Here is a 144,179-nt window from a genome sequence, read left to right as displayed (position 1 = left end):
TATATTTATGAATTTCCTAAATTTTCTTCTGTTATTTCTGATCAGAAGACATACTTTATATTATCTAAATCCTTTTCAATTCATTGAAACTTTCCTTGTGGCCTACCCTATGGTCTGTCCTACAGAATGTTCCGTGTGTGCTTGAGAAGAATGGGTATTCTGCTGTTGTTGGGTAAAGTATTGAATAGATATCTGTTAGGTGTCTTTGATTTATAGTTTTCTGAGGTTTTCATGTCTTCCTATCCTTCTTGATTTTATGCCTAGCTCTTCTATCCATTATTGCAAGTAGGGTATTAAGGTGTCCAATTACATTGTTGAATTATTTATCTCTCCTTTCATTTCTGTCAGTGACTCATACTACCATTCCAGAAACCTCATCTTCTATTCTTGAAGATTTTATGTTTATAATTTCAATGAAGTCCAATTAACCTATTTTTTTCTTTTATTATTTCTGTGTTCTTGTGTCTTATCTAAGACAGCCTTCCCTAACTTAAAGTCACAAAACTTTTCCCTTGTGCTTTGTAAGTTTTACGATTTTAGCTTCTATATTTAATTATACGATCCAGTTAACTTCTGTAGATGGTGTGACTGAAGGTCAAGGTCCTTTAATTTCTTTTTTAGACATCCAGTTGCTCCTATATCATTTGTTAGGGATACAATCTTTTCCCCCTCTGAATTACCTTATGTAAAAAATTAATTGAAAATATATTTATGGGTCTACTTCTAGACTATTGTATTCCATTGGTCTTTGTGTCTATCCTTATGCCAATTCTGCATGTTTTGATTAATGTAGCTTTTTTGTCCATCTTAAAATTAGGTATATAAATTCTCCCACTTGGTTCTCCTTCTTCAAAAACTGTTTTGACTATTCTATATCCTTTGACATGTCATATAATTTTTTTAGAATACACTCTTTAAATTCTATAGAGGAGGTTTACAGTATATGAATATCATATGTAAATTCAAACTAAAATTACAGATGGGGTAGTTGAAATAATTAACTTGGAATCAAGCCTCCATAATTTATGTAAGGTTCTGTATGGTATGTGGACTGAGTAACAATGCAGAATCATAGTATTATGGTATAGTGGAGGGAAAAAATCTGAAGGCCTTGCTTGGCACTTGGTTCTGACATACCATCATTTAATGTCCCTGAGTCTTGATTTCTGCCACTGTAAAATACAATTCATTATTTTATTCATTGTTTTCTGGTTATAAATGATCCCAAAATTTAGTGCTTTTAAACAATACCAATTGAAACTATGTAAAGGAAAAGCACTGTACAACTGGGTGAGCCCTGTGAAAACATGAGGGATTATTGTAATACTGAGACACCAAACTAATTTAAGCTCTCTCCAATTTCAGCCTACATACTTGAAAAAGAGTAAAATGTATAAAAATGCACTCATGGCACAGTTTTGAGCAATCATTGTCCCAGCCAATATTTAACTAGCACTGTCTCAGGCACACTCCAAGGTGAAATTCTCCCACAGAGACAGAATGGGACATAAATCTCCCTCATCCCTCTCCAGGTGAGGCAAACTGTGGGAGCCCAGTCCTCCTAGAGAAGAAAAGGGGGAGGAAGATGTCAGAAGCAAGATGACACAGGAGGAACAGAGGCAAGGAGAAAGGTGACTCATTCATTTCTTTTCCCAAAAGAACTGTGGCTCCCAAGGCCTCCCAGATTTTGTCAAACATTCCTGCCTGGCTCAAGGATTATCCAAGTTCTAGCCTGGCCCTATCACTACCTTCTGTGTCATCTTGTACAAATAAGCTTCACCTTCCTAGGTATCAATTTCTTTATTTGTAAAATGAAGGAGTTTAACTAGGTCTCTAGATTCCTTCCAGTTTTGAAATTACATGATGCAAAGACAATGGCTGCTAAACCCCTATTAATAAAACAGTTTTGAGCACACAACTCTAAAACATGTATATTTATTTAGTTTCAAAAGGTATACATCTACCACAGTACCAGTATCTTATAGTAATGATCAGGCATGCAGACATACACACCCATTCACACACATGTGAAAATTATAAAAGATGACAGTCTTAAATGAAATAAACAATATTATACCTTTCTTAATTGAGATGTTCCATACAGCAATATCAATATCTCAAGCCACAACATAGACTTTGTCAATAAGGATAGTGAAGCAAATCCATTTTTCAGACACTATCCTTAATAATAAAGTTTTAATTTGTTGGTGTTTGTTGTTGGGTTATTGCTGTTTTCTTTTATTCTCATGCTTGGAGAAAGAGGCCTACTTGCCCAACCACTCTCTTGTTCATTTGTCTCTGCCATAATATTTAGCTGAGGGTCAATAAGTAACATTTGGTTGGGTGCAGTGGCTCATACCTGTAATCCCAGCACTTTGGGAGGCCAAGGCAAGCAGATCACTGGAGGTCAGGAGTTCAAGACCAGCCTGGCCAACATGGCAAGAACCCATTTCTACTAAAAGTACAAAAATTAGCCAGGCATCGTGGTGCATGCCTGGAATCCCAGCTTCTTGGCAAGCTGAGGCAGGAAAATCTTTTGAACCCAGGGGGAACGGAGATTACAGTGAGCTGAGATCACACCATTGCACTCCAGCCTGGGCAACAAAATAAATAAATAAATAACACTTTTCCCTTATTCACTTGAGTTCAAAGACAAAGGAGTCAGAGAGATGGAGATCAAATTGATAGGCTAAGGCATTACACTAAATGTGCTTATGTACAGAAAAGACTTACACAGCAGGCCCAAGCTGCTATCCTTGAAAAGACCAGCTTCTAAGGCTGGCTCTTGTCTGGCATCTGGGAACTTAGATTTTGGGAGGATTCCCTCCATTAGTAGATAAGAGTGGCTAATTGTGCCTGAACCATTTGTACAAATAATATGGTTTATGCTGACCACCTGCTTTCCTTCTGGGAGCCAGGAATTTGGGTATGTGCTAGATAGAAAGTGCCATGTCATCACCCCCAATGAAAACCCTGGGCATGAGTCTCTAATGAGCTTCACTGGTTGGCAGCATTTCATACATGTTGTCGCAGCTTGTTGCTTGGGGAGTTAAGGGTGTCCTGTGTGACTCAACTGGGAAAAGACCCTTAGAAGCTTGTACCTTGTTTCCTCCAGACTTCAGTCCATGTGCCTTTTCCCTTTGCTGATTTGGCTGTGTATCCTTTCTCACTAATAAATCATAATCATGAGTATGACTTATGCGGAGTCCTATGAGTCCTCCTAGAGAATCACTGAACCTGGCAGTGGCCTTGGAGACCTTCTGTCACAGCCTAGTAACATGCTTCCTAAAATAAACCAACCCCAAACAGCAGACCTCCTTCTGTTGAGGTATTTAAAAAGAAATTGCCTTTGTCAAACTTTCCATTTATTTTTGAAAACAAATATAAACCCACATACAATATCTTAAGAACAGTAGCAAGAAACACATTAGCTAGTCAAAGAAAGGCAATACAAATTTATACCTTTGGCCCATGAAGATTTTGTTTTTCCATGACTTCTGGGCTTACCATGCACACACAAGGTGAACACAATAAATGCTCATAAATTAATACACATTTGGCACGTGCAAAATAAATATGATGTATTTTCCAATATTTTTCACATTTTTTTCTCAAACGTTTACTGAAACACTCAAATTGGCATTAGGGAAATTTGGTGGTTCTTTTAATCATGCTGCCAACTACGTCATAGTTGAACTAGGTGCATTTTTGTCCAAATTTGCTCTAACGCTGTCTAAAAATAAATATTCCTTACTCATTACCATGGACTCATAATTATAAATAATCTTGTCCTGTTAAAAAATTACTTAGAATTTAGACTCTCTTATTTTGATTTATATTGAAGTAGTTCTTGAATTAGTCAAATTATGCCACCCTAGTTGTAACTACCCTGGTGAAACAAGCATGAGACAGACAATCCACATAAAAGTAAACAGACTTCAAGGGAATTATGCTGAGTGAAAAAAAAAAGAGTCAATCTCAAAAGGTTACAGACTATGTGATTCCATTTACATAGCATTCTTGAAATAACAAAATTATAGAGATGGAAAACAGATTAGTGGTTTCTGGAGTTGGAGATTGGGAGAAGAAGGTGGGTGTAAAAAATAAACAGAATATGATTATTAATCAGGAGTGTACAAAAATGAAATCCTATATATCATTTATTTTTAAAATTTTTATCTTTATACATTTGATCTTTTTCATTTTCAACTACATACAGTTTTCACCTTGAAGGTGACCTTGCTGAGTGGAAAACATAATATCTTTAATACATGAGTTAAATCTAAGATGATGTTCAAATGGACTGCAGGTAACTGTTTATGTCAATAATAAATACAGTAGATTACTTTTAAAACCCATACTTTGGACTTTTTATTACAGATGCAATTGCTGACTTACCATAAATCAATGTGCTTAAAGTGCTATATGATGTCAAATATTTAGCTTAACAGCATAAAATTGAACAGAAACTGTAAAACATGTTTTATAGGTGCTATAAAACCCTGAGGCTTGAGGTCCTGCTTTTTTGCTTTACTCTGATCCATCAAGTTCCTTGGAAATTCTACATAGCCAATACACTTGGGAATCGAAAATTGGCTTTCAGAATTTTACTCACTTAGGTTATTATGACCTCCCGGACAACATCCTCTGTTTCTTAATATGAGGAGAGCACAAGGAGAGAGGCACAGGCTAGTATAGGACAGACAGTTAAAATACTTATCCTTTATAATTCTCTTCTGTCAATAACCCATCCTGCTGCATCTGGCCTTCCACCCACCCAACAAAAAATGGGTGAAAAGAGGCTAATTGGTAAGGCAAGATGGTAGTCATTGTTTATCTTAAAATGTTTGTTTCCCATTTGGAAACACTCATCCCACAAATTGACTTACTGTTCTGAGTTAAGCACTATTTTGTGGTTCAGAAATGGACAACACAGGATAGAGACCATGAGGACATAAAGATGGAGAGAAGTGGGCGGATGTGAGGGGCATTTAGGTGATGGAGGCAATCATATAAAGTGATGAAAAAGGATAAGAAAGAGAGGAGGCAAAGATGACACCGAGGTTCTTGGCTTGACAACTGCATAGAAGGTGGTGCTGTTCCCTGAAATGGAGTATGGGAAAGAGCCAGGGGCAGGGAGAAAGGGCAGATACATTGAATTTAAGGTATCAGTGGGTCTTCCAAGTGGAAATTTCCAGTAGCAACTGGTTATATGAGTCTGGAGCTCAATACCAGAAGGTAAATTTAAAGAGTTAATTGTGGTAAACACCACTGGTTTCTTACCACAAACTATAACATTCCAAAATATCACTTTCTTGCTACCAAAACCATCTCTTATTATAGAGGATTAAAATACCATCTACTCATTTTCCCAGTCCTTGCAGCCAGGACATGTGACCTGATTCTGAGAAATGGCCCCATAGAAGTTTGATAAGGAGGTTTTGAAATGCTTTCCTTCCTGATGAAAAGAACTATGTGAGAAGAAAACTACTTTTTTTTTTCCATCTTGGACATAGTTGTGTGAAGTGTGATGCCTGGAGTTATGACAGCCATCTTGCAACTATGAGAAGATAAGGCTGTGGATGAAAACCAATATACCAAGAATGGTTGTGTTAAAAGATGAAAAGAGCTTGGGTCTTGAATATCATCACTGAACACTTCACCAGTTCTCAAACAGCCCTGTCTCTGAACTCTTGTCATGTGAGATTACTAATGTCCTCATTATTGAAGCTACATTAGTAGTTGGATTTCTTGTCACATGTAGCTGAAAATATCCTAGCTAATACATCAACAAATAAATGAGTAAATAATAAAATAAAATTTTTAATTAAAAAGAAAAATTGAGCTCTATATATATTGTATGCATGTATCAAAATATCACTTGTACTCTATAAATATGTTCAACTATTATGGATCCATTTTTTAAACATACAAATTTGAACACTTTTTTTTTCTTTTTATGTTTCTGCCAGCAGGAAGTCAAAATCTGAACTTTTTGTGTTTATATGCATCCGTTTTTTAAATGACCTGATGAAATTAAACCTGTTGAGAAAAATTAAAAAAAAAAAAAGAAATGAGTAGGCCGGGCGTGGTGGCTCACACCTGTAATCCCAGCACTTTGGGAGGCCGAGGCGGATGGATCATGAGATCAGGAGATCGAGACCAATCTGACTAATATGGTGAAGCCCCATCTCTACTAAAAATACAAAAAATTAGCCAGGCATGGTGGTGGGCACCTGTAGTACCAGCTACTTGGGAGGCTGAGGCAGGAGAATGGCGTGAACCTGGGAGGCAGAGCTTGCAGTGAGCCGAGATCACGCCACTGCACTCCAGCCTGGACGACACAGCGAGACCCCATCTCAAAAAAAAAAAAAAAAAGAAAGAAGTGAGTAAATAGAAAACGGAAGTAGAGGGTACAAACCTCTTGGAAAAGAGACCCAAGAGACTGCATGTAACTAGAAATGACAGGAGAGACAAAGGATATATTCTGAGGAGAAACAGAAAGAGTGATAGCAAACATGCCAAAACATGTGAAGGTGATATTCCACAGGAGGTGGGTAAGGGTAGCTAGGAGCTGGGAGTATTAGCTTTAGAAACACAGAAGTAAAAACTCCTTTAAAATCAAAAAGAGGCCCGGCGTGGTGGCTCACGCTTGTAATCCCAGCACTTTGGGAGTCCAAGGCAGGTGGATCATTTGAGGTCAGGAGTTTGAGACCAGCCTGGCCAACATGGTGAAACCCCATATGTACTAAAAATACAAAAATTAGCTGGGCATGGTGGTGCTTGCCTGTAACCCCAGCTACTCGGGAAGCTGAGGCACAAGAATCACTTGAACCTGCGACATGGAGGTTGCAATAAGCCAAGATGGCGCCACTACACTCCAGTCTGGGTGACAGAGTGAGACCCTATCTCAATAAATAAATACATAAAATCAAAAAGAAAGCCAGGAAGAGGAAAGATGATAGAAAAGGTATCAGATAATACCAGTTTCTTTTACTAAACTCATCCAAGGATTACAGAAAAGTAAGCAATTAAATAATGAGTGATGCTTAATTTTGACTTCAGAATGTCCATAGTATGACCTCTTCTCAAAGGACAGACGTATCTGTAAGTGTAATAAAACTGGGAAACATGGCTACATTTGGAGCCAAGGAAGTTTTACTATACAATATTTAGAATAACTGACATTGTTTCTCTTTTCTGTTGTTGAAAATGCAGCCCCTTCCATTATAAAACCATGTATCTCATGGATCCCTTCAAAGAATGTGATTTTCCATTTCTATTTATCTGTATTTATCCTTCCAGCCCATTCATTTCTAAGCTTAAACTATCTATTGCTCACCCTGAGCACTTGGAGAATTACTTTTCCTCTTCAATTGATGGAATCCAGAACTGAAGGTAGCCAGAGATCAGCAATGAAGAAATGGAAGCAGACAGTAATGAAGTCTATGGCAAGTTAGTGAAGGTGTAAAGCAGAATAATAAAAAATACTTTATTAATCAAAAAAGGTAAGAAAAAAGGAAACATAAAACAGACAGGTCTACATATAGAAAGCAATGGTAGACAGTAGAAATAAACTCAACTGTATCAGTTTTAGTATAAATTAACTAAATAACCCAAGTAAAAAGCCAAGACTGTAATACTGGATAAAAATATATGTTGCTTACAACAACCACATTTTAAGTCTAAGAAATAGATTGAATGTGAGAGGATAGAAAAAGAGTCACCAGGTAAATATCCACCACAAGGGAGCTGAGGTAGCTATCCTAATATCAGACAAAGGGGATTGTAATGCAAGAAGTGTTACCAAACATAAAGAGGGGCACTTTATGTGATCAGGACTCAATCCAACAGAAAGATATCACAGTCCTAAATCCAAACACACTCAATAACATAGCTTCAAAACACAAAAAGTAAGAAATTGACAGATCTAAATTCCACTGAGATTGGGAGGCCAAAGCAGGCGTATCACTTGAGGTCAGGAGTTTGAGACCAGCCTGGCCAACATGGTGAAACCCCATCTCTACCAAAATTACAAAAAATGAACTGGGCTTGGTGGTGCATGCCTGTAATCCCAGCTTCTCAGGAGGCTGAAGCAGCAGTATCACTTGAATCTGGGAGGCGGAGGTTGCAGTGAGCCGAGATCATGCCACTGCACTCCAGCCTGGGCAACAGAGAGACATTCCATCTCAAAAATAAATAAACAAATTCCACTGAGGGAAGTCATTGATAGAATTCAAGACAAGTCTGAAGAGTGAAACACTACTAATTCCGAACTCATTATCACAAAGCTCCTGACTTGTATGAGTCCTGATTGGCATGAAGTTGTCTCAGGGACTCAAACGGGGGCAGCAGTTTGATGGTTAGCTTCATCTAGCCATCTAGATCTCTTGCTCAGTGAGACCTCCAGAAAACATCTCCAGCACTTCATTTAAAGTATTATGGGTATATTATACCCTTAAGTAAGAAATGGTGCAGCCCATCTGCAGTTTTCTAAATGAATTCCAGTCAGAGTCAGCAGGACACCAGGGCCCTGTCCCAGACTTGGGATCCACCAGCTCCTGTTTTTGTCAAAAAATAAACATAATCTGGCAGCTGCATCTTGGAACCCGGCAGCTCAGGAGTCCTCATCAGACACTTAGAACAGCAAAGTGCTCCAGGATTATGGTCCAAAGAGTCATATATATGTAGCAAATTTTAAAATGCTGGTTTCTTCCCCAGCAAGGAGTACATCACTCAGTTCTGCTGTGTCACCAGTAATATCTACGCCAAGAGCCACTATTTCAGGAGGACCATTTATCTCTCTCCATCCTGTGCGTAGCAGGCCAGTGTCTGCCCCCACAACACTCACTGCCCCCTCTCAAAATCTCAGGCCATAATCTCTGCATTAGAATCACTTTCTCCAGAAACAGATCACTCTGCTACATTTGCCCAGCTTTAACTTTCAATTTCAAGTTTGCTTCAGAACCCACAACCCAGCAATACGCAGTGATTGTCTTTCTTCTTCTACTGCAAGCTTTGTAGTCTAATATGTACCACAGGAAGAAAATACACAGGACAAGTTTGGTTAGTCTGAAATTTCCTAATTATCTCTAAGAGTGCTGTGGGTGGTTGAGGGACTCTGGAATGTCACAGGACTTTAGCTTACTGTAATTTACCAGTTGTGAAATATATCAGTTCCTTTTTCTTTTCTTAAAATTTTCTTTTGTTAAAGAGTCAACAAATTTAGCACTTGATGGGTCCCCTTAAATGTAAATAGCCAGGTACCTTTAGAAATCTAAAAGTAAAATGAAACTAACCAAATAGTTAGTGGCTTCTCTACCGGTGTTGACCAAATTGGGAGAGACAGAGGACCTAGAAATTCATATCTTTCAATTATTGAATAGGAAAAATTAAAGAAATATAGCTATCATTTAATCCAGCTTCTGTCTCTCACAAAAAATGGATTGAGTGGCTTATGCAAACCAAATGTCCCAGAACTCAGAAGCTCTAGACACCCAAATCAGGCCCCACTTCCAGTCTGTAACACAGCCCCAGCCTGTAATGCTCCAACTTAGTTGGTCAAAAGAACTTAGTATTTTATCAGATTCTTCCCCCTCACATCCACCCCGCCAAATATCTCAAGGGAATCCAGGTTGTTACACTATCCACACTCCCTCCTGACAGCCACAACTGCCCCTCCAGCCCCCAAGCCTGCCCTGCAGCCTTCCCACCTTTCCCCAGGCCACTCTCCCCAGCCCTGGCCTCCTTCCACTTCCTGCATTCCTCTTGTGCAGCTTCTCTCAGGCACAGACACAAACCCCACCGGAGTTGTGTGGGAAGATCCCAAGGCCCTTCCCAATGCCACCCTGCAGGGTGCTGGGATGCATGGGGGTGGTTGTGGCCCCAGTCATGCCCCTGCCTCTTGTCCCTCATGTCACTTCTTTCCCAGGTAAACATGGTCCTTTTTTGCCTTCAGTCCCCAAATCCACCTGTACAAATCTGCCAGATATGGCAGGCTCTCCATGAAGGTTTTGGGATAACACAGAGGCAGCACAGCCTACCCACCAAACAGAACAACCTTGAGGTAGAATAGGGACTGAAGGCAGGGAACCTAAGGCTGTTTCACACTGGCTTCATAGAACTAAATTGAAAGGAAAACCCTAACTTTCCATGCTTAAGTAACAAAAGGACCAGAGGCTACTCCCTTTGCAAACCCCCACCTTTTCTGCAGGGCAGATGGGAAACTGAAAGTATCTCTGATTGGTGCCAAGCAACCAATCAGATGTTTGCATAGGAGTGTAACTTCATAACTTCACTTCAGCCTCTGACTGGTTGCTGTCCACAGCCAATCAGACTGATTGCAGACCAAGTCTTCCTTTGCATAAAAGTGCAACTTTGTAACTTCACTTTAGCCTCTGATGCTAAAGTGAATCTTAGGAGTTTGCATAGGAGTGTGACCCTTGTAACCACTTCAGCCTCTGAGTGGAAAGCAACCAGACTGATTGCCGGCCACCACTTCATTTACATGGGGTGAACACCAGGTGGCCAGTGGGAAACCTCTAGGAGGTATTTGGACCCAAGAAGATTCTGTATCAGGAACCTTATGTCCCTATGCTCGGGCCTGCCCCCACACTGTGGAGCGTAGTTTCATTTTCAATAAATCTCTGCTTTTGTTGCCTCACTCTTCCCTTACTTTGATTGTGTGTTTTGCCCAATTCTTTGTTCAAGATGCCAAGAACCTGGACATCCTTCACCAATAGCAACCTGAAACTGAAAACTGCTAATCATTGTTCTTAAAAGGTCCTTGGCCATCCAAGCCCTGGGGGTTTTCTACTGTCAGCCCTGACCTCATACTCATCCCACCACCAGTCCCTGGGTCCTCCCCATCCTTCTGCTCTTATCTCCACTGCTTCTCCTTTCCCAGGCTCTTCATCCCTCTCCAGAGCTACCCTGACATTTCAGTTTTATCTTCTTTTATTGTACTGTGTGTTTCAGCAATCTGAGTGTTACTGTCTCCCACTCATCCTCACCTTTTGGAGAAAGAACCAAAAACAAAAACAAAAAAAAGTCAATATAGGCCTTTCAAGATACTCCAAAAACTTAAGAAAAAAAATGTTAAGGCTATATTACAAGACCCCAGAAAAATGATGCTCAGAAGACAAAAGCAGTAATTTTTAGTTTAAATAGTACTTTTTCTCTTGCAGTAAGTACATTCGGGAGAGTAAAGACTTCCTCTTAGAAAAGTGTACCATCTGGTTCTTGTCACACTGTTGTGCTCCTTAACTCATTCCATGCAAAATTTCCAGCACCATGTTTGAGGGACCCTGATTACTCCTCACCCATGCAGTTTCAGAGCCACAGGAGAGATGCATGTGGGTGGGCAGAAGTGGAAGTTGTTTATGAGCACGAAGTATTTCTGAGAAATGAATGCATTGATGCTGGGATTTGAAATCTGATTTATCTCTTTGATGATTACGGGAGGAAATTTTATTATAAACAATAATATTTGCTGGCATATGCATGGATGTCTGAACTCAGATGATAAAAACTAGAGAATTTTGAGCATCTTGGAAAAAAAATTGTACAATTAATTTAAAGATTTCTTACATGACCTAGAAAACAAAAAGGGGAAGCAAATATACTGGAAAAAACAGAACGTAGAGGAGGATCACATTACTCCTTCACAGTTAATTAGAAGAACTTTCAACCAAAACACATAACTGGGTAACAAATACCAGGTAATTTTCTTTGACTGAATTTTTTTTCACTTCATTTTCTTTGAAGTGAAAAAAGTAATTTTTAAATACAGGAAATAACATTTTATGACTGAGTATTCTCTTCAAAGAATCTGGGTCAGCAGCTCATTTCAAATTTTCAGTGCCTAGAGGATGATAATACTTAGTGCTGTTTGCTGGTGATTTACAACACTTTCGTGGCTTAAGACCAAGAATATACATATTAAAAATCATGCTCTGCCTGAATCCAACAAGCAGATGCCCCACCTTCTTTTAAGGAAGAACATGACAATAATGAATGGATAATAGAGTACAAACAAAGACACTCAAATTGCATTTCCTAATGTTGCAAATGTTAATATTGAGTAACAAAGCATCATTTCTATTAAAGCTGGCCTTCAGCCACTCCCTTATGAGGTGGAAAGAAATATTTTTACTTTCCCATAATTCTACTACTTACGGGAAAGCAAGTTGACTTTGCCCAGCATTGATGCAAAGAGCATGACACAGAGTTCAAGCCGCGGTACTGCTGCTCAGGAGAGTGGAAAAGAGAAAAGTTATTGGCACAATAGCAACCAAGTGTTCAATCTAAATGTTCTGTTTCTTGAGCTCCCAAGTAACTCAGCTTCACATTTTTTCCTTGTACAGGTCAACTCCACTTAGGTAGAATGTGAGTATATAGTATGAGAGGCCAAAAACCCACATCTATATAAGCAAAATTATCTCCCCCCACTGCCAATTCATAAAAATAACACCTGCCAGAATGGAACAGAATGCTGAAAAGTCCACCTTGAAAAGATGAGTGATTTTCAAGCCAAGAAAATTTGAATGTATGAAACCCCCTAGAAAGAATGTGTCATCCAGGGAGTAATTGGCCCATCACAGAAACATGGAAAAGAGGAAAAGGAAGACAGCAGGGCACAGTGTTCATAAGAAAGAGACACAGGATGCTTTTTAAGAAACTTGGGTGTGAAAGCAAAACAGGCAATATTTAGAAAGGAACTTTTGGTCAATGGGTGGAAATGAGTTAAAATAGGAGCCATTTACACGTAATTATATTGTAAGGGGAAGGAAGCAATAGAGAGAGCAATTGAAAATGTAAGGAAGAGAGGGAAGAACTGATGTGGGTGAGGGTGCATGTTTAGAACATGGGCTGGGAAGAGTCGGCTGCAGGAGTCACACTGCTAATAAAAGGCAGGGACCTGGGGTTTTTGGACCTGGGTGCAAATTGTGGTCTTGCCACTTTCTATCTGAGGGACCTTGTCACCCTGATGGTGAAAAACAAGCCTATAACAGAAGAAGGGGAAGACAAGAACCGGGAGGCTGTGATAAGGGAGCTGCATATATCAGCAGTGCGGCAAGTCTGGCTGTTGACATGGTTCTTGGTGAGCCCAAGAGAGCTGACTGCCGGAAAAGAGTAGAGGAGAATATTTTCAGCCTCAGAAATACCACTGGCCTCTGATGGGAGAGATAAGTGGTCTCAGGGCCTAATGAGTGCTGGACAATTCATTCATTCATTCAGTGAACATGACTGAGGCCTCTCACTTTGCTAGACATTTTGGAAGACAGGGGTCAAAATCATAGTTCCTACTCTCAATGAGCTCACCGCCCTGTACTAGTGATGGACGAAGAATCAGTATGTGACAGTTCAGACTAATAAGCCCAACAAGAGAGGGATATACAGGATACTGTGGGACCCCTAAAGGGAGCACCTTGTGCAGAGGTAGAAGGACGGGAATGAACGAGGGGTGACGGGTAACAGGAAGAGAGAGAAGCACCACAGGAGTCTCTGCAGAGTGTTCACAGGGGGTTCGAGGCTTGCTGTGCAGAAACCAGTAGGGGCAGGTGAGAAATGCTGACCCCAAGGGATGAGCAGGCTCATGTCAGGGTGCTACAACCATCCCCTCCTCTTCACTCTTTCCTGCACCCCAGACTTCAAGTCTTAAACTAGGTTATCTCCCCAGTGGCCTGGCCTGCCCACCGAATGCTCCCAAACCAGTATCTTCTAACCCTAGTCAAAAATTACCCTTTCCCTTCAGCTAGCCATTAGAATTGAAACAAATTCCCACTGCCATGTGAAAGTCTGATTATCCTACTCTTCTCAAGGCACCAGCCTTTTAGTGGGATGCTTGCTGTAGTAGATTGTATCTTCCAAAAATGGCCACAAAATGTTTCTGAGTCCACAGGCTCATCCAGAAACTTTCTACTCCCTCATTAAGAGACAGAATCTATTTCCCTTCCCCTTGAAATTGGGCTGCCTTTGTGACTTCTTCAATAAAAAGAGCTGCTTGGAACCCCCACCCACAGCCCTCACCTCCCCTGCATCCATGAGCACACCCCTCTGGGACTATACTGTCTCCCATTGCCTCCCTGACTTGGGACTTTGGCTCTGGAGTTCACTCCCTCCCCCAAGGCCATAAAAAACCTCCACTGCACTCTTTAGTCCCTGGACTCTAGCCACTGCCCTCTCCCCAGATTTCTGTTTTCTGCCATCTCTGTGGGATCTGCATAATCTGCCTCCAGCAGTTTCTGGGAGTGAACCCAGCTATCTTGCTGAAGGTAGGGTAGGGGTGGATGCAACAATGGGCTGATTGTTATCAATAAGTATGGCAAGATATTATCTTGAGATATTAATCTGTGGGCTTTTCTTTGCTCACTTCCTTGTACAGTGACCAAACAGCCTCACGCAAGAGTACAGTTGGTAAAGAGGGATTGAAAAGAGCCAAAAATGTCAACATTCATATTTGTGACTCTAAAACAGCATCTGAGAATCAAAAAAGCGAGGCTTGGGGCACAAAGCACAGAGACACGTGGACCAGGGATAGGGATAGACAGACAGCCCCATCCCAATGCCTCCAGGGAGACCAGAGTAAGGTGTGCTGGGCCGAGGGAGGGGAGGAGCACCTGGTGAGGAGCAGGTCCACATTGGAAGTCTTTGGAGCCCCAGGAGCCCCTCAGCTGGTTGCATATTCCCAGAGATGTTTGCCGAGCCCTGATTACATATCCACACTCCCCTGAATGAACACACCCTCCCCACTCCAATGTCTAAGGACTCTCATGAGCCCTGCAGATCTGTTAGGAACACTTTCAGCTCTAAGCAACAAAAGATATGATCAACAGTGCCTTAAACACTACAGGTGTATTTTTTCACACAACAAGAAGGCTGTAAGTGGGTAGTTTGTTGGTAAAAATGCAGTTTATCCAGGACCTAGTTCATGAGCTTAGGATTCAACTAGTTCTGGAATCATCCTGAGGAATCTATAATTCTGAAAACTTCCTAGGTGATTCTAATTTGCAATCAGATATGGAAGCCACTTCTTCCAAGTTTACTAAGGCTGCTGCACTCTCCCGTCTTCTGAGTTTTCGGAGTCCATTAGCTTTCAGAAGAGTCAACAGTGCTACCAGTGAACATCTGACTAATTTATTCACTCAGATGGTCAGCACACCGTAATTGCTCGCCTTTTACCTGGCAGCATCAGCTCAGTAAGAGTTGTGAACTGGGCCTAGAGACATGAGAATTCAGCAACATTTCCAAACTGGGTAGAATTTCCACAGACTATTTCAAGTGCTTTTTTCTTTTTCCATTCAAGAAAGATGGGGCAACCAGCCAAGTAAACACGGTTGTTTTTGTCTGTTTTGTGTTGCTAAAACAGAATACCTGAGACTGGGTAATTTATAAACAATGATTTATTTGGCTCACGTTCTGGAGGCTGGTGCTGGAATCTGGTGAGGGCCTTCTGGCTATGCCATTTTCTGGTAGAAGGGAAAGAGAGAGAAAACAGGGCCAAACTCATCCTTTTATCAGAAACCCACTCCCACAGTAACTAACCCACTCCCAAGATAATGGCATTAAGACTGTCCTGATGACCTCATCACCTCTTAAAGGTCCCACCTCTCAACACTGCTGCATTAAGGATTAAGTTTCCAACACATGAAACTTGAGGGACACATTTAAACCATAACAATGGTGGACTGAACATTGTCTTTTGCCTATATTCCCACCCCCAAAATTCACTACAGTATCGAGATTTTGTTAAAGGCAAAAAACAAATAAACAAACCATCTCAAGGACAAAGCTAAAAGAGAAAGGAGCAAGTGTGGAGAAAGAGAGGTAAACACGATGTCAGAAACTGGAAAGCAGGTGGTAAATGATGAGTAACTTAGAGACCAGGCACAGCTTGCAGAGAGGAGGCAGGAGGACAACAGACTGGCCCTGGAGCCCCTGGTAGGCATAGAATTGGAGGCCCCAGGAACCTCTCCGGTTGTGGGGTGTTGGTTAAAAGGCTATACTAAATACAGCTTGATCCTTTGATCACTTCTCCACTCCATCTCTCATCTGACAAAAGACATACCAGAGAAAGGGATGAGGGGCAAGTCAGCGTGCTGAATGGTAAGAACAGCCAGCAGCCTTTCGCCACTGCATCTGAGAATCCTGGTGACTCAGCTTAGACACGTGGGGCGACAGGCTACAAATTTCTTCTCTAGAGAAACTGAGCTCCTCAAAGAAAAGACTTATAAACAATGACTACTGGGGATTATAATCAAATATACATACTCAGAGAAAGCCAACACAGCACAAAAAGTAGAATAAACTTTCAGGAAAACTGTAATTAATATCTTCAGAGAAATAATATAACTGCATCTACAAAAAAGAACAAACTTCATAAAACAAAAATGAGCTCTCAGTTCTAAAAAAATTAAAAACAGGAAAAAAAATCCAATAGAATCCAAACATGCTTTACTGGGAAGGTGCTGGAGGATATATTCCACAAAATGACGGAGAAAACCAGGAAAACGGCATACAAAGGATTCGAGAGAGAGAGATCTAACTAAGGAGAACTGAACGACACATCAGAGCAGGAGGCCAATGGGCTCCAGAGGGGATGCGTTAAAAATAAAAAATCAGTTGATTACCTGATGTGTTTGAACTATTAAGAGGAGATTAACACTGCTGGCAATGAGTTGGAGGAGAATTAGGGACAGAAAAACATCAAAACAAGATAATTTTGAACTCCAGGGAGAAAAAGAAGTTGTATAACAACGGAAGTATTATCAGTGTACACTGTGTGCCTTACTGGGGAAAACATTTATAATAATCACAAGAGTTAACTTTCAGTAGTTACTTAATTAAAAAAATACAATATAATTACACTGGAAGAATAGGGGAACAAAAGTGCTCAATCTTCATCTTTCATAGGAGGAAGTCAAAGTTTCTGCCTAATCTGAAAAATCAACACAGAAGCGTATAATTTAGATACCTGGGGAAACATGCAGAACTTTCAACTAGCTGCGCCAGTTGAAAATGAGACTGGTTTCTCTGATGAGAATGGCTGGGTGGGAAATGGTAATCTGTCAGACCACAGGGAATTTTTCTAGTCAACAAACTCCAGACGTTTGTGATTCTTTTCCTCCTGGTTCACTGGGTTCAGCCAAAGTCCTCCCTAGAGGATTGCCAAGCATAAGCTGTGAGGAAACACACAATGAACTTCATTTGAACTCTGTTTCATCTTTTCTTTTTTAAGCCAAAAATGACATAACAAATAGAAAGGAGACAGAGTAGATGCAGATATGCAGGGGTATTAGTGCAGAGGGTCTATCCCTTGAGGCTTTCTTACCAACATGAAGAACAGCGAGTGGCTTCTCTACAGACCCAATGGACTGGGCATTTCCCACATGTTCGAGTGAATGAAAGAGTGAACGAACAAACAATAGACAAGCCCATTATTCTTCATGCATTGTGAGTGCCTAACACACATTAGGGACTACACTGTTTGGCTCCAGCACTTCTATCTGATTCACTCAGAGTTTTAATGACCTCTGTGTGTATTGTTATATATGAAGTGGGCACCACTGATGTGTCAGGGATACTCCCCATCTTCAAAGGTATTACAATCCATTTGGGGAGGCAAAATGTGAATAAAGGAAAATTTAAACCAGTGACCATAGACAGCCGAGTTGTGGGTACAGAGGAAGGAGCTATTGTGGGCCTGGAACCCACCCCCAGAATGTGGGCCTGGCATGGAGTGAACAGGCTTTCCCAACACTGGCTGCAAATCCTAGAGTGTTTCCCACATATGTGTTCATGCTGAGGATAGGAATATGGGAAGAGAGTGTCACACCAAGTGACACTTGTTAACAAAAGTCGACAGAGTAAATGTGGTTGGCTTCCCGCAAGCATTCTCATGTTTCCCTTGGTGCTTTAACTCTAAGGCAGAGAAACAGCCATTCTCTTTCCTTCTCTGCCAGCAGGGAAGTGGGAGGGGCACTGGCCAGCTGCCTGTCCTGCTCACTCACAGTGACTGCAGAAGTCAACTGATTCCCTACTTCCCCAACTCCTGCCCCCACCACCAACCTTGGGTACTTCTTCCCATTGGAACAATGATTAAACCATTGTCCATCAGTAACTGAGAAACCGTTCCCTGATCTGGACCCCTTTTTTTGGTGTTTTCTAGTGCTAGAATTCTGTGTCTCCTCTCCTGTGTCCTCAGGAAACCACCAGGTCCAATGTCAGCCCCATTAGTCAATATCAGAGCAGCCCCTTCCTAGTTGTAGGAGGAGTATTCTAATGGAGGAGAACTCTTGGTCTCACTCTGCAATTGCTCAGACTTCCAAGTGGAGAGTCTTCACTAAAGGCATTTCTTTAGTTCTGGCTACTTTGCTTTTATTTACTCATAAAAATATCAGGAGGTGCAATACACTTTCAGTTTTATAAATATTCCCTTTTAGCAAAATGCATACTCTTTGCATTTCAACCTCTCTGACTTTGGGAAATAAGATGACTATAAGAGGAGCACAGTCTTTAAAAGGCTCTTGCACTCTGTGGGATGGTTAATTCCGGAGACTTGGCTGCTTGTGTGCATTCTGGAGTGCTCAGCTGTAACTACATGCATCTAGAACAGACGCACACAGGAGACCCTCAAAAAATATTTTTAAAACAATAAAAAATTAGGCTGGGTGCGGTGGCTTCTGCCTGTAATCCCAACACTTCAGGAGGCCAAGGCGGACAGATCACGAGGTCAGGAGTTCAAGACCAGCCTGGCCAACATGGTGAAACACTGTTTGGCTCCAGAACTTCTATCTGATACTACTAAAAATACAAAAATGAACTGGGCATGGTGGCGCGCACCTGTAGACCCAGCTACTCGGGAGGCTGAGGCAGAAGAATCGCTTGAACCCAGGAGGTGGAGGTTGCAGAGAGCAGAGATCATGCCACTGCACTCCAGCCTGGGCGACAGGGCAAGGATCTGTCTCAAAATAAATAAATAAATAAAAGAATAAAAAATTAAAACCTTGCACCTGATGGCTGTAAGCTTATCATACCACAATATGAGAGACTGTTGGCAATTTCTATTTTGCGTTCTGTTCACATACATTTGTCCATCCTGTGAACTTACATAGACTCCACCAATTTGTTTGAGGCTCCCTGAGAACTTATGCTGATTAGTCTAGTGGCTCCATGTTCAGGTGTAGGGAGAAAGGCCTCTCTTCTTGCTCTTTCCAAATGAGCTACTTCTTGAGATCAGCACCAGGAGGACAGGACTCCAGCTGCCATTTTCCTTGAACCATGCAGGCCCTCTAGCATGGATCTGGCATGTAGGAAAATCTCCATGAGTGCAGAAAGCAGCTGAAGAAGTCACAGGAAGAAGAACCCCATAAGCCCTGCCCCAAACATGCTCCATTTAAGGATTCTGTTATGGAGGCTTAACACCAACTATGTGTCAGTGGTAAATAAGACAGACAAAGCTCTGCTTTCAAGGAACCTATAGTCACATGGAGGAGCTGGAAATTGCAGGGTCCTATGGGGGCACAGAGAGGAACATGTGGCCCAGATGGCCACAGAGAAAGTAACCTCTAAATGCTGACACCTAAAAGATAAGCAGCAATCATTAAGCCAAAGCAAGTGGGCAAGGAGAGGGTTCTCAGCAGGGAAGCAGCAGCTGTCAAGGCCCGTAGGTGAGAGATGCTGTGATTTATTTGGGGTAAACCTAGAACAGAGAATGCAAGGGGAAGAAGTAGCCAAAGATAAGGGGAGGTAAGAGATGCCAGGGGAAGATCACATAGGGATCGTGTTAGAAGGTTTGTCTTTATCCTGGGAGAAATCGGGAGTCACTGAAGTAATTTAAGCAGGGAAGGGACATGATCAGATTTGCATTTTAGAAATATCAAATAGTGATTTGAACCAGGGGAGTGGCAGTGGAGATGATGAGAAGCAGCAGAATTTAAGAATCATTTAGGAGGCAGAATTTACAGATCATGGAAACTGAATGAATGAGATGGATGGGGGAGGGGGGAAGTCAAGATCAAGCTGCAGGTTTGTAGTACAAGCAAGTGGGACAATGGAGGGGCCATTCCTGAGCTAGAGCACGTAGAAGAAAAACAGGTTTGGAGAAAGTGGGAAGACAATGATTTTGTTTGAACTGGTTGAATCTGAGTCACCTGTAGGACATCCAAGTGTAGATAGATGCCCATCACATGGTTGTGCATTTGGATCTGGAGCTCAGCAGAGAATCTGGGATTTGGAAGGCATCAGCACAGAGATGGCTGTGAAAGCCATGAAAGTCAGTGGGTGGGCAGGGGGTATAAACTGGTTAGTTGATGGATTAATTGGTTGGTTTAAAGGTAATATAGATAGTCAATACTAGCTCTCCAGCTGAAAAATCAAGAGCACATTTCAAGAAGATCAGTTTGACGTTCCAAGGCTAGAGCTTAACCAAGACCACGCTAACTCTGTTCAAGGGCGTAGAGCCGCACTGACCAATACGGCAGCCACTAGCTGCATGTGCTTTCTTAAATTTAAATGAAGTTAAATTTAATTTAAAACTCACTTCCTCAGTCATACTTGCCACCTTTCTCATGCTCGATAGCCACATGTGACTAGTGACTACCATATTTGGCAGCAAAGATATTATAGAACATTTCCAACATCACAGATAGGTCCATTGGACAGTGTTGCCCTAGTTACTTGTATTGTCAAAATTAAGAGCTGACGCAAACACCACAAGCATGGTGCAGCTTAAATTAGCAGAGGAGGGCAGCAAGATGATGCATGTCCTTTCCAAGTCACTCATCACCCAAGAAAAACATACTTAAACCAGGCACCCCTGGATGCAGCCTGTCTTGTGCTCCAGGAGAAGGAGCCCCTGCAGCTCTACCTTTTGCTGTAGACTTTGAGACTGAGAGCAGGCGGCAAAACCTAACCAAGGATGTGACTAGACGCTTTTGTGGGAAGGAAGCCTCTCAGTGGAGATGAATCTCCTGCCAGCTAATCAAGGGTCCCCCTTCCAGGGTTCTAGACGAAGCGAGCCATGGAAATTCCTTAGGCAGGGTAGAAGCCCTGTGCCCAGTGGCTTGTTGCCAGGAACCCAGAGAGATTCAGGTCATTCGGGGGACAGTACTACCAGGGCCTCCTTAATGATAAAGCACATTCTATGCTTCTTTTCTAAACTAAGCCTTAAACCTTTATTGACAATGTTATATTAATGATATAAAAAGTTAGACTCACAGGACATTGGAAGTCATCTGGTTTTCTCCTGACACAGCTGGGAGAGATGACCCTTCCTCTGCTGATGGTCCTCCAGTGACCTCCCCAGTGGAGGATTTATAATTTAGATAGATAGATGTGTGTGTGTGCGTGCGTGAGTGCATGTGTGTGTGTGTGTGTGACAGAGAGAGAGAGAGAGAATCTCTACTGGTTCTGTTTCTCTGAAGAACATTGAATAATACACAAATAATATCCAGCTCAACCACATTCTATTTAATAGCTACATGGTAATCCAAATCCAAGTTGATGGATATTTGCACTGTTTGTTACAATGTCAAAGTGAACATTCTCAGTCATGTCTCAGTGTGTGCAAACGCACTTCTAAAATGCATTGGTAGAAGTGGAGTTTCTGGATCAAAGGGCATGGACATTTAAATTTCATTAGGTGTTGCCAATTTGCTTTCCAAAAAGTTGCACCAATTTACATGCTACTAACCAGGAATAAGAATGCCTGTTTTTCCATGTAAGAAGTGGTTGGTTGGTTGCTTAGTTTGCTGGTTGAAGATGGGCAACCATCTTCATGCTTAAAAAGATGAAATGAAAGAAAGGGGAAGGAGAAATAGAGAAAGAGAAGATTATAGAAAGGGAGAAGCCAGAGGATAAAGAGCACAGAATGCAGGTGCAGGGATTCACCCTGGAGAGGAGGAGGGACTCTCCTTCCATCACAACAAAAAGAGGAGAATGGGGTGGAGCTAGTCAGTTTGTAAGTTTGGTGGCAGGCAGAGGCTTTTATTTTTTCTGAAAGGTAAAAGGAATGAGTGGTTGCTTAAAGTGACAGTGGAAGAATTAGGTTGGGAGGTTGGTACAGAATAAATATTAAAGTAACCACCATGAAGAATAGGAGGGAAAGTTGACTAGTAAAACAAAGAATGATTTCCAAGCAGTATTTAAGTCCAATCATTTATTTTTAGCCAAACACAAGTTTTCAACAACACTTCCACTCAGTCTCCATCAATACATCCCTCCCTCCTAACAGAACACAATGGAGGAGGCACTTGTAGGCAGGCCACCATCTGAGAATCCCTCAAGACCGGGAAGGCAAGCGGGGACCTTCCCAAGGATGGAAGTTAAGCCCCCACTGCAGGGTTTTTTGTGTACCAGAGGCATCCAGGTTCTCCTAACTCTATAACCAAGGGCCTCTCTCCACTTGGTTACAGAGGCACCTATGGTGTGGTTTCAGGATGTCCTCAAAACATCTCCCCCATCACTCCTGAAAATTCACCTCAGAGAACTAAGAGTTGGTCCTTGCTTCTTGCTGAGGTACACAACAGATGCCCACTGCAGCCTATATTCCTTAGTAAGGACTAAGATCCCTTAGTCCAGTCCTATTGTCCAGCCCTCTCCCCAACAGTTCATCCCATACTAACTCTGATGGTGCCGCTGCACTCCAACCTGGGCTACAGAGTGAGACCTTGTCTAAAAAATAAATAAAATAAAAAATAAGACACCTATCAATGACACCCTGCAACAGTGCAGCAGTGGGGGAAGGACCTCGTAGAGAGGTTGCCTATGTGCTATCAAGGGCAGGTCAGAAGGAGGGGCCCTAACAAACTGCCTTTGCCTTGAAGCTCCGTGTTTCACTGTTTGGCCCTGCCAACACATAGAAATTAGATACCCACATGTTTTTTTCAAATTAACAAACCTAAAATTTTATTTATTTACTTTTCAATGAATTTGAATCCTCCAGTGGTACAGCATCACATGGATTCTGTGCCCAATGGCCTTAGCAGGAGGGTGGCTCTGGAACTTGGCACAAACCACACTGTTCTTTCCTTGGGCACAAGTTACCTTTCCCCAGATGACTCTGGTTTTGTTTGATTTGCTGCCAGGGCCACTGTGTTGTTCTTTGCACACATAAGTACATCTGTTTCCCAAATAAAATTCAGTTTCATCTCGGGCATAAACACCTTCAATTTCAAGAACAGTTGTGTGCTCCCTCTGGTTCCAGAAATGTCACTTCTAGCAAAAGTGGCCTCAGGGCACAGCCCTGCAGACATGTTTGCTGTTTCAGAAGCCCTGTTCCCATGGGCCTCTCCAGGCTCCAAGAGGGCAAAAAAAATGAATTTGATATCTTTTGATAGAATAAGAATCTCTCTTTCATTAGAGAAGAACAAAGTACTACCTTATACAATGTATCCCAAAATAAACTGTTTTAATTGCTGAATCTAAGACGTAGTGATACATGTAGTCCTAAATCTTACTCCAATTCCTTAAAACTAGCTTGAATTTCCAGAAGGTTGGTGCCCTACTATTTGTGATGAAAAATTAACACTACAAAAAAAAAATAGCTCCACTAATAATTCCACCAGAGAAAAATTACTTCACTTCTCCCTATTGAGATTTTGAAAGACAGCGTATCTGTTTACCTGGACATCTTCCTAAATTTCATAATTAATCCTCAAAGGATGTAAGTAAAAGTTCTGCAGGTCAGTAGGAGGAAACAGAATTGAATTTTATAAAGTATTAAGATTGCTCAAGATACGGCCTAAGGCCATACTCCCTTGGGCTCTGGAGGATCATGTTCTCAGGAAAAGTAGAGTTAGGGTTGGAGAGAACTCAAAAAGCATATGAGGGGTATAGCAGGATGTGGTCGTTGCGATTTAGGAGGCCTCACCCCCCTTGAGTCAGTAATAATTACAATACTGAACACTCCTGGGGTACTTTTGAAACCTTAGAAGCCCCTCAAAGCCTCACCGTGGGTCCAGAGCACTGGGTTGCTGAGAAAGGTCATTTTTGCAAATATCACGTAACCTGATGTGCTCTGAAGTGGTGGACAGCATGGGGGAGGAGGAGCTCCATCCTGACTGAGTGCTAAGTGTTGCAGTCACATCCTCCTCACTGAGGATACTGTGCGTCCACTCTGCCTGTCCACAATTGACAGCAGGACAGTCAGTGGGCCTCTGAAGACACAGTCTGAACACATCACACCTCTAACCTGAACATCTGAATGGCCCCACATCACTCTTAGAACGAAGGCCGAATACCTAATATGGTCTTTGGAACTTGGTATCTGTCTTAGTCCATTTGAGCTGCAGTAACAAAATACCTTAGACTGCGTAACTACCAAAAAAAAAAAAAAAATTATTGGTCACAGTTCTGGAAGCTGAGAAGTCCAAGATCAAGGCACTGGCAGATTTGGTGTCTGGTGAGGGCCATTTCCTCATATACAGGAGTCTTTTCACTGTAAGCTCACACGGCAGAAGAGAAAAATGAGTTCCCTGGGTGCCTTTTATAGGCACTAATTCCATTCATGAGAGCTTCTCTTAATACTCATTTGGATTAGGTTTCAACATATGACTGGGGGCAAGGGAACATTCCCATCAGAGGGGTATCTGACTCCTGCCCACTTGCCCACTTCACCTTCCCCATCCTGTTCCTGCCACTCTGGCCTTCTATGAGCTCCTCAAGCATTCCAGATGGGCATGGTCCCACTGCAGAGTTCTGCACATGCTGTCCCCCAACCCAGGGCGCTCTCCCTTCCCCACCTCCTTGCCTTGCCGAAACTTTAGGAAGCTCATTTATCTTGACTGGATTGCTTAATGTTAGTCTAATGTTTAAATTGTCCAGTTGAGATAACAGGGTCGCCTTTAGTGCCATGAGTTTATGATTATTCTCTTTTCCTGGAGGACAGAGATGCAAAAGTTAAAGTAATCAAACTACTGTTAAGTTATAGAGAATAAAATTCAAGGGTAAACCTTTACTGTGTTAGGGGTAGAAATCTGCATGTTAATTATACCCTGTACTGGTGGGGAATGAAGCCAAATGTTACATTTATAAAGGATGGTACAGCACTATGCCATTGATTCCTGTGTCAAGCGTTTATTCAGAGCCTGTGATGTACATGTGCCAGGTATTAGGAAATAACACAGTGAGCAAAATAGACATGGGCCTTGCCCTTATGGAGATCACAGCTCAGTGGGAGAGGAAGACGTTAATCAAATAATCATACACATAACTGCACAACTGCCTATTGTGATAAATTCTCAAGGGAAAGGTTCTGAGAGAGGTAAACTAGTCTGGGTGGGAAGCTTACTGAGAAACAGACCGTTAAGCTGAGACCTAAAGCAGGAGTGTGAAACAAGGCAAAGGGACCAGCCAGTGCCACCATTGCCTTGCAGGAAGCCCAAAGCCTACCTTCCTACCAACACACAGAGCCCACCTGACACGGCCAGAGCCAAACACAGCCGTGCTCCCCTTCTCTCCACATAGACGGAAACACGTGCGCATCCACACCCAACATTGGCAAGTAGACACAGCCCAACAGAAGGAGAAACCCCACATGGATTACTCATCTCATCTTACCACAATCTACACAAAATTAAACACAGCAGTGCATCCATACTTTTATTATGACTTCCTTTTTAATTGAACTTTTAGTTTTTCTGTTATAAATATTATGAACTTTTTACAAATTCAACTCTTTCAATGAACTATAATTATCATTTTCAGGGCCACGTTCACACTTCCAAAGGCAGGCAGGAGCTCTCTAGGTCAATGCCTATGTCCTTTCATCACGGATCCTAAACCACTTGAAATCATTATTTTGCTCCAGATCAATCCTGAGGTTTTCTCCGACTAAGACAGGAAATCAGCTTCCCTGCAAGGGGCGCTGGCTCCTTATAGAGACCAAATTCTGAGCAGAGGGGGATGCACAAGAGAGTGAGCAATGGCCAAGCACCCCCACTACTCTCCTGTATTGTTAGTGGTGCTAGAGTGAAGGTGCATCTTTGAGGACTTGCATTCTCAATAATGCTCTGATTTAACAGACCATGTTGTTGTAACCTACTTTTCTGATAGGATGAGATTTCATTAACCATAACATTTTTTCTTTTCTGCTCTTTCTTTCCTCAGGGAAACTGAGGCTGAGAGAGCCTGTATGACATGTCCAGGATGCCATCAGCAAGCAGTGGGATGCTATTTCAAACCTGGTCTAATCACAAAGCTCATGTCCTCTCTATTACAAACCATTTTGTGAAACAGAAGCTACAGTTCTGGTCGTTCATTCATTTATCCCATAAATCCATCTTTCTTTATAGCTTACGACTCACCTTCTTCCCTTCTCCATCCTGTCCCATGGTCGTAAGATGATCGAAGTGGGTCCTGTCCTTCCTGAACATGCTACCAAATTTCTTTTAATTTTTAAATATGTGAATAGAGACAGGGTCTCACTATGTTGGCCAGGCTGGTCTCAAACTTCTGGACTCAAGCAATCCTCCTGTCTCTGCCTCCCAAAGTGTTGGGATTATAGGCATGAGCCACCGTGCCCAGCCCACACTGCCAATGATGAGAAGAAAATGTTCCTAGAATGGCATTCAAGGAATCTTTTCAAGAAAAAGCACTTGTATAAATTATTTTTATGCATTAAAGAATTATTCTCTCAGGCAATCACATTGGCTCACATTTCAAGGTCAAGATCAGGATGAGGAGTAGAGGATAATAACAATGGATATCATCTGGGCAGTGTATACCAGCAGAGCAACTGTAAATGAGGATCCAAACCCTGACAAGCTCTGAATATCAGAATAAATGACCTGCTCCTTCCTTGCAGAATTGGCCTGTGGATCAAATAAGAGCCCAATAGCCCTTAGCCCAGCATCTGGCACAGATCAAATACTTGGAAAATGCCCACCATCATTGGAAGCATTACTTCTTTCTGAACCACCCAGCATCTTGAGCACCATGTGTACAGTATTATGATTGGAGTTGGAGTTAGTATAAATAAACAATCCTGCCTGTCAAATAGCAAAAATAATGGTTTCAAATAGCAAAAATAATGGTTTCAAAAACCACTTTTCTTGAGAGAAACAATGTGTTGTTTTGAGTTAGAGGAAGATGAGCTGGCCTAGTGAGGAGAGTGCCAGCGTGAAGGAACGGACCACTTTGGGCCTCCTTCGTGGAGAGCTCCTACCCATCCTCTCTCAGGGCCTAAGACAAATAAATGAGGCAAAAAGCAACTGAGCTCAGAACTATAGCGGATGAAAGCAAATTTAATGGGCATCCTCACCAAGAATTAAGTCAAATGGTTTAAGCATTTAGGATAACTTGACTTTATCAAAAGTCAAGGGAGATCTTGTTTTTAGTACATTTAAAAAAAAGACTTTACGTCACCCCAATCCTAATTCCCCCCAATGCCAAACAGTTTACTTACTTTGGTTTCTTCATTCAGAGTGATTATATTCCCAAACTGGGGCCTACTAAAGCCTTTGGAGGCCTTCCATCTGTAAAGATGGAAGATTAAATAAAATTGCAGTCAGCTCAGTAGAATGTGGTAACGTTGTAGTAGAGAAAATTAACAGTCCCTGTCCCACATATTATAAAAATCTTCTTTGAAAAAAAGCAGAAGGAAAAAGCTAGTCAAAGCTGATCTAAGTTTCTGTAGATAGTGGCACAAATTGATGATAAACAAGTCCATTAAGTTCCCATTTTCTCAAATGCAGAATAAATTTGCTGAGACAGCTCTGAATAACCTAATTAATGACTGCAGACAATTTGATAGAATTTTTAAAATATAATTTAAAAATATATATAACCAATGTCTTTCTATCAAGTTCAAAAGCAGTGTTTGAAACAGGTGTTAGTTCATACGTTACAGTGAAAATCTAAGTCATAGTGTTGCATATATATCTGTTTGCATATATAAGAAATATATACATATAGCTGTATGTATATGTAATTATAATTGGTACATCTCTATAATCCATCCAAGTGTTCATGTAGGGATTAGCCTCTGCAATTTCTAATAAATGCAATACAAGTTTTGAAACTCCCTGTGAAGCCCCTCTATCAAAAGGAGCCTAGAAAAATTATACACACAAATATACATTTTCCCTCAACACCATGGGTGCCAAGGGAGTTTCTAATCTGCCTACTTCCATGGATAAAAAAGAGTAAGTTTTTCTCATAAAATCAAACCCCCAAACCTATTCCACTTAAGGGAATGATATTCATATTTACATTTTCCCCAGGTTATAGGAATCCTTACTCAGAAAATTAAACTGAGAGCTAGGCAGGGACTCAGAAAGCCCTGTGATCTAATGAAAGCAACCAATCTTGTAAGAACGCCATAAAGAGAGACCTCGCAAATGTGAGATAATGGAATCATGCACCTGACATTACAGACATATTTTTGTCACATTTGAAGTATTTTTGAAAAAACTGAACATTCATAAAACTTGACCACTGAATGAACATCAAAAGGAATCTCAGTAAATAAAAACTCAATATCATTCAGATCAAGTTCCCAAACCATAATAAAATACAATTAAAAATCCAAAACAAATAAAAAAAGAACCAACATATTTGGAAAATAAGAAATACATGTCTAAATATTTCATGAGTTAAAGAATACATCATTTAAAAAATAACAAAATACTGTATTTAGAAATGGATACCAAAGAAAACGCTACATATCATATGGAATGCAGGTAATGCAGAACCTAGAAGGAAAAATTCAGATATATTCATAACGAAGAAAAATTTAAAAACTAATGATTTCACAGTCAGTTCAAGAGAAAGCCAAAATTGACAAATGGGATCTAATTAAGCTAAAGAGCTTCTGCACAGCAAAAGAAACTACCATCAGAGTGAACAGGCAACCTACAAAATGGGAGAAAATTTTTGCAACTTACTCATCTGACAAAGGGCTAATATCCAGAATCTACAATGAACTCAAACAAATTTACAAGAAAAAAAACAAACAACCCCATCAAAAAGTGGGCAAAGGACATGAACAGACACTTCTCAAAAGAAGACATTTATGCAGCCAAAAAACACATGAAAAAATGCTCATCATCACTGGCCATCAGAGAAATGCAAATCAAAACCACAATGAGATACCATCTCACACCAGTTAGAATGGCGATCATTAAAAAGTCAGGAAACAACAGGTGCTGAAGAGGATGTGGAGAAATAGGAACATTTTTACACTGTTGGTGGGAGTGTAAACTAGTTCAACCATTGTGGAAGTCAGTGTGGCGATTCCTCAGGGATCTAGAACCAGAAATACCATTTGACACAGCCATCCCATTACTGGGTATATACCCAAAGGACTATAAATCATGCTGCTATAAAGACACATGCACACGTATGTTTATTGCGGCACTATTCACAATAGCAGACTTGGAACCAACCCAAATGTCCAACAACGATAGACTGGATTAAGAAAATGTGGCACATATACACCATGGAATACTATGCAGCCATAAAAAATGAAGAGTACATGCCCTTTGTAGGAACATGGATGAAACTGGAAACCATCATTCTCAGCAAACTATCACAAGGACAAAAAACCAAACACCGCATGTTCTTACTCATAGGTGGGAATTGAACAATGAGAACACATGGACACAGGAAGGGGAACATCACACTCCGGGGACTGTTGTGGGGTGGGGGGAGGGGGGAGGGATAGCATTAGGAGATATACCTAATGCTAAATGACGAATTAATGGGTGCAGCACACCAACATGGCACATGTATATATATGTAACAAACTTGCACATTGTGCACATGTACCCTAAAACTGAGAGTATAATAATAATAAAATAAAATAAAAAGAAGTCATACAACAAATAAAATGGAAAGAGTAAATGTAAGAACTGAAATGAATGAAATAAAAAACAAAGATAACTAAATAGATTTAATAGACAGACACAGTAGTTCATGCCTGTAATCCCAGCACTTTGGGAGGCAAAGGCAGGAGGATCATTTGAGACCTGCTTGGGCAACATGGCAAAACCCCATCTTTACCAAAAATATAAAAGTTAGCTGGGCATGGTGGCAATGTGCCTGTGGCCCCAGCTAGTCAGGAGGCTGAGAGGTTGGAGGATTGCTTGAGCCTGGGAGGTCAAGGCTGCAGTGAGCCATGATCACGCCACTGTACTCCAGCCTGAGCGACAGAGTGAGACACAGTCTCCAAAAAAAAAGGAAGCTATATAACTAATAAACAAAACAAAGTAGAAGAAAAGAGCTAATAAATGCAGGAACAGAAATGAATGAAATAAGAAAACAAAGATAACTAAATAGAGTTAATAAAACCAAATGCTGGCTCTTGACAAAGACTTATAAAATAAATAAAACCTTCACAAACCTGGCAAATAATAAATAAGAAAAGGCACATATCAACAATAATAAAAAATAAAAATTCAATATAAATACTGGCATAGGAAATTTTAGAACCTCATGGAAGAATACTATGAACAACAATATTATAATAAAAATGTAGATGAAGTACACAATTTTCTAGAGAAATATTTTAAAAACTCAAGAACAATAAAAAAACCTGAAAAGATCTGTTAAGCATTTAGAGACAATCAATAATTTAAAAATTTAATAAATTTTTAAAAAATCAACAACTAGGGGGCAAAGGGGTGAGAGGGGTTTATAGAATAACACTTCCGCATCACAAGTTTTGAAGAAGAAAATAATGCATACATTGGGATGAGCGATGGGCTTGCACTGCCAAATGTTAACCCACATTATAAGTATATTAAATCCACACAATAGTTATTATAAATGACTAAAATACATGGTTCCATAACGAAAATAGACTATTCTATTCAGCTGAATAAAAGGTACAAAAAAAATCAACAACAAAAACAACAGTCTTTCAAAATGATATACCCACTTTAGAAGACAGTCTGGCAGCTTCTTACAAAACTAAAAATATTCTTACCATATGATTCAGCAATTGTGCTTCTTGGTATTCACCCATATGAGCTGAAAACTTATGGCCACACAAAAACCCATATATGAATGTTCATAGCAGCTTTATTTATCATAATTGCCAAAACTTGGAAGCAACCAAGATGACCTTCAGTAGGTCAATGAATAAAGAAATTGTGGCACATCCAGATGATGAAATGTTATTCACTGCTAAAAAGAAAGGAGCTACCAAGCCATGAAAAGACATGGAGAAAACAAATTCATATTACTCAGTGAAAGAAGCCACTCTTAAAATTCTACATACTATATCATTCCAACTATGCAACATTCTGGAAAAAGCATAATTATGGAGGCAGTAAAAGGATCAGTGGCTGCCAGGGATTGGTAGGAAGGGATGAAAGATGTTAAAGAATAAATCATTTTCAACAGCACAGAGACTTTTTGGGACAGGGTAACTATTATGTGTGATACTACAATGGTGAATATATGTCATTACACATTTGTCCAAACCCATAGAATATACAACACCAAGGGTGAACTCTAATGTAAACTATATACTTTGGTTGATAATGATGTGCCAATGTGGGCTCATCAGTTGTAATAAGTGTTCCACTCTGGTGCAGGGTGTTGATAGTGGGAGAGGCTGAGGAAATATGAGAACTTTCTGTACCTTCTTCTCGGTTTTGCTATGAACCTAAAACTGATCTAAAAAATAAAGTCTATTTAAGAGGGAAAGAAAAGATCAACAATCTTTGAAGGCTTTACAATTGTTTTACTAATCCTTTGAAGAAAGATAGCAAAGATCTTAAATAAAACATTAGCAATCTAAAACTGGCAATATACTACATTTTTAAATTTAGGATTTATTCCCAGAATGAAATAATGGCTTAACTTCAGAAAATCTATCAACGTAGAAACTAGCTTAACAGTTAAAAAAGAAAAAATTTATAATTATTTCAATAGCTGTAGAAAACACACGTAACAACTTTAAAGCCCATTCGTAATTGGAAAATAAACTCTTAGCAAAGTAGGAAGAGAAGTTAAAGCTCATGATTTCATCAAAGATGTTCTCTAAAAGATTACAAAAACATTTAATGATGACATATTAGAAGAATTACCTTAAAATCGGCCAGGTGCAGTGGCTCACGCCTGTAATCCTAGCACTTTGGGAGACTGAGGTAGGTGGATCACCTGAGGTCAGGCGTTCAAGACCAGCCTGACCAACATGGAGAAACCCTGTCTCTAATAAAAATACAAAATTAGCCGGGCATGGTGGCTCATGCCTGTAATCCCAGCTATTCAGGAGGCTGAGGGAGGAAAATCACTTGAACCTGGGAGGCGGAGGTTGCCGTGAGCCGAGATCGAGCCATTGCACTCCAGCCTGGGCAACAAGAGCGAAACTCCGTCTCAAAAAATAATAATAATAATAATAATTACCTTACAATCAAGAAAAATTTAAGGATTTTCAATATTGTCCCTTCTATTTAACTCAAGGTTTTAGCCAGGAAAATAAGGCCAGGAATAAATATAAAATGTATAAGGTTTGGAAAGGAAGAAACAATCTTGCCATTAATTGCAAACACCATGAATGTTTACAATGCTTTCTGTTGTTGGGTAACAAATAACCACACATTTAGCAGTTTAAAAAACCCACATTTATGATGTCACAGTTTTGTAGGTCAGAAGTCAGTATCTCTATACAGGGTGTCAGCAGGCTGAAATCAAGGTGGGGCTGAAATCAAGGCGGGGCCCTACTTCTGCTCTCAGCTGGAGCTCATGATCCTCTTCCAAACTCATGTGGTTGGCAGAATTCAGTTCCCTGGGATGATAGGACTGAGGCTTCCATTTTCTGATGGTTGTTGCCTGGGGCCTGCTCTCGGTCCCCAGAAGCCGCCTGCAGTCCCTTGCCACTTGGCCTACACTGTGACAGCTTACTTACTCAAAGCCACCAGGAGAATCTCCCCCTTCGGTCACCTAGAACTGTCTTAAATGGTACAGCATAATAACGGGAGTGACTATCCCATCATATTAACAGGTTCTACTGACACTCAAGGGAAGGGAATTATATGGGGTATGTACATCAAGAGGTGAAAATCTTGGGGGCCTTCTTAGAATTTTGACTACCTTAGTATAGAAAATCCAAGAGAGTTTTAAAAACTATTATAAGTAAGATGATAGTTTGACCAGGTGCAGTGGCTCATGCCTGCAATCCTAGCACTTTGGAAAGCCGAGGTGGGAGGACTGCCTTACCCCAGGAGTTTGAGATCAGCCTGAGCAATATAGTGAGACCCCCATCTCTACAAAAAATAAAAAATTAACCAGGTGTGGTGGCTCGTGCCCGTAGTCCCAGCTACTTGGGAGGCTGAGGTGGAAGGATTGCTTGAGCCTGGAAGGTCGAGGCTATAGTGAGCTGTGATCATGTCACTGCACTCCAGCCTGTGTGACAGAGTGAAGCCTTGTAGACCCCGAAGCTGGAGTGCAGTGGTGCAATCACAGCTCACTGCAGACTCAACCCCCCGGGTTTAAGTGATCCTCCCACCTCAGCCTCTCGAGTAGCTGGGACTACAGGCACAAGCCACCATACCCAGCTAATTTTCTTTTTCTTTTTTGTAGAGATAGGGTGGCACTTATGGTGCCTAAGCTGTTCTCAAAGTCCTGGCCTCAAGTGATCTGACAGCCTCAGCCTCCCAAAGTGCTGGGATTACAGGTGTGAGCCAATGCACCCCACCCAGATTTTTTTTTCATGAAACTTTTCAAGTACATCCTCAAATTAATGCAAGGAATAAACAGAAAAGAACAGCTAAGAAAAAAAAATTGAAGAAGAAAGAGGAGGAGGAGGAAGAGCAGGGAGAGCCAGAGACTCACTCTTCCAGATAATATAACTTCTTATGAAAGCTAGAGATATTAGAAGGACATCATAGCACAGAATGATCCAGAAAGACAGACAGACCAAGGAACACATCTAGGTGCAGTTCCTCATACATGTGAAAACTCCATTATTTATTTATCATACTTGCCGCCAATTGCTCAATTTAAATATACCAGCCATTTTCTCCTGGGACACTGACAGGTACACCTGGTACAAATTCTACTTTTAATGTGGTTTAACCCCTTTAGGAAAGTTACTTCACCTGTTTTACTTCAATTACTTGATCTCTAAATGGTACTGCTGTGGGAATTAATTGTGATGATCTATACAAGCTCCTCAGCACAGCTGCCAGCATGGTGAGCAATAGCAAATGGTTGCTATTATTGTCATGGTGGTTTTTATTATTGCTGTTACTACTACTATTTCTTCATTGCTTTGCAGGGGTCTGAGTAGCACCTTACCATAGTTAGGCAAAATGTCATATTAGTTAGGATTCTCCAGAGAAACAGGCCAAGAGGATATATAGAGATATATAGAAAGCGATTTATTATGAAGGATTGGCTCATGAATTACAGAGGCTGAGAAGTCTCCAGATCTGCCATCTGCAAGCTGGAGATCCAGGAAACCCAGTGTGGTTTCTTCCAGTCCAAGTTCCCCAAGAACCAGGAGAGCTGGTGTTTGACGGCAGAAGGTGGATGTCCCAGCTCAGACAGAGAGCAAATGTGCCCTTCCTCTGTCTTTCTGTTTTATTTGGGCCCCCAACAGATTGGATGACGCCCACTCACATTGTTGAGGGCACTCTTCTCCACTCAGCCCACCAACTCAAATGCTAATCTGTTTCAGAAAAACCCTCACAGGCACACCCAGAAGTACTATTTTACCAGTGAGCTGGGCATCCCTTAGCTCCATCAAGTTGACGCATAAAATTAACCATCACAAACACCAAAGCTGAACTTAAGACCGGACAGCTAAAACATAATTTGCTATCAGACTTAAAGAACTTCCCAGAATTTTCTTAAGGTCACCATCATATTAGTGAATGTTGAACACTCTTTGCAAAGTACAAAAATATAGGTGGATATCTTCTATCCACCAGTGATGAATGGGTCGGTCCAGCTCATCTCTTGCAACAAGAGAAGACTTTCTTTTTTGCAAGGCTGGGCTGCACTAATTACATTCCACAGACACTTGTAGGTGTGTCAGCCACAGCAGTCAGGGATGTTCTTACAAATGCAGGTCTCCACAAACAGCAGCCAACACAAATCACCAGGTAAAGGCCAGCCAGTATGCACTCCTGCACCTGTGAGCACCTCTGCTGGCTGCAGGCCTCATGAGACAATTCTACCCGCCAGGAATGATGACATTGGTTGTTATATACCTAATGACTCTCATGTTCCAGCAGAGTGTCCCTCCTTTTAAGTTCAAGTTTACATATACATTTTTTAAGATACTACGATTTGCAACACAGAGTAAACATTTTAATTGGTATGACACTGAACTATTCAAAGAAAATTATGCAATAGAAAATGTGAGAAAACAATGTAGTAAACACTTGGTTACCTGTGCCATAGACAGAGATGGAAAATGCTAAACTGCAGTTATTTTCAAAACATGTATATTGTTCTTATTTTATTTTTATAGGATATTTCTTTCTAACCACCTTTAGTTATATTTGCATGGTGTCTAAGACCTGTTAGAGTGGTACAGTCTTAGGCCACATGAAGAGTGAGGGGGAAACCGACCGGAAAGAGGCACTGAAGCATTTCTGGTGTGATGGGTGGGACCTGTATCTTGACTAGGGTGCTGATGGCATGGATTATACAACTGCTTAAACTCATGGAACTGCATATTTAAGATCTGGGCATTTCTCTGTAGGTATTAACTCAATTTTTTAAAAAGGTCACAGGTGCAGGGATAAAAAAGTTAATACACAAATTCTAAGAGATTATATTTGAAGGTACATCCCACTACTCTATTTCTTTATGTGATGGAATAAAATCTTGAAATATTAAGCAAATTGATCCGAACTCCCCAGGAGTTTACTAAAAATGGCTGGTGAAAGGAAGTGACTCAGAGACCTGTGAGTGGCAAAGAGGAGCCAAATGAGGATTAGGCCTTTGCTGGGAGTAAACCACCCACATAATTATAGGGGCAATGCCTCAATTACCTGTGCTTATTCAGAGTGGTGTTGACCTGGTGGCATCCTAGCCTTTCTGGAATATGCTTCAGCTCCTAAGAGATTTTGATTTTTCATCAGCATGTGCCCAAAGCCTCTGGGGTTACCCCTAAGGGCCAAAATAAAATTAGATCTATTCTCCCTGGTAGCTGAACAAGAAAATAGAGATTATCAACTGACAGCTTGAGGTGAATCTCAATGGATGTCTCAGGTGATGTGCCCCAGGGATCTGTGCCAAACATTTGTACTGACACTTTGGATGGGGGCACAGAAGGTGTGTTTACCAAATGAGCAGAAGCCACACACCTGGGCGGGACAACCAAGAAGATGGGCCAGGGGCTCATATTTCACATCACCTGAAAAGGGACATTGACTAGGCCCAAGCCAATAAAGTAAACTAAATTTAAAATAAACTGCCATTAGGTCAAAAGACCAACTGCCAAGTACAGGGTGGAGATGGGAAACCTGACCCAACAGAAGTTAATGGAGAACGCCCTGTGGTTCTAACTGGTCACACATGCATTATAAGCCAGTGTTGTAGAGCAGTTAGTTAAAAGTTGAATACCTTGATCAACAGACCCACAACCTCAACACGGAGGATCTCCTTCAGCTCAAGATGTAGCATGTTCAGAGTGACGTTGACGAACTGGAGCATGAACCCAGAGGGGTACCAGGATGGTGGGATGTAGACACCTCGTCTACTATAAACATTTTAGGAAATGGCATTGTTCAGCCTGAAAGAGAGTAGACGGTGGTGACCAACCATTCCAGTTTTCCTGGGACTGAGGGAGTTTCCAGACCCAGAACTTTGAGTTTTAAATCCAGGATACTCTCTGGCAGACCAGGAGAAGCTGGTCACCGTAGGTCAAGATGAGAATGAGTAAGAGGTGCCAGGACACATTTGGACCAGGACACAGACTCTGATTTCCAAAGGTTGGAGGGGCTTATTCTCAGTCACACTACACAGGACCAGGGAAACTGTAGAAGTGACCCAGAGGCAGAGCTGGATGCAAGATAAGGCTGGCTCTGAGACTCCCAAGGAGCTTTTATGGATGAGTGAGCAGCACGCGCCAGGTCTGCCTGAGAAGGAGCTCGTGACTCCCTGAGTATGAAGACGCCTTAAACACACACATACACCAGAAAATGCATCATGGTCAAAACCTCTACGTTCAGGGATGCTTTTAAAGGAGTCCATATTCTATCTATCACAACAGCGTCTTGATACATTTGAAAGTGCTTGCACACGTGGTGTGGGAGATGTGGGATTTATTCTTTCTGTACAAAATGCTCAGGCCTCAGTTCCCGTGCAAGCACTCTGACCCCGCTATCCACCCAGTTCACCTTTTGAGTTTTCAGCCTCAGGGGAAAGGGTGAGGCTGAATGGTGCCCCAAGATTCCTTTCAACTCTGAGATTCTATCATTTATCAATACTATACATATTTTTCTTTATAATGTATGTTGTTTTCCTCTGGTACTTGTTTCCAGTGCTGAGGTGTTCTAGAAACTGACATCAGTCAAAATGATAAAGATACAATGTAAAGAGCAGATGTATTTGCAACTCTGAAAAATCAAAACTCTAAGAAGAGATGCCATGCCTGTACTCATTCTGATAAGGAAGGCAAAGGAGGAGAACACAGGGAATAGAAGGCAGAGGAGCCCCGTCCTGCAGGAGTCACCAGACAGGAGAGGGTGGTCACAGCAGGGGAAGAGTGGCCTCCAACCCCAGCCCAGCCCTGGAGAAGCAGCTGTGTTTGCAGGGAAGGGATCCAGGAGGTTGATGGGGATACAAGCCATGAGAGCCAGGGCCTTGAAAGTGAACAGGTGCCTAAGGCCTGAGTCTAGACACCAAAGACAAGAGGCTTGGGGACCAGAGCTAGAGAGGTCAAGAGTCCTGATGAGGGCCAGGAAGGTTGGACAGGCCTGGGTGTGAATCCCAGCTCTACCCTTCCTGGCTGTGCGACTTGGGCATGTTACTAAAACCCTCCGAACCTTAGATTCCTCATCTGTAAAACGCCACGTCGAGGGCTTGGCATTGTGCCTGATCTGGAGTCAGTGCTCAGGAAATGTTTGTTCATGTGGCTGCTAGTCTGCTGATTCTCATCACTGTCATCAGTGGTGGGACACTCACATGTCACTTTCCAGTCACTTCTCTTCTTTCTCAGACTCTGTGCTGATGGAGGCAGAGCCCTTGCAAGTAACAGAAAATCTAACAAACAGGCAGTGTCTAGTAGGGGTTTTTTTCTCACATGAGAGGAAGTCTGGAGTTCAGCAGCTGCTGGGGTTGCCACTGGAGAGGCAGGCTCCTGCTCTCCACCTGCTCCAACTTGCTCAGTATGGAGCCTGCACTGTAGCACCATGGCTGCTGCACCACCAAGCCTAGCATCTGCATCCCAGGAAGGAAGAAGGGGAAGGGTGAAGGGCAGAGGACAATAAGAGCACCCCAGCTGAGTCAGACCTCCTTTTAAAGGTTTTCTCAGAAGCTCCACACAGAACTCTTGCATGCATGAGCCAGTAGCAGGTCACACAGCTGCCCCTAGCTACAATGGCACTGGCACAGTATTTAGCTGGGCACATCACCACCCTACACGACCCTTGGGTCTGGTCAGTAAGTGTCTTAGTCCATCTGGGCTGCTATAACAGAATACCATAGACTTGGGTGGCTTATACAACAGAAATTTATCACTCATGGTTTTGGTGGCTGGAAATCCAAGATCAAGGTGCCAGCAGATTCAAGTTCTGGTGAGGACCCACTTCATGGTTCACAGTGCCTTTTTGCTGTGTCCTTGCGTGATGGAAAAGATGAGGTGCCACTCTCGGGCCTCTTTCATACGGCCACTAATCACCTCTCAAAGGCCCTACCTCCTAATCCATCACCTTGAGTGTTAGGACTGAAACATGTTAATTTGGGGGGAATACAAAACTCACGATCACAGTAAGGGAGAAATGGAGAAGGGATACTGTGGAAGCAGACAGCACGGTCTGCCTCAGCCTCCTTCTCTGGATACATCCACTTGTCACTTCTCCAGCTCTCACTGGTACTTGGGGGACTAAAAATCCATCAGTCCTAACAGCATGGTCTGAGTGTGCAGTCTCAAACAGGAGGCTAAGGCCATCAGAAAGAGAGGTGAGCGCGGGCCATGGGGCTGAGCCTTGACAAGGAGCCTTGACATGGGACTCCCAAAGCAAAAGTGGTCACAGCACTGGGCCCCAGAAATTTGTGTGTATGAAACGCAGCACAGTTGGAAACAGAAAATGACTGGGTAAGTGTTTTTTTCTCAAGACTTTGGTGCAATTGGGCTAACTGTTAAAAAGAATGTTGTACCAGCCCCTCTGTTCTGAAAACAAACAAAATGACTGAAGAATGGTTCAAGAGGAAGCAGGCCTTACGCAGAGTGGGTAATACTACATGGTTTGTGTAAGGATTAAGAAATACAAAAGAGCTGGTCCTGGTTACACAGCGCCTCATTCACTATTCTGACAATTCTGACACCCTGTCTCCCTGTGACTGGAAGGTATCAGTGATGTACCCACATTAGCCTGGCTGCCTTCCAGGACCTCAAGCCCCAGAGATGAAGAAATACAGAAAGATGGTTTTTCCATCACCTCACCTGCAACTTCCTAGACCAGTGCTTCTTGCAGTCTGGTCTGACTGGCAGCATCAGCACCACCTGGGTACATGTCAGAAATGCAGAATCTTAGGTCCATCACAGACCTACAGAATGAGAATCTCTGGGGGAGAGGCTCAGTTGTCTGTTTCAACAAACCCTCCTGGGGATGCTGATCCATGCTCAAGTCTCAGAACCACCAGCCTAGATCATATCTTTTTTTTTTTTTTTTAACTTTGAAATGGAGTCTCGCTCTGTCACCCAGGCTGGAGTGCACTGGCACGATCTCGGCTCACTGAAACCTCCACCTCCTGGGTTCAAGTGATTCTCCTGCCTCAACCTCCCAAGTAGCTGGGATTACAGGCACGTGCCACCATGCCTGGCTAACTTTTGTATTTTTAGTAGAGACAGGGTTTCACCATGTTGGCCAGGCTGGTCTCAAACTCCTGACCTCAGGTGATTCGCCTGCCTCAGACTCCCAAAGTGCTGGAATTATAGGCATGAACCATCGTGCCCAGCCAATCATGTCTAATAGCAGGGAAATACTCAGTAAAAGTAACAAGTCTATGGTTTTCTAACACATATCACAGGAGAAATATTAAAACCAGTAAAAAGTCAAGTCAGTCTTCTGGATTCTGTAGTATCTAATGTGTTTAAAGAGAGTTTAAGTTATGAGGTGTATTAGGAAAACTTTCTATAGGTCTGCAATTAAATCTACAATTTTTAAACTCTAATCACAGCATCTTAGAGCTGTCATGAATGTTATAGCAAGAAATAATTTATTTGCACAAATAGATCTTGTGGCCTGGCGTGCTGGCTCACGTGTGGAATCCCAGCACTTTGGGAGGCTAAGCCAGGTGGATTGCTTGAGCCAGGAGTTCAAGATCAGCCTGGGCAACATGATGAAACCCCATCTCTACTAAAAACACAAAAATTAGCCCGGCATGGTGGCAAGTGCCTGTAATCCCAGCTACTCAGGAGGCTGATGGGGAGGATCACCTGAGTCCAGGAGGTGGAAGGTGCAGTGAGCCAAGATCACGCCACTGCACTCCAGTCTGGGTGACAGAGCAAGATCCTATCAAAAAAAAAAAAAAAAAATCTTGAGTTTTTTGGTACCAAGTACAGGGATAGGGATAATATGTATCAAAAAGTTTTGCTAATTACTAATTGCTATTAACAATTACCATTGTTACAGCCCCGGTTCTAATGTTAACATGATATCTGTTATGGGCTCAATTGTGTCCCCCCAAAATTCATACATATGTTGAAGCCCTAACCCCCAGCACCTCAGAATATTACAGCATTTGGAAACAGACTCATTAATGAGGTAATTCGTTAAAGTAAGGTCATTGGAGTGGGCTGTAGTCCAACAGGACTGGTGTCCTTATAAGGAGACAAGGATGCAGGCACACACAGAGGGAATATCATGTGAAGACACACAGAGAAGGGGAAGCCAAGGGGAGAGGTCTCAGAAGAAACCAGCCCTGCCTACACCATGACACTGACACTGGACTTCTAGCCTCCAGAATTGGGAGAAAATAAATGCTGTCTGATCTGCCCAGTCTGTAGTATTCAGTTATGGCAGCTCAGCAAACTAATACAATATACGAAAGACTCTGCTTATGATGAGGTTGGGTCTTGCCCAGCAGTCACTGTTGTGGTAAGCATTTGTGCTGTTCCACAAACTTCCAGCTCTCTGCCTCCTGGAGAACATGATATTGTACTTTCCCACCCCCTGAAAAAGTTAAGCAGCGCCTATGACATGCTTTTGTCAATAAAAGGTGAGCAGAAGTAATACATATCACTCCTGAAGAGAAACTCTAAGAGCCTAAGCGTAATTCACCCTGTTCTCTTTTTCCTCAGTTGTAGCAACAAGAAATGCTCCAGAAGCAGCTGCTCCACCAGCCTGCCCTGTGGAATAAGAACACTGACAATGGGTAAAACCCCCAGCCAAGCCATAATGGACTTGTGATGAGAGCAACAAATAAACCTTTTTTATCTTAGGTCCTGAGATGTAGACATTGTTTGTTATTGCAGCATATCCTAGACTACCCTGACTGCCACATCAGTTTACTTAACAATTCAAAATAGGAGTCATTTCATTTACCAAATTCCAGACATTCATTTGTTTCATTTAGCTCAGAAAAATAAGCATATCAATTAAACTCTGATCTTTGCTGGTTTGGATTTTTTTTTAACTTAAAATATCTGGTAATAAGGCCAGGCATAATACCTGCATGATGGTAAGAAGGCACAAGTCTTCTTTCAGAAGGTGGGAAGATGCTACTGAGATTAGTCCAAAGAAAGGACAACTTAGCAAGGTTCTCTGCACCGGGTAGGCACAGGTAAAAGAGAATAAAACTACAGTGTTTCAAACCGGCAGTTCCCTCTGATTACCATGTGATTCATCCCACACCCAGCACTTTACCCAGAAGAGACTGAGCCAGTTTGAGTGGTTGAGCTGGGACTAGACCCCATGCCTTCTGACTCTCAGACCAGAGCTCTTTGCCCTGTACCATCCTTCTTAGTTCTTTAAGAATCAAAAGATAGAATTTCATTTTAGCCAACAATAGTATCTCTTTATCCTAAAGCCTCATCATAATTCTGATATTCACCAGTGAAGAGAAAAACATGTTTACCGTGGCATTTGTTTCAAAAAAATAATCCAACCCAACTCACCCTGTGCACAGTAGGCTCTTTTCAAGGTTAGGTGTGCAGGGACTTTAGAGAAGCCTCTAAGAGCAAATGCCCATTGCTGGGCTTCAAGGTTTTCCACCTTTTTCCTTTACTGCCAAGTAGCCACTGGCATGATTCCAGCCAGCTTCACTGCTGTTCTGTTTGGTCTTCCCTACAATTCATTCACTCAGCCCACACCTTCTGCCTAGACCAGTCTGCCCCTTGCTCTTCTCACAACTTGCTGACTCTTTTGAACTCCCACAAATCCAGCTTTTCTGCTTCTGGACTTGAAGATCCACCCACCGCACATTACATTCCAAGGAACTAGGGGCAGGATGGCTGAATAGAAGCCTGCACTAATCATCCTCCCTGCAGGAGCACCAAATTTTAACAACTAACCACACACACAAATCAGCACTGTCATAAGAACATTCCAAGGAATCAACCAACCTCTGTCTGTATGTATTCATGTATTCTAAGTCGTCTAGGTGATTGTGTTGTCTATTTATCAGTCAGGTGATTTATCAGTACTTCTGTTTGCTCTATTATACATATGCCCTGCTGTGCACCCTGTAGAAATAATGGTGAAGAGGGGAAAATAGAATGAGGGCTTTCTAACACACTGTCCTGTGATCTAGGCTGCCACATGTGGGAAGATGCCTTCCTCTGTGGTATGAAGAGTTGGTTTTGGTTTGCCTTGATAACATACTCCACGCAAAGTTCACTGATGAACGCCAGTGTCATAAACAGAATCGCATAAATCAATCACTCCAGAAAGTTCATGGCATACAAATATTAACAAGTGTTACGAATTTTCTTTGAAGAACATAAGATTCTAACTATTATTGCCGGAAAAAAAAAAACATTAAAATCCTTTATTTCACTCTGTAATGAATACACCATCTTCTCAAACAGGAAATAAGGTTTATGATTTCAAGCTTTATTTAAATACCCTTTGCTTGAAAAACTAAAACAGTCCCAATTTGTAATTTATTTTACATCTCAGTTTATAGATCACTTAGAAGAGTGCTAATTCATTCTTGGAATGGCAAATGTCCTGTCTTAAGTGACTGATGGAAAAACAAAATGCCATGCCAAATTCATCAGAAAATGTATAATTGAGCTATAAATACATTGTGTTCTTAACTAGCATGACATGCCAAAAATGAGGGCTTACTTTGGAAAATTGCAAAATCCAACACATGGGGTACTGACCATTTTCACTTCATTACATTTGAAAGCCCATCTGTTGGCAATTACATGTCAACATGGGCTTCTCAAATCCATGTAATCTAAATTACTTTTAGTTTTAAATGTGAACACATGGCAGGTTTTAAAAGAATTGTTTCATGCCACCGGTAAGGGGAGCACAGAAATGTGTAACAGTTCTATTAATCAGCTCAAGTTTAGTAATATTTCTACATCAAAAGTAGTAGAGCAAATAGGCTGTCTCCATTGTGTACTTTGGCTAACAACCAGTATTGAGATCACCAAATAATTTAAATACAGGAAACGTGATGCTTTCCATCTTCTTTAGAAGCCACCAATCTGGTTAGCCCACACAAATGGTTGCCACACACAAATGGTCCTAAGTTCCCGGCTGTTGAGTTTCTCCAGGACTACAGAGTCAGCCTCACAGGGGCCTGAAGTCCAACCAGGCTCCCTGAGATGTGAAGAGAAATGCCCATGTCAGAAACAAGGCTTTATCACATTCTTCCATAGCCCCCATGTAAACCAGAATAAAATGAAGGTTTCATTAATGGTGGCAGAGACAGCCAGCTGTTCTTCTCTAAGAAATGATCTTTGAGGCCAGGTGTGATGGCTCACGCCTGTAATCCCAGCATTTTGGGAAGCCGAGGCAGTCAGGAGTTCAAGACCAGCCTGGCCAACATAGTGAAACCCCATCTCTACTGAAAATACAAAAAATTAGCTGGGTGTGATGGTGGGTGCCTGGAATCCCAGCTACTCAGGAGGCTGAGGCAAGAGAATCGCTTGAACCTGGGAGGTGAGCCAAGATCACGCCACTGCACTCCAGCCCAGTTGACAGTGTGAGACTCCATCTCAAGAAAAAAAAAAAAAAGGAAATGATCTTTGAATATAGTTCTAAAGATTGAGTGACTTCTTCAGTATTCTTCTCTTGAAGTGAAATAATCTCAACTTACCTAACCACAAAGCCACATTTCCTGGCCCTTAATTCACTTTGCCACCATAATCAAAACCCGTAAGTAAATTAGAGTCTCCCCAGTTGCGGAATGTACAAGCAGTACTTGGGTGGGCTATACCTGAGCTTGAATCTCTTCCCTGCTCCCCTGTTACTGATGCAACCTTGACAAGTTACTTAATTCTCTCTGGCACCCAGTTTAGTCCTCAAACTTGTGGAGATTAAACAAGATTATTCTGTAAGAAAGCATATAGCATCATGTCTGAAACACAGCTCCACAAAATATTACTCGCTCTTTCTCTTCCCAAACGAAGTACTATAGAGAAAAGTCAGTTGTCTATAACTGTGCTGTATGATACAGTTATCATCAGACACCATATAAATATATGTGGCTATGTATATTTAAATCAATTTAAATTAAATACAATTAAAAATTCTGTTCTTAGACTGCACTGGCCATAATTCAAGCACTTGGTAGCCACATGTAGCTAGTGCAGATATGGATCACTGTCATCAGAAAGCTCTCTTAGACAGGGCTGATTACCTTATCCCGTTGGGTGTTGACACTTCCAAACACATCCATGTCAGTCTCTACCTAAACTATGTCATGTGAAATCTTTCCTTGGTGACAGGAATAAATGCAACCACCCTGTTTTCTGTGGCATCTCTTTTAGAAAGAACCTCGTCTCCAGTTCCGCATCCCCAAAGAATTCAGTCTTACTAGATTCAAGCTGGAAAGCTTCTTCTTTAACCTCATAGATTCAGAAAACTCTAGTTAGCTGTTCCATTGCAGCCCAAATCCAGATTCTAGGGTCCGCTCCACTGCGACCTTTGCCTTCCTGCTGAGAGTCTGGTGGGCTGTGGGCATAATGCTGAAGGCTCCAAGCCCTGGCTCTTGCTCCTGAAGCAAAATGCCATCACTGGGGACTCAACATAGCCGCATAAACCTCAGGTAGCTCATAGGCACAATATTTAGGACACTGTGAATTCCCCTGATGAGTCCCAAGCACATTCACAGGAGAGACCAGTAAGCCAAATGCTCTGGGAACGCAGCTCACTCCATTGATTAGGGGCTCTGTTCTTTCTATGGACAGCTAAGCGCCTTCCTACAAGGGCTTCAGGACAGGCATTACGGGCCCAGGAACACAGCATGGTACATGTGTAGGTTTACAGGGCTTCACCTAAACAAAAGCTGAGTTCCCCTCAGAGCATGCAAGATGCAGGCCCAAGGAACCAGGACAGCTGCCTTTTCTCCACCAGCATTCTGGTTCCAAAGCTCTGAGATAACAATCATCTCGGTCACACCCTAGCTTTGGTTAATCAGATTTCAATAGTCAAGGCTGGATTATCCATATTCTTCTTGCCAACCTCACCCACCCTCACCTCTGCCAAGAGGGAAGACCAAAAATGATTACAGATTCATATTTTCTTAACTGCAAATAGTTCTAATGAAAGATTAGGTTACAGGGGCTACAAGTAACAGCTGAAATTTTATTTAGTGGTCCAGCAGGTTTCAGTCCCTGCTATCTCTTCTCATCTTTTGTGAAAAGAAATCCACAAGTGATTGCCTTTTTTTCAAGATTGTATCTAATTTTTAAGTTACTGGCAATAATAATAATAATAGGAGTCACTTACATAGCCATTACTTTGTGCCAGGCATTGTCCTAAATGCTTCACATATACACAGATAGTGAGTTGTTTACACCTCACTAACAACTCAATGAGGTAAGAGGTACCACAAAAGCATAGAGAGGTGAAATAACTCATCTCAGATCACACAGGTCAAGCAGGGCTACAAACCGGGCAGCCTGGCTCCAAGTCTACTCTCTGAGCCACTGTGCAACCTACAAACGATAACAGAAAAGAACCCAAAGACTTAACAGTTAGAGAAAGCCCCTCTGACCCCAAGCATCCTCTCTGTTCCCCTAACCATTTTTAGTCATTTCTGATTTGTCCTTCCAGAGACGGTCTGTGTGCACATTTTTCTAAACGCACATCTAGAAGGAAGAAGCTTCTGATATCACCTTGGGCAGTCACACTCATGCACAAATAGGAGACGTTTTTATCTTTTCTAATAACTGATATCAACTTTGCTTTCCAAGCCCCATGTGGGTGCTTACACTGGTGAGTGCAGGGGCAAGGAGAGAGGAGAAAATAGTCTCAACGAAGGGTACCTTTGCAAAATACTCCATCCACCCCAGTGATTCTGCTGTCTTCTCTGATGTGACTCTCAGCCATGATGTAGGTTAAAGCGTCTATCTTAGGGATTCCTTCTCCTTCCCCAGGGTCTTTTTACCTCTCTCCCCGCAACCCTGCTCTCCCTCACAGCCTTAGAGAGGGCAGCAGGGCTTGTGGAGCTGAGAGATGATGCTCAAATGGGAACAGACAGTTGTCCAGCCTGGGAGCAGTCACTTCTGACCTGGGGTCATGGCTTGGCCTGGCCCCTGTGGCTGACAAGGCACTACTGCCATGGCTGGGAGTTGCTGGTGAAAGGAAATGTCCCTTCTCCAGCTGGGTCATCCCAAAATTGGTGGACTCTGAAGACATGGTAGTCCCAATGCAAGTAGCAGCTGTGGTGTTCCCAGATTGTGTTTGGCTTCCACCACACCCGGCACTATCTCCCCACTGCCTCCCACCTCCCACCCCCAGTATGAGGCAGCCTTAGATCTCTGTTTCCTGCCAATACTAACTGCCTGTTGCATGAAAATCCATTAGGAATTTTCAACCAACGTTACAAAACCACACTCAGGCTGGCTTTAACTGTGAAATAGACTTACTGGTTCTGATAATAAAAAGTCTAGAGACAGGGCAGGCTTCAGATGGGTCACGGTCCAGTGGGTTAGTAACACCCCCAAGGGCCTGGTTTCTTTCCGGGCTTCATCTCTGCCTTCCACTGAGTCGACACCATCCTGAGCCTCTTTCCTGAGGAGGCAAGATGGCACCACCAGCTTCTGGGGCACAAGCTTCCTCTCACATGCACAGCAAAGGAAGGGAGAGCACACACTCTCAGAAGAGTAAGACAACTTCCCTCCAAGACTCCACCAGCCGCTTCTCCTGACTTACTTGCCCAAATAGGGTCCTGAGCCTATCCCTGAACTCACCACAGTGACACTGTCTCTCTCCAGTCAGATCACCAGAATGAGGTGTGTTCAGCAGCACTGGAGAGAGGCGAGCAAAGGTGAAAATCAGAGCAGCATTAGCAGGAAGAGGGGACAGCCGCTGGGAGGCCCCCGCACACCTGCATCCACATGCCTTCACCTGTTCTTGATGTATTCTCAGGGCTTGGCTAAGAGAACCTGGGGCCTGAGATGCTTGGGAACTGGCTCCTGGGCCTTCTTACATTCCACAAGCTGGGGTGGCCAAAGGTAACCAGGATGGCAGTGTCACAATGCCCTTCTTTCTCCGCAGCCAACCACCCGGTCTCCTCATGCCCAGTCCTCTCTTCTGCTGGGAAGACACATCCCAGGCCCTCTGGGACGGGTTTGCCATAGACTGAATTGTGTCCCCCCCCAGTTCATGTGTTGAAGCCCTAACCTCCAATGTGATGGTATTTGGAGGCGGGGCCTTTAGGAGGCGATTACAGTTAGATGAAGTCTAACCATAATTACTAATCCCATGATGGGATTAGTGTCCTTATAAGAGACACAGAGGCTTGCTGCTTCCCTCTCTGCTGTGTGAGCACGCAGTTCCAGGCCACGTCAGGAAGAGGGGCCTCAGCAGGAACTGAATCAGCCAGCATCTTGATGTTGGATTTCCCAGCTTCCAATCCATACGAAAACACATTTCTGTTGTTTAAGCCACCCAGTTTGTGGTATTTTGTTATGGCAGACCAAGTTGGTTAAGACAAGGAAAATAAACAGCCAATGCCTCTCAGAGCCCTCTCTCTCTGCTTTCTGGCCTCTTTATGTAGTCAAGAGGATAGGAGGGAGGCAAGTACAGCTGTTCAGGGGCTGCTGGATACCTCTACCTAGCATAGGGCACAGAAGCCAATGCTGCAATCTGCTCAGTCAGAAATTAGGTCTCTTGGCTCAAGACCTGGTCCCTATTTAAATAACAATACTTCTGAGATGAGCAATGCCGTGAGCCATGGCAGCCCCTGACACTACAGTATGAATCTGCTCAGCAGCTCCTTCCCTGGAAGTTTCAATGTGAGGAAGCATGACTAGGTCCGAGGCAAGAAAGAGTGTGGCGAGGCAAGGCTCAGAGAAAGGGAGACAAGCTGGAACTACACAACAAGCAAGCAAGGCAGGCTTGCTCTGGCTACACAGAACGATAGAACTGTAAAGCTCCTGTAGTGGTCTTCCCTACCACAGGAGAAACTGATTGAAGCGCACTCGGAAACAGCACCTCATTTATTTACTTATTTAGAATAGGTAACATACATTATACACACATGAAAAAAGCAACCACCACAAAAGAGAGCCAGTGGTGAAGAGTTTCTCTCTCATCCTATATTGGCAATTCTTGTAAACCTTTGCAGAGACAGTTTTTTGCATATTTCCACATTTATGTATGTTTTTTTCTTTTTAAACAAATAGCAGCATACTACTTGTCCTACTCTACACCTTGCTGTTAACAACATTATACCTTAGAGATGGTTCAGTATCACACACAGCTCAATATACCTCTTCTTCATGACTGTACAATATTCCATTCTATGGAGGTACCATAATTAGTCAACCATGAAACACAGGTGTTTTCCCAGCCCTTAACTCTTCATTATTAAAAAAAAAAAAAAAATCTGTATTGGCGCCCATTGTGTGCCAGTCACTGTTCTAGGGAATACAGAGTAGAAAATGAGACATTCAGTGTCACTGCCGTGGAGGAGTTTACAATCCATATGTGGAAATGAACATCCTTGCACATACTTCTTTATGTACGTGTGTGAATGTATTGTTATTATAAACTCTCAAGGTGGAATTACTGGGTCAAAGCCATGTGCATTTCTAATTTCAATAGATATTGCAAACTGTCCACCAAACAGGTCATGTCAATTTCCCCTCTCACTGTCTGTACTATCTTTTCATATGATTAAAAGTCATTATAGCTTTATATACCATTAGGTTTCTTAAACACAAAGTAAGTTCTCTAAAACGCTCATGATAACCTGAGCAATGACTAAGGAACTAGGGAACATGACATATCAGGACACCCTTGTGGGGACACATCTGCTTCTGTGCAGAGGCTGGGGCGGAACCTGCTGGCTGATACTTTCCTCGCCTCCCATGTGGCACAGTCTTCCAGCAGCCCTGGGCCAGGGGTGGGATATGATGACAGGCCTTTTGGAGAACATGGTGGACAGTTAGCAATGTCACTCCCCCACACAGTATGTGGCAAGGAAGAACAATCTGTGTATACACAAAATATGCCTATGAACTGAGAAAAAACATAGGGATACCCATGACAGACCAAGGCCTGATTTCCCTCGTATTGAAAGAGCTTCTACAAATCAACCAGAAATCCAACAACCCCACAGGTAAGTGGACAAAGAATATGGACAGTTCTTGCAAAGGAAATACTCTGTGTTCCAGAAAATCCCTATTTATAAAATAAATACTATAATTAAATGTCTACATGCATTGCTGATCAGCATCAATTTGCCCCCATTGTAACTGTTATCACTATTTAAAATAGCTAACCTCGGAAGAGTGCCCTGAGCTCACACAGCAGCACTTGGTCTCCTGGTCTTTTCTGTCTTCCCTCTTGCTTATGACTTTCCATGATTCTCACCATCTCATAGGCAGGAACTGCACACATGCTGCACAGGCTGCCTGTTGGCCACTATCAGCCATTTCCACCCTTCCCCTCCTTGCCTCAGTGACAGAGGTGGCTACTTCCTTCCCACTAGGCATTATCCCTGCAGGGACCCCACTGGGGCTCTGCAGAGATTCCCGGATCCCTTTCACTGAGTCTGCCCCTTCCACTTGGCATGCTTTTGCTTCTGACCTAAAGCTCCTGCAGCTCTTCCGGGAGGGCTGTTCTTGTGCTACTGCCCTTTTGTGCCCACCTATAGAAAGACTGATAACCCACCTGGGTTATCAACGAGGGTGGCTCTTAGCCAGTGGCTGACAGGCATAGAAGAATGGAAGCCCAGATACCCTGCCTGGGGCAGGGACATCTCAGAGGCATCGCTTACAGTTGAGAGCTCCCCTGCAGGTCAGGCTGAACCTACCTGTCATATAACTGTCTGAGATCCTTGCATGGCTATCCTTCTTCTAGCTCCTTACTGAATTCTTCTCGGAGCATTTCTTCTGGGAAGAATCTTTGTTTCCGGGCCTGCTTCTAGGAAACCCAACGTAAGACACAATCTTCTTCCTCAGTAACAAAATCCTGAGTTTTATTTTGGCATATGGCCACCGTGAATAAAAACTACATTTACCAGCTTCCTTTGCAACCAAGTTCTTGCCAATAAGATACAGGGCACAAGTGCCCTGTGAGATTGCCAGGAAATCCATAAAGGGAGCCCTGCTGATGGCTAGTGCCCATCTTGGACCCTGAGGGCAAGGGGTACACCCTCAGGATGTCGGAGCAGAGATCTGGAAAAGGCCTGGACCTCTAACAACCTCATGGATCTGCCAATACCAACTGCAGATTGTCTACCACCCCACCTTTACCCCACAACTTCTTTTATGTGAGAAATAAGTTCCTCTCCTGTTTAAGCCAATGTCATTCGGGTGTTTATTCCATGAAGTTAAATTTCATTCTAGTTTATAGACCAGAACATTGACTCTGAAAAACGACAGATACTCAGTTTGCCAGCCTCCCTTGCAGCTAGGCTTTGCCACTGTAACCCAGATCTGGCTGAGGAGGTATAAAGGAAGGTCTGGGGGGGAAGAAAGGTGTAGGCAGGAGGTTCTGGAAAAGATATTTCTTCCTGATGCAAAAAACAAACAGGTGCATAATGCCCAGCTCTCTTTCCACTCTGGCAACCTATTCCCTGCTACCTGCCTTCAGCTGCAGCATGTGAAGATGTGCTGTCTGGAGCTGTGGCAGCCATTCTATAACCAGGAAACTACAAGTGCATGGACAAAAAGCCAACCAGCTGAGGATGGCTGTGCAGAAGGATGGAGAGAGCCTGGGTCTTTCAGAAATTCACTGAGATCTCCCACTCCAGACCAATAAATAGTCCACACTGTTAATCGGGTTTTCCATCACATACAGTTGAAAGCAATCTAACATACTCACAGGGAACAAAGCACTGAAGTAAAATCACCTGGAGGTGATCAATTCTCAAAAAGCCTGCTACTATAACCTCTTGGAGGATGCTATAGTTTGGGTGTTTTTGTCCCCTCCAAAATTCATGTTGAAACTCAATTCCCAATGCAAGAGTGTTGGGAGGTGGGGCCTAGAGTGAGGTGTTTAGGTCATAAGAGTGGGTTCTCTCTCACTCTTCCAGCATGTGAGGACACAGTATTCCTCCCCTTCATAGGATGAAGCATGCAAAGCCCCATTTTGGAAGCAGAGACAGAGCTAAGCCCCCACCAGACACCAAGCCTGTTGGTGCCTAGATCTTGGACTTCCAACCTCCAGAACTGTGAGAAATAGGTATCTGTTCTTTATAAATTACCCAGTCTCAGGTATTCTATTATCGCAGCACAAAACAAGCTATGGGGAGATGACTGGGTTCTGGGAGGCGATTACCTGTGCTAGGCTGCCTCTGAGGGCAAGAAACAGCAACTCCAGCTTCAAAGAAGTGAAATAATAAGAAATAAGCTCCAGGATCAGCTGATTCCTGTGTTCAACAATGCCATCAGGAACCCAGGGCCCTCCCCTCTCTCTGCTCTGCCACTCTTGAAATGGGCTTCATTCTCAGGCAGCCAGCAAGACAGAGGCATGCTTCTGGGCAACACAGCCAGACCTAACTGGGGCCTATCAAGGGCCTGAACTCTCCCCCTTGGCTTCTCCCTCCAGCTGGATTTTCTTGCTTTTCTTTAAACATGCCAGGTAGACTCCTGCCCCAGCCTCTGCACTTGCGTTCCCTCTGCCTGCAGTGCTTTTGCATACATGTCCACCTGGCTCCCTCACCTCCTTCAGGTCCTCACCCAAATATCACCTCCCCAGAGAGGCCTGCCCTGACCACAACTTTTAAGATTAACCACCTCCCAACTCCCCACTTCTTTTTCTGCCTTAATTTTTCTCCCTGGCATGTAACTGCATCCAACATAGGGCACATTCTCTTGGCCTCATTGAGTGTCTGGGCCCCATCTGCCTAGAAGGTGTGCTCCAGGAAGGCAGAGATGTTTAAGATTGTTCACCCTCATTCCCCCAGGGCCTGGCAGAGTAGGTGTTTCACAATTATCTGCAGAAGGAAGGAAAGATAGACAAGGGACAGACAACAGCCAGAGGAAGAAGTGCAGTGAGACAGGATCTTTCCAGAGATGGCACCATGTCCATCAACCCACAGGCTTTGCTCACCATGCAGAACTGGCACATGCCCACTCTCAACCACCCACTGGCAAGAAGGGATTTCCTTTAGCCCCACAATGGCGCAGGGGTAGACCCCTGAACAAAATGCAGGATGGAGAAATGGATGTTGAGTGTGCCTAGCAGTACCAGTTCTCCTCTCTCAGCCCTGGTTCTCCAGGACTTTTTCTCTTGCCTATGGTTTAAAAACAATGGCTATCTTAGCCCTTCACTGCCACCTGTCTAAAAAGAGTTGCCGCCGGGCACCGTGGCTCACGCCTGTAATCCCAGCACTTTGGGAGGCCCAGGCGGGTGGATCACGAGGTCAGGAGTTTGAGACCAGCCTGACCAACATGGTGAAACCCCGTCTTTACTAAAAATACAAAAATTAGCCGGGCATGGTGGCGGGCGCCTTTAGTCCCAGCTACTCGGAAGGCTGAGGTAGGAGAATTGCTTGAACCTGGGAGGCAGAGGTTGCAGTGAGCCAAGATCGTGCCACTGCACTCCAGCCTGGGCGACAGAGCTAGACTCGGTCTCAAAAAAAAAGTTGCCAACACTTGCTGCCTCCATTTCCTGAAGCCCCATCCATGCCTCACCCAGCTGGAATCCGACTTTCACCACCGGCCTTTAAATCTGCCTCGCACAGGGGTTATCAATGTATCAATGACCTACTTGCTTCTGAGACAAATGGGACTCTCAGGCCTTATCTTACCCTGCCTTGCTGCCCACTCCTCCCTCCTCGGCGCCTCTCCTCCTGGGCAGGACCGGCAGGTGCTCAGGCCCATCCCCAGCCCCTGGCTCCGGCGTCCCGGGCTCCCTGCCGGCGTCCACCTTCAGCCTCCTCCCAGCACCAGCCCTTTGGCGACTTCTCCCACCTCCACAGTGGCTGTGCCACGAGGAGCCCCATCAATGCCCCCTGCGGCCTGCCCCTTTCTCCGCCGTCCCCTTTCACCTGCTGGGAAATCACAGCCCTAAGGCTTGGAGAATCCAAGCAGTTTCCCTCTAAAACCCCAGGGTTGCGAAACGGCAGGGGAAACGCCAAGTCCCTGAGCTGGGCTAGGGGCGCGGTACGAGGTAGCACGGGTAGGCCGCGATTCCTCGGGGGAGGCGTCCCCACTGTCCCCCCAACCCCGACCCTCTCCCCACGCGGCCTGGGCCAGAAGCACCCGGCCCCGCGCTGCGGAGGTGATGCCGCATCCTGGCACTAAGCCGGGGCAGCGGGGAGGGGCAGAGAGAACCCAGGGGCTGCAGGAAGCGTGGAAAAGGAGTGGCCCCATGGGGACCCGGGCTCGCTCCAGACCTTCGCCCTGGGGGCGGAGGGGAGGGGCCCACCACGGCCTTATTTCCGCGAGCGCCGGCACTGCCCGCTCGGAGCCCTGTCTGTCGGGCGCCTAGCCAACTTTCCTGCGCCCATGCAGCCCCGCCGGCAACGGCTGCCCGCTCCCTGGTCCGGGCCCGGGGGCCCGCGCCCCACCGCCCCGCTGCTCGCGCTGCTGCTGTTGCTCGCCCCGGTGGTGGCGCCCGCGGGGTCCGGGGGCCCCGACGACCCTGGGCAGCCTCAGGATGCTGGGGTCCCGCGCAGGCTACTGCAGCAGGCGGCGCGCGCGGCGCTTCACTTCTTCAACTTCCGGGCCGGCTCGCCCAGCGTGCTGCGAGTGCTGGCGGAGGTGCAGGAGGGCCGCGCGTGGGTGAGTGCGGAGCGACGCGCCGGGGCACGCGCCTACCTGTCTGCGCACGGCACTGGGAGGTGACAGCTGGGTGCGCGCGCCTGCCGGCCCAACAGCTGATCCGCCAGGGAAGGTGCAGTGCGTACGACGCCCGGGGAGATCCCAGCTGCGCCTGGTGCCCCCGAAGTATCCCAGGGCGTGGAAGGGGCCCTTCGGTGCACAGCGTCTGCAGAAATCTGGCTCGTTCCTTCCCGCATTTATGAGGCCATAGGTTTTTCACAGGGCAGCGCTCTTGACCGCTCCCATACCTGGGAGAGAGATGCTTTGGGAAATTGAGGAACAGGCTGAAAGGGCAACATTTAATTTTGTCTGGAGGTACCCAGAGTTGGTTGCTATGTGGGTGCTTATTGTGCCCGCGCCCTACTAGTGGTTGCAGCCAAAGTTTTGGGCGGGATTTCCAAAATCTAAGCCAGTAGCCATACCGTACCGCGGACGACTGTCTCTTGTTAATTGCAGTCCACCACGCTAGGGCTTCGGGGTAATGTGGTTGGAGTTTACACGTAGGCCGGGGCAGAAACCTGCTAATGCTGGCGTCTGCTTTGATCTAATAGAAGTGAGTGAATCCGAGCTCAGTGTTCTATAGGAACCGAATGAATGAGAACTTTGCAACCCGTTGTTTGGTTGCTGATTTCAAGGCATTGACTGTAGGAATTGCCTCGTATGTGTGAAGCTACTTTGCGTTCTTCATCCTATAGATTACAAAAGTTACAGAACTACACTAAGTCTGTCCCAAAAGTAAAGTTGCTCCTTCTACAACCCCCAGATATTCCACAAAGCCTGCAGACACACAGCCTCAAAGAATCTGGAATTGAGTATCCCATGTATTTAATAAATAGATGGAGTTTTAAAGCGTAGCAGCAGGATTTTCATTTAACAGTGCCGAAAGCCTGGTAGCAGACACCATTGGAAAGTCCTTCAAGAAGCTCAGCCTCGGTTCTTCAAAACTTATTCCTGCACCCGGCACGGCTATATTTATTGAATGATTAAATCAAATTGTTCCTAGAAAAAGGCAACCTGGCCGGGCGCGGTGGCTCACGCCTGTAATCCCAGCACTTTGGGAGGCCGAGGCAGGTGGATCACCTGAGGTCGGGAGTTCGAGACCAGCCTGACCAACATGGAGAAACCCAGTCTCTACTAAAAATACAAAATTAGCTGGGTGTGGTGGCACATGCCTGTAATCCCAGCTACTTGGGAGGCTGAGGCAGGAGAATCGCTTGAACTCGGGAGGCGGAGGTTGTGGTGAGCCGAGATTGTGCCATTGCACTCCAGCCTGGGTAACAAGAGCAAAACTCCCTCTCAAAATAAATAAAATAAAATAAAATAATAAAGAAAAAGGCAACTTGGTGGGGCATGGTGGCTCACGCCTGTAATCCCAGCACTTTGGGAGGCCGAGGTGGGCAAATTGCTTGAGCTCAGGAGTTGTAGACCAGTCTGGGTAACATGGCAAAATACCATCTCTGCCAAAAATAAAAAAATTTAAAAATTTTAAAAAAACTTAGGCGATGTGGTGGCGTGGGCCTGTAGTCCCAGCTACTCAGGAGACTGAGATGGGAGGATTGCTTGAGCCCAGGACCCCAGGACCTGGAGGTTGCAGTGAGCAGAGAATGCGCCACTGCCCTCCAGCCTAGGCAACAGAGCAAGACCCTATGGGGAAAAAAAGAGAGAGTGAAAGGGAGGAAGGAAGGAAGGAAGGAAGCAAGCAAGCAAGGAAGGAAGGAAGGAAGGAGCAACTTATTCTTGTCACCTTTTTTTTTTTTTTTTTTTTGAGACAGAGTCTTGCTCTGTTGCCCAGTCTGGAGTGCAGCACCGCGATCTAGGCTAACTGCAACCTCCGCCTACCAGGTTCAAGCAATTCTCCTGCCTCAGCCTCCTGAATAGCTGGGATTACAGGCACGTGCCACCATGCCCGGCTAAGTTTTCTATTTCTAGTAGAGACGGGGTTTCACCATGTTGGTCAGGCTGTTCTCGAACTCCTGACCTCGTGATCTGCCCGCCTGGGCCTCCCAAAGTGCTGGGATTACAGGCATGAGCCACTGCGCCCGGCCATCTTGTCACCTGTCTTAACAATCCTTGCTGTCTGAGATACAAAAAAGTTCAGTTTTCCTAGTTCAACAGAGCAGTGAGATAATGGAGCTTGAGAACTTTCTATCAAGGTAGGCGAGTAGTAGCCAAAGCCCAGAGCCTAAAGAAGTGGCCTCTGAGGATTTGCTCCCTGGTTACCAGGGGCAGGATTCCCTACAGAAAACCAAGCTCACTCAGATTTCTAAGGTACACCAGTTTTCAATCCCAGAGATTTTTTTTTCCCCTTCCAAACCCATTTTAAAAAGGAATAATAGGCTGGGCGCGGTGGCTCACGCCTGTAATCTCAGCACTTTGGGAGGCCGAGGTGGGCAGATTACAAGGTCAGGAGTTCAAGACCAGCCTGGCCAAGATGGTGAAACCCCTTCTCTACTAAAAATACAAAAAGAAATTAGCCGGGCATGGTGGCAGGCACCTGTAATCCCAGCTACTCAGGAGGCTGAGATAGAGAATTGCTTGAACCCGGGAGGCGGAGGTTGCAGTGAGCCAAGATGGCGCCACTGCACTCCAGCCTGGGCGACAGAGGGAGACTCCGTCTCAAAAAATAAATAAATAAATAAATAAATAAAGGAATAATAAAATAGCTTGCATTATCATGCACTTAGTCACCCCCTTGAAAATAAAATAAGATACTTGACATCCTTCATAAAATAATCAAACCAGCTCTCAAAACCTGAGTGAATAAAGTAAAAATTCCCAGCCCCTGCATTGCCCCAATGACGATGCAGGGGCTGGGAATTTTATATAAGTTACATAAATCTTAAAGAGGTCTTAAACATCATTTAGTCCAATGTCTTTGGGAAAGGTTATTTAAGTCTTTTCTGGCTATTTCCTTGTTTGGAATGGAAATAATTCATGTTCTGCCAACAATATCAGGTGGTCTAAGGAGTCATATGAGTGCCAATTAGAAAGTATAAAAATGTGAGTTCAGGGGTAGTCTGTTCATCCATTAGCTAGGTATTGAATGCTTACTCTGTGCCAGGAACTGGGCTAGAAGTGTGGCCTAATTCATATTTAGCATAGGGTCATTAAGGAAGGCCTCTTTGAGATTCCCTCAGTTTTGAAGCACTCCGCTGCCTGAGTGAAGAGTGTAGACACACCTACATGGAGTTTTCAGTGTAGTCATAAGAAATTCCTGCCTCCATTATAAGAGCAGTCATAGCACTGGGGAGAAGTAAAACATGGGCCAGGTGCGGTGGCTCCCGCCTGTAATCCCAGCACTTTGGGAGGTTGAGGCAAGCAGATCACTTGAGGTCAGGAGTTTGAGACCAGCCTGGCCAACATGATGAAACCCCATCTCTATTAAAAGTACAAAAATTAGCCAGGCATGGTGGTGGGTGTCTATAATCCCAGCTACACAGGAGGCTGAGGCATGAGAATCACTTGAACCCGGGAGGCAGAGGTTGCAGTGAGCAAAGATCATGCCACTGCACTCCAGCCTGGGTGACAGAGCGAGAATCTGTCTCCAAAAAAAAAAAAAAAAAAAAGGAAACCACGATTGATCTCGAAACTCAGGTTTGCACTTTACCCAACCAGTGCATTGCTGGACTGAGTGCTCAGTTGCTGCACAATGTCTATCATCCATCCAGAACTGACCCTGAGGGGCGAGCAGGTAGCCAGGTAGGGGAGAGAAGTGTAGCTCATGGGTATCCCTCCCAATTCTAGGGGTCACTGCATTCCTTTGTAAGATGAGAGGCTGAAATGAAGTCAGAGTTTTTCAAACTAAGAGCTCACTAGGGTTATAAAGCCAATTTAGTGTGGGATCCGGTTTTTTTTTTTTTTAATTAACGAAATAGTATAGACTACAAACGATTAGAGTGTATTGCAAAAGCAAGGGTAAGTAGTGTCTCCAAATGTGTTTCAGATATATATGTATGACCTAGGTCATAATGAGAAATGCAGTTCTTGCTGTGGGTTGCAGCTTTAAAAAGTTTTGAAAGCCTTTAGACTAAATGATGTTTAAGACCTCTTCTCGCTCTGAAATTCTTTGATTCTATAAGCTGTTGGCGCGTCAAGTTATCTTTCATTTTAAAAACACTGTTGCCCTCTGGTGGTGAAATGCAGCAATAGCTGTGGTAGTAAATTCAAGGAAGAACTAAGTGCTAGCTGGAGTTGGGTGGAGTGGAGTGGAGGAAGTGTTGTTTTGTTTTGTTGCTAATTGTAGGCGAGATCACAGACCACGATTTGTGTTCCCTCACTGCCCCCAACTGATGCCTTTCTTACCTGGCCTTACACTACCTTTCCATAACCACTGAGGCTTTTACTTTTCTAGTATTACATGGCATAGGCTCAGGACCCACAGTTGGAGTGGTGGGAGATTTTGGATGGTGCTGAGCGATCTTATGCTTTCCAGGGTTTCCTGGATCATCCCCACAATGTTTGCCCTGCTCCTGACTATTCGAGGCTGTCCCTTCCTTGGAGACAAGTCTCCTCTTGCCACTCAGCAAGTGCTGGGACCACTGGCTCTATGTGGAGCATTTGGTGAGAGGCCGGCCTTTTACTAACATTTTGAGAAACTAGCTGAAATCTTCAAGTGCACACACTCTATAAGAAAGTCAACCCATTCTGGAATCCACTATTGTTTAGGAATTGGCCACTTAAACAAAACACCCTCTGACCAGGCCAAGACCAGTGGTTGGAAACATACTTTAAACAGTTGATCAAAGCATATGGGGAGAGGGGAGCTATGCCCATACCTTAATTGCTTCAATTTAAAATAAAATCTGTAAGTGTACATTTATCATCTATCTTTTGATATAGGGCCAAGGCCATTTAATTGGAGCTCCTTCCAGTCTTCGTTGGTCATTTCTTGCGTTGTTATAAAGGAATATCTGAGACTGGGTAATTTATAAAGAAAAGAGCTTTGATTGGCTCATAGTTTTGCAGGCTCCCCAGGAAGTGTGGTGCTGGCATCTGCTTCTGGTGAGGCCTCAAGGAGCTTACAATCATGGTGGAGGGCGACAGGGAGCCAGCATGTCACATGGCAAGAACAGGAGCAAGACAGCAAGCGGGGAGCTGCCACACACTCAGGCAACCAGATCTCAGAGCAAGAATTCACGTATCACCAAGGGGATGGTGCCAAACCATTCATGAAGGACCCACCTCCATAATCCAGTCACCTCCCACCAGGGCCCCCTCATCTCCAAATTGGAAAGCACATTTCAACATGAGATTTGAAGAGGACAAACATCCAAACCATATCACAGTTTTTCTAGCAAGAAAACACACCCATGGGGAATCGTTTGTGGTTTCCATTTTTGTTTACTTATGGTGGAATGAGCTCTCAAAGAATATGCCGAACAATCCTCTGCTTTTACTTTTCCTTGCCTAATCGCAGCTTATTGACACCAATTCAACAGCGAAATTTCTCAAGCATTTAACTTGACTTCATCGACATGACATCTTTGTTTGTACCCGCTCTTCACCAGTTTACATAATATTTACTTATGTAATGAGGTACTAAGTACATCTGATATATGCAAGTTTGGGAGCAAAGCAGCTGGCTTTGGGTAAGCATCAGGCCAGGCCCATACAGGCCACTAGGCAGGAGCCCGTGCTCTGGGGTTCAGGCCACCGTGGGTCTGACAGCAAGCATGGAGCCCTGTCCACCAGGCCACAAGGCAGTTAGGAGAGCACTTACTCTGCTATGAAATACTTTATTCCTTTGTGATTTCTCAATCTATAAAGCACGTTAATACAACATAATTTATTTAATTACTGCTCTTGAGGTCTTCTCTCCATTAATGTCAATAATTTAGAGGTGATCATTCAGGAGATTAGGAAAGCAAAACATTAAATTGTCCATAGAAACAAAAACTGGAGAATTAAAAAGGCTGCAATGAACATAGAGGGAGAAGATAAGTAATAAAATACTCAAGTGAACTAGTCTTAATTTTCATGTAAGGAAAGCTCCCAAGGGTTTTTATAGGCATTAGGAAAGAACGGCAGGGAGGGGGATATTTGAAAGATAAACTAGGATCTCTTCAGTGCCCTCACACTGCCCTAAGGATGAAACATAACAATTCTGAAAGCGCAGAAGAGACAGGCAGGAATCTCTCCTTCCAGGCAATGTTTGTGCTGAAATAGCACAGATGTGCCTACAGTCTCCACCCCATCACCCACCACAGCACCCACCTGGTCCGCAGACTTGATCGCAGAGTCTGGGTCTAGCATGGGGTGGGAAAGGCCACTAGGTCCTGGGGTTAAAGCTTTGACTTTGACCTCCTTTGCACTTTGGCTCAATCTCCTAAGCTAACTGCACCCAGATGAGCTAGCCAGGAGGAATTTTTTTTACCATTTTATAATAAATTGTTTTTAAACCACAATTTTTTTTTTTTTACCAGCCCACAACATTTTCCACTTGGCTTTCCACATGTGGAGTCATAGCCAAGGATGCATGTAATCACAGAGCATTAGTAATGTCCCACATCAAGACCGGCGGTGGTGGGTCATGATTGTTGACTGCCAGAAGTCTGGCTTGGCTGCAGACTCATCCTTTAAGGACCTAGGTTGTTCTGCTGGAGACTGCATGTAAATAATCAGCCCACAACGACGGACATTGTGAGGCATGGAAGGTTATACATACACACACACTTGCCCAAATCCAATCTGACACTTGATCTCACTTGCTGTTAAGCAGTATATTACCCCAGAGATGTATGACACTTATGTGACCTCGGCATTTATTTGCCTTTTTGGATGGTGCCTCAGTTGAAGAATGTTTCACAGAGGTAGTCCCACAGTGGCTGGGGACAGTAGCCATAACAAGTCCACTCTGGCTGACTTGCTATGGTTGTTCAGGATGTCCCTAGCCAGAAAAATCAAATTACAAAAGGAAATCTTCCTGGGCATGTTGGCTCACACCTGTAATCCCAGCACTTTGGGAGGCCGAGGTTGGAGGACTGCTTGAGCCCAGGAGTTCAAGACCAGCCTGGGCAACGTGATGAGACCCCATCTCTACAAAAAATAAGTTAGCCGCATGTGGTGGCACACACTTGTAGTCCCAGCTACTTGGAAGGCTGAGGTGGGAGGATCACCTGACCCTGGGAAAGTTGAGGCTGCAGTGAGCCCTGACTGCACCACTGCCTTCCAGGCTGGGCTAACAGTGAGACCCTGTCTGGAAAAAAAAAAAGAAAGGGAGTATTGTACCATGGCTGTGTATGGGATGTATGTGATCCGTGGTCATCCCAAGGGCACATGCTCACACAGAACTTGACATGAAGGATCACAGTAATTCTGTATCAGTATTGTGTCCTATTGCTGCTATAACAAATGACCTCAGATTTAGTGAGTTAAAACAACACAAACCTACTCACTTATGGTTCTGGAGGGTAGAAGCCTGAAATGGGTCTCCCTGGGCTAAAATTAAGGTGTCTGCAGGGCTTTGTTCCTTCTGGAGGCTCTAGGGGAGAATCCATTTCCAGCTTCTAGAGACGACCTGTGCTCCTTGGCTCATGACTCCATCCTCCATCAAAGCAAGCAGCATAGCATCTTCTGATTATGACACTACTGTCTGCTTCTCATAGGACCCTTGTGATTACATTGTGCCCACAGGAATAATCCAGGATAATCCTGTCTCAAGGTCCTTAATCACATTGGCAAAATCCTTTTTGCCATGTAAAATAACATAGTCACAGATGCCAGGGATTAGGAAGTGGACATCTTTGGGTGCGGGGTGTGGGGGGGCATTATTCAGCCTACCATACCCAGTGTCCAGGCTGGCTGTGAGCTCCTGCAAATATTTACCACTCTGCCTGACATATGCCGGTACCCAGAAAATGCAGCTCTTGCTCCCACCTCCTGTCTTGCTGACCTCTGCAGCCTTGCTAACCTCACATGTGAACCCACCTGCCCTCTCCTCTCTATCTCAGTACTCGACCATAGGCTGCTTTGTCAAAGCTCTTGAACAGCCAATTTTCTTTCCACTCTGCCCACGTGCTTGCCTATCCCAAACGAGATGGTCAGCTTCTACAGGGTGCAAGGTATTATATCATGTCTCTATCTCCTTCATTGCACTAGCACACAGCCTGCTAGAGACAAATCTTAGATATTTGTTAAATTAAATGAAGGTAGCTGGAAGGGTGCTGATATCATTGAGGCACCCGGAACAGGGAGACAGGCCAGGACCCAGCCCATTCCCATTGCTCCCAGCAGGAGAAAAGGAGACCTGAAGCCTCATGTCCTGCTCTCAACCAGCCTTTTCTGATTATCTCCACCTGAGGCCAGAGGGGACCTGGAGGGGGCAGCTGCTTCTGGCCACTTCCACTCGCTTCCTACTCCAAATCAAGAACGTGGGACCCAGGGTTGGCTGAGAGAGAGGACACACAGTATTCTGGCTTTCCTCTCCACTGCTACTTAGCCTGAGAAAGCAAAGCATTCGCACACAAATGGCTCCTTGGGCCCCACTGCCTGGGCCTGATCAGAAGGTAACTGACTTCTGTTCCATAAACTGTATTTGCTTTATCTGGCCTTGCCCGAGAGAAGGAAAATGCAATAAAAGGATTCCAGGGTATAATATAATATACTGATGCTGTCTCCATCTGGGACATAAGGATAGCACAGCAATTTCTATGCACAAATGAGTTGTTTACTTGTCTCCAACCAAGCCTGACTCATAAAAGTAACCTTATAAAATGAAGAAGTTTGCTTTTACTGGAATAGCCTGACATTTATGTTTTCTTATCAAATGTGAATGCTGGAAGCGACATTTAGGAGCTGAGTCTGTTAAACCAGTGAGTCCCAAGATGCGTGGAGGGAGACTGGAATTACCTGTGAGCTCGTCCCCACCCACCCACTGCCAGCCTGAGAACAGGAAATTTAACGTTGTCACAACCGGCACTAACAAAACAGAAAGGACCGAACAGCCCTTAGCAACCAATGACAGACACCGCAGGGAGGGGGAAAAATGGGAAGTGTTTTCTCTAGAGGAGCTTTGGGCAGAATCATGTCTTTGGAGACTCCTCCATGGGGTGGTACACAGCGAGATTTCTCCAGGACACCATCCGTGCTCTTTTATTTGCTCCATGTTTTTGTGATGTTTTGAGAGAGTTTAAAGGGGATGTTAGATTTTTTTTTTTTTTTTTTTTTTTTGAGACGGAGTCTCGCTCTGTCACCCAGGCTGGAGTGCAGTGGTGTGATCTTGGCTTACTGCAACCTCCACCTCCCGGGTTCAGGCCATTCTCCTGCCTCAGCCTCCCAAGTAGCTGGGACTACAGGCGCCCGCCACCATGACCAGCTAATTTTTTTATTTTTAGTAGAGACGGGGTTTCACCATGTTGGCCAGGATGATCTCAATCTCCTGACCTCGTGATCCGCCCACTTCGGCCTCCCAAAGTGCTGGGATTACAGGCATGAACCACAGCGCCCGGCCAGGATGTTCGATGTTTTAAATGTGCTCTTAGAATACATAAATACCTATTCTCTATCCCTCATCAAGTTCCTCGGGTTCATTTCTAACACACCCAATATTTCAATGACTTTACCCAATCTTTCCAATATTGGAAAATATTTAAATATTTTAATATTTCAAATTGACTTTATGCAATTTTGGTGATTTTATGCAATATTTCAAAAAAAGTGGCTAGTGCCTAATGTAAAGATAGTGCAGACATCTACTGGAAGAAAAATCTTTGATCCATTAACATGAAAACAAAGCTTTGTGGTTTAGTATAAACAGCTTTCACTGAAAACAGGACATCACATTGTAGAGTTGCTATTAGAACGAGCAATTTTAACTTCTTGGTGCATATACAAATGTCATTATAAAACAAAGTAGTTATCCATCTAACAGGAAGCAAGGAGGGAATTTTCTTTAAAAATTATTTTAGTCCAAACTGCCTTCTTCGTGTTCCTTCTGGATACTCTTTTTATTTTTTTTGAGTTTCATTCCTGTTGCCCAGGCTGGAGTGCAATTATGCCATCTCAGCTCACCCGCAACCTCTACCTCCTGGATTCAAGCGATTCTTCTGCCTCAGCCTCCCGAGTAGCTGGAATTACAGGTGTGCACCACCACGCCCAACTAATTTTGTATTTTTAGTAGAGACGGGGTTTCTCCATGTTGGTCAGGCTGGTCTCGAACACTCGACCTCAGGTGATCCGCCCCACCTCGGCCTCCCAAAGTGCTGGGATTACAGGCATGAGCCACCACGCCCAGCCCAAGTGTTCCTTCTCGAAGAACAGCACATACTGTGTCACCATGGAGTTTATCAGTTGCACCTGCTGAAGCAGAGGGTAGACCTGCCACCTGCACTTTCTAAAGTATCATAACCTGATTCACCAGAAACTCCAGGGTCCTGAAGTCACCACACTTTGAAAGAACACTCCTCCATTTCATTTGGTCCTGATGATACTCTCAGGCGTTTGGAGAGAATTAATGGTCCCGGCGTCAATCTCCTATTTAGCGGTCAGCTGTATCCTAGTGATTGTCATCTGATCTGCATGTCACTTCCTACCTGCACCCCTTAGACCTTCAGTGGTTCCACTCAGTAGCTAGAGAGTTCTCCAAGTGTGGTCCCTGGACCAACAGGATCAGCATCATGTGGAACTTGTTAAAATGCAAGTTCTCAGGCCCCACCCCAGATCTCCTGAATCAAAAGTCGGTGTGGATCCAGCATGCTGGGCCTTAGCAAGCCCTGTAGGGGATTGCATGGCACACTCAGGTTTGAGACTCACTGCTCTAGAATGAAGTCCCCATAAGAGACCATCTCTAATCGGATCCCCCACCCACCATTGTAACCTCAACCCCAAGTCTACCCTGACTTAATCTGCTAACTGCCCCAGGCTGGTCTGCTAGCTTCCATACCCTGGTGCACACGCTACCTTTCCAGAGCACCCTCTCCCTCTCTTGGCTTGTCTAATCCTAGTCCTTCCTGGAGATGTCCTCACCTGCACTGGGTTATACTTTCATTTATACCTTGTCTGAAAGGGTCTGCATCCGGGGGCTCCTTCTAAAGTCTTAGATCACCTTTACTTCCATCTGTTATGGGTTGAGGTGTGTCTTCTAAAAAGAAATGTTGTATCCAAAAAGTTCTAACCCTCAGTGACTAAGAATGTGACCTTAAGTGTAAACAGAGTCTTTGAAGATGTAATCAAGTTAAGATGAGGTCATACTGGATTAGAATGGGCCCTAAATCCAATGGCTGGTGTCCTTATATAATATTAACGCCATGTGGATATGCAAACAGACTCAGAGGAAGACCACCATTTAAAGATAAAGGCGGCCCGGAAGATCCCTTGAGCCCAGGAGTTTGAGCTGCAGTGGGCTATGATTGCACCACTGCACTCCAGCCTGGGTGAAAAGAGCAAGACCCATCTCAAAAACAAACAAACAAACAATAATAGAGGCAGAGATTGGAGTGATTCAGTTGCAAACTAAAGAATGCCAAGATTGACAGCCACCACCTAAAACTAGGAAGAGGCAAGGAGGGATTCTACCCAGAGTCTCAGAGGAAGCATGGCCCTGCTGACACCTTGAGATTGGCCTTCTGGCCTCCAGAGCTGTATGAGAATAAATATCTGTTGTTGTAAGCCACCTAGTTTATGGTACTTTGTTACAGTAGCCCTAGCACACTAATACACACACCATGCCTGGGGAAGGTTTGGAGTGGTTCTTTCCACAGGGACCTTGGTTACAAGCACAGTCCAAGAGCATCCCAGCGCGCTCTCTCTCTCTCTCTCACACACACACACACACACACACACACACACACACACACACACCAGCAGCCAGCTTTTATTCTTCCTTTTCTTAGGGAGGTTGCTGGGCTCTATTTTTCTGTGCAGTCCTGTGCGGTATTTGGGAAGAACGGGGCTCTGCAGGCCAGTTTTCCTGCTTCCTGTGTTGTGACTTTGGCCAATTCCTTAATTTTGGTCAAGTGCCTCCATTTCTTCATCCTTAAAATGGTGATAACAATCATACCTACTAAAGGGCTTTAGTGATATAATAGGTTAGTATATGGGTACCAAGTTGGGTTGGGTGAGGCACATAGTAAGAGTACAACATGTAATCACTTTTATCATGATTCCCTCCGATGATGCTTCATATGTAAGCACTGAATGAATGCTTAATATTGATTTGCTAAGGATTTGAGGATCATTTACCAAAAAATAAATAAATAAAATCTAGTGTGATGAGTTCAGGTCTTTGAAAGCATTCCACTGTACATTCTCTCAAACAGGTCTTTGAAAGTGGCCTGTTTCCCTCCAAACTGATTGCAAATCAAACCAAAATCAAAGTGTGGATCAGTCACTAAGGAGTACATGGTGGTATGGCGTATGAGGAAGGGGAGGTGGAAGGTTTATGGGGAGGGGGATGGGACTGCCTCTTCTCACTGTCCAGTGGGGCCAAAAATTCACCTGTAAGATAAACATACAAAAAGTAAGGGCTGGGTGCAGTGGCTCAAGCCTGTAATCCCAACACTTTGGGAGGCCAAGGCAGGTGGATCACCTGAGGTCAGGAGTGCGAGACCAGCCTGGCCAACATGGTAAAACCCCATCTCTGCTAAAAACACAAAAATTAGCCGGGTGTGGTGGCAAACGCCTGTAATCCCAGCTACTTGGGAGGCCGAGGCAGGACAATCACTTGAACCCAGGAGGTGGAGGGTGCAGTGAGCTGAGATTGCACCATTGCACTCCAGCCTGGGTGAGAGAGTGAGACTCTGTCTCAAAAAAAAAAAAAAAAAAAAATTAGAGCATAAACCATGTTATTAGTGGCCCATGATTATGAAGAATTTAGTTCCAGGCTGTAGTATACAAGTCTTCTTTTATACATAATTTTTTTTTAATCTACAGTGAAGAGCTACTAATTTATTCCTTCAGGTTATACAGTCATATGGTCATTTGCTTGCTTTTTCTTATTAAATAGCCCTTTTCCGAAAAATATTGGAACGATGTGCTCTGTCTTTGGCTGTGTTTAAAGAAAGGGATGTCAAGTTTCCTGATCTGTTTCACAGATGGGCAGTTCTGGCAGTGTGTTGGTGAAAGGAATGAAATCACTGTAATCTATATTACAGGAATCCTTCTTTCCTCAGGAAAGCTAGAATTGTTGGTCACCTTTCCTCATGTCAGATTTGGCTGTTTCAAAAAAGTCTACTTACTTTTTTCATGGCTTTGAATTTAATGGATTAGCTTTACACCATGTGGCTGTAGCAACCTGCTGTCTAAGTCCCAGAGGGAGCATCCCTGGGCAAGACCAGAAGTCTTTATAAGGTGAGTGCCTCCAAAGCCCCACCTCCCCACACGGTGCCTCAGGGAACATCCTTATGAGTCAGTTTCTTCACGGACCTCCATCACAATTTCTCTGGGATACATGCCCAGAGTGGTATTTCTAGGTCACAGGGCATTCACACATAAGCTTGATTTGACCACGTACGCCAGATTGCATATGCCAGACTGCAGTCGTAAAGCCCCAAACCCCACCCAGCAATGGGCCCTGTCCACTTTCTGATTGCCAGTCTACTAGTGGTACTGTACTAACTCATTGCTTATTTAATTTGCATTTTTGCATTTCTGTAATTACTAATGAGTTTGAGTAGGCCTTCAGAGCTTTGTTAGCATACTTAATACATGTAGGGTGCTTAGAACAGTACCAGGCAATTGGCCCAATTATTGGGCTACTTGCATTATTCTGTACACACAAGCATCTTTTAAATGACACAATGTTAAAAATGTTGTTTTAAGGCCAGGTGCAGTGGCTCATGCCTGTAATCCCAGCACTTTGGGAGGCCGAGGCGGGCGGATCATGAGGTCAGGAGATCAAGACCATGCTGGCTAACATGGTGAAACTCCGTCTCTACTAAAAATACAAAAAATTAGCTAGGCCTGGTGGCATGTGCCTGTAGTCCCAGCTACTCGGGAGACTGAGGCAGGAGAATCTCTTGAACCCAGGAGGCAGAGGTTGCAGTGAGCTGAGATCATGCAACTGTGCTCCAGCCTGAGCAACAGAGCAAGACTCTGTCTCAAAAAAAAAAAAAAAAAAAAAAAAGTTGTCTTAATATAAAATGTATTCTAGTTATGATTTCTGATCTTGAATTACCTGCTTATTTTTTACTTTCTGATGGGACCTGGGGTTTGGTGGTTTATGACTGCTCTCACATGGCTGGTGGGAGGGTGGCCTGCTGCAGCCTGGCTGGGGGGCAACCTGGCATACTTGGTCCACCATATGCTTCTCTCCATTTCCACCGTCCTCACCTTGGCTCCAAGCCCTGCTCCCTCTCCCGCGCACCCTCAGCCAGCCTCCTGCTCTCTCTACATTCACTCTGCACAACTCCTCACTCCCACATCATTCTCCACACTCCAGCTAGAGGGATCTTTTCAAAATCCCTCCTTCTGGTCCCTGGCTTTCCATTTCTCTCAGGACAAAATCCTCTCTGTGGCCTGCAGGTGTGGCCCTAGTCACCCAGTCAGCCTCTTACCGTGTCCCAGCTCCAGCTCCAGTCTTTCTGCCCTGGGGCCCCATGGCTGCTCCTCAGGCCCTTGCCAGCTCTCCTCCCCGCACCAAGACCAATTCCTTCTTCATCTTCAGAGTTCAGCTCAAATGTTGCTTCCCTGATCCCTAGACTAGACCAATTCTCCAGCTATCCTCTCATAGCTCTTAAGTCAGCCACAATCAAATAATCAATCCTACAATGCTCTATTTAAGGCCCTCTCCCGCTAGGCTGCCTGGAGAGCGGCTGCTGCTGTTTTGCTGTCTTTCCTGCACCCAGCACAGTACTTGGAATAAGGTAGAAGCTGAAATCATGGAGTGATGTTGTTGAACATCAAGGACCCCTTTATCACAGAACATTTTAAATCAAGGACAGCCAAAGTTCAACACAATCCTAAAACCACTGGAGAGCAAGTGCGAGACACTGCGTCCAGAGGAAGGTGGCCCTGGCTCCCACCCACCCCACACACAGGCCTGTGGCTGTGCGGCTCATCTCACCAGAGCAAAACAGCACGGGGCACTTGTGACTCAGAGGAAGGCAGAAGGGAGAGGCCTTTGTGAGAGATAAAAGCACTGTGTCTTGATACATGATAAAGTACAACCAAAAATATAAACATTTTATTTTGGATGAAATGTGGACACTTTTAAGAGTGTCTTGTTAACCGGGCGCAGTGAGTCATGCCTATAATCCTAGCACTTTGGGAGGCCGAGGCAGGCGGATGATTGCCTGAGCTGAGGAGTTCGAAACCAGCCTGGGCAACACGGTGAAAACCTGTTTCTACTAAAATACAAAAAATTAGCCGGGTGTGGCAGCATGCACCTGTAGTCCCAGCTACGCAGCAGACTGAGGCAGGAGAATTGCTTGAACCCAGGAGGCAGAGGTTGCAGTGAGCCGAGATCGTGCCACTGCACTCCAGCCTGGGTGACAGAGCAAGACTCTGCCTCCAAAAAAAAAAAAAAAAAAAAAGAGTGCTTCCTTAAAACAAAATAAATCAAATCAGCAAAGAAAATAACTCTTTAAAAGGACAGACTCCACACCAGCTCAAAGCCCTTCTCACTTTGCCTCCATGTGTTTCCAGAGCACTGTTGCATCAAATCATATCTTAAGTCCTGTATTTAAAACATGCACAATTATATCAAGAATAAGGAAGACTTCAGTGAATCTTTTTGCACAGCATATAACCATGCCCCAATGTATCACTGACGTGAAGGCTGATGTTCCTCAGGATTCTTATTCTACACATCTTCCCTGGGGGATTGCATCAAATTCTATGGCTTTCACCACTACCTCTGCTGATCCTACTTCTATAACCCTCAGCATTTTCCGAGACATCTCAAATTTCCCCATGTGCCAGAGATTGAACCCTCCCAACTGGGCTTCTTCCTCATCTCATGAATGGCCTCCGCGCCCACCCCTGCCCACCTCACAGCTAGAAACCTGAGGGTGTCACTGACTCCTCTGCAGGAGGCTATACCCAGGAAGCCCCTACTCAATGGGACAGGCAGACTCCCAGGTGCTGCAGTGCACATAGCAGCAGCAGGGCTGGTGCAGCCACCCATTCAAGGCTTAGAACCCACTGGCAAGCAGAAGTGTCACCTTCTGAGTGTTAGTTGTTTGCGGGTGCCCATGTGGCTGGGAGTGTGAGAGGCAGCAAGCCACAGCCCTGTGTTCCTCCCACATTGGCAGGTACTAAGGATGCTGAACTTCAGGAATCTGAGATAGAGGTCATGGGAGCCTTGTCCAGCCACTGTCAGGCATGTGTCATTTATATCCTTTCAATACTCATTGGGTGTTTCAGGAGTAACCCTGATGGGAGACCATGTTATATAATGTCCCCTATCCTTGAACTTGGGTCAGTCTCTTGTGTTTAGCCCAGTTCTTCTGCTCTCTCATGCCTATAGATTTTAGTAATAATAAAAATAGTAAACAGACATTGAATTTTATGCTGACCCAGGCACTGTCCTAAGCCCTGTTTATGCTGTATCCTACGTTCACAATGCCCTGTGTATTGTGGATTGTTTAATGTTACTCTTCCAGACTTTGGGATCAAATTCCAAGTCATCTTCAAAAAAGTGAGGCTTTCCATGCCCTTGCACCCACCTCCCCAGACACCTTTTCTCCAGCTTCACTGTCCCCCTGGAATTCCAACCCCTACATCCCACTCCCACACCTTTGTCTAACACTGGCTCCTCAAAGAGTTAGTTTAGGCCTCACCCACTCTAGAAAGCCTCTCACAGGCTGCGCTCTGCCACACTGATCAGCTACACTACAAAACTGTTTCCAAGATAGAAGTAGGTTTCTGGAAAGGCTGGGCTGGACATCATATTTCTTTATATCTCCCCAAGGCCTGGCACAGTAGGTGATGAACAGCGAATGAGTGAATAGACAGACTTGTGTGTGTGCGTTGTGTAAACCGGAATCAGTGCTTCAGCTTACAACAGAACTCGTTTGAAGACTGACGATGAGCCCTCAGCAAACTGCTCTGTGTGCAGTGCTCTCGGGAATTCTCTCTCCTTCCCCAGCAACATCTGTACATGTACAAGCTTAAATATTCCCTACATAAATAACTGCCAAGGAATCCTTTCCTTCCCTTCTCCAGTTTCCTAGCATTTTTTAAGAATCTATAATAGGAATGGATACTATCTGGTCTATTTAAAATAAAATAACGCTGTTTTTCTATTGCATTGCTATGCTAAGATGCAAAGGAAACTGGTGTTTCCAGAGTCCAACCTTAATCAATGCTATGTGAAATAACTTCAGCTCTATACAACAGCAAGTTCCCTTTCCTCTCTAGGAAATATTTCTTTTACTGATTTATCATTTTGCTCTCTTAAAAAAAAGATGGCAAACAATAAGAACTTCTCCTAAACAGTTTAAATTGCAATGACATAGATAGGTATATTCCAAAATATGCACTGGAATCAATTCAACAGTTTTAAAAGGCTAAACATTAACATTTCCGAAGTTTAAAAGTATGCTTGCCTGTAAAAACTGCCAACAAAAGAAAGGATAGCATTGGAAGACTTCTTCAGTGTTGGTGATTCATCCTGTTGCAGACTGAAGTTCCACCTCACGCCTGTGCTTGTGGGTCCCCTCTGCCTGTACCGGGCGTCCCCCACCTAGATCTGGGATGGCTGCTTCCTTCCTGTCCTGCCGGTCTCATCTTTGAGATCGCCTCGTGCCAAGCACCTTCCTACACCACCACTGTCTTTCTTCATTCATCAGCCCCTGAAAGCATAATTATTACTTGTGCGTTTGTTGCCAGCATCCTCCATTGGGCTATGGGTGGCAGGAGGGCAAGTCCTCGTTGGTCCTGCTCGCTGATGTGGCCCCAGGACAGGGCGTGGAGCAGGCACTGAGGAGTTGGGGATGAAGGAATTCCCTCCAGCTCCCTGCACACTCCTGTTCTTTTCTCCTTTAGCTGCTCTCACAAAGTCACTCCAGTCAGAACGCAACCATTTCCCTTTCTCAGTCTCCCTCTTTGTGAGTAGGTGTCAAACTAGCAAGCAGAATGGCACAATCAGAACAAAATTTGAGATCTTTCTTCTAAGCAATCACCAATTTTATTCAGGTATAAATGCTACAGCCACCATTTGTGTGCCATGTTATCCTAAGAGTGTGATTCCTGGATATGAGGATGTTTAAGGGAGCTTCTACTATACTAAGATTCAGTTTCTGTGTTCCAGATTAATCCAAAAGAGGGATGTAAAGTTGACGTGGTCTTCAGCACAGAGCGCTACAACCCAGAGGTAAGCTGCCACAATTGGCAAAGTATCCTATTAGCAACTGCTATAAATATGGCTTTGTAAAAAAGTGAGAATCTTAATATATAGTGATCTGAAGGTTTGCTTTTGTTTTTTCCTGATTTGTTTCCTATTTGTTATCAAGAACTAAAGAACAGAACTAGGCAAGAGCTCAATATTTAACTATTTCAACCTCATGGTCTTACGCCGGGTTGCATTTAAAACAATCCATATAAGCGATCACCTCCCTCTTCCTTGGGACCCCTGGCAGAGAATTTCACAGCTCCCTCTGGTATCCCTCCTAGCTCCTCACAGTCCTCAGAATGACTCACTCTCAAATGCCAACTTATTCTCTTCCTGTCAGAGGGTGACATTTCTGGTTAGCAGGCCAGCACAGCGTGAGACCAACCCCACGAGCTAATGTACACAGAGGCACTCTGTAAAACACCAGCACGTGCTCCAGCCGTTATCAGCCTCACTACAGCTTTGACCAAGCAGACCATGTTTTGCCAAGTTTCCTTTTCCCTGTTTTCAAGAAGAGAGTAAAGAGAAAACTCGTATAGAAATTAGAGCCAGATGAACTTCCTTGTGCTAGGCCAGGCTGAAAGGCGGCAATCAGAGCATGGGCGGAGAGGAGATTGGCCCAAATGCTCTTTGTCTTGTGCTGAGAAGCAGCCTGGAGCAGGCAGCATCCAGGATTAAAGTGTTCCAGGGTGGCAGAGTTTCGGGAGTTGAAGGCATGACTCCCTCAATCCCATGCTTCTGGAAGAATGCTCACCAGTACTCAAGTTCCAACAAGTTCCAACATGACAGCAGTATGCTCTTTGTTTATTAACCTATGAATTAAAATTTCCTTAACGCATACAAAAGATGCCTTTGATTGTTAGTGTCGCAAACTGAAAGTGTTAAGCTAGAGGGAATATAATTACTAGATTATTTTCACCAACAATATGCTTCCCTGGATTTGATCCTGTAGATGCATTAAGAGCAGAGCCAGCTAATTGAAACCTTCAATTTCAGGGGGTGAAGGGCAGTTCTTTTATCCTCAGGCAATGGCTTTGATTCCATGGAGATGTTTTGAGGGGGAAATGGAAAGGAAAATGAAAGGGGGCAGTACCTGGTTCTTTTTCTCTTCTCTGGAAATGGCTTTGACAACAGAGGAGGCCATGCACTAGGTTCCTTCTGCCCTTTCATAAGCCTCTTCCTGAATGCTTCCTTTACCGTTATTCTATGTTGCACCAATAATTAACATCTTAAGGCAGTACTGAAATTCCCTCTCACTCAAAACCAGCACTCACAGGAGGAAAAGTTGCCTACTGGAAAGTGTTTCTCAGTTGTTTGAGATAGTTTTAGAAATAGGCTTATTAAGAAGATCCAATTTTTTATTTTTAATTTTTATGTATTTATTCTTTTTGAGACAGGGTCTTGCTCTCCTGGCTGGAGGGAAGTGGGGCGATCATGGCTCACTGCAACCTTGACTTCCTGGGCTCAAGCGCAGAGAGAATTTTGATTACAATTTGTTTCTTCATGGGCTTTTTTCTTTTTCTTTTTGGTAGTTGTTTTCACTGGGACTTCACCCAGTTTAAACAACCACAAAAGTAAAAAGAAGATTATCACCTCAACTATGCAACCAGCCAACAAGAGTTGGATTTGGGTAGGGCCAAGACTAGTGGCCCATGAACTTCCTCAAATTCTAGGCCCAGTGCTGATATGTGCATTTTTCAGGGAATAGGTTCCGTGGCTTTTCTTATCTGGTTAAGGAATCTGGGGAATTCCTTTAAAGGGGGAAGAACCACTATGCTAGAAATGAGTCATACATCTGATGTCTAGTTGAAGCTCCAGATGTTTCTGTTATAAAATAAGTGAGGGAGATCCCAGAATATCCAAAACATCTACATTTAAACATGAATGCTGGGGGTGGTGGCTCATGCCTGTAATCCCAGCACTTTGGGAAGCCAAGGCAGGCAGATCACGAGGTCAGGAGGTTGAGACCAGTCTGGCCAACATAGTGAAACCCCATCTCTACTAAAAATACACACAATTAGCCAGGCATGGTGGTGGGTGCCTGTAATCCCAGCTACTCAGAGACTGAGGCAGGAGAATCGCGTGAACCCAGGAGGCAGAGGTTGCAGTAAGCCGAGATTGTGCCATTGCACTCCCACCCAGGCAGGACTCCATCTCAAAAAAAAAACAAAAACAAAAACAAAAAAGATGAATGCAAATAAACATCACTCAGGTAGTTGAATGAATCCCATGTGGATGATCAGTGTCCCCATTTCCTCTGGATTCGATCTTTGCATAGAGAGATGAAGTTAGTACAGAGAGCCTAGGCTTCGGTGTTAGACAGAAGTGAGGTCAAGCCCTGGCTTATTAGCTGTGAGACATGGAGTAGGTTCCTCCTTAAACTTCAGTATCTTAATCTCTCAAACTGGAATCAGAGGACCTAATTCATAAGGCAGCATGAAGATGTTGTTGTTATTTTTGTAAATAGGAGCCAGCTTCATCTTTTAGTTCAAGTTAGTAACTTTGAGGTCCACCTAAGCATTATGTTGGTCCACATTAGAGAGTAAAGTGGCCACTACTCTAGAGGTTTGAGCCAAGCAATGCTCAATGGATGTCGATATTTCTTTGGAAATATGCCCAATGTCATTTTATAAAGTCACAATCAGAAGACAAGAGTTTAAATGATAGCAAAGAGAGAAGAACTGTTGTATTCAGCTGTGAGCACAAAAACCACTTTCTATAAAGCAAAACCCACTACATCTATTGATGCCAGAGCCTGCCTGCCTTGTACAATGAACTCTTCTCAATCTTGTGTGTGCTTGTGTGCACTGGGGTGAGTGGGAGGTGATAAGAAAGTATCCTGTTTAACTCCACAGTCTTTACTTCAGGAAGGTGAGGGACGTCTGGGGAAATGTTCTGCTCGGGTGTTTTTCAAGAATCAGAAACCCAGACCAGCCATCAATGTAACTTGTACACGGCTCATCGAGAAAAAGAAAAGACAACAAGAGGATTACCTGCTCTACAAGCAAATGAAGCAACTGAAAAACCCCTTGGAGACAGTCAGCATACCTGGTATGAATCAGCATTTGGAATTTCTATATTCAGGAATGTATGTAATAACTAAATCCTTAAAAGAAAGATCATTTAAGTTTTTATCCCTAAAGTGGCACTTTCATTCAACTAAAGATTGTGGTATCCCTCATAATTTAAACAAAACTCACAGGTATCATCTTTCTGTTCTTCATCTCTAATCCAACACAGTAACTCCACCAACAGTATGTATCCCTTTCATCTCCTCATTTTCCAGCTGGGCACGGTGGCTCACGCCTGTAATCCCAGCACTTTGGGAGGCCGAGGCGGGCGGATCACGAGGTCAGGAGATTAAGACCATCCTGGCTAACATGGTGAAACCCCATCTCTACTAAAAAATAGAAAAAATTAGCCAGGCGTGGTGGCGGGCGCCTGTAGTCCCAGCTACTCAGGAGGCTGGGGCAGGAGAATGGCGTGAACCTGGGAGGCAGAGGTTGCAGTGAGCTGAGACTGTGCCACTGCACTCCAGCCTGGACAACAAGAATGAAACTCCATCTCCAAAAACAAAACAAAACAACAACAACAAAAAAAACTCTTCATTTTCCATCCCAGAATGAGAGGCACAGTAAGAACTGAACCCCCAGGTAAGAGGTACAGGATTTTGAAATAGGATATGCATATAGGGGTGCTGCTTTCAGGGTTGAGTCCAGGAGCTGAGGTGACATCTCTATTTTTGGCAGTGGCTCTGGAAACTTTAGACGACAGCCTCCAGAGCCACTACTCTGCTCATCACAGCCTCACACTCCAAGGCCAGATGAGCCCTCTCTGGGATGCTGCAGGGGAGTCATGTTTATCTCATTTCAGGTCAGTGGTTAATGGGCAGTGGTGCTGTCTCCAACAAAGGAGCCCTGCCCTCTAAAGTGACTCAGCTGAAGGGAAGCAGAGCTCATTTGTTCCTGCACTCACCAGAACGTGTGGGCAGCAGTTGAGACTCAGCATATTTACTGGCAAATCCAATTTTCAAAACCACGAAAGTCATCTCTTGGGTATTAAGCTTGATGTCTGACCACTACAGCACTCATCGTCCCACCTTCTCCCACAGTTCACTCATTTGCCCAGATTCTGTGGCAAACCCATGTCAACACTGGAGGCTCTGTAGTCTCCATTCCTGAATGTCTCTGCTCCCCATCGATTTACTGAGACTAAATGTCCTTAAAAACCTCGAAGTGGAATACTGCTTCTTCCATTTCTAAAATTCTGAACCCTGAATGATTCTCACATGATAGTTCTCTGACAACTCAGATCAAATCCTGTGCCAAGGAATCAAGGGGAGCAATTAAAATCTCATGTTGTAGCAGAATTTGTTTCTATTGAGTATTGCTTGAAATAAATGAGCTGATGACTGATACTTACAAATCTATACTTATTTAGGAATTGTTTTCCTTTAGTTGGGAAAATAGGGCTTATCTATACTCCTTAAAACACAAATTTTAGAAATTGTATTGGATCTTTTCTTTGAATATTTGCCACAGGATCACAAGATTTTAGACACTCTTTAATAGTGCAGGCTAACTGTATGTTTAGTTAATAAGTCCTGTATATCCATAGGGGCGATTCTAAAATAATCTAACAATGTAGCTACTGTGAAACTCCAAAAAACTTCTTTAATAGAGGGCAACTTTTCATCAAAAAACTTATAAGTTTTGCTGTCATAGTAAATTCAGCAGAGACATTTAATGGTGCTATCTATAGCTTGTCTGTGTATGTAAAATTATCTACTTAAAACCAAAAAGGTTTGGTTTTAGATAAGGTAAATTTTACCCAGTTCAAATCTCAGGGGGGCCAGGCACGGTGGCTCATGCCTGCAATCCCAGCACTTTGGGAGGCCGAGGCGGGCAGATCACGAGGTCAGGAGATCGAGACCATCCTGGCTAACACGGTGAAATCCCGTCTCCACTAAAAATAGCCAGGCATGGTGGCATGCACCTGTAGTCCCAGCTACTTGGGAGGCTGAGGCAGAAGAGTCGCTTGAACCAGGGAGGCAGAGGTTGCAGTGAGCCAGATTGCGCCACTGCACTCCAGCCTGGGCAACAGAGCGAAACTCCGTCTCAAAAAAAAAAAAAAAAAAAAATCTCAGCAGATTCTTATTCAGTATTTAATGGATCCAAGGCACTGGACTGTTGTAGTACAATGGATAAGTGAGAAGATGTAATCCATTGTGGAATATCCTTGCTCCACATTGTTTTTTCCCCTTGTCTGTTTTTTATGAGTGAAAGTTTCACTTCTAATGAATTTGCAAACTTCCTAGTGATGAATCCAAGTACACTACATACAGAGGGAAAGACTAAAGACCTGGGAATAACCAGCTAAAGTTGTGTCTGCCCAAGTGGTTCTATAGCAGTGTTGCCAGCACTTACCCTTTCAAATGTTCTCACTATTCATTTAGTATAACTGGTTTATCTTCTAGGGTGATGGGTTTTGATCTCACAAATCTGAACTCACAGAAGCACCATAAGATAGAACATGTGATGATGAGCTGCATCAAGGAAGTTTTCAGTCAATGAAGACAGGAATGATGGGAAACCTCTTAAAAGCAAAATAAGCAAAAAAGTTTATATCGAAGACATTGAATTCAGAGTCTTGTATTACATAATGTTCTGAAGTTCTTATGGTTCAGCTGCTCATAGCAATGAGGAAAAACAAATTCATTCGTGAAATGCTGATATTCTTGTCAGGAAGTAGAAGTCCGAAACATACTTTCTACAATAACATCTGTAAAAATAGTCACAGCTCCCTATTGATTACTTATCACATGATGACAGGAAAAAATGACATTACCAGGTTAAAGAAATTACACAGAAAAGCCAGTGAAGAGTACTGGAAGTCCTCAGTTCCAAGTATGAAGGCACTTCGATATTAACGGGAAAGCATTATGGAACCCTTACATATGTCACATAAGGGTGATATGATGACAATGAAGGGCAACAAATACCTTTTGCTTTATTCTCAACAGGTATTTTCTTCTAAAAGATTTCTCCAAGTGCTGAGCCCTCAATGCTGCTATTTATTTCTAACATCTTACTGCACTCGACAGCTGTGTTGAAGCTTTTCCGTTTTTTCAAGGCCCACACCCCGGCCTCATGCACTTTCAGGAGACAGTCTTGCCTCCTGCTTTACTGAGACTGAGACATTTGATTCTGTCATTTCTTCCCACATCACAAAGTCGCTACGTCTTCCCCAACCCTCTCTTTAATTCTAAGACTCCTTTTATACCCTTGGTTCTAGTTTATCTGGTTCTTTCATAATTTTGCCCCATCAGTATCCTTCCCACCTTGAGAATCTCCGTCAACCAGTTCCTTCTCTTGTCCTATAAAGATCGTCAAGATCAGAGTTCTGTTGACCAGTTTCTTCATAGGCCCATCACCCCCTCTTTTTCCTTATTCTGTCTACTTTTCAAAAGTAGATTCTATACACATTGCCTCAACCTCAAACTCTTCCTATTTGGCTTCTACTCTATGTACATAAAGGGACCACCCAGATCACCAAAAACCCTAACCAGATCTTGATTCTTATCCTTCTTGATTTATCTGTAGCAGGTTTTTTTTTTTTTTTTTTTTTTTTGAGACAGAGTCTCCCTCTGTCCAGTGTGTGGTGGTGCAATCTTGGTTCACTGCAACATCTGTCTCCTGGGTTCAAGCGATTCTCCTGCTTCAGCCTCCCGAGTATCTGAGATTACAGGCATGTGCCACCATACCCAGCTAATTTTTATATTTTTAATAGAGATGGGGTTTCACCATGTTGTCCAGGCTGGTCTTCAACTCCTGACCTCCGGTGATCCACCCCCCTCGGCCTCCCAAAGTGCTGGGATTACAGGCGTGAGCCACCATGCCCGGCCTATCTGTAGCACTTTACATCATCCACCTTCATGACTTTCTTGACACTGTATTTAATACACCTAATAACAAACTCAACTTGTTTTCACCCAAAACGTTCCCACTTTCTGTCCTACATTTAATGGTATTACTATTCTCCTAGAGTTGGCTAGAAACTTTGGTCATTATCAACTAATCTCCTAACATTTAATAACTTGCCATTTCCTATCAAGCCTGCGTTCACAAAGTATTTTGGACTAATCTTTTCATCTCCAAATCCACTGTCACCATCCTTCATGCCTGGGCTTCTTCTCCCTGAGACCACTGCACCCAGCAGTCAAAGTCATCTTCCACACTTACTACTCAATTGCAGTTCATACCCACTCTGGCAGCGATGCAAACAAGGCCTTTCAAAATCTGCTGCCAGTATACTGTATACTCTATCAAGACCAGTCACTGAGGCTGCCCCTGCCTGGTGCCTTCCTATCTTCACGTGCTCGCTTTCTCACTCAGACCCCCACACACATGACAGCAATTCAAGGCCCAGCCAAAATCTCATCTCTGTGAAGTTTCCCCTAACCCTCTCTAGCCCAAAGCCCAAAGAAACCTGTCCCTTCCCTGCTATCCCTCAGCTTTCTGATCCTCCCTCTCTTAAGGAATGTATCAACTATAACCCCACCATGTCAACATGTGGAGGGTGGGGACCCATCTTGGTATCCTTCACAGATCCCAAGAAATCAATGAATGCGGTTTGAATTACCTCTGAGTATAAACTAGCCAAGTTCTACCAATACAGAATAGAATTTATGCTAAGGATTACTTCACCCAGAAGGATTAGTTTCCTAATAAATTTGTTAGTATTCCTCATGTGTTGTGCTATTATTAGGCCTTAATATAGTATCCCTACAAAACTGCATAAAATGATGGTTCATGAACAGTCACCTCACAAAATTTGAGCTCCTAAAAGTCACAAACAATAATTTTATTAGTCATTGTATCCCTAACCTCTCACAGTGTCTAATATTGTGTAAGTTTTAAGAAAGATGTTTGCCAAATTTAAAAGATTTTAGGTCCGAAAACAATGCCACAGAAAAAAATCTACCTGATTTCTTCACGTGTTAAACAAGAGTGACAGAGATGCTGCCAACACATTGATTAGCTTTAAAGCCAATGATTAGAGAAGCACAAAGATATTCTGGCAGACTGGGAAGCAAAGACCACCATCACATTGACTGTAGACCTAAACCAGAAGGTAAGGTGGAGAATATCAGTGATAGACTTTTCAACCTAATTAAAAATGCTTCTTGGCCAGCACAGTGGCCTTCACCTGTAATCTCAGCACTTTGGGAGGCCACGGCAGGAGGATCGCTTGAGCCCAGGAATTCAAGGCTACTGTGAAGCATAATTGTGGCACTGCATTCTAGCCTGGGCAACAAAGCAAGACCCTGTCTCTTAAAAAAAAAAAAGCTTCTTAACTAACAAGACAGTTAAATTGAATGTCATCTTTGAGTATTCAGTAATGAGTATGGAAAAGTCACTTTAGCTGCTAGGTGTGAGACAGCTGGAAGGAGAAGACTGAAATCTGAGAGATTTGGTAGCAGACTGTGGCTGTGGTCTCAGGGAGAAGCAACTCAAGCCTGAAGGGTGGTGGCAGCGGGTTCGGAGAAGACAAGATGGGTCCAAGATACTTTGTGGACATAGGCTTGATACAACGTAGGCTTCATAGCTCTTACTTTGCATGTATACAGTACAGCAAATGGCCACTGATTTATAATAGATTTACTCAGTTTGGCAAGTTGAAGAATATAAATCTACATACTAACATAGAAACAGATACAAACAAATCACATATCTGGCTCAAGGTCTTGCTGTGAGAGAGATGACTGGTATGACTAAGTTTAAACCCTATTTCATTTCTGCAACTTCTGAGATTGTCTCAAAAATGCATGAATACAAATGTGCTTTTTTTGTCTCTCTCAGATAATCATGGACATATTGATCCCTCTCTGAGACCCATCTGGGATTTGGCTTTCCTTGGAAGCTCTTATGTGATGTGGGAAATAACAACACAGGTGTCACACTACTACTTGGCACAGCTCACTAGTGTGAGGCAGTGGGTAAGAAAAACCTGAAAATTAACTTGTGCCACAAGAGTTACAATCAATATGGTCTCCTTAGACTGAATTCATGTGAACTTCTAATTTCATATCAAGAGTTTTAATCACATTTATTTCAATAAATATGTGAGTTCCTGCAATGGGCCAAGTATTGTTTCAGGGGCTGGGGATACAGTCGTGAACAAAGATACAATGTTGCTGCCCTCATTGAGATTAATTCTAGTGAGAGAAGACAAAAAGAGACAGTGAGCTAATAAATAAATATGTATCATATGATGGTAAATGCTATGAAAAAAATTAAGTAGCCAAGGTGGAAGGATCATTTGAGGTCAGGAGTTTGAGACCAGCCTGGGTAGAATAGCAAGGCCCTATCTCTACAAAAAAAATTAAAAATTAGCCAGATGTAGTGGCACATGCCTATAGTCCCAGCTACTCGGGACGCAGAGTTGGGAGGACTGCTTGATCCAGGAGTTGGAGGTTGTAATAAGCTATGATTGAGCTACTGTACTCCATCCCGGGCAACAGAGTAAGATGCCATCTCTGTCTCCAAAAAAAAAAAAAAAAAAAGTATTGCAATATTCTAGGCAAGGCCTGGTGGTGGCTTGGACCAGGGTGGTGGCAATGGGGCTGGAGAGATGTTCGGATTCTGGCAGATTGACAGTATTTGCTCATGGGTTGGATATGGATATCAGAGATGAGAGGAGTTAAGGATGATTTTTAGGATTTTGGCATGATTAACTAGAAGTACACAGTTTTCATTTACCGATTGGGGAAGCTTATAGGAGGAACAGAACTGAGGGAGAATTATCTTGATTTGGGGCATTCTAAATTCTAGAACCAAACAGAGAATTTGTATAATCTTCTGGACAGAAGAGTCTGAAGTTCAGGGGAGAGGTCTCGGCTGTAGTTGTCACCATCTAGTATTTAAAGCCACAAGACTGGATGAGATCACAGATAATGAATGTAGACAAAGAAGGTAAGTTATGTAAGGATTGGATCATGGAACTCTTCTGACTTAAGCAGTTACAGATATGGGAAAAGAAAGTATTTCAAGGATGAGGACTGGCTGGTAGTACTAAATGCTGCTGGAAAGTCAAGTAAGATGAGGACTGAGAACTGCCCATTTCATTGAGCAACTGGAAGTCAATGAATGGAGAGCTTATCAAGAGCCCTCTCACTGGCACAGTGGGGACAAAAGCCTGATTGGGGTAGGTTCAGGAAAGGACGGGAGGAGAGGAAGTGGACATTCCATCCTTTCAAGAAATTTAGCTATAAAAAAGGAGAGTAAAAGGAAGGAATAGGACTACAGCTGGATGATGGGTGAGCATAGGGCTGAAAGGGTTTTTGCATTTTTTTGGTTGGGAGACACAACAGCATGTTTATATGTTGATGAGGAAAAGTCCGGCAGAGAGAGGCAAAGTAGGAATTGCATGAAAGAGAGGGAAAAGTTGTTAGAGTTACTATCTTTGAGTAGGCAAGAGAGGATGTGATTAATCCAGATGATATTAGAAACACGGAGAGTTTACCTAGAGGGAAAGCAGGAAACAGTGGCCCAGTGCTAGGAGGGCAGATATCAAAGTAGGAGCTTGTGGAAGCTCTATTCTAACTGCTTCTGTCTTCTCAGTGAAAAAGGAGGCAAAGTAATCAGCTGAGAGCAGGATGAGAGCAAAGGTGTTGGGAGTATTAGAGAGGCAAGCTGAACTAATCATAAGCACCAATTTTAAAAATTCGTTTTGTTCATAGGTTCACCCATGGATGTATCATCAGTGAGTATCTTCTGAGTACAGGATTTACCCAGCATTAAGTCATCATTTTTAATGTCAATAATACATAGTTTGGTTTGCTTTCCAAAGACTGCATATACAACACACATCAACTAGAAACCTAGATTTTGTCTTTACTTATCAAAATGAACATGTCTTTCCCCATATAGAATGCTTTTTAAATAGAAATTACCATCTAATTGATTGTTGCCATATAACAAGTCAAGATACAGTACTAGTTCTTTTGCTAGGTAAGTTTCTATCTGTTTCTGACACACTCTCATCTACCAAGATAACCACATCCTCAACAAGAGGCTTTTACTGTACCTGATTTTAAAGTTAGGGGGAAGAGGTTGTTCAAGATAATATAGAACTAATTGTAGTAAATGTGAGAGGAAAACTTAATAGGAATAGAGCAACACTTTGAGATAACAGAAAAAACTAGGACATTTAACATGTTCCCCTTTCTTTTGCAGTTGCATATGACACATTTTTACCACTAGGACATACTAGGCTACAAAAAATAGCAGGTGTATTTCTCTCCCATTCTAACCAGTCTTTCATGTCCATCATCTGTCCACTAACATCCCTCAACCAAACTGCATGTAGGAAAGCGAGGACATACAAGTAACTAGACAGTTAAAAAGCAGAAATGCAGGCTGGGTGCAGTGGCTCATGCCTGTAATCCCAGCACTTTGGGAGGCTGAGGCAGGCGGATCATGAGGTCAGGAGATGGAGACCATCCTGGCTAACACAGTGAAACCCTGTCTCTACTAAAAATACAAAAAAATTAGCCAGGCATGGTGGCACGCGCCTGTAGTCCCAGCTACTCAGGAGGATGAGGTAGGAGAATCGCTTGAACCCGGGAGGCGGAGGTTGCAGCGAGCTGAGATCGTGCCAGTGCACTCCAGCCTGTGCAACAGAGCAAGACTCTGTCTCAAAAAAACAAAACAAAACAAAACAAACAAAAACAAATGCGGAAGGAGAATGGTCATTGACTAAGAGTTTTAGATTTTTTTTCCCCCCTGTGATGTCTGGGTGTTAGATAAATAATAGTTGAATACGCAGCTGAGTCATCCAAGGCAAATCATTTCATCTCTTAGGGCCTATTAAATGAGGACTCACAAACGGATTGAAGTTAAACTAACACAAATTTAAATCCCTGGAGCAATTAGGATATTTGGTTTCAAGGCTGATACACATTTCAGCTTAGAGTTCTCTTAAAGAAAAGTATGCACATATCCACAAAGATTTTCAAATTCTGCTATTCAGTGGCCACTAAGGTCTCCTGTGACCCTTCATCAAAAGAAGCAACAAGCAATGATTTTTAAAAAGACACTATGAGCAGAAGGTCTAAATACTGTTCTGAGAGACTAGCAACAGGACACTAGGGCTGAGAAAGCCAGTACGGCACAGAGGCAGGAAGTGACTGGAGGTGCTCTTGGCCCAAGGTAGCTCAAAAAAAGTATGAAGATTATAATTTTTCCAAAAACTTTCCGGGAATTACTATCTTGATACTCAGGGCTAATTTCACCTTTTAATGCAATTGTGTAAAGAAGTACAAGCTTATAAACTCACAGCCCCAAATGAACAAGGCCTGAGGGAAGAGTGTGCAAAAAAAAAAAAAGACTGAAATGCAAATATAAAGTAAGACCCATCTTACTGGCACAGCTCTTTCCTTAGAACTGAAGAATAGATGTCATTCCCAATACTATGAGGACAGTGCCAAGAACACAGGATATATGCTGGCTAGGGAAAAAAATGGATAAGCCCCTACCTTTAGCCTTCAATATGAATTAAGAAAAGTCAAGCTGAGTATTGTTGTAACTCTTATCAATCAGTACCAGATTTGTAAGCACCCCAAACTATCTAACCTGCAGCACATCACTATCAGTCAGCTCATCTTCACATTAAGTAGAAGTCTCCATTAGCCAAAGCTACATATAGAAACCATCCTATCTACCTTATCTATTATGCTGAAATCTACTTTTGATAACTTCTATTACTAACTTAAGCCTAATTCTTCTCTACTAAAACCACCCTGGTTCTGTTAGAGATCCTTTGCTCCCTTTTAGGGGAAGCAGGGTGGAGGGGCATGGGGTGGGCTGGGTTATGACCAAGTAAAAGGGAACAAACAAAACACTTCCAGTCTGTCTGCAACAAGATTAAGTGCTGAGTTACCAGGAAATGTAACAACAAATCATCATCCATTTGGGCTACAAGATTTGGCACTTGTGATGATCTGAATTGAAGCCAAAAAGATAATTTCTGAATAATATTAAAAATAACGACTTCTTGGCATAGCTTAACATGGGGAGGGCAGTCCGATCTTGGCATCCTTTGCCAGGCTGGGATGTGCAATGTCCTCTTCTGCAGTTTTTTTAATAAGCTGTAATTTTTGGTTTGGTTTAAAGGTGGTTCCTCCTAAAGGAGGAGGAATCTATAAAAACAAAAATGTAAGGGGATGTTTCGATAACTTTATTGAGGAAGTTCTCAATCAAATGATAGAGGGTTTTACCAGCATTATCACGACTCACATTTTTGTATTTAAAAATGGGTAACACTCTTTGTGCTTTTACCAAAATAGTCTGTCAAATGGGGCTGGAATCCTAACATTTGTTTTAAGCTCTGCCTCTTTTTTGCCTCAATGGAGACTGCCATGATTTCCTTCAGAAATGCCATTTTCAAAAGCAGAATAAGGCATTGTTCTCAAAAAAACATTTTAAGTGTATAAGTAAAACCAATTTTTTTTATATATATATATACTTATTTATTATTATTATTTTTTAATAAAGACGAGGTGGTCTCTATTAAAAAATAATAATATTGCCCATGCTGGTCTCGAACTCCTGGGCTCCAGTGATCCTCCCACTTTGGCCTCCCAAAATGCTGGGATTACAGGTGTGAGCCACCATGTCCAGCCTAAAACCAATTTTTAAATTATAAAAATACATGGTAAACAGTCAAGACTTGAAAAATAGTGCAGACAGCACAAAAGTCTGAGACAAATATCCAGCTGGTGTGGGACAACTTGGGATAGATAATCATGTCCTTCCAAGGTCAAGACAGCCACCAAATGAAGGTCTAACAAGGCTAAACACACCCTCAAAGCAACAATGCCAAACTGATCACTGGAACCACCAGTAACTGTTCCCTTAAGAAAGAGACACTGAATTTTCTCTCATGAATTCTCTGACTTTCCAGCTTGTGCCTCAGATGTTTGCTTTGAACATTCGTGGGTACACTGTGAGAGAGGAGGGAAACCTACCTACTATTGCCAAGAAGAATCATAGAAAATGCAGTTGATTTCTGATTTATCCCGGCCCTCTGGGGAAGGAAATGCCTCCTTTCCTTCAGGCATTTCTGAAGGAAATCATGGCAGTCTCCAGCGAGGCAAAGAAGAGGCAGAGCTTAAAACAAGTGTTAGGATTCCAGCCTGTATCTTCCCTCCAGACTTCCTCACCTACTGGCCATTTCACGGCTTGTAAAAATCTCCATCAATGTAGGCAAAGGGGAGTCTAAACTTTTTTGGTGGGGGGGAGGGGGTTGCTTTTTTGTATTCTTTAGTATTCTTAATAGAAACCTGGTAATGTAACCAAAACGCAAGTTTAGTCACTTGCCGCTTGCAGAATCCAATTCACAAGAGTGAGGTCTGGTATGAAGAAAGTGACTTTATTCCAAAGCTAGCTTAGGGGAAGAAGTATAGGCTCCTGCCTTTAAGGTACTCTTTCCCTTGTGGGACAAAAAACAAGGGCTTTTACAGGGGGACTTGGCATAAATGGCATGCAGAAGAGGGAGCAAGCAGGTGCAGGGTCTATGTGACTTCTTGGGTGCCTTATCTACCAGGTGGTCAAGCTGGCACCATTGTGGGCAGAGCTAGATTGTAAAATGGCCATTGTTTCAAGACACTTGGACAGAGTTCCCTCATAGGCCTAAATGAGGTTGTAAATTGACTGTTGTCTCTTAAGGCCTTCTCCTGGTGGGAGAGAGTTCTAGCTCTCGAGCACTGAAGTGAGCACATACATAAGCTTGCCATGCAGGGAGTGTCTGGTAAAAGGGAAGGTAAAGGTTATGACTCCATTTCTAAAGAGCTAAGCAGGAAGTAGAGAACAGGGAAAATGGCGGAAAGAGAAAAAAAAAATTGTTTTTTAAGTAACTCATTCTCTTTCTCTTAGAAAAATGGAGTACTCAGTTATAGTAGGAAAAGACTCAAATTATAATCCAAATTAAGGTATTTTTAAAAAATGTTCTTTCTTCCATTTTTACTAGCGAACAGATAAGCACTCTTGCAAAAAAAAAAAAAAAAAAAGGAAATGTCAGAAAGAAAATACGGAGTTGGTTTAGTCACTAGTAAAATGTACAGAAACGATGTGAATAAAAGAGATGAAGACAACTGCCTGCCTACTGAAAAATATCCAATGCGCTGGTTTTAGAAACAGCGTGTATAGCTTCATGTGGTATATATGAAGAATGTGGGTGTTAGAATCAGTAGATCTGGGTTGGAATTCCCATTTGTCACTTCCTAGCTGTAATCTCAAATTACCTCTCCTGTAAAACCAGGCTCATAATACATAGATTGTAAAGGAGAATTAGACGAGAACATGTAGAAGGTGCCTAGCACAGAACCCGGCCCATGGTAGGCCTTCTAGAATTACTGGTTGCCCCTCCCCTTGTCTTATTGCCTGTCATATCAGGGCTAATATATCAGCTTGAGGTATATATACAGTATCTAGATCCTTAAGGTTGTTAAAAGAATCTCCCTATTCCCACAGACATCAGTCTCCATCAGAAAAAGTGACAGACATTCAACCAGACTTTCATATAACTCAGTGACAAGACAAAAATGAGGATCCATGACTTCCATATCTTGAAGCAAAATACCACCAAAAACCGTGAGGCTGAAATCGAAAAGGCAGTAGGAGACACAAGACACCCATTCAAAACAAGAATGTATTGTATAGTTACTACACTAAATACCACCATATTTATTACACTAACTCTTTTTTCTCCCTCTAGAAAACTAATGATGATACAATTGATTTTGATTATACTGTTCTACTTCATGAATTATCAACACAGGTAAAACATAACATTGTATGTAGAATTGTTTTTACCGTAAGTTTTTGCAGATTATAATATTTTATAACTCTATTTCCTAGGAAATAATTCCCTGTCGCATTCACGTGGTCTGGTACCCTGGCAAACCACTTAAAGTGAAGTACCACTGTCAAGAGCTACAGACACCAGAAGAAGCCTCCAGAACTGAAGAAGGATCAGCTGTAGTACCAACAGAGCTTAGTAATTTCTAAAAAGAAAAAATGATCTTTTTCCGACTTCTAAACAAGTGACTATACTAGCATAAATCATTTTTCTAGTAAAATAGCTAAGGTATAGACATTCTAATAATTTGGGAACACCTATGATTACAAGTAAAACTCAGAAATGCAAAGATGTTGGTTTTTTGTTTCTCAGTCTGCTTTAGCTTTTTAACTCTGGAAGCGCATGCACACTGAACTCTGCTCAGTACTAAACAGTCACCAGCAGGTTCCTCAGGGTTTCAGCCCTAAAATATAAAACCTGGATAATCAGTGTATGTTGCACTGGAATCAGCATTTTTTTTTAAACTGCAAAAAATGATGGTCTCATCTCTGAATTTACATTTCTCATTCTTTTGAACATACTATACCTAATATATTTTATGTTGCTAAATTGCTTCTATCTAGCATGTTAAAGATAATATACTTTCGATGAAAGTAAATTATGGGAAAAAAATTAACTGTTTTAAAAAGAACTTGATTATGTTTTATGATTTCAGGCAAGTATTCCTTTTTAACTTGCTACCGACTTTTAAATAAATGTTTACATTTCTAAACAATGAAATGTGTTGAATGTTCTCGTGAAGATTTGTATACAAAGGAAAAATTTGTGCTAAACTGGAATTAAATGAAACAGTAATATTGCTTAACTTAAATTTTACAAATAATAGAACATCTGTCTCATCAGATAAAGCTGTCTGCAAACATGCATCAAAAGAAACACTGATGTAACTGAAAGTATATTAAATATTTACAATTTTCATTTACAAGGAAAACTTGGACCGAGTGTTGGCCTAAGTAATTTATAAAAGCAAACACAGTATGTACCATAATCAAATTCAGTGGAGTATCTCCTTAAGGCAGGAGGCATTGATCTAGGAAATGTTGTCATCATTTGCCTCTCAAAATTAGTATCACTTAATGGAATGTTTATGTCGGTGTGTAAAAACCTTGAGCCAGGTTCTGTAGCCAGTAACTGATTAGGAAATATCAGCCTTAAAATATACCAAAACATTACTTCTAAGTGTGCACTGTTAGACAATCAGAAAAGTTTACACTAAAGAAGGCATGAACTCATACAAAATAAAATAGGCTGATCTAGTATATTTTTCTACTTAAAACCCTATGCTTTGCATTTATCTTCCCAAAATCCAGTTGATTTAGAATTTAAAAAAATTTTTTTTAATTAAAAAAAAAAAACGGCTGGGCGTGATGGCTCACGCCTGTAATCTCAGCACTTTGGGAGGCTGAGGTAGGAGAATCACTTGAGCCCAGGAGTTCATGACTAGCCTGGACAACATAGTGAGACTCCATCTCTTTAAAAAAGTTTAATGATTTAAAGATTTGTGGCTGGGTGTGGTGGCTCATTCCTGCATTTTGGGAGGCCAAAGGCAGGAGGATCACGTAAACCCAGGAGTTCAAGATCAGCCTGGGCAGCATAGTGAAATCCAGTCTTAATTTAAAAAAATACATATATATATATAAAATAAAGAGTTGTAAGTATTTGGAAGCATTGCAAACAATCATTTAAAAGACACATCAGCTCTCTCACCTATGTGATAATGAAGAGATACTTCTTCTAAATTATCAGAAATAATCCACAATGATTAAATTATGCCAAAATCAAGTGATACATTTCCTTAACTGAAGTTCCCCATATGATCTTCAAAAAAAGTCCTAAGAGCATTACAACAGTATATTCAATGTCCTATGATATTTAATCAATCTTTTAGTGTCACATTAAGGACTAGAAAAGGGCATTTACTTGGTGTTTCAGCTTTCTAGAGTCGGAGCTTTCTCAAAGTCCTCATCCCCATAAATGCATTTTTCTTTTTTCCTTTTTTTTTGTTTGTTTGATCTTCATTGGGTAGCTATCTTGACTTTGGAAGGAAATGGTTATCTATCCCAGGATGTCCCACACCAGCTGGTTATGTTGCCCAGGCTGGTCTCAAACTCCTAGGCTCAAGGGATCCTCCCACCTCGGCCTCCCAAAGTGTTGGAATTACAGGCATGAGCCACTAAAGGCATTTTTCATTACTGAGATTAGGCTCACAAACGCATCCATAATCCAACCAGGTAATGATTCTAAGGTAACCCTTTAGCAGATTTATTACAGTACAATAGATTATGAAGGGGAATTCTATACATACAAATAATATACAAACACAATTACCTAATTTATTAATTTACAAAACCCAAAAAGTTAAACCAACTAAAAATTTATCAGTATTACCATCAGAACATCTTTTCTTTTCTTTTTTTTTTTTTTTTTTTTTGAGACAGAGTCTCACTCTGTTGCCTAGGCTGGAGGGCTGGAGTGCTGGAGTGCAGTGGTGCCATCTCAGCTCACTACAGCCTCCGCCTTCCAGGTTCAAGTGACCCTCCTGCCTCAGCCTCCTGAGCAGCTGGGGCTACAGGCGTGAGCCACCCCGCCTGGACAATTTTTGTATTTATAGTAGAGACAGGGTTTCACCGTGTTGGCCAGGGTGGTCTCGAACTCCTGACCTCAGGCGATCCACCCACCTCGGCCTCCCAAAGTGCTGGAATTACAGGAGTGAGCCACCACGCCCAGCCTCAGAACATCTTTTCTAGCACAAACTCTAAAATTGTTAACTTAATTTTACCAACATTGGTTTCACTAGCTAATAAACAACAGAAAAATCACTTGGCATAAAATAAAAAACTATTCCCTATGTCCTCTTTTCATTAAGCGTCTAAATTATTCTGAATCACTCTTAGCTAATTACAATTACATATAGCATGACATTCATTTTCCTAATCCCTTTAGAACTTTCTCAAGACATATAAAATAATACCAGGGATTTTGTCTACATTCCATTTTATTTTATTCATACTTTCATTTTCTTCCTACCTGAATTACGAATTTTTAGAAGTTAAACAAGTTCTTTTGAAAGTCAGTTGGAAGCTTATATATTTGCACTTGAATGTTAGTCATTCATGACATCTTAGTTTATTACATCAATTTCTCTCAAATTAGAAAATTCTGACCTGTTCTGTGATCTTTCTTAGTTTTCAAAGTACTATAGTCACCTAACATGCTGCCTAAGACTTACTGGAATGGATAAATGAATGAATGCTCACAATAAATTTTCCTTGAATACAATTAACTTATTTCAATGATGCACTACAATGTTACTTGAAGACACTTTCAGTGGCAGTTAGAGCTTCAGTTCAACAATTTACAGTTTTAGCAATGCAAATAGCTATCACGTGCAAAAGGATACATTCCAACATGTCACGATTTACTCCTGCTGGGTTGGCTATCAATTTTGAGACTCACCCAGATTTCAAAAACATTAAAATATGAAAAATCCTAAACTTTGGAGTTGATTAAATTTTAGTGATTTTACAACTACACAATCTAAGAGTGAGCAGAGGAAAGAAATAACAAAAAACAAGAACACTTTTTTTTTTAAGGTAAAGTTATCAAGCCAGGCATGGTAGTGTGTGCCTCTTGTCCCAGCTACTCCAGAGGCTGAGGCCAGAGATTGCTTGAGCTCATGAATTTGTGAGCAGCCTGGGCAACATAGCAAGACCCCATCTCTTTAAGTTCAGGGGTTGATGTGCAAGCTTGTTACATAGCTAAACTTGTGTTGTGGGGGTTTGTTGTACAGATTATTTCATCATCGAGGTATTAAGCCTAGTACCCATTAGTTATTTTTCCTGATCCTCTCCCTCCACCCACCCTCCACCCTCCAATAGGCCCCAGTGTGTGTTGTTCCCCTCTGTGTGTACATGTGTTCTCATTATTTAGCTCCCACTTATAAGTGAGAACATGCAGTATTTGGTTTTCTTTTCCTATGTTAGTTTGATGAGGATAATGGCTTCCAGCTCCATCTATGTCCCTGCAAAGAGGACTTGATCTCATTCTTTTTTATGGCTGCATAGTATTCCACAATGTGTATGTACCACATTTTCTTTATCCAGTCTATCAGTGATAGGCATTTAGGTTGATTCCATATCTTTGCCATTATGAACAGTTCTGCAATGAATGTGTGCATGCATGGTGTCTTTATAATAGAATGATTTACGTTCCTTTGGGTATATAGTAATGGTATTGCTGAGTCAGATGGTTTTTGTCTTAGAAGACCCCATTTCTTAAAAAAAAAAACAGTTGTTAAAAAAACCAAACTCTAATATCACACAAAAGACTACAATATGACACTTATGAATTTCACAGATTTTTCATTTCATGTCTTGGGCTTAAGCGCAGTGCAGGCAATATTTCAGCGGTCTTTAACTGTGTCTGCATATTAGAATCACCCAAAAAAGTTTTTATCTTGATCCAGCCAAATAATCTAAATATCTGGGTGTAGGCCTAGGTATTTCTTTTTAAGGCTCCCCCAGTGATTTTTAAAGTACAGTGAGGGTTGGGAATCAGTACAATACTACCTAGTGCTGCTACTGTTGTCCAATACAAGTATGTAATATTTGAATTAGCCAACAATTATCCTTCTTGATACTAGTATAAACAACCCTCACCTATGAATATTCTCATTAATTTTTTTCCATGCTACAGACTTTGGTTGGTATGTGATCTTTGCCAACTATAACTAATGACTTAGAAAGAGATGTGGGTTCTAGTCCTGATCTGTCCATTTGTGAACCTATTCTAATTACTCCCACCAGCTAGGCCTGAATCATTACCTATGAAATACTGGTGTTGGATTAAATATCTAGGACCTTTTCTAACACTGTAACATTATAACCAGGATGTTTTACAAATTAAAAATAAGTAAATTTTTTACTTATTTATCCAGTTTAGTTCCAGTAGTTGTGACTATTCTCAATAGCCATAGGAATCATGCTAAATTCCATGAAGGTACACAGAATGTATTTCCTCATTAGGAACAATATTTAAAGTTATTGTGAATGGCACAAAATGCTGATGAAATGCCAAAGCAACCACATTTTTTCAGACCTGATGCTACTGTAGCAACAGACGTTCATGGGGGAAATGCACTTGGTGAATAATTGTAATGAAAGTATCAATTTAAAAATTTAGGTTTTGTGGTCTCATTAAAGTTATTTACCTTATCTGTGCTTCCTCTATTACAAAATGGACATAATAATAGTACTTACTCTCAGGGTTGTGACAATGAAATTATACAATGTATTTAAAGTATTTAGCAGCCAGGCATGGTGGTTCATGCCCATCATCCCAGCACTTTGGGAGGCTAGGGCAGGCAGAGAGCTTGAGCCCAGGAGTTTGAGACCAGCCAGGGCAATATGGCAAAACCCCATCTCTTCAAAAAATGCAAAAATTAGCAGGGAGTGGTGGCGCACACCTGTAGTCCCAGCTACTTGGGCAGCTGAGATGGGATAATTTCTTGAACCCAGGAAGCAGAGGTTGTAGTGAGCAGAGACAGTCCCTCTGCATTCCAGCCTGGGGGATAGAGTGAGACCCTGCCACAGAAAAATAAAAATTAAAAAAAAAAGTATTTAGCAAATGCCTTGAAAACATGTGCTCAATACAAGATCTTTTTTCCCTAGAAACCTTAAAGTATAAAGCCAGATCTATAAGTCAAGAAAAGCAAAGGAATTTAAAATCAATTATTTTATTTCCACCATCAGGTAATGGAAAGGACTAGGATCCATCTATACCATCAGATGATTTTTGGATGAAGCAATTCTGAACCGGGTAATAGAACTGCTTGGGAAAGCCCAACTTTTTCTGGAAACAAAAGATTAACATTTGTCCCTTCACAATTTCAGTGCATAAAATATACGATAAATTCCAAGGAATTCAAATTTAACTAGCATTCATTAGGTTGATGAAACTAACTCTATAAATTACATTTGATTTAGCTGTACAAAAACATTAAGACGAACACAAACAAGAATAGTATATGCAAGGGTCTACTTTCTACTTCACAATAGACCACAAGGAAGTAATACTTATACTTCTAAAACAGAGGCAGTTACAAATTTGCAGAAACCACAAACTGAAATAATCAGACATATATAAAACAGAGAGAAATTTGGCTAATATTTTAATATCCCAATGAAGAATTTGAAAAACACTCTCCACGAAGATCATAAGGAATCCACTCTTCAACAGAAAAGCCTGCCCGTTAATGACACTCCAAGAAGTGTCATGATGTATGCGATTCACTTTCAAGTCTTCAGCAAACTAAAAATACAGTTATGAGACTTAAACAGATAATAGACAGTGAAAGCAAATATGACAAAAACAAATTATTATATGATAACCTGTTAACAAAGGAAGGTAGATGGAAAGTATGTGGTTGTTCTTTGCATTTTTTCAGCTTTTCTCTATGTTGAAAACTCTTATGACACAAAATTTGGAAATGAACATACATTCTAAGCTTAAAAGTATAACCAAAATTAGTCTCTTCTCCCCTTAAATATTAAACATATTTCAGTAATAATTATATTTTATTTGAGGATTTTCAATAAACTATAAAACCAATCAATAGAATTGAGATAGACATAGAATTACCTTTGAATATAACAGAAGCTCCTGAATATGAACAAGAAGGGCTTCTTTTGAAGAAAGAAGAGCCCGCTTCCTGGGCTCAGAATTTCTTGTTTCAGCAGCCTGAATTTATTCCACTGGAATCCATCAAAGTATTGAAACCACGCAGATTCAATTAAAGTCAGTCAACTCACAGTAAGCAAAGTTAGTTCTTGGCTTTTCCTTTTTTAACAGGAAGTTCACCTGTAGCTTCCAAATACTTATTAATGACGTCTTCTTGTGTGGATGGTAAACATGGCTGATACCTGCCGTACTCCATTGTGTATTCTCCCTTTCCCTAGGGATTTAAAAAAAAGAGAGGGTTTCGTTTGCTTGTTTGTTTGTTTTTTTAAACTATCAAGTAAAAGTCATGCAAGGTCAAGATTTTATAATATCATCATTCTGTAGGGTGGTCTTTTGAAGGGTAAGTTTAAACTTGCCTACCTCTGTGCATGACCTAAGTTCAGTGGAATAACCAAACATATCATTTAGAGGGACCTGAAAACAAACACGGTAGATATTTTAGCATTGCTTACTGGAAAATATTTGAGAAAAATACAGATGCATTTTAGCCATTTAATTCCTTTAGATTAAGAGTTCTGCTCACTACTCTTAGTTTAAAATAATTAAAAGCCAAAGAGAAACATTTTTGTTTTATTCCAAGTCGAAATCCTATTTGAAAATTATTTCATTTGACAGTCGCAACCAGAAACCAAATCTTTCCATTTCATGGAGTGAATACCATTGACAGCCTTCCCTCCTCATCCCCACTCCGCTCTGTAGCCCCAGCTCAAGCACTCAGAAGTGTTTCTTCTGAGAAAATGTGAATACGACTTTCCTTTGGACACCTTAATGATATGCTGAGAGTAGTGTTTTCCAGGAGGCCTTATGAAATGTAATAAACACCTTCTCCCTTGAGATTTAAGTCAAGAAAGGTAGAGGCAAGGTAATTAAAAGGGATAAATTAAAGATAACAATAAAGTAACTATGCAAATAAAGCTAAAATGAGAGAGATAATATACATCTTATTTTATTTTTCCTTTTCTTTTTAATTTGTCCATCTGTGCTTATCCAAGAAAGAGAGATAATATACATCTACGAAAATGACACACGCACAAAAGGTCAAGATAAAATAAACCTTATTTTTAACTTCTGCACTTAAGAGTTGCTCTAATAGCAAATTACAGAAAATGCCACATGTATAAAGCCACAAATTCAGCAAGGAAATGTGTCCATTTGCAAAAACAAAAGCTAATCTGGATTTCCTTCTATGGTTAATAAAAGCAGGACTGTCAATGACCAAGAGTACTTACATCTGCATACAGTGTAAAATAGTCCTCAACTCCATCTTGCCCAGTGATTACCCCATGGCGTCGGTTAATTCCTGCAATTACTTGTCCCTGAAATTCATTTGGAGCTACAACTTCCACAGCCATAATAGGTTCAAGAATACATAATGTTGCATTTGCCAAGGCTGGGTTAAAAAAAAAAAAAAAAAGTTCATTAGTCTTCATACAAACTACAACTCTTCTGTCCAGATATAAAAAAGGGAGAAAAATGATGCTTTCCCAAAGGTACAAACACAAATAGCAAGGTTAAAATATTTGACCTAGACTCATTTTTCCTGTAGTAATAACAGTCACTCTTCTAAATGGAAATTCCAACATTTAATTTTAATATTGGTATTTCCATTATCATATTTTTATCCTTAAAACTCATTAAATAGCAGAGAATAATACAAAAGGGTCTTAAAACAACATCTGATCAAGTCCTTTACCATCTAAATTATCCAGCTGAGTTATTTATTCTCTCTGAAAATCGTCAGGGGTAAAGATAATAACTGTTACAAATTTGACTAAGGTAAACCCATTCTTTCTTTCTTTTTTTTTTTTTTTTGTCACCCAAGCTAGATTACAATGGGGCAATCTTGGCTCACTGCAACCTCCATCTCCCAGGTTCAAGCAATTCTCCTGCCTCAGCCTCCGAATAGCTGGGATTACAAGTATCTGCTACCGCTAATTTTTGTATTTTTAGTAGACACAGGCTTTCGACATGTTGGCCAGGCTGGATAAACCCATTCTTTCTTGTGGTCCCTGGCAGACAGTTATTTTTAATTATAAGAAAACAACTTTTGTCACAGGGCAGGAGGGGACGTGGAGGGTACCCTTCCTATAGTCAGAAGCCAGAATCAAGCCACGCCTACGATCTGTCTTTCCTTTTCTAGTCTGAACAATTTCAACACCTGATTGAGAATGAGAAGATCAAGTTTCTAGTTTTTGCTCTACCTCAAAGAAGTTATATGCCTTCTGGAAAAACACAATTTGTCCAGGTCTCAAATTTTTTCATCTACAAAATAAGGATTCTGGACTAGATTGGGCCATTTAAACACTAAAACTCAGTGTGTTTGTATTTATTTTTATCCCATTTAATACACAACCAAAACACTTCTTTCTGTTAAAGTGCTAATGTTTAAATGTAACAATATGGAGAGAATATAACAAAACGTCAAACATTTACACTTAATTTGGAAGTTGTGATAGTGACAAATACTTCCACCTCAGGTTTGTTAAATTATCTCCAAATAAAGGCTTTCAGCAAAACACAGAAATGATGACAAGGGTAATATTTTGTTTAAATATAATCACAGGTTTTCCAGAAGCATCAATTTGTTTATAACAAACCAAAACTAACAATTTTGTTTATATATTTACTCAGTGCTTCATCTAGAGACAGTATAGCTTAAGTGCAATAATTATGACAACAGGAATGTAATTAGAAATATTTTTAAATTTAACTCATATCCTAGCTCACACCTACCCTCGACCAATTAGTTCTAATGAGTGAATTTTGTTCTGAAAGAGAAATAACTGAACTCAAAGAGATACTGCAGACTCCTATGCTTCACTGGCTAAGCCCTGCAGAAACCTACATGGACATCTAAATCAAACTAACAATTTTAGAGTGTAGAAACAGTTCTATTCCTCGCATAACTTCTTTACAACAGGAGAGCTTCCTTGGCTCTAAAGAAATGTAATTAATATGAAAAAAAGCACCCAGAAGGAGAGATGTGAGCAGATATAGCTAGATTTAGTTACACATTATCTAATGTTCTCAATAGGACAGTAATGTAAAACATCTAGATTGTGAAAGGGTAAAGGCAAGGAAAGAGGCAAGTATATGGTGTCCATCACTCAATTATTGAGGACAGCCTTTCTGGTTCTGTTTCACATCCCCTTACACTGCTCTCTTCCTTGTAACTCACTAAATCTACTCCCTGATTTAGTTCCAAATGAATCTTACTCTTACACATACCTTCCTCTAATCCTATACTATGAGATAAGATTCCCAAGCCAACTCGCCTGCCATTTTTCAATAGCCACATTGCATCCAAGTCCTAAAAGAAATTTTTCCTCCAGCAGATCTGTAGTCAATTTCACCTTTCAGTTTTAGGTTACTTCACTGATCAGTATCATGAACAACATTTAAAATTTGGCTCAAATGAATTCTAGTGTTCATTTTTTAAATCAAGAATACAGGAGAATTTGAACTATTGTTCTTCCAATTTTGACAAGATATAACATATAATAATAGTATACTATTATAATAACTATAATACCATACAGTTATAAGCTATTCTTATACTAAGCTCATTTACCACATTTTCACTGTAAAACTCTAATGTGGCATTCAACAGAGGTGTATGTAAAAAAAAAAAAGTTGATTTTCTTGCTGAGTGTGGCAAGAACTTCCTTTCACCTGACTTTTATATTTTTGTCTTTTTTTTATCAGGATAGAAAAAGCTAATTTTTATTTTTACTTCAAATCTAATGTTTTTTAAAAAGTTTTAATTTTTAATTGACAAATAACAATTATATAGGCCAGGCGCAGTGGTGGCTCACGCCTGTAATCCCAGCACTTTGGGAGGCAGAGGCAGGTGGATCATTTGAAGTCAGGAGTTCAAGACCAGCTTGGCCAACATGGTAAGACCCTGTCTCTACTAAAAATACAAAAATTAGCTGGGTGTGGTGGCACGCACCTGTAATCTCAGCTACTTGGGAGGCTGAAGCAGGAGAACTGCTTGAACCCAGGAGGTGGAGGTTGCAGTGAGCTGAGCTCATGCAACTGCACTCCAACCTGAGCAACAGAGTGAGACTCCATCTCAAATAATAATAATAATAATAAAATAATAATAATTGTATATATTTGGGGGATACAGTGTGATGTTTTGAAGATTTCTGTCTTTCAGTCATGGAGAAATAAAAATCAGATGAAGAAACAGCAACATAACTTATTTCTCATGCTAGCATCCTGCTTGTTTGCATAGTATATTTTGTAAAAAATAAAACTACTCAACCAGCCATGGTGCCTCACACCTATAATCCCAACACTTTGGGAAGCTGAGACAGGAGGATCACTTGAGCCCAGGAGTTTGAGACCAGCCTGGGCAACAAAGCAATACTCCATCTCTACAAATAATAATAATAATAATAAATTAGCCAGGCATGGTAGCACGCCCCTGTACTCCCAGCTACTCAGGAGGCTGAGATGGAGAATCACTTGAGCCCAGGAATTCGAGGTTGCAGTAAGTCAAGATCGTAACACTGCACTCCAGCCTGGGTGACAGAGCAAGACCCTGTCTCAAAAATAGAAAAGTAATCCCAGCACTTTGGAAGGCCAAGGTGGGTGGATTACTTGAGGTCAAGAGTTCAAGACTACCCTGGCCAACATGGTGAAACCTTGTCTCTACTAAAAATACAAAAATTAGCTGGGCATAGTGGTGCATGCCTATAATCTCAGCTACTTGGGAGGCTGAGGCATAAGAATTGCTTGAAACCGTGAGGTGGAGGTTGCAGTGAGCCAAGATTGCACCACCGCACTCCAGCTCCAGCCTGGGTAACAGAGTCAGACTCTGTCTCAAAAAAAAAAAAAAAAAAAAAAAACCACCTCAATTCAATTATAATCTAGTGTTTTTCCCCTGTATATCTAATAGGCAATTAATCATACTTAATAATATATATACTATACCTAAATAATAAAAAACTAAATGGTACATATTCAACTGTTTAGTTAATATTCATATACATTTTTTCCACAGAAAACATATATTAATATATTAGCTCCAAATGAATCTTACCATTACACATGCCTTCCTCTAACCCTAGACCATGAGACAAAGCTCCAAACCTAACTTATCCTGCCATTTTTGGATGGTGCATTGCATCCAAGTCCTAAAAGATATATTATATATATACATATTTTATTTGTTTATATACAAAGTGGCCATATACATTTTTTCCACAGAACATATTTATATATTTTATATATATATCTTTTTCCCACAGTATATTATACATATTATACATTTATATATATACTTTATATGGTTTACACATATTTTATACTTTATATATCTTACATATTATATAATACACATATATAATATATATGCATATATACTTTATGTATGTATTTTATACAAATACATCTATAAATATATATATGCATATATAATATATAACATATTATATATATCCTGTGGGAAAATGTATATGGCCACTTTATCTATGTATATATATGGCCACATAGATCTGTATTTACTTACATTTAAATGTAGGAGCAGTTAAAAGGGATGAAGCTCCTTGTTAATTGATAACCATATCAATTATCTGGCTTTATGTAACCCCTATTTCCAGGAAAGCTACCAATTTCCAGTAAAGAACCAGCACAGAACAATCAGTACTTTCTAATTTGTTTTAACTGTACTTCTAAAAGTATATAAAGTGATTATAACTAATTTGTCAGTTTAAGACATACTAAAGTGGTAAACACGTAAAAAGACAAGTATTTTAATGTGAGTGATGCCTAATAAAGTCTCATTTTCTTTGTCATTTTATTTACCTGTTTCCTATTTATACAATCTTCAGACTGTGAAAAGATTTCTACATCATAAATTTCAACTGCATTTTTAATAGAGAGCTGATATAAAGGAAATCTCCCTATCATAACTGAGAAACTGAAACATAAGTAAAATAAGGAATGAGCAACCCTCCCTAACCACTGCCCCACACCTGATCACAGATGCGAAGTGTGACCAAAAACACCACAAAGTTCAAATTCATACAGAATCAATAAATCCTGATCTACCGAATGTTTAGGAAATATTATGATTAAAATTTCTACTGTCCACTTTAATCCGCTTTGATAAAGATATTTCTGAAATGTTTTGTGAATCATAATTCTACTGTGTAAAGACACCGGTGGACATTACTAATGTATTTTCACATAAAGGACATGGAAAAGATGACAAAGAGAATGGAATTTTCTGGCTTCAGGAAATGGCTTTGAAGTTCCTTTCTTGAATAATCCTGATGTGAAACTGCTACATTGTCACTAGCTTTTTTTCTCTTAAAAGCAAAGAATCAGGTATGTTTGCAACTGCATAAGGTTCTAGTTCATCAGCATTTAAATACAAATATTGCTCTGTGAGAAATGTTGACAATTTTAGCAGTTTTGCAAGAAATCTGCATTGTGAATAAGGTTTACCAAATTCTTTCAAAATACTTTGCCATCCTCAAAATGCCTAAAAGCATACAATGTCACAATGAAGAGATTACTTACAAATTTATGGATTTCTTGACATTTCAATAAGTCACTAGAAATAACAAGACTGTAGTTAAGATACCTTTTAAAAATTTCTTAGAATTCTGAACATTTCAGTCTTCCCTATTAAAAACAGAACTTATAAATTATCTATGAATTCAAATACATGAAAGAAAACCCCAGAGAATGTAGGAGAATACAGTAGTCTTTTAATTTTGCAAGAAAGAGAACATAATAATCTAACTTGATCTCAAGTCCATAAAGATTTGCCCACTACCTACAATATTCCCTGTAGTGCCTAGTGCTCTGGGTGAAGAAGACTGAAAACAGTGTTGCCTTCTCAGGCTATGATCATCTATCAGGAAAATAGACACACTAAGGTGCCCAGACCCAGCATACCTTGTTTAAGAGCACCTTCTCCTGCTCGGATGAAAGAGATTTCATTAGAATCAACCATGTGGTGCGCTCCATCTTGCAGGACAAACCGGAGCCCAGAGAGCTTGTGACCAGAAAGAGGGCCCTTCTCGCAGGCATCTAAAAACCCCTGTTAATGAATGAACGCAACTTCTGGAGTGAGTGGATTTTACTTGCAGATACATTATCAAGAACCCCAAAATATTTGTGTTCAGAAGTGTACGTTTTTATGTGTGCTGTATTTCACCCCTCAAAAAGAATTTTTTAAAAATGTTTAACAACTTTACTATTTTTTTTTTAACTTTTAAGTTCAGGGGTACATGTATAGTTTTGTTACATAGGTAAACTTGTGTCATGGGGGTTTGTTGTATAGATTATTTCATCTCTCAGGTACTAAGCCTGGTACCCATTAGTTATTGTTTCCTGATCCTCTCCTTCTCATCCTTCACCCTCTAATAGGCCCCAGTGTGTGTTGTTCCCCTCTATGCGTCCATATGTTCTCACAATTTAGCTCTCATTTATAAGCGAGAACATGTGGTATTTGGTTTTTTATTCCTGTGTTAGTTTGCTAAAGATAATGGCCTCTAGCTCCATCCATGTCCCTCCCTGCAAAGGACATGATATTGTTCTTTTTTTATGGCTGCATAGTATTGGTGTGTATGTACCACATTTTATTTATCCAGTCTATCATTGATGGGCATTTAGGTTGATTCCATATCTTTGCTATTGTAAATAGTACAACTTTACTATTTAAGTTTTATTATCGTGGCATTTAGATGAACAATTCCTTGGAAAAGCATATTAGTTAAGGGCGTAAGCTGGTTTGAAAGCAATGCTTAGAGTGCTAACAATCACTTTCTCATAACCTCATCTTCAGGAATTAACTCAACTCAATTACTCATAACCCATCACAGAGACAGCATGATCTTAATTTTACAATGAGGAAACGATGGAAAGGCAAAACTAAGAAACTCCTTAAAAGAAAACCCTCACCAAAATTGGTGTTTATTCACTAGCTGTGTCTTGAGCCCCTACTGCATACCTCTAACTGCTTTGCCTCATTGGCAGATCACTACATTATAGCTCTGGTGTTACAAAATGTCAGTAAGAACTAGAATTAAAGAGTAATTCATCATTTTTTCAAATCTAATTATTTTAAAAGAATAGCTTCGTTGAAGTATAACTGATATACAATAAACTGCACATATTTAAAGAGTACCATTTGATGAGCTTGCAATTTTTATTAATTCAGTCACTTAACAAATACTTGTAGAGCTCCTACCACTTAAGTTAGTTTTTCTTGGCAACACAATAACATGGCTGCACAGATAGCACAAAATATTTCTTGACATTTCAAAACTGTAAGTTATATATGCTGTAAAATGTCTAAGTTCTCCTTCATCCACATTAATCTTAGTGGATATAAGAATTTAAAGTGTGTGAATGACAAAATAGTGTCTTGAAATAGAATACATTAATGACAAAAAAAGGCTCCACCACTGAAACCAAAATTATAACCTGTTAATAAGATCTTCTAAGTTAAAAGGTTAAAAACAAAAACCACAGTCTATATGAATTAATTAAGGGTTTACAACAGTTTTTTTTTTTTTTCCCCATTTTGGAGACAGGGTCTTACTGTCGCCCAGGCTGGAGGGCAGTGGTGCACAGCTCACCACAGTCTCCATCTTCTGGGCTCAAGCAATCCTCCCATCTCAGCCTCCAGAGCAGCTGGGACTACAGGTGTGTGCCACTACACTGGGCTAATTTTTTTTCTGTTTTTATTTCTCTGTAGAGACAGGGCTTCAGCATGTTGCCCAGGCTGGTCTCAAACTCCTGGGCTCAAGTGATCTGCCCGCCTCAGCCTCCCAAAATGTTAGGATTACAGGCGTGAACCATCGTGCCCGGCCTACAACAGTCATAAAGCAAATGACTGGAAAGCGAACAAAACACTAACCCCTCATATGTGCAAAGCACTTCTCCAAGGAAATGTCACATAGTCTTATCTGATCCTCAATTTTGTGAGGGGTGCAGGTTTAAGTATTTTCTCTCAGTTTACAAATGAAGAAACTGTTCGGAATACTGATTTAACAAAGCATATTAATCAGTAGTAGAAATGGGACAGTAGCACCCAGGTGCTGGGAATCTAAAGAATGATTATTCTGCTACAATAGTACACATAAAACTCTTATAAATCCCTAGGAACTACTACAAATTGCTGATTACAATCAATACAGTAGTTTCAATTTATTAAAAAAAAATAACTATGATTCAGAAACATAATAATTTCCCATCATTGCCACAGCATGGATTTATAGCTCTTCTACTTAATGAATTAGAGATTCTAAATCAGATGGAAAGCTTAACAATCAGAGAAACAGGACTGTAACCAAAACAAACTGTGATAGACAACATGATGGAAGATAAAGTATGATTTAATACCTGATAAACTGTTTTTAGTAAGTAAAAATGCAAAAACACTTTTTTAAAAATTTACCTTTTCTACAGCAGGCACAAACTGCTTTGGAATATTTGATCCGAATGTTTCATCTGAAAACTCCAATTTAGTGTAGTCCTCTGGGTCCAGAGGCTCCAGGACACCTATTACTTTTCCATACTGGCCTGCACCACCTGATTGTCTTTTATGTGTAAAGTCAAATCTGAAAGTGATTTAGGAAAAAAAAAAAAAAAATAGAGCATTATGTAATTACAAAATAAAATAACTCCCATTAATTTAAAAGAACACATTTGATTATTTTTACTTTTTCATTTGAATATGATGGTCTTGCTATAAAAGTTTATTGTAGAATTTATTTTAAAAAGAACCGTCTATTTTCTGTTCTTACTTGAAGTGAGGGTGGAATATACTACCCAAGGTAATACACAGATAAATTTCACAAATAAAAAAGTAAAAGTCGAGTAATTAAAAGAAAAAGGTCAGTCTACGGTTCTTGTTCTAATAACCTATATTTCGAAAACCTTGCCCATTTCCCTGGAACACAGTGTTCTTTCCTTACATCTCTGTAACCAAAGACAACTACTTGAAAATAGGACCTTTGATGGCTACAGTTAATTTATTCAGATAGTTCCTATTTGATTTTATTCCTTGGGCATTATAGACTCAGGCAATACAAGAAAAAGGATCTTAAACATTCTTCTAGAAGGCTAATACAAAAAGGATTAACTTACAAATGCTGGGGTTAGTTTATTCACTTCAAAAGCTAACAGAAGGTGCTACAAGCAGACAGATTTTGCAGTAGTTTAGAAAAAGAAAAGGTAGAAGAACTAAGACTGCTTGACAGGCAGCTAAATAGAAATGCTGAAGGTGAAAGAAATGTCACATTATGAAAGACAATTTCATTTTGGCAAAACGTCTGTCACAGTAAAATGAACATTCATTAGAATTGTTGGATGGGGAGGGGTTGAGGGATGAGAAATTACCTATTGGGTACAATGAATACTATTTGGCAGATGGTTACACTAAAAGCCCAGACTTCACCACTACCCAATATATCCATGTAACAAAACTACACCTGTACCCACTAAATCTATTTTTTTTTAATTGAAAAAGAAAAATTATGTCAGGGCCACATTGTTTTCAACAACGAAAAAATATATATATATGTAAGAATTGTGTTGGCTTTGTTGTTTACCTCAAATTTGCAGATTTGTTTTGACTTTAGAGTCACAACAAAGTTGCAAGCAATGGGCATTTCTACTAATTATGTTTTTAAGACAGTCTAAATTGGTATGTGTACTTTTAAATGTCTATTATCTCATAACCTATATTACTAGCTTTAATATACAGAGATGGTGACTGCATTCACAAGGCTTCAAAATGGTGATTTGAGGAAGCTCACATATTGTATTTCTCAGTACTGGTGGTAACACAGGAGGTATTAACTAGCAATTTGTGAAACTTAAAATTTCATTATCAGCAAAAAGCTCTGAGTTATCAGAATGTTACTCAGCCACTTTCCTGGACACTATCAACGGAGGACCTATTCAAAAAACTCACACACACAACGACAACCTAAGAGGCTGGCTCACAGATAAATGACTCATCAAAAGAAAAAAAAAATTAAGAGAAAAAATTCTTCCAACTTCCTAGAAAAAGCCTTAAGAGGAGAACTAACCATTTCATCCTTTAGTTACTTTATAGTTGCTGGCTAATATAACCAGAAAAGATGAGAAATGCTGTATTGCTATTAATTTTTTAAAAGCTACTTAGTCCAAAGAAACACTGTATTTATAAATAAATTAAAACAGTTTATGAGGAAGATAGTACATTACAAATACATTTTTGTTCATTTTCTTTTTCAGAGCATCACAACATACAGGCATACCTTGGAGGCATTGTGGGTTCAGTAACAGACCACCACAATGAAGCTAATATCGCAATAAAGCAAGTCACACAAATTGTTTTCCTAGTGCTTATAAAAGCTATATGTTTACACGATACTGTAGTCTATTAAGTATGCAATAGCATTATGTCTAAACAAAAATCCCATCATACATACCTTAATTAAAAAATACTTTATTGCTAAAACATGCTAACAATCAGCTGAAACATCAGCATCAGAATTAGAAGGGGAGACTGAAGGTCTAGGAGCCTAGAGGGTCTTAGCTTGATGCTGATGGCTACTGACTGATCAAGGTGGTGGCTGCTGAAGGTTGAGGTGGCTGTGGCAATTTCTTTTAAAATGTTTTTTAGAGATGGGTCTCACTATGTTGCCCAGGGCTGGTCTCAAAATCCTGGCCTCAAGTGATCTTCCTGCCTCAGCCTCCCAAGTAGCTGGAATTAAAGGTGTGAACCACTTCACCCAGTCACATGACAATTTCTTAAGACAAGACAACAATGAAGTTGGCCACATCAATTGACTTTCCCTTTCACAAGACTTCTTTGTTGCATGTGATGCTGTTTGATAGCATTATATCCACAGTAGAACTTCTTTCAAAACTGGAGTCAGTCCTCTCAAACCTTGCCACTGCTTTATCAACCAGGTTTACCCTGTGTTGTAATTTTAACAATGTTTGCAGTATCTTCAACAGGAGTAGATCCCATCTCAAGAAACTACTTTCTTTGCTCATCCATAGAAGAAGGAACTCCTCATCTGTTCAAGTTTGAACATGAAATTGTAGGACCTCAGTCACATCTTCAGGCTCCACTTCTAATTCTCCTGCTATTTCCAATACATTCACTGTTACTTCATCCACTGAAGTCTTAAACCCCTCAAAGTCATCCATGAGGGTTGGAATCAACTTCTTCCAAACTCCTGGTAATGTTATTTTGATCTCCTCCCAAGAATCACAAATGTTCTTAACGGCATCTAGAATGGTGAACCCTTTCTAGAAGGTTTTCAACTTATTTTGCCCAGTTCCATCAGAGGAATCAACTTATGGCAGCGATCGCCTTACAAAATGTATTTCTTAAATAATAAGACTTGAAAGTCAAAATTACTCTTTGATCCAGGGATTGCAGAATGAATGTTGCATTGGCGGGCATGGAAACAACATTAATCTCTTTGTACATCTCCATCAGAGCTCTTGTGTGACAGGTGAATTGTCAATGAGCAGTAATCTTTTGAAAGAATCATTTTTTTCTAAGCAATGGATTTTAAACATTCAGTAAGCCATGCTGTAAACAGACGTGCTGTCATCCAGGCTTTGTTATTCCATTTGCAGAATACACGCAGAGTAGATTTAGCATAATTATTATAGGCCCTAGGATTTTGACAATAAGAAAGGGGCACTGTCTTCAAACTTAGTCACCAGCTGCATTAGCCCCTAACAAGAGAGTCACAGCCTGTCCTTTGAAGATTTGAAGCCAGGCACTGACTTCTCTCCAGCTATGAAAGTCACAGATGGCATCTTCTTCCAAAAGAAGGATGTTTCATCTATATTGAAAATCTCTGTTGTTTGGCGGGGCGTGGTGGCCCATGCCTGTAATCCCAGCACTTTGGGAGGCCGAGGCAGGTGGATCACAAGGTCAGGAGTTTGAGACCAGCCTGACCAACATGTGAAACTCTGTTTCTACTAAAAATACAAACCTTAGTCAGGCATGGTGGCGGATGCCTGTAATCCCAGCTACTTGGGAGGCTGAGGCAGGAGAACTGTTGAAGCCAGGAGGCAGAGGCTCACTGCAGTGAGCCGAGATCGTGCCACTGCACTCCAGCCTGGGCAACAGAGTGAAACTCCATCTCAAAAAAAAAAAAAGAAAATCTGTTGTTTCGTGTAGCCAACGTCATCAACGATCTTAGGAGACCACTGATCATCGCTGCAGCTTCCACATCAGCACTTGCTGCTTCACCTTTCACTTTTACATTAGAAATGGCTTCTTTCCTTAAACCTCATGAACCAACATCTGCTAGCTTCACACTTTTCTTCTGCAACTTTCTCACCTCTCTCAGCCTTCATAAAATTGAACAGAGTTAGAGCCTTGCTCTGGATTAAGCTTTGACAGAGAGAGAGAGAGAGAGAGAATGTGTAGGTAGAGCAGTCAGAATACATACAATTATATGGATGAAGTTTGCTATCTTATATGGGCAGGTTTCATGGCACCTCAAAATAAATTACAATAACATCAGAAATCACCAATCACAGATCACCATAACAGATATAATAATAATGAAAAAGTTTGAAATATTACAAGAATTACCAAAATGTGACACAGAGATGTGAAGTTAGAATACACTATTAGAAAAATGGAGGTGAGGTCGGGCATGGCGGCTCATGCCTGTAATCCCTGCACTTTGGGAAGCCGAGGCGGGTGGATCATTTGAGGTCAGGAGTTCGAGACCAGCCTGGCCAATATGGTGAAACCCTGTCTCTACTAAAAATACAAAAATTAGCCGGGCATGTTGGCGGGCACCTGTAATCCTAGCTAATCAGGAGGCTGAGGCAGGAGAATTGCTTGAACCCAGGAGGCAGAGGTTGCAGTTAGCTGAGATTGCACCACTGCACTCTAGCCTGGGTGACAAGAGTGAGACTCTGTCTCAAAAAAAAAGAAAAATGGAGCTGATGGACTTGTTCCACATGGGGTTATCACAAACACTCAATTTGTAAAAAACATACTATCTGTGAAACACAATAAAGTTGAATAAAATGAGGTATGTCTGTTTACAAATACATAATATATAATTATGTAAATGGAAAATATAATTAAGGTTTTTAATTTTAAATTTTATATTTAATGTAATATTCTGACAACTCACTTTATCAGTATATTAAATAAAACAGTGTATATATCACATTGAAATTACCATTCTAACACACTAATAAAATTCATATCTTGTGTGTATATATATAAATATATATTTATTTTCATGTTTTTCTGTAGTTATTATACCAAGTATATTCTTATTCTTATTATTCACCACTTTTAACCAAAGTAATCAACTTTTGCTTTCCCAAAGAGAAAACCAGAAGACAGAAAACCAAAAAATGTCAAGCTAAAATTTTTTTTTGAGACAGGGTCTGGTTCTTTCACCCAAGCTAGAGTGCACTGGCGCAATCTTGGCTCATTGCAACCTCCTCCCTGTGCTCAAGTGATCCACCCACCTTAGCCTCCCGAGTAGCTGGAACTACAGGGACATGCCATCACATCTGGCTAATTTGTGTAGTTTACAGACAGGGCTTCACCATGTTGCTCAGACTAGTCTCAACCTCCTGGGCCCAAGCGATCTTCCCACCTCAGCCTCACAAAGTGCTAGGATTACAGGTGTGAGCCACTGCACCTGGTTAGCTAAATATTTATAAATACAAATTTTAGATTACTTCTATAATTTTAAGGTGGCAAAACAACATATATATAACAACCAAAGTATCTGCACATTGTGTTAATTCATAGTCATTTTATAATGTGTAAGAATAAAGGTAAATTGAAACTCTCTTTAGTAACCAAAGCTCTGTATCATGTATTAGTCAGAAATTGTCCAATTATCCCAGGACTAATTTAACATTATGTAAGGGCCTGAAAGTTAACTGAAGATCTGAAAAATTATAATTTTAGTTAACACATTTGGTCTTTATAATAGAAGCATAATTTTATAAGATCAAAACTCCCTTAAAAGACATCTGTATTACAATTTTATTTAAACACCATTTTATATTTTGTAATCTTATACAACTGATCGAACCAGTAACTTATTTGGCCCATTTGATCAATATATAAAATTTAGAAAGTTTAGATCATGAAAAGATCAAATTCAGTTTTATATAAACTTGGAATATTTTATCAGCATTAATTTTATGTAATAAAACCTGGAAGACATATAATCAACTTTAAATAAATATTATTTTGTTACAGCTCACCCAAATTCATCTATTAATCAGAAATATTTTATACATTTTTAAAAATATAATTTATAAACTTTATATTTAAAAATCATTAAATCATATTTAAGAGCTCTTCTTTTATCTTGAAAACTTGCCTCTTTTTTTTTTTGAGATGGAGTCTCACTCTGTCACCCAGGCTGGAGTGCAGTGGCATGATCTCCGCTCACTGCAACCTCCGCCTCCCAGGTTCAAGCAGTTCTCTGCCTCAGCCTCCTGAGTAGCTGGGATTACAGGCGCCCACCGCCACGCCCGGCTAATTTTTCTATTTTTAGTAGAGACGAGGTTTCGCCATATTGGCCAGGCTGGTCTTGAACTCTTGACCTCGTGACCCACCTGCCTTGGCCTCCCAAAGTGCTAGAATTACAGGCGTGAGCCACTGCGCCCGGCCGTAAACTTGCTCCTTATAAACACAATAATAAAGGCCATTTAAGTTCACTTGACCACATTAATTTTTACACATTTTTTAAAGCACAATGATTTTTTTCTTAGACATTTTTGGCTGTTTATTTGGACTACATATTCCTGGACTGCACATATAATGACAGAATGACTTAGTCTCATGAATCATCTTCAAATTTTTAATGGAAGAAAATGAGAAACAGGAAAAGGTAAGCTAAAGCCAGTTTTAGACAAATATGAAATTATCACTGTAAAACGCTAATTATCTTTCCTTTTCAAGGAGAGAGGAAAAAGCTTAAATATAAGCCATGTTATTAATAAAAAATCTTGAAGTATGGAAATAAAATATGGGCAGTCTTCTACTTAAAATGATCTTAGACAAATAAGACAAACACTGTTCTCCGAAAGTCTTATTTTTTTTATTTCTGGTGTTCTTCTAAAGTGTCTCTCAAATGAACAGTCTTCTTCATGTCAAAGTTCCCCAAATTTCACCAATTCTTTGGTAAATTTATCCCAGGAGACAGTGTAAGTTCATCTCTGACAACCCCATCGAAAATTGGCTGATATTCTGTATTTGCAAAAATATTGCCATGGGTGGGTCACGGTTTAACGAATGCTGAACTAAGAAACGTGGAGAGGCCAGGCACAGTGGCTCATGCCTGTAATCCTAACACTTTGGGAGGCAGAGGAGGGAGGACTGCCCGAACTTAACATGGTGAAACCCCATCTCTACTAAAATACATAAAAATTAGCCAGGTGTGGTGGAGTGTACCTGTAGTCCCAGATACTAGGGAGGCTGAGGCAGGAGAAATGCTTGAACCCGGGAGGCGGAGGTTGCAGTGAGCCGAGATCACGCCACTGCACTCCAGCCTAGGCAACTGAGTGAAACTCCGTCTCCAAAAAAAAAAAAAAAAAGGTCATGTGTGAAAGACAGTGTCTCCCAAAGCAAATTTCTCATACACGGACAAGACTGAGAAAAGTTTCACTGACATTTGATATAAGATGATGGGCAAGCAGACAGATGATATTTAAAGGCGAAGTCAATCAGAACCCCCAAATCCCAGGAGACAATAATAAGCATGAAACTGGGGCCAAAGTCCAGAATCCAGATTTACTGCATAATCTACATAATCAGAAAGAGAGACACCTCAACAGTCTTCAGTGTGTGCATTACTACCAAGTTAAAGGTCCTGGCCAGGCACGGTGGCTCATGCCTGTAATCCCAGCACTTTGGCAGGCTAAGGTAGGTGGATCACCTGAGGTCAGGAGTTCGAGATCAGCCTAGCCTAAACCTGTCTCTACTAAAAATACAAAAAACTAGCCGGGCATTGTGGTGGGCACCTGTAATCCCAGCTACTCTGGAGGCTGAGGCAGGAGAACTGCTTGAACCCAGGAGGCGGACGTTGCAGTGAGCCGAGATAGCACCACTGCACTCCAGCCTAGGCAACAAGAGTGAAACTCCGTCTCAAAAAAAAAAAAAAAAAGAAAGAAAAAAGAAAAGAAAAAAAGGTCTCAATCCAGGCAGCGAAGACCTTGGCCAAACTTTGGTAGAATCTCCAAGTTATCCTAAGACCACCAAGGATAAACCTGTACTTCTACAAAGTCAGGTTTATAGGCCCATTCCAATGAGGCAGACCACATACCAGAGATAGTGCTTTGTATAAGTTCAGTTTTTAAGTTTATTTTAATCCTTGAAGTAAAATATTCAAAATGACTCAAGTTGGAAGTATGGCGTTACATCAAAACTTATCATTTTAAGATTAGTAAAGGAGAGGGGTACAGGTGCATTTTTTTATTTCTCCTGATCCAAATTACATAATCTCCCAATTTAATACTATAGTTTGCAGATTCTCATACTTTGATTTGGGCAGAACTGGTCCAAACCCACAAAAAGCTGAGGATGAGCAAGCCTCTTCCTGGACCCTCATAAGGGGGAGGGAAATGAAGGAATCGAATCACTACCTGGAGTACTGTGTACCTTGCCCTGCCAGGGACGCTGCGTACGGTGTATAAGGAAGTTGTGCTCCAGTATGCAAGCGAAGCAACCAGACTTTTTTCCCATGGACAGGAAACTGGAGGCTTCAGAGATGTCCTATATAAGCGAAGGCCAGAAAGACCCACCCTGCACTTCTATAAAGGTTAATGAAACGAAAGATGCAATCCCAGCGAACCTAGCCCACTGACTCCCTCCCTACACCTCCACCTGCTGGTGCCTGACAGCATGCTGGCCTCTCCTCCAGTAGGAATCGGCAGGCGGAGTAAGGAAGCCGGCTGCAGGCAGTAGCGGGGCGGGGCCTCAGAAGCAGTCAGCCCAGGGCGCTCGGACGCAGACAGCCTGGGCCCAAACAGCAGCTTCCGGAGTCGGAAGGAGCTGAGGAAGAAGACAGACTGAAGGAGCTTGCGACTTTTCCGCCTCGGCAACCGGACCCAGCAGCAAGCAGAACGGGCGGCGCTCTGCTACTGGTCCCGTTAAGCCTGAGTAGCCCAAGCCCTGAAGTCACTGCTCATCCGGAATGGAAATCCCGCCGACCAACTACCCAGCCTCCAGGGCGGCCTTGGTGGCACAGAACTACATCAACTACCAGCAGGGGACCCCCCACAGGGTGTTTGAGGTGCAGAAGGTCAAACAAGCCAGCATGGAGGTGAGTTTAGCAGGGGGTGGTGGGCAGCGGAGGCTTCAGGATTGCGCTCCCTCCACTCACCCGCGGTCTCAGCCTTTGGGTGCAGACACTCCGTGCCACCCCCTACCCACCTTCTGTTTTAGGACACACTGCTGGTATCTGGTCTTGAGATATTAAGGTTTCTAGGGGAATGCCTATACTCCAGTCTCTGGAGACAGCCCGGGACTGTTTTCATCTTAAGGCAGAGACAAAGTTTTTACGCACACGGTTACAAGAAAATGGGAACACGCTTTAAGTAAGGGGCAGCACTTTCCTTAAGTGTAACCTGTAGGAACCATTCAAAGGCTACTAAGGCTGCCACGTTTCTCATCTGCTACTCTGATCTGGACCAACAAAAGCTCCCATCTTCCAAATGACTCTATTGCCTGCATTTTAAGACAAATCCTTATCAGACCCTTTGACCAAAATAAAAGGGGAAGCAAACAGCAAGAGAAACTGACAAAGAATAAAAGCACTGTGGGCTGACGCTGGCCTTTAGCCACCCAAACACCGCTACCACATGACTGCCTTAAATGATGTGCACCCTCTGCTAAAGACTTGAATTAAATGTTTAAGGCCTCAGCAATCACTAACGAAGTTTGTTTTCATTTTACTAAAATCTACTGGATTTGAGATTATCCCTTATTTATCTGACAGAATTGTAACTGCTAACAGTCTTTTAGAGGTGACAGACAGTAGATCTTATTTTGAAACTGTACCAGATAACATAATTAGGTATAAATTTTCAATCTGTATCTCAATTTAAAAGTGAAACACCATTTCTTAGTCTTATAAAATTTGTTAATCATTTTGCAGTTCCACTAATGTACAAGTAAAAACAATACTTAATTGTATTAAGTCTCCAATTGCTTTGCAGTAATCTGCCTCAAAATGAAATTCACATTCATTGAACATTATTTGGAGGGTACACTGAGCTTTATGAAAAAATCTTTTCAAAGGTGATATTATTTGTCATCTTTAGAATTGAACACTGTTTCAAACTTTCTTATACTGTAGAGACTTTAAGATCACAGATCCAGGGGTTAAATAAAGTCTTTTGATGATTGAAAGTGAGTTGTGCCCAATTTGTATGCTTTTATCCTACTCTTTTGTTTTCATCCAAAATAAACTTGATAGGGGACTTGCTAAATTAGATGTTACATTCATGGTGACATGCCTTTTTCAAGACCTAAGGCTTTCACCATTCCCCTTCAGCCAGTCCCTCCAACCAAATGAGATGGATGCTTCTAACAATGCAAGTATGATGTTGTTATAATATTTTCTTGTCTCCATTACATTTTCTTAATTTTAGGATATTCCAGGAAGAGGACATAAGTATCGCCTTAAATTTGCTGTTGAAGAAATTATACAAAAAGTAAGTTAAATTTTTTTTTTTCTTTTTTCTTTGAGACAGGGTCTCACTCTGTCACCCAGGCTGAAGTGCAGTGGCGGAACATGGCTCACTGCAGCCTCAACTTCCCAGGCTCAGGCCATCCTCCCACCTCAGTCTCCCCAAGTAGCTGGGACCACAGGTGCATGCCACTAAACCTGGCTAATTTTTGAGATCCTCCTGCCTCTGCCTCCCAAAGTGCTAGGATTACAAGCATGAGCTACCATGCCCAGCCAAAATGTTCTTATTAAACAAATTTAATTCTAAATATTCCAGATCATGTTTGCTGATCAAATCCATAAGACTGATTAGTTTTACCTCTTTTTAAAAAGTTGTTGTGAAATCCCTGCCTCTAAAAAATACTGACCATGTGGGCAAAGTTTACAAGCATCAGTTCTTTACTATCTTTGGGTATTCCTAGGTATATGAATTATTTCTACCAAACTACACAGAAAAAGACTATACACTTCAGTTCAAATGAGTTTCTTAAGAAGTTTCATACTCTTAGGGCAGTCTGAACTTATGCCTAATATAAATGAGTGAAGTAATTTATTCCCCAATCAATCATCTTCTTACGTCTGCTTTTCTCATTCTATTTTTCATTGGGTTTTTAGAGAAAGAAGGTGCTCTTAGATATTCACAAGCAACAGAATGCCAGCTGATACCACCATTCAGATGAAGATCTTTCAGTAATGGGGAAGGGAAATTTTAAAGATTATACACAACTGTCAAATTATTAATGAGACAAACTTAAAAGAAAGGAACTGCAATCTGTACCACAGGCATCTTGAAATTTTAAAAAGCTTGCCTTTCTGTTGAGCGTAATTCATAAAGAGATTCATTAAAAGGCATCTGAGCTGCTAGACAGCCATCTTTACAAAGCATAACCCAATGCCATAATCTTCTAATTTTATATCCAGACACAGGCTGCTGCATCTGCATTTCAAAAACTTTCTGTTATTTCAGGAGCAAAGAGTAAGAGTAATGGAAAAACTTTAAAGTAACCAGTCTTGAGTTGGTATATAAAGTCAGATTAAAATCTGGCCTTGCAAATGGACACCCCGTTAATACTGAAATATATTGAAAGTTTTAAGACTAGAATTTATAAGATTATGACACCACATCATTTATAAAGTAAGTTATCTATTTTAGGGTATTCACATGATAAGTCTAGAATTTAATAGGCCAGGCCCAATTAGATACCTCTGAAAACAAGCACTTTGAAGTCTAGTCTAAAACAACACCATTAGGGGCCTATGCTTTAAATCATATCTCAAAGATGATAATTAATAATGAATAGCCTTCTGTATATAAGGATATTTTGCTAAATTTCAAACAGCAAGTTAAGGTGAACTGCACAGCTGAAGTACTTTACCCTTCAACGGGACAAGAAACTGCACCAGAAGTCAACTTCACATTTGAAGGAGAAACTGGAAAGAATCCAGATGAAGAAGACAACACATTTTATCAAAGACTTAAGTCCATGAAGGAACCGCTAGAAGCACAAAATATTCCAGGTATATAAATATGGCATGAAAACCATTTGTTTGATTCAAACTTAAAATCAATCTCAATTATCTATGCTTAAAATTGTTAGTTGCTAAGTATGTTAGAAACTTACAGGCTTTTGCAAAAATACTCATTTCTAATCTAATCCAACAAAAAAGAGGCCTCAGAAATTTTATAGATCCATAGCTTAATTAAATTATTTTCTGCAAACATTTGAAGGAAACTAAGACATGATTTAGAATTTAGATTTTGTTTTAAAAGGTTAATACTATATATATAATTATCATATAAATGTTTCTCCTATCAGACAATTTTGGAAATGTATCTCCAGAAATGACGCTTATTCTACATTTAGCCTGGGTTGCCTGTGGTTATATAATATGGCAAAATTCTACTGAAGACACATGGTATAAAATGGTAAAAATTCAAACTGTCAAGCAAGTGGTAAGTAGTTTCTATAAAATACACTATTAATGAGGTTAATATTTATCGAAAGTATTGTAATTCATAATTGGATAAGCAGTATCCCTATAGTCATTTTGTATTTAATAGCAAACCTGGGATTTCAAAGGGGAGGTCAGGTACAATCAAGATTAGAGAAGGTGAAGAATCGTAGGAAGAGTCCAAAGCAACAGTAACTGGTCTAAAAAGTTCTTTGATTTGGCTGAGAGATGCAAACCACAGGCCTCCTTTGCCTCAAACTTGCCTAATTAACTGTGCTTCGTTAGTTGCATTCTCTGGGAACATACAGACTAGGAAGCATAATAAAAGCAAGGCCAAGCCAAGGATTTCAATGAAACACTTTCTGTTAATACAGAATATCTAGACTGCGCTTTCAAAAAGCATCATGGTAATCGTAGCTCTTAATCTTTCAGGTTAGTCAAGTCAGATATGATACTTTACTCAAACCCTCTTCTAGAACAAAAAGGTTGAGAGAGTTTTATTAGTAGCAGCAAGACAAAATCCCAGGCGTACAATATACAGTCAGGCCTCTCCATGGGTTCTGCATCCATGGATACAAACAACCGAGAATCAAAAATATTTGGGGGAAAAAAATGGATGGTAGCATCTGTACTGAACATGCACAGATTTTTTTGTCATGATTCCCTAAGTAATATAACAACTATTTACATAACATTTAGATTGTATTCGGTATTATAAGTAATCTAGAGATGATTTAAAGTATATGAGAGGGTATGCATAGGTTATATGCAAATACTACACTGTTTTATGTTAGAGACTTGAGCATCCATGAATTTTGGTATCTGAGGGGAATCTTGGAACCAATCCTCCATGGATACTAAGGGACAATTGTAATGACTCTCCTCACCTTTAATCTGCTCTATAGAGATCCTCAAGGCCACTTTTTATGGCAGTCACAAGCAAAGCTGTGCTTTCAAAAGAGTGAAGTCTTGAGTTATAATCCAACATTTAGCTTTTGTGCTCAGCTTAATATAGATTATTTCCCTTAGCAATCTAAGTTTTGTGTTCAAATTACTATAGTCATGCTATACTGAAACTGTTTTTTCCCTCTACTGTACAGTACAGAAAAAAGCTTTAATTAACACAATCACACAACTATACTCACTACATTTTACTATTCTCAGGTGTTATGGTTTTTTTGTTTGTTTGCCTGTTTTTGAGACAGAGCTTCACTCTGTCGCTCAGGCTGGAGTGCATTAATGTGATCATGGCTCGCTGCAGCCTCAACCTCCCAGGCTCAGGTGGTCCTCCCACCTCAGCCTCCCAGGTGGCTGGGAGTACAGGCGCACACAGCCATGCCTGGCTAATTTTTTGTTTATTCTCATAGAGACGTGGTTTCACTGTGTTGCCCAGACTGGTCTTGAACTCCTAGGCTCAGGCAAGTTGCCTACCTCGGCCCCCCAAAGTGCTGGGATTATAGATGTGAGCCACTGTGCTTGGTCTTATTTTCAGTTTTCAAAAAGAGAATTTCTGTTATAAAATTGGATTCTTTCAATGCAAACACCCATTGCTATAGCTTATCCCATAAATTATGCTTTTCTGTACAATGGAAATACAAAGGGTTCTTAAATCAAGCTACACTTGGTAATTCTCTTAAGTAGCCACCACAACTTGGAAACTAAAAACAGGTAAACATTTTTTGGGGAACAAATATAAGATCATGATTTTAAAATGCATCTTGAAAGAACACTTTATTTAGTGTAAGAGAATAGATTTTGTCACATTAAATTGAAATTATGACGTTCAATTTTTATTTTTACCTAAATGGAAATATTATATTCATGTACTAATCAAAGATGATTTTCAAAATTAAATGTAATTTTTGCCAAAGATACTAAGTTTTAAACAACACGTTTTTATTTTTTGTCATAGCGAAGAAATGATGACTTTATTGAATTAGACTACACCATTCTACTTCATAATATAGCATCTCAGGTGAAGTATAATTTACCTTTATTTGATGCCATTCTGAAAACTGAGACTCCTTGTATAGCCACAGTATGCTTTATTAATTTTGACTCTAAATCAGAATTCATGTAAATCTAGATAAGCACCAGATTTAAGTATATTATAATGGTAGCAATTTAACAAAAGTACTATTCTTTGTGAAGACTGTTTTATCTCTAACAAAATATAAACCCAACTACGTTTTCCTAAATGTTTTTGAATTTTATCATGGCATTAATTTTCTTCACTTGCAGGAGATTATTCCCTGGCAAATGCAAGTTCTCTGGCATCCACAATATGGCACTAAAGTAAAACATAATAGCCGTCTGCCAAAGGAAGTACAACTGGAATAAACAAAAACCCTAACACTGGAAGTGTAAACATATCTATTGATGTGTATGCCAATTTCACTGGCATCTAGCTTATGAGGCCAAATAATCCCAAAGTGTCACTTTATATAAATGTCTTGATTACAGTATAGAACTTTATAGAGTCCACAATACAAAGTATCACTATATAAAAATGTCTTCATAACAGTAATAGTGGTATATATATCCAAAATAAAAAGCTTCAATTTCAGCCTCATAATGTTTAATTACGTTGCATACTTACGGGACAGGGGCAGTAATGGTCTCTCGAAAGGCAACTTTTGGCTTTCCTGTGATACAAGGACAGCCATACTCTCTTTCCAGCCTCTAAAAAGAATGGGGAAAATATTATTTAAATTTAAAAAAATAAACTGAAAGAAAACCTCCTAAGCATCTTATATATCTTAGTAGCATTCATTTAAATATAATAGATAAACAAATCTTAAATCATTTTAGTATCTTATAAGGATTAGATATGTGATACTTAATACAAACTGCTTTTACAGATTTTATATAAATGAATTCTAAGTTACACTGGTTAATTTATATTTACCTCCAATTAATCTACCCACTAAAACGTCACCATTGTTTCATATTATTACATAGTCACTGGAATAATATATAAATCTGTTGTCAGGATTTTCTATCTCAACTTCAAAGATACGATCTCACCAAAATTTCTAATCACATATCTTTGGTTTTTACTTATATATCAATACATACAAGACCTTTCCTGGGAAGGTATAGGCCCCATCTTCCCTTTCTTTTATGTATATTATAATGATCTTCAAGTATTGACTTGACAAGAAATGGCCTGAAGAGTTGGTAAAACCGCAGGTTGTCTCCCTAAGGCTTGGACCAGGATTTACTTGACCCAGTTACCCATGACCTGGGGATGGACAGATATTCTTGCTGCAAATCCCCTGAGCCTTGATTCTAGGAGTCCAGAACGTTTTACAAATAAAAAGATTTAGAGATCAAAAATAATTATTTTGTAACACATAGTAGAGGAAGCAGTAGACCACATCTGGATACAAACCAGAGTGATGCATGAAGAACCAGAGTTAGTTACAGACATTAGATTGAGAATTATTGACTTTTAATGAAACAGACAGTAATAAATTGATTTCAACTTAACTTCCTTATTATTCATTACCTGAGCATAGATTTCCAGGTGTAATTCTCCCATTCCAGATATAATTGTCTCTTTGTTCTCAGTGTCAAAGTGTACTTTAAATGTGGGATCTTCTCTTGTAAACCTGCCAATACCTTTTGAAAATTTTTCCAGATCGTTCTTTAAAAGAAGAAGAAAGTCACTATATGTTTTACTGAGCATGATCAGCAATGGGATTTTAGAAAAAACTTTACTGAATGAAATAAAATACATCAGCGGTTAAGAAATAAAAATGATACGTATCTAGTTCTACTCCACACCATTTTTAAAAACAATCTGAGCTTGGATACCGCACAGCCAAGAGAGCAGGGAATAGCTCACTAAACAGAATTTTCTTTCCATACCAAGATAGAAAACAAGAGTCGAAGACTTAACTCTATGCCCTTTCCTCTTACATTGACACACTGTCCTTTTGTGAAAATTGCCCATAAAGCAGAAATTGGAATCTGTGTTACATTTTAGAAATCCTATACATAATCAAAGGAATCAGCATGTTTACCAAGACATTACTATAGATTCAAGCAGGATACTTAAGACCAACAAATAGGCAAATACCACGATGAGACTTCTCCCTTTCAAAACAATCTGCTTGGATGTGGTATGATGCACCTTTTTTCCTCCTTAGATGCCATGTAATCCCGCGTGGTAAGCAGAGTAATGGCCCTCCAAAGATACCCTAATCTGACAATATGCTGCCTTACATAGTAAAGGGGACTTTGCAAATTAACTAAGGTTACACTGGAGATGGGGAGATTGTTATCAATTATCTAGGTGGATACAACATAATCATGTGTGCCTTTAAAACATGGAGGAGGAAGCCAGAAGGGTGGGTCAGAGGGATTCCATGAAGGAAGAAGTGGCAGGAGATATCTGAAGCAAGAAAGGGACTTAACCAGCTGTTGCCGGCACTGAAGATGGAGGCAGGGGGCCACAAGCCAAGGAAGGTGGGTAGCCTCTGGAAGCTAGGAACAGCCCTCAGGTAACAGTCTTCAAAGAAATGGGGACCCCCATCCTACAACCACAAGGAATTGAATACTGCCAATAACCTGAGTAAGAAGGAGAGAAATTCTCCCAAAGAGCCTCCACAAAGGAAAAGAGCATTGCCAATATCTTGATTAATTTAGCCCTTTGAGAACAGTTATCAGCCTATGATCCACAGAACTATAAAAGTATATATTTGTGTTGTTTTAAGCCACTACGTTTGTGGTAACTTCTTATGTCAGCAATAGAAAACTAACACACCCAGTACAACCAATATTAACAGCTATCATTTACCACATACCTGGAGCTGTGGTATGTGTTTTGTCTATGTTTTCTCAAATCCCAACCACAATGCTGCAAGGCAGAATTATCCACATTTTACAGGTGAGGAAATGAGGTGTAGAGAGGTTAAGTGACTTGTTCAAGGCCACACAGCTATTGCATGGCAAAGCTAGGACTGAATCCCAGTTCAGTCTTTCTAGGTCTTTTGCCTTTCTCCTGCACAAGCCAGATACTCTCAAATTAGAAACATCATGCCTGCCCCCACTATTGAGACTCATGGAGACTTTATTATTTGATTTAAATTAACTTACTCCAGCAAGCAGCCATCTTTAAACTTTTCAATGCATACATAACCCCAAAACACCAAAAAACCTTCTGGATATTGAAGCATTGATTTCCCTCCTTATTGTAAATTATCAACAGTTAAATGTCTTAAATAAACTCTGAATTTAGGAAAGAAGAAGCATAATACATAAGCATAAGTTCTAACCTTTCATATTTCCAAAGAGAAAAGCAAGCAATTTTAACAATGTACTTGGAATAAACTATGGAATCCTACTGAGGTTAAGATGTAAGGTTCACCTTTTCTCAAATTCCTGAGAAAATGGAGTAATTTAATATTTCCTGCCACCTCAATTTTCTCTTTTCTATATTGAGAAAAGGTCTGGAAAATCTCAAGGTTCCTCAAAATAGATGTAGTAGTAGCAGCTGTTAGTGATATTATCACATGACAATTCATCAGAGTATGTTTTGTAATAAGTTCTGTATAACAAATCATAAAAAGTTCACTCAATGCATGAATAAGTGAATTTCAATATACCACATTAACATGATTGTTATGAATGCCAAGGCAACTGAAGAACTAAAAAATTATGGTTTGAGATCAGACTAATTCCCATGGCAAAGAATGAAAATGCAAAACCTAATCATGCAATTTTGGATTTATTAAAAGCTAAATTACATCAAACCCAATTATAAAACTATAAAGTATAAAATTATCTTAAAAAATATTTCAAAGTGGAAAAAAGTCTTATTTACAGGCTTTCCATGCAATACTCAGACATTTACTCATAACTACCAGAAAACCTAGAGCTATATTATAACCCATGAGTCAATTAATCAGTTCAACATTCTAAAGTACTTTATAGTGGGGTTTTACTACACCTTAGGAGAAATGCCCCTGATTCCCCTTTTCCAATTGTGTATGATCTGAATCCAGGAAGTTACACTTAACACTCTGACGCCAACAATATAGTAAAGTTATAAAGTACAGTCAGGTGAATATTTTAATACCATCCATTTCTTCAAATATACTGAGGAGTTATCATTAGGAACAGACTGGTAAATTTAAAAAGAAGATCTCAATACCAACAGAGGAAATAGAGATCATAAGACTGCTAGTTATTATAAGATATCAAGTGCATTGTAGAGATAGATGAAAAAGAGCTCAAGTTTTAATTGTGATATACTGAGCTTTAAATCAAACTCCTACCTTGTTAGAAGGCTTCATTGCTATTGAAATGACAGGATCAGGAACATGAATTGACTCCTAAAATATTTTTTAAAAGAAAACAGAAGAATTCAAAAACAGACCCATATGAGTCAGGGATAGATTAATTTTAATGTGCCACTTTACAACAGAACAAAGGATAAATAGTAGCCAATGTCTTTAGGCTAGACAATATATATCTTGATCTGTTTTGCATTAAATAAGTACATTAATACAACATATTAATAAATAAATAAAGCTATCTACTTATATAAGTTCCTCCTTCCCAAAATAAAATTAATGAATGTATTTATTTACCTGTTTAACACAATTACTACAATTAATCCAAATACTGAGATGTGAAATTCTTATTGCTTGGTGACTGTTGCAATCTTCTAAGTTATTTTATTAATCAAAATATAATACAATTACTGATAAGGCAAACAGAGAAAGGGCACCAAATTCTTCATACCCATGACACCTCATTTAATGAATTACAACTCTGAGAAGCAGGTATTATCCCCATTTTACGAATACAGTCACTAAAGGCTTGGAAATAAGGTAAAACAAATTGGCTAAGGGCCAGTAGGTAGTATAGGGCAAAGGTGAGACTCTAACCAAGGCCTGTTTGTTTCAAAGCCTTGGTAAGCACTTCCCACAACTACCAATCACTTCATGTTGCTAATGACCAGTACTAGAGAAGGCCTTATCAATAATACTTAGAAAACATTCCTTTTATCTAGATCTCAAACAAAAATTGTATAGATTTATGTTTTTTTTGTAGTGTCTTAAATCAACAGGTAATACTATACAAATTAGAGGATATTACAGACAAAAAAACTAAACTATAAAATCATGAATTCATCATTAGATAGCAGGAAGTATTAAAGTGCTACTCTGTTAGAGTTGGGTCAGTACTTATGTAAATGACCCACTGCAAATTACCTGTCACCCTATGTACTCATCATACTCTTTCTTTACTGAATTCATCAAAGAGATCACTCTCATAAACAGATGGTCATAATGTAAGAGAGTTTGCTCTCCTACAGAGGCAAAAAAGGTGAGTGAGTGAAGGGAATTCAAAGGCAGGAACTACCTGTGCATGCTCTTCCCTCAGAATCCCTCAATGATAAAAAGGGACTTCTGAGTTCCAAAGGGCAGGCTATTTATATAAGTCAGGCTGTGTAGTTGCATACTGCCCTCTGAGCCTGGTTATGTTCTGTTATCCCACGTCTAGTCTAAATGTTACAGTCTGGTCTCACAAGGGATTGAGGGAACAGTATACTTTCTGGCTACTGAGTTAATAAGGAAGTAGCACTCCACTGAAACTAGCTTGATGTTAGTGGTAACAATTAGAAATGCACCCCAAGTGTGGAAGCAGGTCTCAGGGTGGAGGAATCAGAGCCACGCTGTCCAGGTACCATCTGGTGGAGATATTTCCTTCTTGCTAAACTTGGGAGGATTGTGGATCCTCCAAGTTTTCCTTTTTACTATGAAAAACCAGGTAAGTTAGCTTACAGAGCACCTGTCTAACTGACATTCAAAGAGCTATAACCAACATTCAAAGAGCCACAACTAACTTGATGACTGTGGTACTCAACGAAAACTTCTGTGGTTGTTTTTCTGAAGTATTAAATGCACTACATAAAAACACAGACTTTTAAAATTCTAGTGATAAGTAGCTTTGAAATTAAATGGCTTACCATAGAAAGGCCACTGTTGGCTTTGTCTGTGAATGTGTCTCCACTAGCACAGTCAATGCCAAACAACGCACAGATGTCTCCAGCATATACTTTCTCAACATCCTAAGAAAACAAATAACACAAAATGATATTTGCAAGTAATACAAATAAAGATGTGGTAACTAAAAAGTAACTGTACAGTACACACATTGTATATAAATAAGCTTGGCAGAATCTCTCAGCTTGAATTCTATAGTGAATTAGCTAGAACCAATACAATAATCAACCATGCTAAGATGTATTTTTAAAAGGCCTTCATTTAAACCATATATCAATAGACAAGATTTTACTTTAAACAGAAAACTCATTACTTGAAGTAGCTGCAGTACTAACAACACAGTGCCTCAAAATTCTAAAGTTATTTCTATGGAATTAAAAGGCATGTACTGGCGGGGCATGGTGGCTCACGCCTGTAATCCCAGCACTTTGGGAGGCCAAGGTGAGTGGATCACCTGAGGTCAGGAGTTCAAGACCAGCCTGACAACATGGTGAAACCCTGTCTCTACTGAAAATACAAAAAATTAGCCAGGGATGGTGGCGGGTGCCTGTAATCCCAGCTACAAGGGAGGCTGAGGCAGGAGAGTCGCTTGAACCCAGGAGGCAGAGGTTGCAGTGAACCGAGATCGCGCCACTGCACTCCAGCCTGGGAGACAAGAGCAAAACTCCATCTCAAAAAAAAAAAAAGGCATGTACTATATATGTTGCCGCAGTTAGGCAATGAGATTGTGTATGACAGAGATCTATTCTGTCATACATACTCTTCCTTTACAGGAAACCTGTAAAGGAAGTTTTGAAAACAAAGGTAGGAGAATGGAGCCCACTGTGCTAAAAATAATTTTAATTTCTCACAGATGCAAGCAGTCGAGAAAACACAGGAAATCTAAGAACAAGGCATTGGTGCCTCCAAGCTTCCTAGTTTTTGTCCTTTTACATTGACAGTTCATTCACAACAGCTGTGGCTGTGAGTAAGTGTGTCTTTCTTTAATGGTGACACAGCTGTACAAATCTTCCAGCTTCTGGTCCATGAAACAGCTATGACAATCACTTAGCCTGCCCCCTGCTGCCTATCTCACAAAACAGCAATGCTGTCGGGTTCTGAGACTGACAATTCCTCTTCTAGAAGAAACAAAAGTTATGGCTACCAAAAAATTTGTTAAGATTTTGCTTAGACTGATAAATTTCTCCAGGAAAACATAGCTGGATTGGGAAAGGGTGGGGGTAGGGGACAAACTCATGCACTCAGTATTCCTTCCAAGGCCTAACCATAAGGACTACAGAAGGCTATAGCAGATTCCGAGCCAACTCAAGAATTCAAGGCATAAGTCAAAGTTTATCTCCCAGATCAGCCCTTGAAGCTTTTAAATCTTCAGGTGGATTCTGGCCCCAATATGGTCCTGCAGTGGGTTCTACAACAGGAATAAAAGCTCTAGGGTTAAACAGGGCTTTTGTGCCTGCCATATTTCAGAAGGTAAATAAAACAATGTGGAAAACTGTGTAAATTTATTATTTTCTTATCTTTAAGAATCACAGTTCCACAGTCTTAAATGCCTATTACATTCTTTGTAATGATAGTTTTTGAGGAAAGTGCTGAATCTTGTATTCTGAGTGTTAAGGAACTGTCTCTTTTCCTTAACCTTGGCCCTTGAGAAAACATAGCTAATTCACAACTAGTGGTATTAAAAAAAAATGAGTTAACATCTGCCAATTTATCCTATAGCAAAGTGCTAGATCAGAGCTGCAACACATTTAAGTAAAAAGGAAGAAACTAGAAACATACATTTAACCAGAATTAATTTTCTAGTGGGGCTCAGGATACCAAGAAGGGTCTATTTCACCCATATTAGAGGAATTTCTAATCTCACAATGACTCTGTACTTGCCTCCATCATGTCGGCATGCATGCGAGCTAGCCGTTGCAACCGTACTTTCTTTCCTGTCCTTGTGTTATAGATGGTGTCACCCTTCTTTAGCTCTCCCTGATAACTGCGAACATAAGTTAATTGTCCAAATCGACCTACCTAGAAGTCAAGATTGGGTAAGGGCAGGAAGAATAAAAAGAAACATAATAATCGAAGTATTGAGGAAAGCTTCATAACTCCCTACAAGTATTCTCTACCAATTTTAGTAATCTATCTTACATATTTCAGTTTATTGTCATAAACTAATACTAGCTTTGAACACAGATAAGATAAATGGCTGTTATTCATCAATCTTTTTGGTATCACAATCTAAGACATTTCTGTTTCCTTTGAAATAAGCTATTAGTATTAGAACAAAATTTTTAAATTGTTTACATAAGGAAGTATGTTTGGCCTTCTAACATTATTTCATAAGTTTAATACAATAAGATATAAAACAAAAAGGTATAATTGGAAAAACAACAGAGATACTATTAGAAACAGTAGGTGTGTGCTATACATCTAAAACACAATCTCTGACAATCACGTGGAAAATTATGCGAGTAAGAGTTCTGTGGCTGGGCTAGTTGCTCAGGCCTGTAATCCCAGCACTCTGGGAGGCCGAGGTGGGCAGATCACCTGAGGTCAGGAGTTCAAGACCAGCCTGGCCAACATGGCAAAACCCCACCTCTACTAAAAATACAAAAATCAGCCGGGTGTGGTGGTGCACCTATAATCCCAGCTACTCGGGAAGCTGAGGCAGGAAAATTGCTTAAACCCGGGAGGTGGAAGTTGCAGTGAGCCGAGATCGCACCACTGCACTCCAACCTGGGCAACAGAATAGGTGAGACTCTGTCTCAAAAAAAAAAAAAAAAAAAAAAAGAGTTCTGTGAAGTGACTGAATATACTAGCAGTGACCAATTAACATATATTTAAAAGTTCCCAGTTCTTACCATGTTAATTATAGGCTTAACAAAATAGCAATCGAAATCCCAACAGGAAATTTTAAACATGTGATTAGTGATTTTAAAATTCATTCAGAGGAATAAATAGGTAAAAACAGAAATTTTTCAAAAACTATGGTAATAAGATAAAACTAACTCTGACAGATATAAAAACATATTAAAATGCTTGAAACTCAGAAAATTCAGAACCAGCACAAATTAGACTAAACACCCCACAGAGTACAGTATAAAAATCTAAAGTATAAAATATATTTGTCAATAGATGATAAAGAAACATGACAAATCAATGGAAAAGGAAGAAAGGATTGTGCATAAAGTACTAACTGGACAATTGATACTCTATTTGGAGGCAGAGGAGATACATTTAGATCCTACCCAGCAAAACAAATTCCAGTTGAATTAATGATGGGGAAAGAAAAAAAACATAAAAAAGTAGAAGGAACGAAAGTAAATATTAACAAAATATATACAAATAAAAGGTTGCTAAGGTTAAAAACTAAAGAATGACTAAACAGAAAGACATATTCGACTATACAAACTTTAAAGCACTGATTGCTTTTAAAAATCAAAATTTATTTCATCAAGATAAAAGATTACAATAAAATTTTTCATTTGTTAAATCAGTAATGATTTTTAAATAATACTCAATGATGATATTCATTGAAATAATCCAATTTATTAATTTGGAGAGTATGAACGCAATCTGGCAATATAAACCATTAACTATGAAAACATTCTATGCCTTTAACTCAATAATCACTATTCTGGGAATCCTAAGAAAATATTCTTATATATGTATTTTTAAAAGCTTTATCTGTAAAAATTTTTACTGTAATGTTATTTCTACTTTTTAATTAAAAAAATTTTCCCCTCATTTTGGAGGTAATAAATACACTGTAAAATATTTTTAAAGTAAGAAAAAGCCCCCAAAATATAATCCCATCCCAGAAATAACCACTCTTAACACTTCCAACTTATCTACCATTTTTTCCCATTTAAAATATTATGTATAGAAGCAACAGCATTTCAACAAAAAGCCCATCCAGTCCCCAAATCTTGGTTTCTAATACCACTTTACTTAAAAAGGAACCAGTGCTCCTTGGAAAATGGCTGATTCTAGGGTTAGGGCATGGAATATACAAGATAAGCCAGGGGCATCTTGTAGTGCCGGCAAGTAAGGAAGTATTCAAAAAGGCAAAACATTGGAAGATGTTAAAGGAACACAGGAGCCAACTGAGAGTTCCCAATCGCCAAACTCAGCCAATCTGAACAACAAATGACATACTCAAAGTCACAGTCATGATTATAACTCAAAGTTCAAAATACATATACACGAGTCCATACTGACACTAAATAAGTGATTGTCCAAATAAACAAGCAGGGAAGAAAGATAAATCTCCCTTTCAGAAGAATTCCAAATAACTTATGTAGATAGTGCCCCCTCAAGGGGGTGGAACATAATTCCCCAACCCTTAAGTGTTGGCTGAGCCAAGTGACTTCCTTTTAAAAAGTACACTATGAAAAGAAGAATAAAAAGAGTACAGTAACTTTATAGCAGAGAAACCTGTCAAACACTATCTCAGCCAGGTGTGGTGACTGAGGTTAGCATTAACAATGATGAATCAGCCTGGCGCGGTGGCTCACGCCTGTAATCCCAGCACTTTGGGAGGCTGAGACGTGCGGATCACCTGAGGTCGGGAGTTCGAGACTGGCCTGACCAACAGGGAGAAACCACATCTCTACTAAAAATACAAAATTAGCCGGGCGTGGTGATGCATGCCTGTAATCCCAGCTACTCGGGAGGCTGAGGCAGGAGACTCGCTTGAACCTGGGAGGCGGAGGTTGCAGTGAGCCGAGATTGTGCCATTGCATTCCAGCTGGGCAACAAGAGCGAAATTCCATCTCAAAAAAAAAATAAATAAAAACAAAAACAATGATAAATCATGCTGCAAGTCTGTACCTTGGATATGATGTGACAAGAATAACACTTCACCTCGATGGTAGTCCTCCTAAAAACACATGACTCCAATCTAATCATGTGAAAAGCATCAAATAATAAACCCAAATTGAGGGACACTCTCAAAAGAGCTGACCAATACTTCTCAAAAATGCCAATCTCGTGAGAAACAAGGAAAGTCTAAAAAACTATTACAGCCTAGGAGAGCGTAAGGAGACATACAATCAAATATAATGTGGTCCTCTGGATAGACCTTCTGTGTTCCTTCTGTCTAGTGAGACGGAAAAAGGACCTAGACAAAAACTAAAGAAATTCAAATGAAGTACGGATTTTAGTTAATAATAATATATCAGTATTGGCCAATTAGTTGTGACAGTGTGTATTAACAATAGAGGAAACTGGGTGCAGGATATACAGGAATTCTCTGGACTATCTTCATAACTTTTCTTTAAAATATTCTAAAATAAGTAAGTTTGTTTCTTTTTAAATCACAAACATCTTTTCGTGTCAAAAATAGGCATTTCAACATAATTTTTTAAAGTCTGAATGATGTTGTACTATAAGAATGTACCTCAGTTTATTTATCAAATTGTAATTACTGGGCATTTTCTTTTTTTTTTTTTCCCGAGATGGAGTCTTGCTCTGTCACCCAGGCTGGAGTGCAGTGGTGCGATCTCGGCTCACTGCAACCTCCGCCTCCCGGGTTCAAGCAATTCTCCTGCCTCAGCCTCCTGAGTAGCTGGGATTACAGGTGTCCACCACCATACTCGGCTAATTTTTGTATTTTTAGTATAGACAGGGTTTTGCCATGTTGGCTAGGCTGGTCTTGAACTCCTGACCTTGTGATCTACCCACCTCGGCCTCCTACTCCTGACCTTCTGATCTGCCCGCCTTGGCCTCCCAAAGTGCTGGATAACAGGTGTGAACCACCGCAACTGGCTGGGCATTTGGTTTTATAAGGTGAGCTGAAGCTAACATTAATCTGCTACCCTTCATTGGTTCCTTAGGACATATTTCTAGAAATGGACCCAATGTTATTTATAACAGTAAAAACCTGGAAACAATATAAACATCTAACAATTAGGAAATTTTAAGCAAATTTTGGTATATCTACTTGATGCACTGTTATGCTACTACTTAAAATGCTTAAACTATTTATAGAAACATGGACCATTATCTACTGTGACATTAAATAAAGAGAGCAAGACAAAACTATACAGGTAGTATGATTTAGGTAAAAATTTACACTCTTCAGGCAAAGAGAAGAGACTAGAAAGAAATGCACCTAATAACAAAAGAACTATCATGTCAGAGCTTTGGAAATTCTCTACCTGCTCTTTCTACTTTTCCTATTTTCCAAATCTTTCATGAAGGTCAGAGTCATCCTGTAACAGGAATAAAGCCTAGAAGTAAAAACATTCTACAGATAGCAGTTAAATACATTAGAAAGCAACTTACCTCCAGTTTAAAAGCCAAGCCTACAAATGGGTGGGAATTGTCTCTATTGGAGTTCATTAGGATTTTGGTTTTCTCTTTTGAGTCACTTAAAATAAAAGAAATATAAATCTATGAGATGTAATATTTAATATTTCTTTTACATCAATTTATTTCAACAGGAAGTATTATCTGAGAAAAAGCACGTGTGTGGCATATTACTGGTGTCACACATAAGTAAAATTTCACTGAAAGAGATCAACAGAAATAAGTTCTCAGCTGGGCACAGTGGCTCATGCCTATAATCCCCACACTTTGGGAAACCGAAGTGAGAGGATCACTTGAGCTCAGGAGTTTGAGGCTGTGGTGAGCTATTACTGCACCACTGCACTCCAGCCTAGACAACCAAGGAAGACTTTGTCTCAAAAAACAAAAAAAGGTCTTTAGAGCTTAGCTTATTTACTACATAGTGATAGGACAATAGTAGACTAAAAAACACAGAAATGGTCTCATAGGGAAAGAAAAGAAACAAAAGCAATGAGTTTTTTTTTTTAAGTTTGTTTCTTTTTTTTGGAGTCTTGCTCTGTCGTCCAGGCAGGCTGGAGTGCAGTGGTGCAATCTTGGCTCACTGTAGCCTCTGCCCCCCGGGTTCCAGCGATTCTCCTGCCTCAGCCTCCTGGGTAGCTGGGATTATAGGCACATACCACCATGCCCGGCTAATTTTTGTCTTTTTAGTAGAGGCGGGGTTTCTCCATGTTGGTCAGGCTTGTCTCAAACTCCCGACCTCAGGTGATCCGCCCGCCTCAGCCTCCCAAAGTGCTGGGATTACAAGCGTGAGCCACTGCGCCTGGCAAAGGTTTGTTTCTTAAAGCTTTTTTTTTTTAACAGTATGTCTGAAAACAGCTAGTCCCAAATGAGAAAATTTTCTAATGATGTAAACCTTGGGAGACAGTAAAACAATCATACTTTTAACTCAAAACAGAATATGATATAGGAACTGGTATAATAAATATTTTTCTATATGCCAAAATTGTTACCCAAATAAAAATCGTGTTTGTAAATTATGAAAAAAAAAATCACAGACATAACTAGAAGAACTATCCTTAAATTCCTTCACAGTGCATAAATACGAAAGTATTTCTGCATAAACTAAGATTCAATTTTAAAGACTTACTCCTCCTTATTGAGAATAGCATAGTTCTGGACTTCAGATGGATTTGGGAGGTATTCTAAAACAGCATCTAAAAGAGGCTGAACTCCTTTGTTCTTCAAGGCGCTTCCCAAAAATACAGGAGTAAATGATCTTTTCAGAGTAGCTCTTCGAATTGCTAGCTACAAAAGAAAACAATTTAATGGTAGTTAATGTTAAAATTACACGTTGTGCTTCAATTCAATTACAAACAAACGAATAAAATGAACTGATACTCTACTCTTTGGAGTGCTGACTCTAATAGAGACCAAAATCAGGTCCCCAATGAACTTAAGGTCAAAATACAAAGAAAAAAATCACTTTCTTCTTCGGGGCTGGGAAGTGATGTACTATACAACTGCTTTCAACACTCTTGGAATCACTAATTCTCACTAATTTTCAATTTGCTAAAAAAAAATACATATACACATAGAAAACAGACACACTAATAGAACACTGCAAACAGTATGCTACAATTGTGTAAAATAGAGGAAAAAGTAATATATATGCAAAACCAAAAGCCTATGGAAAGGTACACCAGAAGCTATTAACTGGTAACCTGTTTCAGGGACGGGGAAGAGAACTGGGCAGATGGAAGAAAAAAATAAAAGGGTGTTTACTGTTTACCTTTGTATACCTTTTAAATATTTAAATCATATGAATATATGCTCTATTAAGAAACATTTAACTTATCTTTTTCTTTTTGTAAAGAACATACACACAGGAAACCAAACAGTACAAATCTCTCATAAATTATAGGTCATGACAGTAGCATCCAGGTCCTGCCCCAACCCTTAGTGCAAACACCATCAATGTGTTCTGCTGGCTGAGCAGGCCTTAGAGAATAGGTAGTGGAGCTTTAGCTCTAGCAGCTGGAAGAGGCCAACAATAGTGCTGTGGCCACAACCAACAAATGAATAAAATGAACTGACACTCTTTGGAGTGCTGGCTCTAATAGAGACTAAAATCAGGTCCCCAATAATTTAAGGGTCCTCAATAATTTTTCTCATTTGAAGTTATTATGTAACTCACTTAAAAAAAAGTAATATACCATGTCAAGCAGTTTTTGAGGAAGCCAATTATGTTAAATAAATGTACTGAGATTTCATTAACAAAGCCCATACATAAAAGCATCATCTCCCCTCACTACAAAAAACAAACAACTTCTTTTTGTTGTTAATATAAGACTTATTTTGAAAGCACTTGCCTTTAAATCAGAAATCGAGGGGATTTTTTCTTCCAGAAACATCTCACCAAGCTGTTCATCTGAATTGGCAACACATTCAATTAGCTCCTGTCGGTGATCAGCGGCCGCCGCCCTTAATTCAGCTGGAATCTCACCATATTGAACAATCTGACTAAGAAAACAAATATTTTGATGCTTTAAGGATATTCAACTTGATATACGAAGGACTAATGAAAAATATATGATTAATGGTTAAAACATTTTTTTAGGTAAGAAACAGCTCTGATACATTTGCATTCAAATGGCAAATAAGACTAATGTATACCTTTAAAATGTACACAGAATAGTAGATAAATATACTGAAACAGGCAAGTTTAAGGTCAAGGTTGTACTACTAGCTGGAAGAGCTAAAACAGTCCACTATAATGAGAAAAAAAAATCTCTGGTTTTATAATAGACATCACATTCTACTTTTCTGCATATCAAGTTTTACAGAAGATAATGATAAAATATATAATACGAAATCTTCCCAATTTAATGCAACCTGGTTTATCCTTACTCAATATACAGTAAAATACAAGTTCAAAACAATGACTTGACAAAGTATCAACTAAATCAAAGTTTAAACTCTTCAGTGTAGTTTTTACTGTATTCTAATTATTTTAAAACTGGCAAGCATGCAAAGTAATAACAGCATCCATTTACTGAATACTTATAATGCAGTAAGCGCTAAACTAAATATCTGACAAGTTATTTATTTGATCTTCACATATGAAGTAGCTTCTATTATCTGCGTTTTCAGATCAGGAAACTAACTTACACAGGCAAAGTAATTTGCCCAAGGCTGTCCTACTAGTAAACAGAAGAGGTAAGATTCAAAGTCAACCCGTCTGGAGCCCATCTGAGTTCTTTGAAATTCTATTAATCATATTCTTATTAATCACGACATAACAATCTCTAGTAAGCAGTACTAGGAAGACCTTACTCTATTCCTTTCCATTAATAACACACCTGATCATACACTTTTTAACAAAGAATATCCCAATTTGTAGTTTAAAAAAAGGGTGACTAAATATGACAGACTCTTCAAACTGTGACATCAGTTCTCCATTCCTCCAGAGGTTGAACAGGTAAAATTACAAATAAAATGTTCAAAGCCAAAATGGATATACTTGACATGATATTTAAAAGCAGTCTGAAAATTTTTCAAGGTATTTCTTTTTTTTTTTTTTTTTTTTTTGAGATGGAGTCTCGCTCTGTCGCCCAGGCTGGAGTGCAGTGGTGCCATCTCGGCTCACTTGCAAGCTCCGCCTCCCAGGTTCAAGAGATTCTCCTGCCTCAGCCTCCCGAGTAGCTGGAACTACAGGCCCACCACCACGCCCGGCTAATTTTTTGTATTTTTAATGGAGACAGGTTTCACCGTGTTAGCCAGGATGGTCGCGATCTCCTGACCTCGTGATCCGCCCAACTCGGCCTCCCAAATTGCTGGGATTACAGGCGTGAGCCACTGCGCCTGGCCTCAAGTTATTTCTTTAAAAATGGAAATTAATATCAAAAAATAAGCTTTTCAGAAAACACATTCCTAACTTTAATAAAGACAGAAGAAGCCATTTCCAACAAAAAGTAACACTTAATATTCTAAGACTCCCCACAACTTTCAGATCTTAATTTCAACCTTCCTGGCAAGCTCCCTGCTTCTTAGCCTTTCACATGTCAGAATCATCTGTGGATTCCTTTCCAAATATACATACAGTAAACTAGGGCTGGAAAAGGGTACATGTACATTAAGAAGCTGCATCTGTGGTTCTGATGTACAACAAAGTTTAAGAGTCTCTACTTCTGACAACAGAAATATGTGCCTTGGTAATTCTGGGAAAGTGGATTTATTCATTCATTTACAAATAGTTTTGAGTCCCTATTATGTACTAGGCAGTTACAACTGCCTAGTTGTAACTAGTTGTCCTAGGGGCTGGGACATAGCAGTGAATAAAGTAGGAAAAAATAAAAAGAAAAACTCTGCCTTATTGGGCCTTATATCCTAAGGAGTGGTAGGTAAACTTTGTTGTCATTACTCAGTTGTTACATAAAAAGTGAGAGAAACACCTTATCCACTGGACAGACTCCATCCTTTTCCTGCTTACAAGATGGCTGAGGAAGATAAATTCTATAGTTCACTGGTCACAATGCCATTCGCCCACCTGCCAGACCTGCAATCCCGATTCCATAGCAGAGGAAGGAAATCCCTCAGGAAGTGCCTGTGGAGAAGCTACCAGGCTACAGAGGTCAGTCCTCAGAACAAAGGATCATTTATGACTCCTCACATTGTCTAGATCAGTGTCACTCAAAGTGTGGTCTGCAGACCTGTAAGAGCAGCATCAACTGGAAACCTTCCAGAAATGCAAACTACGGGCCCCACCCCAATCTACTGATCAGAATCTCTGGAGGTAGAGCCAGGACTATGTCTTTTAACAAAGTCTCCAGGGGACTGTTATGAACGCTAAGGTTTGATAACCACCAGGCAATTACAGTACTTTGTAGGTAAAGGTCACTCAAAAGCTGATGGACCAAATACCACATCAAAAAGTTACCAATTTATTTTTTGCATTTCCCAAACCACATTTGTACAATTTTAACTGTTTTAATTTATTAATCTTTTTTGTCCATGTAATTATAAAGCAGGAAGAGCAAATATTTATGATCCCTATTTTCTTCCTAATTTTTATCACAATACCCCAGACCTGGCAGCTGCTCTGTAAAAGTCCACAGAATGAATGAATAAATCAACAAGTGCAAAAAGATACAATACATTTACTAACCCAAATTTACTAACCCAAACTGAAGGCCTCCTTCCACCACACCATGCATGCCATAATGTGATATGGGTGTATTACCCAAAAAGTAACAGAGTCTCTCACAGAATAAATACTAAATAAAATGGGGAGCAACTAGGATTAAAGGCATTAAAACAAAACCATCTCAGAGTATTCTTGCAGTCGCATTTCAAAAAGATAGTTACTCTGGGTTTGATGAACTTATCCTTTCCTTCTTTTTAATGCTTTTTAAAATTTAAAATTTTAATAATGTATTTTTAGCACTTACCCAAAGTCTCCATCAAAATAGATGGCTCGTTCCTCAATAAGATCTATAATACCTTTAAAATCACCCTCCAAACCAATGGGTATCTGCATAAACGCTGCATTATGATTTAGTTTAGACCTGAAAAATAAAAATACACTTGTTTACCTTTTTTCTTCTCCCCTAATCCCTTTGAAATGACAAAATGAATATTTTAAAAAATCAGTGGCAGACACTGGAGAACTGAGAAGGGTGTTATCATCAGGTCAGAACAGAAAATATAAAGCAGCTGGGAACAGACTGACAACATAGCTCAAGGAGCTCAGGAAGCCACAACCCCATTTAAGTAACAAAAAGAACTCCAGAATAACTGTTTTACCATCAGATCCCCAGATACACTGGATCAAAAGCAGAAGGGGGAAGAACAGATAATGGGGGGCTAGCCACGAAATTAAATAGTAGGATAGCTAAGCCCACCTCTTTTTTTTTTTGAGACAGAGTCTCGCTCTGTCGCCAAGGCTGGAGTGTGATTGTGCGATTTCCGCTCACTGCAACCTCCGCCTCCCGGGTTCAAGCAATTCTCCTGCCTCAGCCTCCCGAGTAGCTGGGATTACAGGCGCCCGCCACCACGCCTGGCTAATTTTTTGTATTTTTAGTAAAGACGGGGTTTCACTATGTTGGCCAGGCTGGTCTTGAACTCCTAACCTGGTGATCCACCCGCCTCGGCCTCCCAAAGTGCTGGGATTATAGGCGTGAGCCACCACACCCGGCCCAGGCTCAAAACTGAATAGAAACTGCATTCACTGGCAAGAATCCTCACTGGAAAAGAATATGCTCTAGCTATCACTGTTTAGTCTAGACTCTAGACTCCCATCTATAACTATGGTTAAAGATCTAAGAATCACCAAATATTTGAAGGAAACCAAAAGCTTGAAAGAGAAATGTGAACTTAATAGCACTTACCTCCAAGAAGAGAGTTACTAGAGGAAAGAAAATAAAATGTAAAGATTTGAGAAACGATTACCTCTACTGATAAAAACGTTGCAATGAAAGAGAAAGTTTATGAAAATTAAGTACATAATTGCTGAAAAAAAAAGTTTTAAGGCAAGCTAAATAACTGAAGAGACACAAATGAGTATCAAATTAGTGAGCCAGAAGATCAACCCCAAGAATTCTCTCATAAGCCCAATCCAAAATAAGGAGACAGAAAGAATAAGTACCATAGAAAAGATAAGACATGAAGGTCAGATCTAGAAGTTCCAGATTTTTATCTGCTTTATAGAAGTTACAAAATGGAAAACAAATAAATGGGAGTGGAGAAAAGAATGAACCAAAGTAATCAAATAAATGCTAAAACAGTGTTTCCTTGGAATTCAGAAGAAGATTTGGGGGAAAAAGACCATCTATTGCCAAGCACAAGTAAAATAAGGACAAAAACTAAAAACATTTTACCAAAAAAAAGTTATAAACACCCAACTAAGAAAATGTCCACTTTCATATCAAATATATCACTTCCATCAGATTTTTTGTCATCAGATACACCATTCTCAGCCTGTCCACTACCATAAACTTTACACCTACATATCCATCAACTATGCCATGTGAAACATAAGTATGAGCTCTACAGCTACACGTGCACATCTACAAAAGGTGAAAAGTGAAATTCTGACTCTTTTTAAAGGCTTTGTGAAATATATAGTATTGTATAAAATTTAAAATGCTATAAATACTACTGGTTCTATCTGGTACAGAAAGGAAGTGTTACTGTTGTCCTAGAAAATATGTTTCCATCTGAAAACAAGAAAATCTCATCTCTATGGCAAACTACTTAAGGGCATTAATTAAAATGCTTCAAGGAAAAATCAAAACCAAAGATGATCTTTTGTCCAAATAAAACACAAGGTATTTTTAGAATCTAGATTATAACTTCTCTAATAATAGCAAAACAGTATAAACGGTCAGACTGTTTTCTGAATTCATCTTCAACCTCCTTAGAATTTAAGTAATATTGTCCCCATTTTACAGAGAAGGTAGTTGATGAGATCATACCACAAGCCAATTTACTAAAATCAGTGTTCCACTTACTAAGTAACTCACATAAATACATTTAAAAAACTAAATTTAAGAATAAAGTTTAATGACAGTGAATTAATCATCTTTTTGGATATAAGGTTTGCTGTCTAGATCATCACATCCTCTTTGTTCATGCTAAGGCTAATTACCTCATTTGCTGCAGAGCCCTGGCTGGGTTGGAGCCCATTCGGTCCAATTTGTTAATAAAAGTTAGAAACGGAACGTTGTAGCGCTTCATCTGACGATTGACAGTCATGGTCTGGCACTGTACCCCTCCAACAGCACAGAGAACAAGGACTGCACCATCCAACACTCTCAGGGCCCTTTCAACTTCTATTGTGAAGTCCACATGCCCTGAATAAGATGAAGTATGAGAGGGTCTTAAAGAGCAATCTGAATTTTTAATATATGCACTATTAGAAGTTTTTGTATCTCTGCTCATCACATAAGTCTTCTAATTAGAATGTAGATTCCTGAGCTCACCAATACTATTCACCAACCCTTAGGTGCAGGGCCTGGCAAGATCACTTCAAGAAAATACTAGGGCACAGGCACCTTTAGAATCAGCTAGAATATGTAAAAGGCAAGAATCTGCCTACTCACAATTTACTTGCACAAATTTTCAAAACTACATAAGGATGAAGTGCTCTAGGTCCTAAGTTAGTCTTCTTTAATAGGAATTCAGTGTTATACTTTTGAGTATTTGACACTCAAAAACTAATTGGGTCATAGCAAGAGAAAGAACCAAACGTGCTTTTGCCAAAAGAAGCTGCAATAAAACCGAGAATCCAACTCACCAGGAGTATCTATAATGTTAATATTGACATCTTTCCACATGGTGTAAGTGGCTGCTGACTGAATAGTGATTCCTCTTTGTCTCTCTAGTTCCATGGAATCCATGACAGCACCAACTCCATCTTTACCTTTCACCTAAACACAAGCACAGCAATTCAGACTTTCTCTGTCCCTGCATTCCAAGAAGGAAACAAATCTTAACTGAAATGCAAACAGTTGCCAGGTGCAGTGGCTCATGCCTGTAATCCCAGCACTGTGGGAGACTAAGGCAGGAGGATAATTTGAGCCCAGGAGTTTGAGACCAGCCTGAGCAACAAAGTGAGACCTCGTCTACAAAAAATAAAAAGAAAACCAGAACACAGATACTTTACTTAACCAACTTTCAGATAAGCCTAACTGTCAAAAGTCCGCTGTTACCATTGTTTTAATCTTTCAGGTTTATAAGCTTTATTAAACAATAGCAACAAAACAATTAAAATCAGGTTCTAATTAATCAGGAATCAACCATGAATATATACCTCATGCATCTTTGCAATTCTGCCAGTGTAGTAAAGGACTCGTTCTGTTAATGTAGTTTTCCCAGAATCAATGTGAGCTGAGATTCCAATATTTCGTATTTTTTCATTAGGAATCACCCCTGATGAAGACCATCGGCAGGCCTTCCAATTAACCTGAAAAAAATACGAGAGCTCAATTCTATGCACCTTTTATAAGAGAGAACAACAGACTATTAAAAGGAGTATGGTGGACATTATTCCTGCAAGAAATCTCACTGGATATGAGATAGCCTGAGAAAGGCACCAGGGGAAACGTTTAAGCCTGGAACTCTTGTAATCAGAGGACAGACTTCAAAACAAGACAGAAAAGACATATTCTTTTAAATTGATTAATGAATAAATTAAATTTAATTAAAATGGGAGATACTTTTTACTACAGATTTAAAAATACACACTGGGGCAGATAAAATCACAAAGACAGCTCCAAAAACTATTTTAATAGAAAATACAAATTTTAGCTTAAATTTAACTTAATTTTTTTCTCTTTCTCCTTTATTGTAGTTCACAGATAACAAATATGTTTGAGAACTTATATGCTCTATGCAGTGATGCTAATAGCTCCAAGACAGCCCCCAAAGATTTCCAATTCCCTCGAAACAAAAACAATTCATGAAGTTTGTTTTAACTTTACTCTGGTGGCAGGGGATGGGGATCCCTAGTAAATGGAATGAAGATACAATATAAACCTTTCCCTATAGGACTGCACATCCAAAATGCACAATTATTCATGGGAAAAGAGAGGCCAAAAAAAAAACACCTTAGAAAAGGTGGATAAAATATCAAAATATCTGAGTGACAGGCACTTTTAGTTGATTAAACCCCAGGGATACCAGAGAGCAAAACAAACGAGTTAACGAGCTAATGTGCAGGCACCGAGGTGCTTTTCAGCACTGACGAGCGACCGCCAGTATTCGGAGCTGTCAGTCAGGAGGACTCAGGGGGTGTCACGGCCTTCCATTGCCCAGAAGGGATCACAAGGTTCCGGGAATGGTCCCGATTCAGCCTCTCTGTGCTCCGGTACCTGCTTCCTCTGCCAACCTAGGGAGGCGGGGGCCCTTCCGCGCCCCAGAGCCGCGACGGCTGCGGCTCCCAGGAGTCTCATGGCAAGCACATAGCACGCGTCAAACTCCCGTGGCTCCGGGTGGGTTCAGCTGCCGGTAACGCACGGGGAAGCGGTCAAAGTCACGCCCGCAGCCAATGTTGTAAGAGCACTTCCGGGGCAAAGGACGCGAGGAAAAAGAGAGGAAAAGAAAGCAGAGCAACTGGACTGGAGGCGGAGCAGTGCCTACGCTGCTCGCGCGCCGTCTGCCGACTGGAAGAGAAAGTGCAATCGCTTTGCGGAGCTAAGTGTTTGCTCCCAGTAAGACGACACAGGTGTATGGGTGGGGGAAGGGAGTCCTTTGGTCTTCGTCTTCTTTTTTAAATATTACCTCTGTATGAAGATACAGCCTTTAAACTTGGTTTTTAGGCCTATAAAGCAATGTGGAGAAATGTATATAACAGAATTTAAGTAGAAAAAAAGCAAAATTGTCTATTACAAATATTAATATGTATATATATGACATGGCCTGAAAAAGAACGTGGACAAATTATAGTGAATGAACTATCAATTACAATTACAAATACTTTTCCTCATTTCAAAATGTTCTCTGTTTTTGTTTGATGTCAGACGTTTCATGTCCATTCCATATGGAAGACTGCATCCTTGACCATTCTGCTTGGATGTGTTAAGAGGCATGTTGAACTTAACAGGTCCAAAACTGAGCTTCGGATCTTCTTCCCCAAACCTTCTACAGTCTTCTCCATCTCATAAATGTAAACTTTAGTGACTCTAGCCAAAAATATTAGTCGCTTTGACACCATGCTGTGACATCTCCGGTCTAATCAGTCAGCATATCCTGTAAGCTCTACTTTCAAAAAAAAATCCAGGGCCGGGCGCGGTGGCTCACACCTGTAGTCCCAGCACTTTTGGGGGCTGAGGCGGGCGGATCACGAGGTCATGAGATGGAAACCATCCTGGCTAACACGGTGAAACCCCGTCTCTACTAAAAATACAAAAAAATTAGCCGGGCCTGGTGGCGGGCACCTGTAGTCCCAGCTACTTGGGAGGCTGAGGCAGGAGAATGGCGTGAACCCGGGAGGCGGAGCTTGCAGTGAGCCGAGATCACGCCACTGCACTCCATCCCGAGTGACAGAGCGAGTCTCAAAAAAAAAAAAAAAAAAAAATCCAGAACTTCTCCCCACCTCTCAGTACTGCCATTTCTGGAGGGAACTATTGTAATAATAGCCTTGTAACCGATCTCACTGCTTCTATCCTTGCTGTTGTCAGTGGGCCGGTTCAGGTGCTTGACTTCACCACACAAAGGAATTTGAAAGCAAGTACAAAGTAAGAGTAGGCGAAAAAGTTTATTGTAAACCGAAAGTACACTCTGAGAGGCAGAGTGGGCTGCTCAGAAGAGAAACAGACAGCCTTTAGTGTCGCTAGGGAATTCCCTTTATGGGTGAGGCAGGAGAACAGGGTCTGCAGGCAGGGAACCGAAGGCCCTGCTGACTTCCTAGAGCTGAATCAAAAGGAAAACCCCACCTCTCCATGCCCAAGTAACAAAAGGATCGGAGGCTACTTCCAATGCACTGCATTGCAGATGAAAAAATGGAAAGTACCTCTGACTGGTCCCCTCTGGCAAATAATCAGACTGGTAGCAGGCCAAGTCCTCATGTGTAACTTTGTAACTTCACTTCAGCCTCTGATTGGTCACCTCCTGCAACCAAGCAGGCTGGTTGTGGGCCACTCCTTCATTTACATAGGGTGTAACCAAGTAACCAATGGGAACGCTCTAGAAGGTATTTAAATCCCAGAAAATTCTGTAACAGGTGCTCTTGAGCTGTGGAGTGTACTTTTGTTTTAACACATCTGTGCCTTCATTGCTCCATTCCTTCATTGCTTTGCTTATGTGTTTTGTCCAATTCTTTGTTCAAATGCCAAGAACCTGTATGACTCATAGTCAAGACCCTTCACTGGTAACATGGGAGCTGTACATATATATTCATAAAATATTGGTAAGGTCAAGTATGCAAAGGTGGACCTGTGGTTGGCACAAGTACTCAGCATCTACATGTTCTAACACAGGGGTCCCCAACCTCTGGGCCAGACACCAGTATCAGTCCATGGCCTGTTAGGAACCAGGCCACACAGTAGGAGGTAAGTTAAGCAGTGGGCGAGCTAGTGAAGCTTCATCTGTATTTACACCCTCTCCTTATCACTTGTATTACCACCTGAGCTCTGCCTCCTGTCAGATCAGCAGTGGCATTAGATTCTCATGGGAGTGTGAACCCTCTTGTGAACTATGCATTCAAGGGGTCTAGGTTACGCACTCCTTATGAGAATCTAATGCCTGATGACCTGAGGTGGAGCTAAGGTGGGGCTGCTAGTGCTGGGGAACAGCTGCAAATACAGATGAACGTTAGCAAGGAGGTTTGACTGCACGGAGACCATAATAAATCAATCGCTTGCGGATTCATAACAAAACCCTATCAGTGAGTGGCAAGTGACAAAAGCTGCACTTTTGGCAAGCTTTATAGTGGCAAGTGAGCTGATGTATTTCAATTGTACAGCTGCATCTGATGGCAGGCTTTAAAGTCTTGCATGGCCAGCCCATTATTTTATTTACCACTTCTGTCTGCACTTCCTTCCCACACTGAGCACTTGTCTCAGTCACAGTTTTGGTAAGCCCACAAGCTAACTCTAGCCAAAATGAGTAAAAAATAAATGTCACTGGAGAGCTTCTTTGAAAATGGGGAAAGACCCAATGATGAGACAATGAAAAACTCTAAGACTGCCAATAAAAGGAAAGCTGCATGTGAAAGAAAATACCTAGAGTCCTACTTAAATTGCAGGTTCACT

At 41.0% G+C, this 144,179-nt stretch overlaps 3 protein-coding genes across 5 annotated transcripts; 2 read left to right on the top strand and 1 right to left on the bottom strand.

Annotated features, from left to right (window-relative positions):
* Positions 1 to 54,156: 54,156 nt before the first annotated feature.
* Positions 54,157 to 89,013, top strand: RARRES1 (retinoic acid receptor responder 1). 2 transcript variants are annotated; one of them, XM_002814235.6, is made up of 6 exons: positions 54,157 to 54,496; positions 72,723 to 72,785; positions 75,659 to 75,854; positions 81,665 to 81,801; positions 88,581 to 88,643; positions 88,724 to 89,013. In XM_002814235.6, the coding sequence occupies exons 1-6, from the start codon at positions 54,221 to 54,223 to the stop codon at positions 88,871 to 88,873; spliced, it is 885 nt and encodes a 294-aa protein (XP_002814281.3). In that variant the 5' UTR covers positions 54,157 to 54,220; the 3' UTR covers positions 88,874 to 89,013. The 2 variants fall into 2 exon arrangements, with proteins under 2 accessions (XP_002814281.3, XP_054408895.1); XM_054552920.2 differs by having other exon boundaries at positions 54,195 to 54,496; positions 75,671 to 75,854.
* A 5,863-nt stretch (positions 89,014 to 94,876) lies between these two features.
* Positions 94,877 to 141,444, bottom strand: GFM1 (G elongation factor mitochondrial 1; the record flags this gene model as incomplete). The annotated part of the gene is given in 18 exon segments (NM_001133289.1): positions 94,877 to 95,676; positions 95,823 to 95,876; positions 96,692 to 96,852; positions 102,378 to 102,522; positions 104,887 to 105,049; positions 119,727 to 119,809; positions 120,639 to 120,776; positions 123,412 to 123,468; positions 125,112 to 125,213; positions 127,030 to 127,167; positions 131,428 to 131,512; positions 132,578 to 132,735; positions 133,800 to 133,950; positions 136,878 to 136,994; positions 139,076 to 139,280; positions 139,724 to 139,856; positions 140,240 to 140,392; positions 141,300 to 141,444. Coding segments are annotated over 18 exon segments (2,256 nt in total). The 3' UTR covers positions 94,877 to 95,544.
* Positions 113,405 to 119,693, top strand: LXN (latexin). 2 transcript variants are annotated; one of them, XM_002814234.6, is made up of 6 exons: positions 113,405 to 113,767; positions 115,098 to 115,160; positions 116,515 to 116,692; positions 116,992 to 117,128; positions 119,040 to 119,102; positions 119,369 to 119,693. In XM_002814234.6, exons 1-6 carry the CDS (start codon positions 113,639 to 113,641, stop codon positions 119,465 to 119,467), a joined length of 669 nt encoding a protein of 222 aa, XP_002814280.3. In that variant the 5' UTR covers positions 113,405 to 113,638; the 3' UTR covers positions 119,468 to 119,693. The 2 variants fall into 2 exon arrangements, with proteins under 2 accessions (XP_002814280.3, XP_063578379.1); XM_063722309.1 differs by lacking the exon at positions 119,040 to 119,102 and having other exon boundaries at positions 113,434 to 113,767.
* Positions 141,445 to 144,179: the final 2,735 nt, after the last annotated feature.

This window comes from Pongo abelii, chromosome 2 (assembly GCF_028885655.2).
Source record: "Pongo abelii isolate AG06213 chromosome 2, NHGRI_mPonAbe1-v2.0_pri, whole genome shotgun sequence".
In the NCBI taxonomy this organism is placed as follows: domain Eukaryota; kingdom Metazoa; phylum Chordata; class Mammalia; order Primates; family Hominidae; genus Pongo; species Pongo abelii.
This window is presented reverse-complemented; position numbering and strand designations above follow the sequence as displayed.

What these genes read in the sequence shown, in the direction of transcription:
- RARRES1 (XM_002814235.6), top strand. Translation starts at nt 54,221, where the DNA reads ATGCAGCCCCGCCGGCAACGGCTGCCCGCTCCCTGGTCCGGGCCCGGG. An exon ending in TGCAGGAGGGCCGCGCGTGG is followed by an intron (nt 54,497 to 72,722) that starts GTGAGTGCGGAG and finishes TCTGTGTTCCAG; the next exon opens with ATTAATCCAAAAGAGGGATG. An exon ending in CAGAGCGCTACAACCCAGAG is followed by an intron (nt 72,786 to 75,658) that starts GTAAGCTGCCAC and finishes TTAACTCCACAG; the next exon opens with TCTTTACTTCAGGAAGGTGA.
- LXN (XM_002814234.6), top strand. Translation starts at nt 113,639, where the DNA reads ATGGAAATCCCGCCGACCAACTACCCAGCCTCCAGGGCGGCCTTGGTG. An exon ending in TTGAAGAAATTATACAAAAA is followed by an intron (nt 115,161 to 116,514) that starts GTAAGTTAAATT and finishes AATTTCAAACAG; the next exon opens with CAAGTTAAGGTGAACTGCAC. An exon ending in AGAAGCACAAAATATTCCAG is followed by an intron (nt 116,693 to 116,991) that starts GTATATAAATAT and finishes TTCTCCTATCAG; the next exon opens with ACAATTTTGGAAATGTATCT.